A 144,179-nucleotide genomic window follows, 5' to 3' on the forward strand; every position below is an offset into this window, starting at 1 on the left:
GTCTTGGTTCTGATGTTTTAATCACAGCAACCAAAAAGTAACTAAGACAGGGCTCTAGCATGGGACATCGCTGGTTATGTGCTACTAGGACTCCCTCACTGGTGGCATAAGAGGAGGACAGATAACCTTTTTCATACTGTAAACTCGAGGTGTTTGCATTGGCAAGTTGGGATGGGACACAGAAGGAGGAGAGGGAATGACTTGTGTGCTTTCTTTGTTTTTGAAAACGAGCAAGATGATAATCGTAGACTGTGAAGCTGGATAGCTGTTTCTGCACATCACTGACGCACTGAAGAGCAAAATAATGAGTCAGGTGTAAAAGTCAGAAAGCCTCCTGGGTAAACTTCAAAACATCTGTATTTCCAGAAAGTAGAGGGTGTGGTACTAAGACTAGGCAGCCCCTAGTGGTAAGAGCTTCAGGGAAGGAAGCTCAGGTTTTAGCCTCATTGCACCTTCTAGGCTAAAGGCAGGCCCTTGTTGGAGAAGACAGGACAGCAAGATCTCATAGGTGCCCTTGAGAAACACAAGCCCTCTGTGTCTGCCGAAGGAAACAGTCTTTTGCTACAGAACAACAGTGTATCTCTTGCTTGTAGATGACAGAGGCTTTAAGTAAAACAGATGTCATGTGCTTGCTTCAGGGACCTGTTCCTTTCTTGTCACTGGACCCATCATAAGAGACAAATATTGTTATGACCTTACTAAGAGGTGTTAAACATGCCAAGGAAAGAAAGTGCTCACTGGGGGAGTTTCAAGGTCTGGAAGGTCAGTCAGCTCAGGGAGTGCAGTGTGGGTCAGTATGCTACGCTGGATGATGTGTCTGATATGAAAGAACTATCCTGTGACTTAAGATCCATGCTCTGGCAATGGAATCCATCCTAATGTGCTATTGAAATGGCTTTTGGAACCTTTGTGGGGGGAGGGGTGGCCCACATTAAAATAAATAGGATGTTAGAGATGCTTTGGCACATGTTGAGGGTGGCATTAAAAGTCTCAGAGGCAAAACTGGGTCAGGAGGAATTTATCTGCAAGTTATCTGTGTTCCCTGAAGAGATCCAGAATGTACTCCTTTTGCTTACAAATAAGTATATACTAAACTGTTTTGTATACATATACAGAACTATGCTATACTGTTCTATATACATATACAGTACCATATTATACTATGGTGTTCTATATACATATACAGTACTATACTGTCCTACTATTCTATATACATATACAGTACTATATTATTCTATATACATATACAGTGCTATATTATACTATAGTGATATATATATATATATATCTGGTCTGTATACATATACAGTGCTATACCATACAATACTGTATATGTATATATATATATATATATATATATATATATATATATACATATATATATACACACACACAGTGCTATACTATAGTGATCTATATACATATACTATACTGTTCTATATATATACAGTACTATATTATACTGTCTTATATTCATATACAATACTATTCTATACTATATTCTTCTATACATAGTACTATACTATACAGGGAAGATACGCAAGGATCCTTTGAAATAATGGTGGGGTCTTTACTACCCAGATGCCATGATGGCACTGTTCTCTTCATGACAACGGAGATAATGGTTTTATGAAATGGCTAAGGCAAGATGATGCTTCTTAATGGCCAGAGACACGGTGAACTTAATTTCTATAATGGCTCATGGAGGACCATCTCAACAAAAGGAGCCACAGATAGATTTGGCCAGACTACAGTCCCATGAGGAGCAGTCCTGGAAAATAGAGGTGAGGGGAAGCTCTCCCAGGAATCTAAAGTTCAATAATAGATCAGAACATCTACTTGGTGTTGAGAGGGGTAGTACTGGGTAAGGCCATCAAGACCTGGTGGTTGAGACACAGCAAGTCAGAGTGGATGTTCATACTAACTTGAAAAAAAAATAGGCTAACACTTGATACCGTTTAAAATTGCCATTACACAGTCATAACAAAAATCAGACTGATTTGTGGGTAATATTTACTATTGTCCATACATTCTATACAGATGGTATGTGTCCTTCCTGCCTGTGTGGGGATGTACCAGTCCCCTAACTTATTTGTTACTGTTCCTTTGCTGTGATAAAACACCATGACCAATGCAATTTGACAAAGAAAAAGTTTATTTTGGCTTACAGTCCTAGAGGGGCATAAGAATCCATCACCATCACTGCAGGAAAGTGTGGGACTAGAACAGCCAACTGTGCGCTCACATCTTGTACTGCAAACACAAAGCAGGATGGGTGAATTACAAATGATGGTGTGTGGCTTTGGGAAACCTAAAAGCCCACTCCCGTCAACTTACTTCCTCCAGCGAGGCCCCAAGTCCTAAATACACCCAAACAGCACTACTCATTGGGAACCAAGTATTTAAATATCCAAGACTGGGGGGGGGGGACATCTCCTACAAACCATAACAACCAACATCTGCTTGGTTCGTTACCGTTCATAGACTGTGGTAAACAGTTGAGTTCACTGATCAGAAATATAGAAGACTAAGGACTTGACAGACTCCAGCCCTGTAGGAGTGGGGTCAAAGTGTGAGGACCTTTGTGTCCACAGCAAATGCTCACCAGAGTTGATCCATTTCAGAAGAGGCAAACAATGAAGGACATGCCCAGACAGTTTCTGTCACTGGCAAGCCAAGCCTGGATAAAGATGGCCAAGAAAGAGGCTGCTATATTTTGGACAAACTTTTAGAATTTGTATGTAGGAAACTGGGTCCATGGTGTGGCAATGTTAAAAGGTACTAGAACCTTAAAAATGTGTGGCCTAGCGGGAATTCATTACAGCAGTAGAAGAACATTGCCCTTGGAAGGAACTAAAACACTTCTCATGGGGCTTCTGGTTAGTTCTTATGAGTGGATTGTCATAAAAGACAGGCTCTATCTGGGTCTCCTCTTAGCGTTCTGTCTTTTCATGCTGCCACCAGGATTCCATTTGCTCTGTGACATAATCAAAGGAACACTCTCCAGAGCTAGCACAGTGTTAGACTTTCACACTGCAAGCCAAACAAACTTGTTTTCCTCATGATTCAGCCTCCAGTATTTTGTTATAGCAATGGAAAGTGGATTAATAATAAGTTACGTAGGACTCACTACATAATCTCCTATTTATGAACACTGACTTAGCTATTGTTGCTAGATGTCTCATCAGGTAAAGCAGACTGAGCTCGGTTTAGTACTTTCTCTCAAGGAGACCCATCAGCATGATGGTGGCAAGCTGATCCTATCCGATACATCTCTCCCCCACTCTAAAGGGTGAGAATAGATTTTTTTTTTTTTTTTTTTTTTTTTTTACAAAGATAGGCATGTTCTACAGGAATCAATTCCTTGTTCACAATACTTTGGGATCCTGCACTGGAAAAAGGACTCACCAAACAGCCAAAGAGTCATATTATCAGCCCGTGTCCATAGGATCTATAGACTGTTCCACAGGCTGTATCATTTGGACAATTAGTCTGAAGAGATGCTGGAATGCCCTCACAGATACTGATGTTGGGTAATCATCAGAGAAGATTGCTCAGACACGGGTTTAATGCAATAGAAAGTCTTTATTATCACACTCGGTGACAACCACACTCGGTGCTCAGGACCCCAGTGCAGCACTGAGCCTTTCTCAGGCTGAGCCTATAAGCACAGACACCATGTTCTGGGTTGACATAATTCAGTTAACAAGAACAGTTAGCCTGAAGTAGAACTGCAGAAGCTAAAAAGCAAGGCTCTTACATCTTGAGAGGTTCCCAGAACTACAGGAGCTATGATGGATTAGCCCCTGTTTTAGTTTTGGCAGACGGTGCTGTCTATGAAGCTGAGTTTTACAGCCTGAACGGGACTTCCATTGTGAAGACAGTTGTGTTTAAGTCTAGGAACTGACTAAGTCTGGGGCCCTGTTATAGTATAGCTATTGAAGAGGGAGTGATTATCTTTTACTCTTATATGTGCACCAGACAGTCAAATCATTACCTTATGTTACAATGACCTACTAGAAATTATTGCCTAAAATCTACTGGGCTATGCAGAAGCAAAATGAATTACAATTTTACTTCAGTGTGTTGATTTCCACACACTTGCTAAAACTCCTTCCTCAAATCTTATGAAGACAAACCCCAGCAAGAAACTGCCCTAAGGAATGTTAACCACAGACCCCTGGTTAAAAGTCATATTGTAGATCCTGTTCGCTAAAAAAGAAACTTTTTTTTTTTTTTTTTTTTTTTTTTTTTTTTTTTTTTTTTTTTTTTTTTGCTATCTGCAAAACATCTACCTACAAATATTTGTTCCTATAAACATATCTGTGGCCAAAATTCCTTTTGGTGATCATGGGACTCAGAGACCACCCTCAGGTGGCCACACATGGTTAAGGGTGGCTGCTATGTTGCTTATTTTTACATTGTTGTGCTGTGGCAGAAAAAAAAAAAAATGTTAAGAAAGGGAGCTTTGCTCTGATCCACCATATCAAGGGGATGTCAGCCTCTTGTGGAAGGGAGATGTTCTGACGTTCATCTCCTGTGCCTCTCATTATTTTCTATGGGGACTTCCCTTGTTTAAGTCTCTCTCTGCCTCCTGCCTGCTTATGGATCAGACATAAGCTCTCAGCTACTTCTCCAGTTCCATCCCAGCCTGCCTGTTGTCATGCTTCCTACTGTGATGGTCAAGGCCTCACCTTCTGACACTATAAGCAAGTATTTAATACTTTCTTTTATAAGTTGCCTTTGCCATGGCGACGCTACACAGTAATAGAGGAAAAAAGTAAGACAGAAGTTGGTACCAGGAATGGGGTGTTGTTATGACAGTCCTGATCCTGTTGCTTGTTAGTGGAATATAAACTGTGGGACTTTGGATTAGGAAGGCAGTTGAACACTATGAACAGGGTGTATTGGGTCATCCAAGTGGAAGCATTGAAGAAGACAGTAGTGCGGAGAGCAATGTGAGCTATGGAGGCCCAGTTCAAGGGGTTTCAGAAGGAACCTATATTAGGGACTGGCCTAAAGACCACTCATGTGATGTTTTGACAAAAATAAATAAATAAATAAATAAATAAATAGCTAGCTACTTTTGCCCTTGCCCTAAGAATCTGCTGAAGGCTAAATTAAAGAGTCTTGGAACTAATTTCATTAGCAGAAAACATTTCAAGACAAGCTACTATTGACTGAGTCACATGGCTATCAGTGATCACTCTGATTAACATTTACATTGAAAAGGAGCAAGCAGGGCAAAAAGAAATGCAAAATGTATGGTCTGAGAAAAAGATACCAACATTGGAGAGACAAGTCCTGTGCCAAGTTCTGTTTCCTGCTAGAGCTTGGAACCTGGCCCCTCCTTGAATCTTATTTGCATAACCTTTGACTTGCTGATGATTTTTTTAGGCGGAGAACTGTTTTCCTCTCCCTGGAAGCGGGGTGAGCTGAATGGGTCTCACTATGAGGATGCCACTCCCTTGATTCTTTTTAGCCTCACAAAGTTTATATTATTTTAAAGAAAAGGAACTTCTCAGTTCCTCCCCACCTCCAGGCCACTCCAGACCCACTCCCTTTTTGTCTGTCATCAGAAAAGAACTAGCTTCTAAGAGATAACAACCAAATACAACAAAATAAAACATAATAAGATGAAGCAAAAACTATCATATTGAAGTTGAACAAGGCAACCCAACAGGAGGAGAAGAGTCCCAAGAGCAGGCACAAGAGTCAGAACCCCACTTGTTCTCACAGTCAAAAGTCTCATAAAAATCCTAAGCTATAGGTATAACATATACACACAGGACCTGGCGCAGACCCATAGAAGCCCTGTGCTTGCTGCTTCAGTCTCTGTGAGCTTGTTTGCACCTTGCGCAGTTGATTCAGAGGGTCTTGTCCTCCTGGTGTCTTACATCCCCTCTGGCTCTTACTAATTTTTCTGCCTTCTCTTCAGCAAAAGTCCCTGACTTCTGAGTAACAGAGGGATTTAATGAAGACCTCCCATTTAGACTCCATGTCCACATGATGTCTGGCTGTGGGTCTCCACAGATGGGAAAATCTGCTGCTGAAGGAAGCCTCTCTGGTGATGGCTGGATAAGGCACTGATCTAGGAGTATAGCAGCATATCATTAGGAATCATTTTATTGATTTTTTAAGATGAGTAGTGTTTGGGTTTTACCCTAGGTGTCTTGGCTGTCTAACTCTCTGGTTCTTGCTTACCCAAGCACTATCAAGTTTGACTTCCTTCTCATGGAGTGGCTGTACAATGCCTCCCTTATTCTTGTGTCCCTCCTTTATCTTCTGTTTTTAATGCCTTGAACCTGCCACTTTCTTCATGTGACTACTATCTAGGAACCTCTAATCATTTCGCAGAGTCCAGTGTGCTTTGGATCTTGTACCCACTGGAGGAGTTTGTTCACCGACTGGGGAGAAGACATGAAAGTCAAGCTGCCTTACCTCAAACTCTTGCAATTAGTGTGGCATGATATCTACTCCAGAGCTTCCAATGAGATCCCACTGAAGTTTGAAATGTGTCTATCACTTCTAGGCAGAATTTTAAGAGGAAGATTTCCACCTTTGGGTACAGGAGCTGTGGATATGATTTTTTTTTTTTTTTTTAATCAATGACCATCTTTTTTTTTTTTTTTTTTTTTTAAATCACTCTAACTATTGCATTGCATCATCTGGGAAAAGTGAGAAGATTCTGCACATACCACCATGGTCTCCAACCAGCTGATTTTGATTCTTAAAAAAAGGAGATTAGCTGCGGGGGTCGAGTCTGACCTAGTAAGTACAACTTTAAAAGAGAACTTATATCTTTTCTAATACCAAAAAGACATGGGCTGGACATACCCTGCCGTACACATGTAGCAGATGTACACCTTGGTCTTTATGTTGGGTTCCCCAACAACTAGATTGGGGGCTATCCCTAAAGTTATTACCTGCCTGTGGAATATGCTCCCCTAACTGGGCTGCCGTGTCTGGCCTCAGTGAGAGAGGATACACCTAGCCCTTCAGAGACTTGATGTGCCAGGGTGGGCCACCACTGTCTCAGAGGAGAAGGGAAAAGGGGGTTGGGGAAGGACTGTTTGAGGAGGGACCAGGAGGGGGTACAGCAATTAGATGTAAAGTGAATAAATAAATTCATTAATAAATGTGTTTAAAAACACCACACTATCTACTTTGAAGAAACAAGCCATCATGAATTCTACAGCCACAGGAAAATGAATACTACCAAAAACTGTGAGCGTAGTCTCAGGTAGTCCACAGCTCCAAATGAGATCCTTAACAGAGGGGCCAGTTTCCTGTGACTGAACTTGTGGTTTCTCAAGAACTGTGAGATGATAAAGCCATCACCACCAGTCTGTGGTACAGCAATAAGAAATAAATGTGGCCCTAAATCCTTCGTGATGCTCATCCTCTTTCTTTCTTTGTCCCACAGCCCCTATTCTCTCAACAGTTTCTCTTGGAAGTGCTTCTTTAATAAATGACTTACACTAGAATCCATGAAGCAAAGTCCGCTTCCAGGAACTCAACCCTATGACAGTCATCTCTCTTTCCAAGTATATCTTCAGCCACTGTTCAAAAATAGCTTCATCTCATTTTCCTCGCTCCGTTTCTATAATTCAATTTTTGTCCTCAAATGCTCTCTTCTTGAAAAGTAGCTTTGGAAGAAGCATGGTTAGCTCAGGTCACTTCCTGCCCCATTTAGAATCTTCACAAAAGACAGACGCCATAGTGGAGAACTCTGTCCAGCCTTCCCCGCTCAGCAGTAAGGCTGAATTAAAACAGCCCATCTAGTGTGTCCCATGAGACACAAGGGAAGTCCCCACGGATAATACTGAGAGGCACAGGAGATGACCATCAGAACTGTGTCCAGGGAGATCTTCAAGCTTGGACAGTGTTTCATATTGGAAATGAGACATCAAGTGGGCTAATGCTTGAACTCTGTGGTATAGCGCTTGCCTAGATGCATGCTGTCCTAGAATCCATCCTCAAAACTGGAAAAGTAAATAAAACAAGAAATCAAATCAGTGACACACAAGCCAGCAATCAGAACCCAAGGAAGTCAGCAGAAGGAAGACAGAAGCTGCTGACTTTGAGCTTGGGGGCAGCACTAAGTCAAATTCGGCCTAGCAGGAAGGCAGTGACCTGACTGTATTTTACTTGTAGCAGAGGTTATGTGAGAAGCTACCCAACCCCAACTCCTGGTTCATCCTAAGAGTGTTAGTTCCAATTATTGAAAGGGGAGTGGGAGGGTAGCTCAGCCTAGCTGCATAAAGTCCTGAGTTTGGGCTGATCTCCAGTACCACATATTTGGCTACAAAATGAGGTTAAGGCCAGCCTGGGATAAGACAGATCTCATCTAGGAGGAGAGAGGGAGGAGGGATAAAAAGTGAGAACTCAGTGTGTCTCCTTAGTTTAATCGCCTACTTACCATAAGAACTCGGTCACCTGCATACCTCGAAGATCTTAGACAACTCCTGGATTCCAGACAGAGCCAGTTGTGGTTATCCAGAAATCCTGGGTAGAATGCTCTGCTGACCTCTCTCAGTATCAAGTTCTTTCTCTTAAAAAACACTACTGTGTTAACCCAGATCACCTAGAGTGTACTAACACACGTGTGTAAGGTGCGTCTACATACATTCCCTTAGGGACTTAATGAGGCTGTGCCTTTTCTCCATCCTCTCTATGTTCATAGGCTTTTGTTCATAGGTTCTACAGTTTGGAATGTTCTAGCATGCCATGCAGCTCGGACTGAGTTATGACATATGAGAGAATGTTAGAACTTAAGAGAATTTTAAAAGTCATGTCCTATGGTTCTCAGCTTCTCCTGTGAACCATCCAAGGGAAAACAGGGTCTGGGAATACTATTTTTTTTTTTTTTATAGGCAAGAAACAAACTCAGAAGCTAAAGCTTTCTGATGGTATAAGTTGCCACTAAAAACTAATTACTTCGCATGTAATATAGCATTTCACGTACCATTAATAATTAGTACTCATCTGGGTCTTTTACACTGGATTTGTTGACTATCTATGAGAGTGTTGAGAATTAATTTGTATGCAATTAAAATAAACAACATTCATATATATCACCATGTGAGGTACTGAAACCAAAGATACTTCAGACAGAATCCTTAAGAGGTTTACAAATAAGAATAGCTTCCTTTAACACCTTTGTTCCAATAGTTATAGTAACACCGGTAAGCTGGTAAGGAGGGTTTTTCAAATAAGTTCATATGTATAAATATAAGGAAAACAATCCAAATGTGTGCAGGAAAAAAGGTATTGGCAAGGTGGCTCTAAATCAGGGTTGTAAAGTGTGTTTGTGTTTGTGGGTTTTTTTTTTGGGGGGGGGGGTCTGTCAGTTTCTTATTAATGTGACAAATGTGGCACTAATGACGACAGAAGAAGGATTAGTTTCTGATTCATGATGTCAGATGTTTCTGTCCACAGCTGGGTAGCCCCATTGTTTCTGAGCCTTAGTGAGGCAAACACCAGAAAGGTGTGGCAAAGCAAAGTGGTTCATCTTAAAGGGACCAGAAAGCAAAGAGAATAAGAAAAGGCATCTGGGATAGGATATCTTTCAAAGTTATGTCTCCAATGACCTACTTCTGAGTCAAGACTCACCTATTAACATTTCAACCACCTCCCCCAAATAGTTCAAACCAGCTAGCTACCACCAAGACTTTAACTTGTGAACCTGTAGGGATCCTTTTATATTGTAATCATGACACTTAGTCTCTCCAAAGAAGAAAGATCACATGGTACTACACTTTTTCTCATTTGTCTAAAAATGTCACAAATACTTATTTGCTGGTGCTAGAGATCAAACCAGGATTTTTCACATACCAACCAAAACATTCTACACGGAGTTAGGTCCCTAATCTCACAAGATTTTACTAATTAAAGCTGCCAATTAAACAATGACCAGAAATAATTAAGACAGAGCAAATGAGTCCAAAGGAAGGGGCATGAGACTGAGAAGTTGAGCAGAATCTTTGGAAAAGATTATAAAAGATCCCAGGGGACTGATAAGAGCTTCTGTACTGTCAGCTCAGGCTTTATGGTGGTTTACACCAATTGTCATCTTAGCATCCACAATCACCTTGAATATAAATAAATCTCTGGCCAAGTATGGGAGGTATTTTGTAGATTGGGTTAATTAAAAGAGGTAAGACACACCCTAACTGCTAGAACAAAAAGGAAGAAGATTGCCTGAGTACTGACATCCATAGCTCTCTGCTTCCCGACTGTGGATGCGATGTGACCAATTGTCTTGAGCTCCTATCGAAGCAACTTCTCATTATGAGGGATAGTATCCTCCAGACTGTGAGCCAAAATAAATTACTGCTTCTTTATTGCTTTGTCGGGTGTTTTTTGTTTTGTTTTGATTTAGTTTTTTGGTTTTTTTTTTTTTTTTTTGGGGGGGGGTTACCACAATGAGACAAGTAACAAATGTAGGTTACTATAACAAGACACCACTGAGGGGAGGTTAAGTGATCGAACTCTATTTCCTCACAGACTAAAGACTGTAGCTCTAAGATAAAGGTAGCTTCTCGATGGTTCCTGGTGAAGCCTCTCTTCCTGACTTTAACTAACCACCTTGTTCTGTGTCCTTCCAAGAGCTTTTGGGCACTGCTTGCATACAGAGTCCTTGAGTGTCTTTTCCTCTTCTTTTTAGGAAAGCAATTCTATCAAAGTAGAGAATGATTGTTTGAATATGCTTGGCCCCAGGAGTGGCACTATTAGGAGGTGTGGCCTTGTTGGAGTAGGTGTGGCTTTTTTGAAGGAAGTGTGTCACTGTGTAAGTGGGCAATGAGACCCTTCTCATAACCATGTGGAAGCCAGTCTTCTCTTAGCAGGCTTCAGATGAAGATGTAGAACTCTTAGCTCCTCCTGCACCATGCCTGACAGGATGCTGCCATGCTCCTGCCTTGATAATAATGGACTTAACCTCTGAACCTGTAAGCCAGCCCCAATTAAATGTCTTCTAAGACTTGCCTTAGTCATAGTGTGTGTTCACAGCAGTAAAACCCTAAGACAGAGTTTCACACTTATGAAGTTGTTTGCTGTTTACTCTTAGTTACTTTATACAAGGTTTTATTCTCAGATATAGTCACACTGAGAGTTATAGAGATACACCGTATGAGTGGGGACAGCACATGATTCATCCATAACTGGCACTGCCCTAAGTTGGTTTATTTATTTTTCTATGTTATGCACCACTCTATTTCTCCTTTTGTAAATCATTTCACTGGCTCACAAAGAAAGAGTAAAAGAATCAGTGGTCATGAAGGTAATGGCTGCACCACTGTGATTCAGTGCACACTGCATGAGTCGTAGGTTTAACGACATCAAGGACCCCATTTGTCTCCATTTAAGACCAGGCTTGATTAAAAAAAAAAAAAAAAAAAAAAAAAAAAAAAAAAAAAAAAAAAGCCATAAGATACCAGGTTCCAGGGACAGACCATAAAATCCAGAACAAGATCATAAAACGCCCTCCTAAAGAACAGCCTGGGGATAACAACAACAACAAAAAGGGAAATATCTCAGAATGGACCATCTATCTCATCCTATGGTTAAACATTCATGACATAGAAACGTAAACCACTAACCATCTGTGACCACCTTGACCCCCTAGCACCCACCAATGAAATTTTAGATTACCTAGAGGGTTCCCAGGTTCCCTATAAGAAGACCTGCATGCCTCTGTCTAGGGTCGTTATTTGAAAGAATGGTTGACTCCTGCATCCTGGTTGTTTCTGCAGAATAAACACTCTTTGTCTTTGCATCCTAACTTGAGTCTGAGGTCTCCCCTCAGTGAGTTTTGGACCCTTACAGAACTCTTTGCAGCTGGCATCCACTGTCTTAATTTATCTCTTTTTCTATATAAAATGCAATAAACAGGATTTGGCTGTTCTTCATCTTCTCCTGACAATTCTGAATTGAATAAGTAAGTTATTAACAACTTCCAACCTTAATTATAATTCTGTTCAGACCCTTTGAACGATATTTCAAGTTTTCTATAGCATTTATACTAAAACTAGATTGACGAACTGATTGATACCTGATATAAAATAAAAATTTTAAAATAGCATGAAAGACTCTCTATAAATGCCAGATTAATATCTCCTTTGAACACAAGGTTAATAGTTATAATCATTCTCGTCAATATTTGTTAATTTTCATTTCTTTTCATTAAAATCTTCAGTTTTTATGGGAAGAGCTGGGAAGATAACTCAGTTAGCAAAGCTTTGAGCTGTGCAAGCACAAGGATCTGAATTAGGATTCCTAGCACCCATATAAGAGCTGGCCATAGCAGCATACACTTGAACCCCAGTGCTGGGGAAGCAGAGACAGGCAGCTCATTTGGAATCCCTGGCCAGACAGCTTAGCTAGACTGGTGAAATCAAGGTTAACTAAGAGATCTTATCTCAAAAATTAAAGAAAGCACCTGATATTGACTCTGGCCTACACACAGGGACACACACACACACACACGTCCCATCCACACACACTGGGAGTGTGGAGATGACTCAGAGTCCCAAGAATTTCAAAAGAATACAAAGATTAAGAGAATCAGCAGAAAAAATAAACATTTCTGTATTTCATGAGGAGCAGAGACTCCCTTCAAACATCTAATAAAAGCACAAAGTCAGCTGGACATGCCGTCTTTAACGCCTTTAATCCAGTGCTTGGGATACAGAGGTAGGCAGATCTCAAGGCCAGCCCGGTCTATCTATATAGCAAGCTCCAGGACAGTCAGGAAGTCATAGAGAGACCCTGGCCCAAAATTAAAACAAAACTTACAGAGAGAAAGAACAGAGAAAGGGGAAAGGGGACACAAGTGACATACATAAAGGTGGACACACCTGACATACATGGAAGAATACACACATACATCAAGGGGGACACACATGACATACATGAAGGAGGCATACATATGTGAAGGGGGACATACATGACATACATAAAGGGGACAGAAGGGGGCACACATGAAGGGAACATACATGACACATATGAAGGGAGCCACATGTGACATACATGCATGAAAATATCATCAGTAAGCCTCTTTTTTTTTCTTTTTGAGATGAGGTTTCTCTGTGTAACCTTGGCCATCCTAAAAGTGTTAAACTAGACCTGAAGGAGCACACCTGTCATACCAACACCCAGGAGTCTAAGACAAAACAAGGTCAGCCCAACTATACAACAAAATTCTATCTTTAAAAAAACAAAACAAGGCCGGGTGGTGGTGGCGCACGCCTTTAATCCCAGCACTTGGGAGGCAGAGACAGGCGGATTTCTGAGTTCGAGGCCAGCCTGGTCTACAGAGTGAGTTCCAGGACAGCCAGGACTAAACAGAGAAACCCTGTCTCGAAAAACCAAAAAAAAAAAAAAAACAAAAACAAAAATATACTGAATTAACAATATCTAGTCCTGTGGGCTGGTACTCCTGTGCCAGAATGTACCCCAACAAAGGTCATATGAGGTGCTACATCAGGAGGGGCAGCTGCTCAGCTTACCTTTGCAGGGTCTAGTTTGTTCTGATCCCAGTAGCAGCGTTCCTGTTTCCATGGCTACACAACCTCAGGGGAAAGAACAGACTGGAAAGAGACAAGTGCATGGTGGGCACTGTTTGTTTTTCAAGTGTGAGGACCTGAGTACCATTCCTAGAACACAAGTGGAAAGAAAGGGAAAAAAAATCTACTCGATGTGGCAGAGCGTGCTTATAATCCCAGCTCTAGGGTGGTAGAGACAGCCGGGTCCATGGGGCTCCCTGTCAGCCAGCCAGCTTGGCTGACAAGTTCCAGATGAGTGACAGATACTGTCTCCAAAACAAAAATCAAGGTGGACAATGCCTGAGAAACAATAACTGTGTTGTCCCTAGCCTCCACATGACATATATAGGCATATACATGCTTCCATACTTACATGTATAGGTATATATAGGTACATACATGCCTCCACACATACATGTATAGGCATATAAATGCCTTCACACATACATGTTTAGGTGTATATGTGCAGACACACATACATGTATATTCAGACAGACATACAGAGACACTAACACAGAAGAATATAAAGAAATAAGGTAAAACACAGATACTATAAGATCACAGGAGAAAAATTCTTCTTATGTTCTCTTTGGCTGCTATAGGCCTGCTGGAGACTCCCTGTCAAGGTGATGGAGCAATTCACCCATTTCACCATGGAGGTAAGAATGACAGAGAAAACACAAGGTAAACAACTGAACCTAAATCTGTAACAAGCAGTGTACACAACATAAAGAACAACACAACCCTATCTGTTGGTGGCTGGCTGACAGATGTGTTGATTGCTAAATCTGATGGCCCTACTTGACATGGACCACCTCAGACACCGAAGGGCTTAAGAATTGCAGGCGGGGCTGGTGAGTAGCAGAAGGTCAAATCTGCTTCAAAAGCTCTGTGAAGAAATGAGAGGGGTTGTCACTCTCCCAGTGACATGCTCTTTTCCACAGCTGAGATGTCTGCTTACTACCACCACCTACCTATCTTGCCACACTGCCCTTGTCTTTCCCTTGCAACCACAGTTCCCAGGCTAGCTCTTCACCCCACACCAGGCCTGTGACAGGGCCATGGAAATTCTTGAGAAGAGTGTTTTCTTAGCTTGTGCTCCTGGGGCTGCAGTACCTCAGAGTCCCTGTGGTGGGGGCTGCTTCTAAAAGAGCGCCCAGCAGCTAAGGACTGGAACCAAGCATCTTCACCAGTCTGCCTGCTCGCCTGCTGTGTCACTCTTGAGGGATTGTTCAGAGCAAGGTCCTGCCAACACATCCCAACAGGGACCACAGCTCTCAGAGAAATGTTAACTATGATGGCTTTAAATGGGTCGAGATTTTCCTGTCTTGGCTCTCAGAATCTTGTTTCTGGAACCCATTCCCGATTCCCCCCCCCCCATCCCCCTACCCCTACCCCCCCCACCTCTCTTCCCCTCACCCCCTCCCCCTTCCCCCATACTCCCCCCCCCCCCCCACTCCTCATCCGGATTGTCACTTCAAGAGGGTTTGAGGAGATGCAGGCATTTTCAAGTCACAGCAAAGTCAACAGCCTGCTACTCACCAGCCCCGCCTGCAATTCTTAAGCCCTTCGGTGTCTGAGGTGGTCCATGTCAAGTAGGGCCATCAGATTTAGCAATCAACACATCTGTCAGCCAGCCAACAGCAGATAGGGTTGTGTTGTTCTTTATGTTGTGTACACTGCTTGTTACAGATTTAGGTTCAGTTGTTTACCTTGTGTAAACACGACACATTTCCCTAGTGGATGAGAAACATGTTTGACTTCCAACTACGAGTCTCTCTCAATGACTCTTCTCCATCACTTGCTATAGGAAAAGACACCAAAAGACTCAAATCGGCAGCTTCTTTGCCGATAAACAAACAGCCACTCTGTTGAAGATTATCATTTATTTGGATTGAATCCAACAGTGTTTAGGGAACAGCACTGTCTATGCACCCATAACTATCTTGATGTTACTTTGACTTATGAAGGTTATAATAACACAGCTAATATCTTAAAACTTCCAACAAACTACAGTTGTTGAGCTTTAAAAAAAAAAAAATTACCTGGGGGCTGGAGAGATGGCTCAGTGTTTGAGAGCACTGAATGCTCTTCCAGAGGTCCTGAATTCAATTCATAGCAACCACATGGTAACTATAACCATCTGTAATGGGATCTGACACCCTCTTCTAATGTGTGTGAAGACAGCTACGGTATACTCATATATAAAATAAATAAATAATCTTTTTTTAAAATTACCTTTTTTTCAAAATTTTTATTTAGGTACAAGAGTGGAAAAACGGGTTTTAGACTTGATCTCTGCAGATTTGAGTTCTCCTTTCACACATTATATGTGCATGTTTTAAAAAATTACTTCACCTGTGCCTCAGACTCTTCAACGGAGACAGAGACAGAGTGACAGGAGGGGGAAGGGAGAGGGAGAGATGTCACTTTGGAAGGACAGTTGTGAAGCTTAAATAAGGTAGCATGGTGTAGGGGGCATTTGTCTGATAACATATACTAAGTGCTGATGTCCCCTGCAAAATATGAAACCCTAAAGGCCAGGATGCAGCAAGTCTGTGATTTCAGCAAAGGCCAGAGGGTCAGAGCCAGAGGGAAGGAAGCCAGTGAGACCCTAAACAAACAACAGCAACAACACAAATCCTTACAGAGCAAGAATTTTTTTCATTAGAAAATCATTTTGCTCCAAGCTTTCCAAAGCATGTAAACCAGTTTTTATCTAAAGTAAAGAAGAAGAGCAGGGAGAATGGATAAGAAATGGAAACAGAGACAACAAAGCAGTATTTCTTGTAAGGATGTCCTGAATTATAGCCCAGTAAGAAAACAAATGGTGAGATTTACCTAGGACCTGACACTCATCTTGCTATGTCATTTCCAGTTGAAAACAGTCTCATTTGAAACAGATGCAAAGCAGAGAGAATAAAGGGATAGGAGTCTTACCAGGAAGAAAAAATATGTTATAACAAATATAAATATTTATTTAAGTAATAGCTATGTGACTTTGGGCAAGTTTAAAAAAAAAAAAATCTTTGGACCTTAATTTCCAAACTCTGAGGATCTTGTCAAATATAAACGTGACATTTTTACTGTCTGGTTTAGGGTTTACCATGATCTTGACTAAATTCTTGCAATGGCTGCTAATGCTACAAACCTTAGATTAAAAACTCCATCTTATATTGTTTTCATCTGAAAGCTACTCACACCTAGAGGAAGGAATCAGAGTTAATTTTGGAAATTATTTTTAAGGTACCATAATTAAAGTAAAAATAGAACTTCATAATAGAACCTGATTTTCCCCATTAAGACTGAAGATACAAGGCTTGAAGCTGATTCAGGCAGTAAGAGCTTGCTGTGCCAACGCGAGGAACTGAATGTGGCTCCTGGGCGTAAAGTCCAGGCATGGTGGCACATAGCTTTGCCCCTGGGGGTTGGTAGGGAAACAAACAGCTCCCTGGATTTCTCTGACCTAATTTTGATAAAACAGTAAGCTCCAGGCTCCAGGTTCAAGGTTGATACAAAACCTTGACTCAAAAAATAATATGGATAGTGAATGATTTAAAAACAACCTCTGACCTTTGAATAAATGCACATGCATGAGCACTGCACACGCATGCGCACGCACACATCCGTTACTGTAGGCTTTGGTTTTTTTTTTTTAAAACCTACTTTTAACAAGGGTTCTCAAACTCGTTAACCCCACTTCTAGTTCACCATGCAAAGGTGGGGGAGAAAAAATGGTAAAGAGGACAAGAGGGTGTGGACCTGTTCCTTGGGGCAATTCCGGTCTCTGTCAGGATACCAGCATTCCAGTTCAATAGTGTCAGGATACCAAACAGGAGTCAGTGGCAGAAACAGCCAGGCCCCCCCCCCCCCCCCCCCCCCCCGAATTGGAGCAAGTCAGTGGGAGCAACCAGGACCAACCCCGTCACCAGTAGAACTTCTCTGCTGTGCTTCTTCTCAGCGAAGTGAAGAGAGCAAAGACTAAGACGAAAACGCGAGATCAACAAAGCGTTGTAAGGCTAGCTATGCAAGCGCACCATCGCTGTCTCAGTCTGTCGGGTCCTATTTATATGCTCTCAAAAACACCCCGTGCCCTCCCACGGGGTCTTGCCTCAGCAAAACACCACGTGAGGTAGCCTCACCACATGAGTCTGTGTCAGCAAAACACCACGTGAGCCTGTGTCACCTGACACATCTAGAAACTCCCACTTCACACTGCAGGCATACACGTGCAGACAAACACACAAAGATGAAAGGAATAGAGGAAGAAAAATTGTCATCCCAACAATACAGGAAGAAGAATAGACAGATAGGGTTCAAAGATCATCCCGCCAGAGAAGATCGAGTTTTCTTACTTGTTGTTCTTTCTACGTTTTCTAAGAAAAGGTTTTTGCTGTGTGTTCCAGGCTGATTTCAAACTTGCAATCCTCCTGGCTCTGTGCCCAACTCATCACAGATGCGATTTCACAGCGTGGCGCTTTTCTTAATACTGTGGAAGAAAGAAAGCAGTAGCAAAGGGCCGGATGCATCCTTGCCTTTTTGCTGAGCTAAGGAAGCATCTAGATGCTCACTATGAAGTATGATGCTGGCTCTACGGTTTTGGTTAAAAATGTTAAGGCTGAGAGATGAAAAGATGGCTCAGCAATTAAGAGCACTTGTCGATCATCCAAAGGACCGGAGGAAAGGACCAGAGGACTGCTTGCTCCCAGGACCCCTCTCTGACTCATTCCTGTGGATAACTCCACTCTAGAGGATCCAATGTCCTTTCCTGGCTTCTTGGGCACCCACTGTAGAGTGAAAAATTATAAAGGCCATTTTATGAAATATGTGTAGATTTTTCCGCCTTACAGAACTCAGAACTGAAAATAAGATTTCAGGCCTTCACATTCCAGGTGAAGGACACTTGCTGGATTACATTCCCCAAGCCTCGCCCAAGGCAGGAAGGCATTCCTGACTACAGATAAAGATGCTACCACCTAGGTGAGGCCATAGCCCTATAGCCGGAAAAAATGACTCTAGATCATTTGGGCTAGATTCTCTGAAATGTTCCACTGTTCTTGGGTTACCCCTCCCTTGGTCTTCCCAGTGCTATGTTCAAAATTTGTAAAACAACCAATCATGTGTAAGCTCGCGAAAATGCCTTCCTCCCCCCACCCCATGCTATAAAAGACCCTTTAACCCACCACACGGGGCCAAAAACCCTGCTCTTGGAGCTAAAGAGCTTGTCGTTTTTGACCGCCGGCTCCTCCCCTAATAAACCTCTGCTGATTGCATCCAGGTATGGTTTCTTGTGATTTTTGGGTGGTCGCGATTCCGGAGGCTTGAGGAAGGGTCTCCCGAGTATGGGGGTCTTCACCACATGTGTGTGGCATACATTTACACAGACACATACACCTAAATAAACATAACAAGAGTAAATCTTTTGCTCTGTTTTAATGTTAAGGCCATAGTGCTGACTAAGATGGCTCAGCAGTTAAGAGCACAAGCTACTATTGCAGAGGACCTGAGTATCCAGTTCCCAGGTATGCCTGTATGCCTGTATGTAGCTCCAGGGGGTCTGGCACCTCCTTCTGGCTTTTGTGGACACCTGCACACCCCATAGTGCACATAAACTCCCTAGGACAAACACCTATACACAGAATTAGGTCTTTATCTCTGAAAAATGTTAAGGTTCTGGAAAAAATAGAACAAGGCCAAGGAAATGTTCTAGGTTTGCTAAAGACATGTGACTGCAAACTGTTGTGCATGGCTACAGACAGAATCTTCATTAGAAAATTTAGACTACTGGGGCTGGGTGGTGGCGGCACACGCCCTTAATCACAGCAATCCAGAGACAGAGACAGGCAGATCCTAGAGTTCCAGGACAGTTGGGGCTACGCAGAACCCTGAGTGGGTGGGTGGGAGAGTGGGGGTGGGGTGGGGTGGGAGAGAAAGCAACCAAGTAAGGAAGGGCGGGGGGGGGAGGGGGGAGAGGGAGAGAGCAAAAAACCAGTTTAAGCAGATTGGGGCAAGAGTAAACTGCAACTATGGATCATATCATGAGATTTAGTATTATTTATGTGGTCGATACAGAGTCCTGCATGACGTGGGTAAATTGTAACTTACTCGTACATATTCCCACATGAGTAACGGCACCGTGTGGGAATGAAGTAGTCCCTAAAATGGCTCATGCATTGAAGGCTTGATCCCCAGTTGGATCCACTTTTATAGGAGGTTCTGGGCACTCAGGAGCTACAGCCTAACTGGAAGAAGTAGGTCGGGGGGGGGGGGGGCGGTTATGCCATGTCCCAGACCCTTCTCATGCTCATTTTCTCTCTCCCTCCCTTTTTCTCTCTTCCCTTCCTCCCTCCTCTCTTCCCCCACTCTCTGCCTGACTGCTGTGATACTAACAGCATTCTCTGTTATATGTCTTTCTCATCATGATGGTCTGAAACCTTGAAGATCATGAGCTAAAATAAATCCTTCCCGGTTTGGGTTGCTTTTGCCAGATGCTTTATAATGTAAGGGGGCATGATTCACAGAAAAATGATACCCCAGACTCAAATACTATGCAAAAGCAAAGAACATTTATTCTGCAGAGCATCAGCAGGCAGGGGTCTACCACGCATCAGGATGGAAGACAGAGGTGTGGACTTGGCAAAGTAGGAGTGGTTGACTTTTACCTCTTTTCCCCTTGATTGGTAGGCTCTATCCCCAGGGGTGTGGGTGTCTTTGTGATTGGTTAGGGCTCTGGGAACTTTTCAGGGTGGCAAGACATCCTCAGATTGGCTGCCCATATCTGTGGTTGGCTGACCACAGGTTCCCTGATCCAAGTTCTCATGTCTGGGAAACAGAAACTTAGGCAGAGTCTCCCAAACTGCCAGTTTGCAGCCTGTCATGGGGTCAGCCTGGCTCTGGCTAACTCAGTCCTCTCAATAATAGCAATGGGGGAAAAATACTAGCACAATAATAAATACAAAGATTTTAACTGGTATTCTTGTAAAGTAGATGCGTCAAAATGTTAACAGTGAGTCAGGATAAGAGCACACGGAAATTAGCAGTATTGTGTAGACTCTCTCAGTTTCAGAAAACACCTTTCAAAACAGAAATTTCAAAATAAAGTAATGAATCAGGATGTGCAGAAACAATCTGAAAAGATCCCACACACTGTAGAGAAAAAGAACAAAAGGAGGGGGTTGACAAAGGAGAAAGACAAAACCCCCACATTTCTACAGCTGAATGAAGAGGCATCTTTGTGATGGATATGAACATGTCTGCAAATATATGTCTGCTCTAGAATGAAGGGTTGCTGAGTGCAGAAGAGTTCTGGGTGCACAGGCTAGATCACCCTTACCCAGACACATAACAAAGACAATGAGGCTATAACTGAACATTTAAAACGATGTAAACACAGAATTAATTTCGAACCGCAGTTCTGACCATAATTAAAGACAGAATACAATAACAGCTATTTTAAAAGGAGAAATAATTTCAATAAAATTTAAATAAAAAGCATAGAACTAAAATTCCAGGTGATATTAACAAATGTAGCGAAAATTAGGTTAATTTCTTTAAGTAAAGGACTGGGAGGTTAACAGACACTATTTTCATTTGTGTCTATGTAGAGTATGTTTTAGTGTTATTTAGTTAACAAATATATTTATGGATATTAGTCCTCTAAAGGAAAACAAAATATAGCATATATAGCAAGGAAATAGGAAATATATTTCAGTTAACATAAATTTAGCTAACACACCAAGACTATAGGTTGCTCTCCACAAACTGATACCAAGGCAGCATTGCTGAACACAACACTCACACAGCTCACTCAGAGCCCACGTCAGGTAGCTCACAGCCCCCTGTAGCTCCATCTTCGGGGGATCCAAAGCTCTCTTCTGACCACATACTCACATTATATACACATGGGCACAAAGCACTCCCGTGCAGGCACACACTAAATCTTTAAAATCTTACAGCGTACTGATGAAAATTACTTCCCTGTTAAAGGGAACCATCCTTCTGATATCCATGAAATCATACTTCAGCCATGTTTATCACAAATTTCAAGACATAATTTTATGTTTGCCTATTTTAAAGCTGTGTATAACCGGAAACTCATGATATATGTTCTCTCTGCCTTCCTCTCAATATTATTTTGTGAAATTCATGCTTGTTTTTGCATCTAACTACCTTCTGTTTACATTACTCTCAAGTATTTCAGTAGATGAACAAGCCATGGTTTTTGTAGGTGGACATTTGAATTATTTCCAGTATATGGCCATTATGTATATATATTAACGGCATTGCTATGAAATTCTTATCCAAGTGTGGTAGTTTGAATGAAAATAGCCCCATAGGCTCACGGGGAAGGGCACTATTAAAAGGTGTGGCCTTGTTGAAGAAAATGTGTCATTGTTGGTGAGCTTTCAGGTTTCAGAAGCTCAAGCCAGGCCCAATGTCACTTTCTCTTCCTGCTGCTTGCTTATCCAGATGTAGAACTCTCAGCTACCTCTCCAGCACCGTGTCTGCTTGCATACCACAATGCTTCTTGCCATACAATAGTACACTAAACCTCTGAACCTGTAAGTCAGCCCCAATTAAATGTTCTCCTTTATAAAAGTTGCCATGGTTATGGTATCTCTTCACAGCAAAAGAACTTTAAGACACCAGATAAACATGCTAAATTTTTCTAAGACTACTACTGCTCAGTCCCTTAATTCTTGGGATTAAAATGAGGAATAATAGCCAATGCAGAAGAAAATGTGAAATAAATTTGAATTTTTATTTAGTATCAAAAATAAATTATCAAAGACAAATAAATATTATCCATTTTGGTTTTATTATCCAAATAGATAATTAACATCAACAATAGAATTATATAGAGTTAAGACTGGAGCTTAAAATAATGTTTAGAAAGTCACTCCCGGCCTGGAACACTGGTTCCTTCCTGTCTGGGCCAGAGCACTGAGCAGATCTTGGGTGGCAGCTCTGCCCCCAACATCCAAGAACCCAGAGGAAACAGGGATCCCAGGCACTGGAACTCAGGCAGTATCCTAGGTAAGCAGACAGCAGGGCCTGCCCTAAACAGGGAGTAACTGGGAACCAAAAGGACCCAGGAAGTTACTCCTGGCCCGGAACACTGGTTCCTTCCGGTCTGGGCCAGAGCACTGAGCAGATCTTGGGTGGCAGCTCTGTCCCCAACCTCCAAGAACCCAGAGGAAGCAGGGATCCCAAGCGCTCTAATTTGGACAGTGTCTTAGAAACTAGTTCTCAGATCTGAGGCCTAGATCAGACCTCTGCCAGGTCTGCTGTTGTGTGGACCCCGGATTCCACCTGAGACATACTGGAAGTTCCACTCAATCCAGATCCACAGAGGAACAAATGAACTCAGAGCTTCAGACAACGTATCCTGAGATATTCTAGAGGAGACACTGCACCCAGAACAGCAGACACCTAGCTGGACTACTACCTTGGAGGCACCATATCCTGAGGCATCCTAGAGGTACCACTATAATCAGTGCAGCTGGAAAAGATCACAGAGACATCTGGACCCCTAGGAGATCAGACACAAGCTAGATAACTAGAAAGACAGGCAGCACTAGAGTTAACCAGATGGCAAAAGGCAAGAGCAAGAATGTAAGCAACAGAAACCAAAGTTACATGGCATCATCAGAACCCAGCTCCCCCATCAGAGCAAGCCCTGAACACCCCATCACACCAGAAAAGCAGGAATCAGAATTAAAATCACTTCTCATGATGATGATAGAGGGCTTTAAGAAAGACATAAATAACACTCTCAAAGAACTTAAGGAGAGCACTGGTAGACAGATAGAAACCCTTAAAGAGGAAACACAAAAATCCCTTAAGGAATTGCAAGAAAATGCAACCAAACGGGAAAAGGAATTAAACAGAACCATGCAGGATCTAAAAATGGAAGTAGAAACAATAAAGAAATCACAAAGGGACAATACCCTGGAGATAGAAAACCTAAAAAAAAGATCAGGAGTCATAGACACAAGTATCACCAACAGAATACAAGAGATGGAAGAGAGAATCTCATGTGCAGAAGATACCATGGAAAACATTGACACAACTGTCAAAGAAAATGCAAAATACAAAAAGCTACTAACCCAAAATATACAAGAAATCCAAGACACAATGAGAAGGCCAAACCTAAGGATAATAGGTATAGATGAGGGGGAAGACTCCCAACTAAAAGGACCAGTAAATATCCTCAACAAAATTATAGAGGAAAACTTCCCTAACCTAAAGAAAGAGATGTCCATAAATATACAAGAAGCTTACAGAACTCCAAATAGTTTAGACCAGAAAAGAAATACTTCCCGCCATATAATAGTCAAAACATCAAATGTACAAAACAAAGAAAAAATACTAAAAGCAGTAAGGGAAAAAGGCAAAGTAACATATAAAGGCAGACCTATAAGAATTACACCAGACTTCTCACCAGAGACCATAAAAGCCAGAAGATCCTGGACCGATATCATACAGACCCTAAGAGAACACAAATGCCAGCCCAGACTACTATACCCAGCAAAACTGTCAATCATTATTGATGGAGAAACCAAAATATTCCATGACAAATCCAAATTTACACAGTATCTCAACACAAATCCAGCACTTCAAAGAATAATTGGTGGAAAACTCCAACACAAGGAGGGAAACTACAACCTAGAAAAAGCAAGAAAGTAATCTTCCAAAAACCCCCAAAGAAGAGAGTTACACAAACATATCTCCACGGATGTTAGCCCAAAAGCTTGGATTATCGAAGACTCAACCCACAGACCACATGAAGCTCATGAAGAAGGAAGACCAAGAGGGGATGCCTCAGTTCTACTTAGAACGAGAAATAAAAATGCTCAAGGGAGCAAATAGGGAAACAAAACATGGAACAGAAACTGAAGGAGGGGCCATCAGGAGACCTTTCCACCTGGGTATTCACCCCATGTACAGCCACCTAATCTAAACACTGTTGTGGATGGCTGGAAGTGCATAATGTGAGGAACATGATATAGCTGTCTCCTTAGAGGTCAGCCAAAGACTAAAACACTCAGAGGACAATATTCACAATTAACCACTGATATGATCAGGGGTTTCCCAATGGAGAACTTAGTGAGAGGACTGAAGGAGCAGAAAGGGTTATTGACCCCAGGTGGAAAGCAACAATACCAAACAACCAGAGCCCCCCAGGGTCTAAACCACCAGCCTGGGAACACATAGGGAGGGACCCAAGACTCCAGAGGTATATGTAGGGGAGGATGGCCCTGTCAGACATAGGTGGGAGAGGAGTTTCTTGGTCCCATAAAAAAAAATGAATGAAAAATGAATGAATGAACACACAGTGGGGGGGGGGGATGTGAGGGCGGGGAGGGCATAGTGAGGGGGGTAGGTGTGGTCACTGCCTCATAGAAGCATGAGGAGGGGGATGGGATAGGTTTCTGGGTGGTGGGAGGAAGTAGGCTAAGGGGATAAAATCTGAAACGTAAATACTACAACCAATTTTAAGAAGCGGGGGAAAAAAAAAAGTCTTCAGAACCAACATCTTTAAAAAAAAATGTCAGCACCCTGGGGGTGGAAATTTTTTTTTTTCTTGATACTAAAACTTGTTCTGAGAATTGTATATTGCAGAATACACAGCCTTGGTGTATCTACTCATCAAGCATACTGAGCAGACCTGCCCAAACCTCTGATGTCCTGGAATTCCATCTGGATTCAGTGAAGACACAGCATCAGAGGCTTATCAACTTACTCTCCCCCCCACCCCTCTTCTAAAATCTCAACGCCCTTAATCAGCTTGAAGAAGTTAAAGAAGAGTCAGCGCCCCTATTCCCTGAGCTTGGGGACTAATGTGGTTAATAATGGTCTGTCTTTCTAGGGACAAGTAGTGGTTTTGTTGGAACAGGGGGGATTAGCTAGGACTTACTGCATAGCCATAACCTACTGGTAGAAATCTATATACTTATTATCAAGATGAAGTTATAATTTCTTAAATGGTACAAAATTTACTTTGATCTCAAATTTAAGGTTTTCATTGGTACGAGCCTCTTATTAATATAAAAATGAGATGAATATTGATACACTCATGGGCATTGTGCCTGTATAACACATTTAGGAATACAATGCCTAGACCCAGCCCTTTTTTAACTTTTTTAACTGATTTGGGATGGTTAACCCATGAGTTAAGGGACTATAGCAAATTCATATTTTTGAGTTTATTGTTAGGGTGCTTTCCATATTTTACTTAGAAATAGCTGAGAGGAGTTAACAGAAAACAGTCCAGGTTACCTTACATGGATAGTTGGTTTTCAAAACATCAGAAGTCCATAGAACTGATGCTACAAATATTTATATATTAATGTTCATATTGATTAGAGACCTGTCTGCTCCTGACAGCTTCCTGTCGTGGATTCTAAGAAGAAATTGAGCATCCTTGGAGTTACTCCAGTTGTGTGGTAACAGCCACTAGGCAAGAATTGCCTTTCTCCATCTACAGACAAATTACTGTCCAGAAAAGGACACACATGCAGAATAGTCGACTGATTATATCTGCCTAGACAGAGTAATCAGTCCTTAATAATCCTGCATCACCAAGGTCTGTCAGATGATTCTGGGCCAGAAGGCTGAAGATTTGATGCTCCAACGTTCGGTAGTATAGGGGCTTTTCAGGTGTTCAGAGGTCTCTATAAATTGGCTAAGTTTTAGAAGCTATGCTTTGTGCTTCCCACAATTATAGTTAACTCAGTCATTCTGGATTTCTGACGGGGTTGAAAACTTATAGCTATTTACCGTAAGAGAAAAGATTTGAGTGGATGGTAGTCAGCTGACATTCATCCTAAAGCCACGTTCAGAACTAAATGTTTTAGTTAGGATAGATGACAGAGGTGCTGGTTAGTCAACAAAATGATGGACTGGGTATTAGGACTATCTTGTACCTCACTGGTACAAATTGGCATAATTATGCTCTAATTATATTTTGAGAGAAAAGTTTCATTTTAACAGGAAGGGTGATGTGTAGGAGGAGCTAAGGTAGGAGGAGTACTGAGAGCAAGAAAAGGAGGAAGAAGAGGAGGAGAAGAAGGATAGGAGAAGCTAGGTGATGAAAGAGAGAAAGAGGGGGGAGACAGGGAGGCAGATATTCATGTATCTCCACCAGTCAAAGATAGTTGTTATATCTAGGTCGGTCAGTGGGTTACACCTCTGATTGAACAATTCCAAACTTATAACGCTTATGATTAACATTATTTAAAAAAAATGTATAAATGCAAAAAGGAAAAGGGGGCATGTGATAGGGGTTTTCTAAGGGGGGTGGGGGGAATGGGGAAAGGGGATGGCATCTGAAGTGTAAATAAAATATCTAATAAAAAATAATGTTTAGAGATACAAAATTTATAGGTTTACAAACATAATAGCTCTTAGTCTTTGTTTGGAAGGATGTTAAGATCTGATGAAAGTTACGCCTCTTCACTCAACTGGACCTAGAGTCAAAAAAGCAAATATTTCCATTTTCATAAAGTTAGCTGTCCTTACATAGCTGAAACTTTCAGAAAAGATAAAGGTGAAACCCTTGTGTAGACCAAAATGTTAAAGACACCAGCTCATGCCACATACTTTAATTTTGTTTTATAATAAATAATTGTTGAAAGATGCCATAGTAAACCTTTTGAGCCCCTTGTCTTGAGTTTTTCTACCTGGGTATAGTGCAGTAATTCTCAGGCTTACAATTGTAACGTTAAATCTAAATGGCTTGACCAGAGGACCTGGACTCTGTGACTCACAAGAGTCTCCAGCCAGGCCAGTAGGCTTTAGCGAAGCAATTCTGCTCTCCTAGAGGACCCAAGTTCAGTTCCCAGCACCCGTTTCAGGCAGCTCAAAAGCACCAGGAGCTCCATCCTCAGGGGATCCAAAGCCCGCCAAGTTTTGTCACAAAATTGGGCCCTGCAGCCCAATTTTCCTTCCAACCCATCTCTTTTATTAAAATAATATCAGAACCCAGTGGTAACAATTCCCTGCAAGCCTGATATGTGCAGAGGGCAGACACACTACGCACACAGTTTACCTCAGCCTGCTGAGAACAAGCGTCTTTCCCCCGCCCCCCCCCCCAAGCCTACTGGGGGGTTTCCAGTCCAACAACTGCGCAAGCGCAGACCCCCTGGCTCCACCTCCTGCACGTGAGTGCCTGGGGGTATATAAGAGTCGGCTGCAGGTGCTGCCTGAAGCTTCCAGAAAAGCCAGAGGAGGTTGCTGGTGCTCTGTGCCAGCTGAGCACTGACTTCTAAGGCGCCAGAGGGATGAAGGAACTCCAGGTCTGTGGGAAAATGTGGTGGATGAGGATGGGAGGGAGTTAAAATTAGCAGGTTTCCGTTAACTGTGGAAGAGGTATTTTATTATTATTATTACTACTATTATTAATAATTTGAGGAGTGGGAGTTCTAACTGTGGGCCAGGCTGGACTCGAACTCCGGATTTCCTCCACTGCTTCGAGTTCTGGGCCCGCCGCCCTGGCGCTGTGTGAGGGTGTGAGGCGGCGTTCCTGCGCTCGCTCGGTGTTCGCCTCAGAGCGCGCCCGGTGCTCGCTCCCTCAGCGTAGGGTTCGCGGGCTTCAAGGGCGGCTCCCGGGAGGCTCCACACCTGCGCGTGCGCAGAGCGGGGGTGGGGGGTGGGGAGGAGGCTCTCGGGATCCCCCGAGCCGCGCCAAGGAGTCCCGAGGTGGGCGTGGCTTACAAAGGCTCCGCCCCCTCCGGCTGCCGCCTGGGACTCGCCCGCGAAGCCGCTCACGAGGCGGGCGGAGGCTAACCTTCGCCGCCCGTCCCCCGTCAGGCTCGGACGATGTCCTTGGGCTCCGGCTGCCCGCGACCTCGCTGCAAGAGCCGGTGGACGCGGACCCTCCCGGGTAGGGGAGGGGCGCGAGGCCATCGAGGCCAGTCTCCTGCGGCAGACTCTGCTCCTGAGGTGCCAGGGCTAAGTGGAGGTTTTGTGAGCGGGCTCGCCTTGGTGGTCCTTGATGCTTTGAGTCCATTCTTTGGATACTAACATATTGTCACCTGAGGGTCCTGTAGTGGTGTGGATGTGAAAGAGTCGACATCCCAGGTAAATTAAATTCAAGCCACTTGGCCCATCTGGACCCAGATCATCTAAGACAATTTCCTCTGGTTGAGTTTTTGCGGTATTGGGGTGTGGGGACGTGGGGGAGTCTTTAGGCAGTGATGGTTCAAAAAGCAGAAAGTCTGGCGTTATTGGCAACTCGGATGCTTTAAAGATGCCACATACAGAGAAACCCTGTCTCGGAACCCACCCACCCCCACCCCCCAAAAAAAGATGCCACAGTGCCCTCCGGTCGTGAAGTGTGAGCCGCAAGTGCAGTATGAAACTGGACAGTGTGTGCAGTTGAGGGGAGACAGGTGAATATGGTACCTCCTCAGGGTATAACGTAGAATAACAGAAACGTACCCATTGCCTGCTTGCAACTTGGAATTTTCTTTTTAAGACTGTGTAGGGAATAAAAGTAGTACACATTTGAAGAACTGTTACTCAGTTCACGTTTCGAAAATTCAGGGTTTTTTTGGGGGGGGGTATGTTTAAAAGCCCTCAGGTTTCACACGAAGTTAGGGGAGAGAAAAAAATGATCAAAATATGTTATATGCACAAAAAAAGTAAATTATGAAACAGGGACCGCAAAAACTCTCTCTCCCTTACCCCCCCCTCCTTTTTCCACTTAAAAATATATCTTTAAAGCCAGCAAGCTGGGCATAGTGGCACAGCGATCGGGAAGCAGATCTCAGAGTTGGAGGTGTACAGAGGGAGTTTCAGGTCAGCCAGAGTAGAGTTTAAGGTAACTGGGGAGTAGTGAGCCAGTATTTATTTATTTATTTATTTATTTATTTATTTATTTTTGCAATTCCTGTCCTTGATAACCTCAAAAGCTTTGATTCAAAGCAAAAACCTGTTTTTAACTGTTTCCTAGACATTTTAGAAGTCTGAACCTTTTATAATCATAAAGATAATCACATTTGCTGACAGAGTGTTTTAAAGCCTTGAGTACCCGTGTGAATTCTTTGTTGGGAAATGGTTAAAGAAGAGTTCATTAACAAGTAATTCATTTTCTTTTTCCGAACTGGTTAACCCTAGCACTTGTACCTTAATGTGTACCGTATATCTTTCCATATTTTACTTTTACAGCGTGCTAAAACGTTTTTACACCTTTACTCAAGTGACCCTTGGGTCTTTTGAAATTTTTTTGTCCTTATACTAACTTGGGGCATTTTCCAAGTATAAAGATGTGTTTTATTACACTAAAGGATAAGGAATGGTCCCTGGACTATGGTTTCTTTAAATGGGGGTGAGTGGCCATAGTTTCACAATACTGGAAGAATGGTGTTAGAAAGTTGGTAGGGTTTGGTATTTTTGTTTTCTTTTTGGTAAGTGTACTCATTCAGTGTGCTTTTGCTGTGTTCTGATTTCTTTTCACCTTCAGAATGCTTGCCTTTTTGAAGGATGATTTAGTCTTTGGAAGTGCCTGAATGCACTCTGTAAGGTGTAAAGAAATCTGTTCATTTCTCCCATCCCTGAATGTTCTGTGTTTGTGATTAGTTTTGCTTGAAATCCAGAAAGTACTATATATTAAAGACGAAAATGCCCTCCTTATTTGATTAAAAATGGACTTCTTGTTCAGCAGGTATTTTTAGAACACCAGTATTTTATTTGTTGAGTTGATGTGTTTAAAATGCTTTCCTGAGAGAACTTTGCTTTGTAATAGCTAGCTTTGTAAAGTTTGTTTAGTATATACTGTGTTAGCTTGCTAGAAATTAATGTAATAGAGACAGTTATATTTTGGTAGGGTGGAGTTGGGAGAAGGACTAAGGGAAAGTCAAACAATTAAAGCCATATGCATAAGTTAATACGCAACTTTGCCTATGTAGAAAGTCCCCTATAATCTGGTAGCAATTCTATATCCTTGGAATGTGTAGTCTAAGTCTGTAAAGCCTTTGTAATCACTACCCTTTGAAATTAATGCTAGCTCCTGCTGAGGGGGTCTGTTACTCCAGCTGCCAGCTAAGCTGGAGTGGCTGCTGTCACTAGTATAACTTAATTGATGCAGACAAATCCTTATCCAAATGAACTTATTTTTTATTTTGGAGAGCTTTGTTCAGTGCCTGTTAGCCACAATATAGACAAAAATATGTTTACTCTCTGTCTTTCTGGGAGGTGTAGCCTACCATACTTCCAACTGAAGATTTTAAGAAACGGTGATTGAATGCTAAGTAACTTGTCAGGTTACAAATCTGAAACTGCATACACTCATTCACTCTCTAACATGCCTCAGGAGGGTGGGGTGGGGAAATTACCTTTTGCCAGTGAACTTAAAACTTTATTTCTTTTATAAGCTTGTTAGCACTAGTGGTTTTCTAGACTGGGCATCAAGACTAAAATGAGAATGACTGACAGTTTTATATTAAGTCCTCAGGAACCATTGTTTTCCTAGAAGATCTTTAGGTTGAGGCAAGTGGACATCTGTGGTTCTTCTTTTGCAGAGCAAACACATTTCCTCACCAATTGGACTTAATCTTCCAATTAAGCATTGTGATGCTGTAATGACCTGTTTTGTTATGGTTTTTTAAGAGAAATTAACCAGGCAGAATCAAAGTTTTACATTACAAAGGGCCAGGAAAAGTCTTAATCAGTTGTTATGACATAATGATCTAGGGTATGGTGTGTGGTAGTCTTGGTCACCAGAAAAGCCTAGCAGAGCCTGTTTGGGGATAAGGGTCTTTAAAGAAGGGAGTGACTGTCTTACCTATGGCTTGCTTTGGGAGACTGGATTTAAGTCATAGGGAGGATGGACTGGTTTCAATGAGCTGCTGCTTCCTTAGAAGAAAGGATGGGAGACAGGTCATGAGAAAAGGTCAAAGATGTTCAGGAAGAAACTTCCCTGTTGAAGCCTTTCAGTCTCGGGTTCAGAGTACTCAAAGTCAGGGTGCCATACAGTGGGGTATCACTTCCTGAGCCCCAACACTTGGAAGGCCTCTAATTAAGATAATGTGTTGGGGTTTGTCGAAGTAAAATGTATCGCTTTATCCACATTCGGTAAAGCATTGGTTCTCAACCTATGGGTCAACACCCCTTTGGCAAACCTCTATCTCCAAAATATTTACATTATGATCCATAACAGCAGCAAAATTACAGTTATGAAGCAGCAATGAAATAATTTTATGTTGGGGCAGGGGTTCACCACAACATGAGGAACTGTATTAAAGAGTTAGCATTAGGAAGGTTGAGAACCACCCCCTCCACCACCAAAAACAAATTGAAGAGCAGTAGAAGCAAAAGAGGTTGTTTTTAGAAGGCATTTCAGTTTAGCTAGCTAGTGTCCGGATTAAATTCATAACTAGGCTGTGACTGCCAATTTGTGGCTGTTCCCATTAGTCCACTCTTAGCTGCTGAGATTGACTGTTGGCTGGTACAGTAGCCTCTCCTCTCTGCAGCTGGCAGGGAAAACCTTAATGAAAAAGACATTTCAAGTTCACTAAACTTTAATGTAAGATCTTAGCAAGAACAATGAGTGAAAACTACATACAGAAAAGATAGAAGCAACTATTTCTCAGTAGATATAGAGGGCTACTATAATTTTGTGTCATTCATTGATCAAAACAAAGATAGCTCTCATAAAATTAAAAACAAAATCTTTGCGTGTGTAAGCAAAGTTAAAGGAGAATAATGGTGAGAGAAGTCTTAGCCCAGTGACCCACCAATGGTGTTTTTATTTATGTAAATTGTTCGTCCTGAACAGGATTACACACAGTCACAGAATGGGAAGCAATTTAGGTTAACAGCAGAAGGACATACTTAGATAAAGTTTTAAAGATCCATCATGCCTATCCCACTTAAACCTATAATCTTTCTGTGCCTCAGTTTTATTAACTGTGAAATGGAGTCAGGTAGAATCTTAAGGCAAATATAATGCTAGATGTAGATAAATGAAGTACATTATTATTGTTGATGTGAAGAAAGATTGGTAAATGGTGGGCTGATACCTTTTCAAATTTAAATTCACTTAAAAATAATTTAAGTGACCATTCTGCCTTATTCACAAGAAAGATAGAATTTAATAAGAAAATATAATTGTGTTAGTGATTTTTCTAAGCATTGATTCATTACAAAATTAAATACTATTTTTTTTTTTTTTTTTTTTTGGCACAGGTGTGGGGAGTGAGGTGTCATAGGCAAACTTGAGGGTTATACATCTGTAATTCCAAAACTCAAAAGACTAAGGCAGAAAGATTGCCAGCTCAAGGACAGCTTGGACCTCCTAGGGAGATCCCTTTTGAGAGAAACAGGGTGTGAAAGGTTGCATCTCACCATGATGTTTTGAGTTAACCCATTTAAGTGTTTTTCAGCAGACTGAAAGGTGAGAAAGCTAGCTTCCTGTTTAAAAAAGAGAACTGCCCTGAGCAGCAAGAGCTACTCTGTATACAGGGCTAGCTAGCTACTTAGTCAAAGCCCTAGAAATTAGGTGGCCCAGAATAGTGTAAGACATGAAGTTTGTTGTGCTGCCTGACTGTGAAGGATGGAAAAGTGATCATCTAGTCACCACAGTCCAAACGGTCCGCTCTCTGCTCAGCAGATTAAAATTATATTAAAAAGGAGTTGGGAATTAATTGTAAAGGCACCTATGTGATGAGATTAGTGGGTAATTCCTCACGGTTAAGACACTTTTTAGAAGGCATTGGGGAAATGCAAAGAACTAAGGAGATGATTAAAGATGAGCATTAAAGGCAAACTAAGGAGTAAGTTTAACCAGAAAGCAGGGGGTGGTGAAAAGGTCACCTCCTGGTTGGTCAGCTCTCATTAGAAGCTTGTCACCTGTGTATTTTTCTACACTGATTAACAATGACGATGGGATTCTTAGATGTGACAGATTTCAGAGATAATTTTGCTGTGGAGGGAAATACCTGATACACTTTCTACAAAGATTAAATAAACTTGTCTTGTTACTGTTCTTTTCTTCCAGGAGTTTTATATTATTCCCTTGAAAATTCAGTCATTGTCTTTAATCATCTGATATTTCTTTGTATTTCCCAAATGTCTTCTAAAAAGTGTCATAACCATGAGGAATTAGCCACTAATCTTATCCCCATGCCTTTACAATAATTCCCAATTCCTTTCCGGTATAATTTGCGTCTGCTGAGCAAAGAATGTACTTAGTTTGGGCTCTGATGATTATCTGATCATCTTTCCACCCTTCACGGCCTGGCAGCACAGCAGACCTTCACTTTGTATACTCTTCTAGACCATGTGATGTCTAGGACCTTGACCAAGTAGCCAGCTCTGCTTTGATCTGTGGGAAAGAAAGGTAAAGACATGATATTCCGAGGCCCTCGTTTATTCTTTATTCTTTGTGTTCTTAACCCAGTACCTTAGAGGAACACTTCTGCTGTCATTAATACTTGGGCTCAAAATAAAAATAGTGTTAATATATAAAAGGGAGGTAGCATAGGTAATCATTCTTGTTTTGGAATTGGTTGTATTTCAGTTGAGCTCAGTGGATTTACCTATTCAGTATGGTTGGAGAAGGAGAAATAGAGGATTGATTGATGAACTTAGCTGTTTTCTCACCTTTCTCTGAAGCCTGGATGACTTCTAGGTCTGTGGAACTTGATCTGTTTTTACCAAAGGTTGCAAACTCCAAAGGGAAAGAAAGTCAGGGAGTCCTAATCCTTGGGGGCCCCTTAACAGTAGTTACTCCCCTGATGAAAAGCAGCCGGACTGAAAGTAAGATTTCCCATGGCCTAGGCTCTTGGGACAGATTTTAAGCATGCAAATTACTTTTAACTTTATTCTCACTTGACCTGTATAATTAGGTGCTTATCCCTGAAGGAGGGATTGCCCTATAAATTCTAATGGAAATTCATCCGTATAGTATTAAACATTAAAACAAAGTTGAAGTGTTTTAATCACTACAAATTATGGAAATGACTGAGGGTGAAGCACAAATTTATTGTGTTAGTAGTCTGTCACGTTAGTATAAAGAGCTCTTTACCCATGTGTTCTGTACATACATAATGTGTGACGTGAATAAGCAGTTGTTAAGATGTGTAGCTGCACTTCTTTTCCAAATTGGGTACAAGTAGTTGCTTGATAATAGTGAACTTAAGGCCTTCTCCTTGTCCTCATCTCTTGCTTTGTTTTATTTCTTCCTCCAGTAGGGTTGCACCCAAAAGTGAAGTTTGTTTTCTACTATAACACTGACTAAAAGATAGCACTGACATGGTGTGGGGCTCTCATTAGGTGTCTTGATGCTTTCTTCAGAACTTTTTCAGACTGGCAGATCTGAACATTGGGTCACCATCACCGGGAGTTTTCAGAACACAGATTTCTGGATCCATCCTGTAAATTCAGGAAGTTTGCTTTAGATTCACAGTACAGAAAAGTTCCCAGGTGATGCTGATGCTGCCACCCAGGGATCACTGAAAACAGCTGCCCTTACTAATCTACACCTACCACAGATGACTTTCCTGATACAGGAGATTTCATTAATTAAGGTGTTTCTTAGGTCCCAGTGCTTACATAACCAGTGACTACAGATTGCAGTTACATATCTTGCAAGATCACCTTTTGTTAAACAGTGCTGGGAATTGAACTTTGGTCTTCACATATGCTAGGCAAACACTCTGCCACTGAGTTATATTCCTGACCCCCAGATAGCATTTTCCTCTAATTTTGTGTTTTTGCAGATTTAAAAGTTGTAAAAGTAACTTTTATTCACTTGATTCAACTGTCCTCTGGGACAGTCCTGGAAACTCCCTACAATCTATCTAGACCTCTGAGACTTAACTGCTGAATAAGCTCACTCTTTTCTAGTTCTTTCTGATCTCTTGACTGGCTGGTCAACTCAACTATTCTGGCTCAAAATCCTCTCCCAAGATGACTGGATTCAATCTGGCTTCTCTCTTGGCTTCTCTTGAATTGCTCTGCTTGGCCTCAAACTGTCTCTGTCAAGCTGTTCTGATCTTCTAGCTCCTCACTCTCTAGTCTTTACCTGTATCTAGCCTGTTCTCTGCAACCTGTCTCTGTACAGCTGTCCCAGGAATACTGTCTCCTTCCTCCTTTCTCATTCTCTGTGCTGCTCCCTCAAGTAGCTTCCCTTTCCTCTCTCTTCTCCTGAGAGTTGGGCATATCCTATTCTGTCAAATATTTTTCAGATTTGTCACTTTCTTTGCCACATGGCTGCTTCCTTCTATAAACTAATTTTACCTTCATTGTTTGGGATTAAGCGTGTATACTAAGGGCAAGTGTGTATTCCAGCCAGAGGGATTAAATGTCTGTGCTAAGTGTTAAACCACATCACAACTAGAAACAAGGTTTTTCAGTAAATAACAATCTCTGGGGTTCACAGTGTGATCAGGTACCCTGCAGCAAAAGGTATCTGTTAATGCGGTTTCGACACGAGACTTCTTTAAAAGCTGATTCGCATCTAATTGACCTAAGTAGTTGCATCTATATGGAATCTGCTCTGTACTTTATATTTACCATGGTGACTGCCTTCTCCACTTTTCCTCTTCTCATCTTACACTTAATTTTCCCCGTATAATTTCATGCTTAAATATATGTCTATGCTATATTACTGTGTTTCTCTTCTTGTCTACAATTTGCAAAAGGAATGGGAAATAGACATAGTAAAGGGAAAAGGCATTGCTGGACTTAGGGTGTTTTATCCGGTGGTAAGTTTTGTTTATTTTGAAATAGCTCAGGCTTGCTTGGCACTCACATTCCTAGTGCCTCAGCCTCTGAAGAGTGTTGAGATTGTAGCTGTGCATCACCACCCTCAGTGTGTGTTCATTGTCTGCTCTTTAAAAAACAGGATAAATGCCACAAATCTATGGATAGAGTAAACCAAACCAGAACTTCCTTTGTTCCAATCTGTAGTTGATGTCATTCTGTTTTGGCAGTGTCCTGGTAGGTAACTTATCTTTCTTGTCTAGGGGTTCTGTTTGCCATTCTTCTGCCATTCCAGTTTGACAACTTTATATGACCTTTGGCTAATTCTTGCCCTGTATGGTTTTGAAAGTAGTTCTTAGTTTACAGATTACCCAAAGTGTAATAGCCATTTGTGAATCTGGATCCTCGATACATTTTCTGTACAATAGCACACAATCTAGTGTGGGCTAGGTCCGGACCTTTGCGTTATCTTTGCACATATCTGGAAAGTCTTTTTTCCTTGGTGGCAAATTTTCAGATCTCTTTGAAGGGTAAATGGGCATGCTTCGTGAAGCCCACTCCTTTGATGCATTTGTGAATGATGTGATAAGAGTATTCTTGGGTCACCATCTCACTGGGGACAGGGAGACACTTTTCTTTGTGGTAGTAACTTTCCCAGGTCCAAGTTGGAAATGGAGAATGTAAAAGATTGTGGAAAACAGAAAGCCATCAAACTACAGTTATGTGTGACAATTAGGTATTTCAGACCATTATTGTTATCCTTTGTGAGTGATAATGAGGCCTGACCGTTCCTAATTTGCTCACTACTTTTAATTCCCAAATTCTTTGGCACTGTGTTACTATTTTTTAAGACAGGGTCTTGTGTAGCCTAGGCTGTCCTTGCTTGAGCTTGGCATATAGCTAAGGATGGCCTTGAGATTCTGATCATCTTGGTTCCACCTCCCCAGAACTGCAAACAGACATGTGCAATGGTGCCTGCCCTGGCATTTTACTTTCATGTGCCAGTCTCTTACTTGAGTAAGACATAGGCAGCATAGTAAAGCAGGCTAAAATATGTAGCAATATTTTCCTTTTAAAATTGATTTGCAACATGTGGTTTAAATATCTTTCAGTTTTCTTGAATGGTTTAAGTTGGAGAGAAAAGAAACTCTAGAATTTTCAGTAAGTCTTAAAGTTTGTTAGTTAATAAAAATTGATTTCCTTTTTAGTAATAATAATAGACCAGTATGTGGTTGGTCCTTACGTCACTAGGGCTTAATCACAGCTGTTTAATGTTTCCATGATATAGTCAATCTAAATTAATTTTGTATTCTATAGGATAATATGTAGGGCCTGGTTGGGATGATACATTGACTTTAGAATCCAGATTAAGGCAGCATGCTTGGACCTGAAAATGAACTTGCCAGTTGTTGAGTAAAGCAGGTTCTTTTAGCTTTCTTGGTCCTTGTTTTGTCTTCTTGATAAATGAGAAGGTAAAGTGAAGCATTAATATATACAAAGTACATACAGTGTGCATAGAATGCATAGTAACTGTTTGCCATGAATTTGGTACAAAAGTAACAGTACTTAGTGTTTAGTGGATTTGTTGTATGTAAAAACACTAAAGCAAGCCTGTCTCCTGTCATAATGTCATTTTATTTCATTAGAAGGTACATATATAATTGGTGAGCTGACAGTAGATTCTCACCAGCAGATGACACTGTATGAAGGAAAGAGAAAAAAGAGATTTTTGATATGATACGCAGAACACAAAATGAGTTGGAGGCAGAAATCAGAAGGGAAAAAAACTGAATGCCATGGACTGTAGAGAGGTTCTTAGCAGGGAGCTTCTACCATAATTTTTTACATTCTATCTCTTTCTCTTTAAATAGATGTTCCGTTACTGTTTTTCATGTATGGACTGAATCCTGATGATATCTCTATGACACTAGATACCATTGAAGAATGGTAAGTATTTCAAGTAATAACTTTGTTTCTATAATGTACAGTCCTGTGATGACTTTTTAAAAATTCTTTAGGTGATTGGTTCTAATTTATGAATAGTTTTTTAATGGTTGGTGTAAGTTATCTTCCCCTTGCTGCATGTGAGAGCAGACATTCCACACAAATCTCAGGCCCTTTTGACCATGGCTAGCCATAATCAAAAGAGGAGTGTCTTAGGACCAAGGTTTGTATAGCTGAAAGCTCTCACGTAGAACCAAATGCAGATTGTCCAGGGAGACATTTCTTCAAGGTTCAAATAGTCTCAAAACAATCCTCAGCTTCTGCTGATTAAACCAAATAGCAGAAGCTTTGCTGAAACTCAAAGCCAGACACAAAGGCTTCACTTTACATATCACTTCAGTTTTTCAATAGAGGAAGATACATGTGGAGTGTATTTTATCGCATAGACTACTTTCAGAGTATGTGAATATTTGTCCTGATGGTAAATATTTGTTGATGGTAAATATAATCTGTTTAAGCTGCTGTAATATCCCATAAATTCTGTAACCTATAACCAACAGAAATGTATTCAGCCATTCATGGTGGCATATATTCATAACTATATTATTCAAGAGGCTAAAGCAGGAGATCTTGAGTTCAAGGCCATTCTTAGTTACATAAAGAGACTCTGTCTTTAAATACATATTTAACAGGTCAGCTAACTGGAAAACCCAGAGTTAAAGCAACAACTGATTTCTTGTCTGATCAAACCTCTGCTTTCTCATAAATGACATTTCACTCTAACCTCACCTAGGGAATTAGACTTCCCTAACTCCCTTAGATGTCTTTTTAAATAGCATTAATCTGGGACTAGTATGATAACTCACTGGTTATTGCTCTTCCAGAGAGAGAGGACATGAGTTTGATTCCCAACACAGCTGTGAAACTCCAGTTCCAGGGGGATGTGATACCATCAGCATCCACACAAATGTACACACATAACTAAAGTCTTTTGAAAAGGATAACGGATCTCATAGAAACTACTTCTTACTGCTGTTACATCAATGATTAGGCTTCAACATATGAATTTAGGTAGATACATTAGACTACAGGGCATAGTTTCATGAGGAACCGTATTTTGTATGGAAGATAGAAAATTTGGGTAATTGTTTTGGGTTTGGGTTTTTTTGTTGTTGTTGTTGTTGTTTATTTGTTTTTTTGTGGGTTTGGTTTAATTTGTTTTGAGACCCATTGAGTTTAACCAAACCATAATCATCTGTGTGACCTTGTGTTTGAAACTATCCATTGGAGTCTTCAGTGGGTACACAATTAAAGACAGTGACTGCCCCTCCCCCAGAATCCATCAGTAGCTCATAGTACAGATTGGAAGGATAGTGTTCCATGGGTCCCTCCCTGATCCTTGATTTTTGTGATATGTCCAGCCTAGTATAACCTGTTGAATGGAGCCACAGCTTTATACATCAAACTTTCTGGGAAAATCATGATAAGGATACTAATTTTAAGCATACAATGGATTTTCTTTATGATAAGGATACTGATTTTAAGCATACAATGGGTTTTCTTTAAATCTTTTAAACATAAATCAAGTATTAACAAAATGGCTTCTCAGGAGTTACGCTTACTTATCTTTTAATTTTTTGTATTACTGTGGGTTTAGTGCACATGGTGTGCATGTTTGGGCATGCATGCTACAGCACATGTGTGGCGATCAAAGGACAACTTTGGAGTCTGTTCTCTCCATTACCTTTCTATGGGTTCTAGGCATAGAACTCAAATCACTAGGCTAGCACAGCAAGCCCAATGTTCAGTGAGCCACCTCCCCAGCCTCATGTTGACTTTTCTTTTTAATCCTTTGTTTTTAGAATAGTGAGTCAACTACTGGAATTATTGTGTTCTTCTGTAAGCCTTTGTCTCTGGGCCACAGTAAAGCCTCCCAGAGCGTAGAACTTAACAGGTTTGTTTCTCCAAGGGCATTATCTTCACGTGGTACTTTTCAAAAAGATCCTGATATATTAGCAAAGTAAATAAGAAAGTAGGAAAATGAAAACTAGTCTGATAGATTCTGTTGGCCATTTAAGTAAAAATTGAAAGCATAATAAGTATAAGCATTAGGTCATTATTGTTCTACATTTAGACATTGAAGATATCCTCTCTTCCCAAGTTTCATGTCATGCATGGTCAAATCTTATTATAAGATTTGAAAGAGAATAAAGGATAGACTCTCGTAAGTTGCCAAAAAATTATTGAACTTCATTTAAATGTGTATACAAGTGTTGACATAACTCCTAGAATAACTTCCACATTTACAGTAACACTTACATTGTAAGGTGGCATGTAATCCTGGCTGTGTACATGTTGGATCTGATGTTATCCAGGTACTCCTGCTTGAACTGACCAAGTAAGATCAGAGTTAACTAAGAGTGTTATTAACAGAGGCACTTGCTGATAGCAGGGCAGGGTCCTATTCTGGACCCTGGAGAAAAGCTTGGTTTCGGGCTTCCATCACTGAAGCAGTGTACCACCTACCTCTTTGAGCCCTCCCATCACTGGCAGAACAAAAACTTGGTGGTCAATAATCAGTTATGTTAGCCTGAAGCACTGTGTTTTAGACACATTTTCGAATGAGCCATTTTGTGATACTTTTGATTGTAGACTTGCTGACAAGGGTCACCTGTCCACAAGAGATCTTCTAAAAGCCCCTGCCTCTGCTTTAGTGCATCTTGGATGCTTTAATGAAATACCACATATGGGGCAACTCTAAATGAACAAAGGTTTGCTCTTTATAGGTGGGAAGTTAGAGAAGTTCCTAACTGCTTAAGCTGCTGGTAGAACAGTGTGTGATGAGGGACACGTCCTTGTTCACATTGTGTCCTTGTGGTGAAAGGTTAACGGAAGTCTGTGAGATCATTTTTCTAGGGGCACTAATCCCGTCAGGAAGGTACACCTGTCAAGACCTAATTCCTTCCGAAAGGTCCCATCCTTGCCTTCATAATTGCTTCTAATGTTTAGATCTTGAACCCATTTGGGATTAATCCAACTTTATTCTTTCATGTGTAGATAGCCAGTATTCCTGGTTCTGTTTATTGCAAAGACTGCCCTCTGAAATGGGATTGGTGACCTTATAGAGCATCAGTTTATTTCGTATGCAATGAAGATTTATTTTGGACCTCTTGATTATAGCTCAGTGGTCTAGATGTCTGATAGGCTCCAAAGAATATGAACTTAAAGAGAGAGGTTAATGAATAACATGGATGGATGGAGATTTGCATAGATATATAATGCAGGAAACAAAGTATCATAAATAACTCAGACAAAAAAGTATTCATAATTATTAGAATTAAGATAATGGTTGAAACAACACTTTTAATCTTGGGAGCCAGAGTGGATCTCTATGAATTTGAAGCCACCCTGGTCTACAGAGCAGGTTCCAGGACAGCCAGAGCGACACAGAGAAACCCTGTTTTAAATAACAAAAACAAACAAAACTGTGATAGAATTATCAAATAAAAGTATGGTTAGGGCCAGTGAGATGGTTTAGCCAGTCATTTTTTTGTTGAGGGGAAAAAAAAAAGGTTTTTTTTTTTTTCTGAAGCCTAATGACCTAAGTTTGAGTCCCTGGAACTCAATGTGAAAGAAGAAAGCCAACATCAGAAAGTTTTTCTCTGACCCACTGTGGTACCGCGCGCACACACACACAATTTTAAAAATACGTTTATTTTTGCATTTAAAGAAATAACAGTGTTAGAATGCAGAGATATTTTTTAACTATGGGGGGAAAACATCCACAAATTAATGCAACTATATTGAAAATGATCAGATTGATTGAAACAAGGTCGTCTTATGAAGGCCAGGCAGTGTTGAAATTCACATTATACTGTGTACATACACACACACACCCTGTATCCCCTCTTGGATTTCCCAGTTTGGTGGAATACAGATTTCTAAAGTCTGTCTGTAGGGGCCTCAGGATTTTCTCTGTCTGTTATGAACCCCCTTTCATTTCAGATTTGTTTGTTTGGATAGAATTCTTCAGATTTGTTCATTTGGATAGTCTTCTTGTGTTTTAATTTGTATAAGGGTTTGTCATTCTTACTGATTTTTTTTTTCTCAAAGAACATACTGTTTTATTGCTTCTTTGTATTGTTTTTGTTTGTTTCTATTTTATTGGTTTTATTGGTTTTATTTCTTGCCCTCTCCTTATTGTGGATGTGATTTCTTTCTAGAGCTTTTAGGTGTGCTGTTAAGATACTTGTGTGAGATCACACTTTTTTTTTTTTTTTTAAACTTGCTTTTCTAAGAACCTCCTGCATTATGTCCCATAAGCTTGAATATGTTATGTATTCATTTACATTCAATTCTAGAAGTCTTTAATTTCTTAATTTCTGTTGACCCATTTTTTTGTTCAGTAGTGAGTTAGTTTCCATGAGTTTGCAAGCTTTCTATTGTTGATATCCATCTTTAATCTGTGGTGTCTGATAGGATGTAGGGAGTTAATTCAGTTTTCTTGTTTCTGTTGAGACTTGCATTGTGTCTGAGTATGTGGTCAGTTTTGGAGAAAATTCTGTATGGTGCTGAGAAGTGGATATATTTTTTGTGGGTGAAGTGTTATGTAAAAGTCTGTTAGGTCCATTTATTATATAATGCCATTTAGCGCTAGCATTTCTCTGTACATTTTATTACTTGTCAGTTGGCAAGAGTTGGGTATTAAAATCTCTATCAGTGTGCGAGGGTTAATATATGATTTAAGCTGTCTAAGTGGTTCTTTTTTAAATATGGATGCCCCTATGCTTGGTGCATAGGTGTCGAGAATTGAAGTGTCCTCTTAGTGGATTTTTCTTTGATATGTAGTGTCCTTCCCTATCCTGATTAGTTTTGAGTTTAAGTTTGCTTTTTCATATATTATAATGGGTGCACCAGCTTGCTTCTTAGATACATTTGCTTGGAGTATCTTTTTCAGTCCTTTTACCCTGAGAAGATTTCGATCTTTGATGTCAAGGTGTGTTTCTTGGATGCAGCAGCAGAAGAATGGATCCTGAAATCACATCCGTTCTGTTAGTCTCTGTCTTTTTATTGGGGAATTGAGATCATGTAGAGAGATACCAAAGAGCTGTGTTTGTTGGTTCCTGTTATTTGGGGGCTGTGTCTGTGTGTGTGTAGAAGTCAGAGGACAAGTTTCAGGCACCATTATGTGGATCCAGCATCTTGGAGATATTTTACCTCTGAGTCATCTTGCCATCTCTAAAACTTAGCTTTTAAATATGCCCCTTTTAGTAATACAAAACTCTTAATATCTCTTAGAATGAATGTGTTTAAAAATAAAGCTTTATTGAAAGATACTGACAGGAATAAGGGGAGAATATAGTATCTTCACAGGTGGGGAAATTGTCGTAATAATATCTATCATTTCTCCCTAAATTGATCATTAGAGTTGGAGAAATTCCACATAAAACAAGAGATGTAAATATTGTATCATGACAGTTTCTGTAGAGACGCTTTACAAATCATTAAAAGACTAATTTCTGTGTTTAAAAAGAGAGTAGTGGAAGAAAAGTAGTCTGATGCACATAAAAATAAGAGTAAACCAGCCTCACAGATAATGGAAGCCAAATTAAACCACAGGGTTTTGTGTGGTATGTTATGACTTGTTTGCTGGGGACCAAGCCCAAGGCATTATTATAAGTACTCAACAGTTTCTTTACCACTAGCTTCATCTCTCATCCTCAAGGTGTTTGGGGAGGTTTTTTTCTTTCTAATCAAGTTTTTAGAGGTTACACTTTGATGAAATATTTTTCAGTAGTTAAAAAGTATCATCTGATTTCTTTTCAGTAAAAATTAAAGCAATTACAAAGACCAATTTGAGAAAAATGAGTTAATACTACCAAGCTAAGAAATCAATGTCTAAAAAGTATATAATACTATAAAATCAGAATTAGTAAGTCATATACCCCTGTGGATGACTATATTATTTCAAAGACATATTGGTCAGATCATCAAATATAGAAAGCCAGATACATTAGGAGTCAGAAGTTACTTTTGAGTATAAGGAACTGATGTAAAAGTCCTCGAGGCCCTTGCAAATTGCTCTTTAGGTGGAGTAACAGAAGCGTTTATCAAACAGACTGGGAGTAGAGAGAAGTGACCAAGGCTAAGACAAACACGACCTGTGTCAACTTTGTTTCTTACACAGTCAAGTTTGAGCACATACAAACACTAGTGATAGGAATACAGAGAGTCAAAATAAGTACGAGAGTTTGAAATGATTGAGACAGCGGGGTGGAGAAAATATATTCCATTTTCACAATGGAAATTAGGAAATGGAGCTTTAACTTAGTTAGCTCTAGCCCTTTGGACTTTAAACTGCTTTAATCTGTACTGGGGAAGCCATATCCTTCTACAAAGAGCTAAATGCTAAATACTTTGGTTGTAGTGGACCATGAGGTTCTGTTACACTTATGTATTTTTTTAATTATTGTTAGGTTGTTATGTTTTGAATGCTTACACCATGTACATGTAGTGCCAAAGGAGGGCATCAGGTTCTACAGAACTGGAGTTACAAATAGTCATGAGCTGCTGTGTGAGTGCTGGAAACTGAATCTTTTGCAACAGCAATAAGCACTCTTAACCACAGAGCCTTCTTTCCAGCTTCAACTCTCTTGTTCAGATAGCTGGTAAGCCTTACTAAAGGAAGTCTGGGACTCTTGGGGCTGTTCAATTGAAACTGTTATCCCAGTGATACTCACTAGTGATCAGCTGAAATATTTTGTGGGAGTTGGTGAGGAGTGGTGGTCTATGTTTGTTTTGAGCAGTTTCTCAACTATAACTAATAGTCTTAAGAACTTGTGTTCCTGGTTTATAAGGATAGTCTTATAAAAAATAAACTGTGAGGGATTCCAGCAGTGGCTTAGCTCTACTTCCCCCAGGTTGTCCTCTGACCACTACACTATGGAAGACACACACCCCACCACACCTAAACTTGTGCATGTGCGCATGTACACACAATCACAAGTAAATAATAAGTGTAAAAAATAGACCTTGAGATGTTTAAATCTACAGATCAACTATTCAACTTTAAGAGTTTCTTTTGCCATCAGCTTGTCTATGAAAAATATGTAAACATTCATTATACATATAAGATAATGTGCTTATAAAGGGAAGATAATGACTTGCCCAAGGTCCTGCTCACTGGCTAATTGAAGAACTAGAGGTAGGCCTATATTTGACTTCTATTTTCCTTATAATATTGTACTTCTCAACAGACTTGAGGTGATCCATAAAAAGGAATCAGATCCACATTTACAGTTAGTATTGTACCAGGTCCTGTATCCCTGTGACATAGATGCCGTTACAGAGAGAAAGCCAGCACTTTGCTAAGTGCAATATCCTTTGCGCAGTAGAACCAGAATTCTCATCCATTATTACATTTTGCCTTTCTGACTAACATTCTATATAACCTGGTTGGCATTTGGGTCCGAGCTTTCTCTCAGGAACTGAGTGGGTCTCTGTCAGTTCCCGAGGTTCCCAAGCCCAGGCACCCAGTATCACTTTCACCAATACTTTTAAAAGTTCTTCCATTTTATCCCTTCTGTTCTCTGTGCAGCTCCAGTACACTGTTGAGAAGTGGTAAAAGCAGGTATCCTTATTTTATTCTTGATGTTATTAAGAGTGCTTTTTACATTTCCAACTTCCTAAAGATTTTTAGTAGCTTATATATAAAGTCAGGTTGTGGATGTTTCTATTCTTGCCTCTTAAGCTTTATAAAATATAAATGAATTTTAAGTTTCACTTGTTCTTTTTGTGTCTGTTGAAGTTATCACTCTCTGTAATTAAAAAGTAGATATTTTTTCCTATTGTTAAATCACCCTTATTTTTTTAGAGATAAATTATATTATGATTTATTAATAGTATCTTTCAAAATCTATTTTTACTTAGTTTTTAAGAGGATTTTCCATTCTTTTTATTTTTCTAAATTCAATTTTAATGAGTTATATTTTCCAAAGAATTTGTTTTATCTAATCCTTAAGTATAATGGCTCAAACTTGTTAATTATGCATCTTTAAAATGGATATGAATAGACATTTCAATTGTGAGCAACTTAGTTTTTGGTTCATATGTTCTTCAGTTGTCTTATATCCATTGTTCATTTCTCATTACTGGTGGTTTTAGAATTTATTCCTTTCCCTACTCTATTCTTCCCCTAGGATGGTCCTCATAACCCAGAGGACACATCACCACAAACCCTTGATTCATCTTTTTTATTTTAAGCAACTTTTTTACTTTTGATTTTTTTTTTTACCTTAAGCATATAAACTTTCTGATTTTACTTTAAGCATATAAAAGTAAATAATATGTGTATGTGTATAATAGTTATAGAGGACTACTGTATATATTTATATTTTATACAAGTACAAAATTTAACAGTATAAATGTATTGGTTCTGAGCCTGTGACATATAAGTACAAAAGATTTTTTATAAATGTGACTGGTCTGTTGAGATGGGTTTAAAGGAAAATTGTTAACTGAAAAGAAACAACCTATAACTTAGCCAGAGGAGAATATTGAACCCCATTGTTTCTTAAGTAACATCTTTTGCCAACTTTAAAATTAGCTTTTTGTGATAATATATTGTCCTAAACATCAAGAAACAAAATGAGTTAATTTAAGAAACATTCTTTATTAGAAAAATTTGACTAAAGAAACATTTTGTACAGAAAGATACAACTGGAATCATTGAGTTTTTCTAAGTGCATAATTTAACTATAACAGCAATATGGAACACTTGGGTATTCCTTCAGGTACATTAGCTGTTCCGTACCTCATTTGCTGTTGATAATAAACCATGACTAATGAGAGGTTTTTATAAGTTTCTCTAAATTATTTTCCTTCTCATTACTAAGCTAACAAGTGGACATGGCTTTTACTACTGCTGGATGTTATAAAGATGATACTTTTTTTTTTGTTTGTTTGAGACAGAGTCTCACTAAGTATGTAGTCCTGACTATTCTGGAATTCACTGTGAAGCCGAGGCTGGCCTTGAACTCACAGTTAGGAGAAACTGGCTCACTAGTATTTGCCACTGTGAGAACAGATGAAGGGCTTATTGTCTTGCTCACTCCTGCTCTTACCTCTGGGTAGAACGTCACAAGGTCTCTTACAGAGGGCACAGAAAGGATAGAGACTGGGAGGTCCTCTGTAAACCTTTATACATACACTCTTAGCCTTTGTGACTTGTCTGCAGAATTTAACAACTCATAACTGGCATTGTGATTTAGTGTTTGAGCTAAGCAATTGGCATCAAGCAGCTCATGAGCCATATGAAATGGTGTTTAAAAAAATTCTTTGTATGGAAGCTCCATAACTTCCTTTAATAACTAGTTTGAGAGATAAAGAATCAGTGTTTGAGGGGCTGGAGAGAGGGCTCAGCAGTTAAGAGCACTTGCTGCTCTTCCCAAGTTAGATTTCCAGTTCTAGGGCATCCAGTGCCGCCTTCTGACCTCAGTGGGCCCTGCATACATGTAATACACACACACATACACATATATAAAAATATGCATACACAGAAAATAATAAAAAAAATTTAAAAATTTAAAGAAAGCTTAAAAATAAAGAAACAATCTGAGGATTCTGACAGGAGGAGGAGGAGAAGGAGGACAGATGAAGGGAGTGTCTTCATTGTTACTAGCCTGAGTTAAGTGTTGTCATCTGTCTTGTGGAACAACAAGCAATTAAACAATGCCTTGTTAACTATCACGTAAGTATAGGGATGGTCATCAATAAGTAATGTATGATTCTCCTAAGTTCCTCCTAAAGCCAGGAATTGTGAGTTAAAGAAAATATAAGTATGGTAAGATAGTGTATAGAAAGATGAACTTTTACAGAGTAGAAAAATTTAGCAAGAGTTTTGCAATGTTTATAAAAAGTATTGGTGGAAATATTTAAATTTTTCAGGAGTAGAGAGGCTTTGGTTGCTCATTTGTAATCCAGTAAATTACAAGGGAGTGGTCTGTTGGAAACTTTAAAAAGTAGTATACAGAATATATTTTTAATTTATTCAGTTTTCTATTTGGGGTAAGCTGGCAAATTGCAATTGAAACTTGTTGATAGTGTGGCTCAGAGTGTATTGTTACTCTGCTTTCTTTGAGGACTTTCAGATTACTGCCACACTGTACGGCAGTACAAAGGTAAGAAGCGAGTTTAATGATTATAACTTGATAATTTGGGTTGATTTTAGACCTCCAACAACATGGAAATGGACGAGAATGATAAGTACAAGAGCCCAGACAGCGAATCTTTGTGGACTATGGACACAGAAGCCAGTGCTGGGAAGAAATTCACTATTCCAAAGATAAGGAAGACGACTGAGAAAGGTGTCGTTTCTATAGAAGAGACTTTTTATAAAAATTCTGTTTCTCTGGCTCGTTTATGCTTATTCTGACCCAGTATTAAACTAGGTTAAGTTAATTCTTTGGCTCCTCCAATATACATGTGCCTCTCACAAAATGGAGTAGACAAAGTTTCTAGTGTTCCCAGAAATTAGACTAAAACCCCTGGATTTTACATGCAAAGTAGATGCACTGTAAGTTCCAAATGTAGAAAGTTAAAAGAGGACCATGAGGCTAAAGAAGAGTTGACAGTATGTCTTCAGACTCTGCGTTTGTTCCAATGAGACTGGTGCCTACCATCCGGAAATACCAGTTGCCACAGGCTTCTCCTGCAAGAAATAAAATAAAAATCTTACTTTCTTCATTATGGGACTAAAGTGGGGCAGCTTAAGAGATGGGAGCTATTACGCATTTAGATGAAACTCCAGGAATTTAGATGATGGTGTGACCACTACACCTTTGTCAGTAGAGAAGGTGCCCTTGCCACCAAATGTGATGTCAGAAGTAGGAAGTCTAGATTACAGCTAGGTTATCATTTTCTTACCTGGTACCACTAATGACCAAGTATGGATCCTGTACTGCTCATCTCTTCCATACTTTGCCCTGCAGCATCAGGAGATTCCATACCCCCCAAACCCTTGCTTTTGTGACAATGAGTTGCCCTTCTCTCGAGGGTAGCAGTGCTGAAAGCAAAGTACAGTGCTCAGTCTTCTACCACATCCAGGCATTCATCCCTGCACAAAGCAGTGGAGGCTGAGTAGGTGTGTTGTGTGTGCTTTCCTGCTTGCAGTAGCAACGGGACACCCCCCCCCACACACACACACACAAGAGAACCAGTGTAAGCCCTAAAGAGAACAAGGACTTCAGGTCTGCCTTGTGGGGCTGACTGTCCACTTTGATTACCAGTAGTTTCCCCGGGCAGCATAGTTTTAGTAGACGTGCTAAAATCAAGGTAGATATGATCCAGAGTCTAATAATGCCCAAGACAATACAATCTTTTTATTTTACCACCATTCAGGAAAACTTCAACATGACTGAGTAAAACTGCTCTGTAAACAATCAGTACTGCAGTACCACAGTGATACACATGTTAGGATTATTTGGAAACACTAATTATTTTTAATTTTTTTCACGTAATGTATTTTGAGCATATTCTTCCCTCCCCCAAGTCCTCACAGATCCCCTTCACCTCCCTAACCACTAAACCTCATGTTGTTTTTCTCCCCCAAAAGAAAAGAGAAGATAAACCAAAGAAACCGAAAAAGACAGAAAGCACTAAACCTTAACAAAAAAGCTCCATTTTGTGTTGGGCAGCTTTATTCCCGAGCATGAGGCCTGCCCTGTGGCATGGTCGAGATACCCAGGTTCATTCTGTTGAAGACAATTTATTTTCTCTCTCCTAGAAGATAACTTTTTAAAAGAAGCCATCATAAATATGCTTCAGTAAGCAATTATAATCTTGAAACAAACTAAAAACTAGAAAATTACTTAAAAAAAAAAAATGAAGTAGGTAATGAAGAGCCACATGGAAAGCAGACATGTTGATACTCTTGGGATCATAATAGTCATGAAGTTCTCCACAAGTTCAAAACCTTCCTCTCTTCATAGTAATTGAAACAACAACAAAAAGCTCAAACAAAATCTAATAAAACTGCAAGGAGAAATAGATAAATCCACTATTATATTTCAAATTCAACATTCTATCAGAAATGGACACATTTAGCAGATCAGTAAGCTTGTAATGAAAGTCAGCACTACTATCAGTCATCTGGATTTACTATTTAGCTGTACACTCCTCCAGCAAAAGCATAGCACACATTCTATTTAAGTTCACACACATACACATCTGTGCCTTAAAACATACCTCATACAAAGCCTGCTCTTGGATCAGAATAAAATTTAAAAGTTGAAATAGCAAAAAAGTCACCTGGAAAAATCCCCAAATATTTGAAGATTAAACAAACACTTGTTTAAAAAATAGTTCAAAGACTACATAACTGCCTGGGTCCACCCCCAGCTTGGGTGAGAGGGGAGAAGCAGCTTCTTTCTTCTCCTCATCCAGTTCTTCTTGAGGCAGCCTTATGCTACTGTAGCTGACCTGCCATCTGCAATCCTGTGGCCAGAAACTGCTCTTTCTGGCACTTCCTAGCCCTAAAACCTGCAAGAGGTTAAGTAAATAGCCTTATACTATCCTAAAAACTTCTTCTGGGGGTAAGAGACTGCAGGCTTAGGTGATTAATACCTGTAGCCTAACAGCAGGGGATTAAGCAATGTGACCTTTTTTCTATCTCAGCAGGAACTGCTGGGCTCTAACTTACATCTGCTAGTCTGAGGTTGCAGGAAGAAAAGACACTTAGAAAAGTTGCTATAGAATTTATTAAGTGTAAAAAGTATCCTATGAAAGCTATCTGAGGGGAAAGGTGGAAAGGTCCTAAGTGGGGAAAAGGAGAAAACTTCTATTTGGGAATAGGGAAAACCTCTATTCTATCTCTATTCTATCTTCTATTCTAACTCTCTATTGTAACTCTATTCTATATCTAACTATTCTAACTATCTGACTTACTATTCTAACTCTCATCTCTTTGTCCTCAGAACTTATAGATCTTTCAGAGTACATGGTCACATGTTAACAAGGTTCATCACAAGTTCACACCAAAATTCAAATTATAAATTGAAATAGAAGTTTACAACACAGAATGTTTACATGATTATCCATTAGGAGTAATTATCTAGCTAGACATTCATCACCTGTCTAGCTCCACAGGTTCGCTGAAAGTTTGAAACTATAACTTAAGAAGTTAGTGAAGCTTTGTATAGATAAACCCAGGCAATATTTTCTCTTCTGTCCTGGTACCTATAATAAATTGTTAATTCCCTTTTAGTGACCCTTGGTTAATTGTTTTACAACTTCTTTGAGTGTGCTCTGAGCAGGAGAAAGTCTGGTTACTTTCTCTCTCAGGACAATTAACTGATAACACTTGGGAGACTGGCAGAGTGCTCATTGTAGTTTTGGCTATGTGTGAGGAATCTAATAGCAGTCCCATTATAAAAGAGCTTAATAATCATTGATATAATTTTAGGAACTCTTACAGGACTTAAGAAGATTAAGATTCTATACAGACAAATAGAAGACTTAAGAAGTCATCTATTTGTCTGTATAGAATCACTACAAGACAGTACATCTTTGTGGATCTGCAGAGATCTGCTCCAAAGGGGTGTGCTATTGCTTAGTGATTGTTACATATGTTTGATGGTGATGATGATGATGATAGGAGAATCATATTAATAGCAGGAATCTTTCCTAAAATTACGTTCACCATAGCCTTGCTAATGGGGCACACTCGTCGCAGATTATATAATAATCCGAGGCAAGCATTTCAGGATGATCACCTGCTAATTATTAGCTTGTCCCATTATGGCTTCTGACATATAGCAAGGGGATTTTTAAGGCACCTTGAACAAAGTGAAAATGAAAACGAAGATGTAGGGGGCACACACACACACAAAAAAAGCAGCGCTTAGGAAAATGCACAGCGTTCAATGCATTATTAGAAGAGAAACATACAAGATCAACAGCCTAGGTTGTACCTTAGGAAACCAGAGGATGGGTACAGATCAGCAACCAGAATTAACTTGAAAAGGAGAACTATTAGGTGTTTAAAAACAAAACAAAATCAGGTTCTTTGAAGAGATAATGCTAATAAGCCTCCAGCCAAGGTAACTAAGATGGGTGGAGGGGAGGAGAGAATGCAGATTGTCAATATTAAAAATTAAAAGCATCACTATATCTAATGGACATTATCAGATTACTTAATATATTACTAACTCAGCCAGGCAGTGGTGGCACATGCCTTTAATCCCAATCCCAGCACTTGGGAGGCAGAGGCAGGTGGATTTCTGAGTTCGAGGCCAGCCTGGTCTACAGAGTGAGTTCCAGGACAGCCAGGGCTACACAGAGAAGCCCTGTCTCGAAAAAAGAAAAAGTTACTAACTCTACCCACAGATTTATATCCTGATTGAAATGTATAATTTCTTACATATACACAAAGAGATGGGCAAGGCCAGTGCAATGGCCTTTAACCCAGTGGGTCAAAGTATTTGATGCACAAGCTTGACAACTTTAGTTTGGTTCTCAGATGTGAGACAGAGAGAGAGGGAGAGAGGGAGAGAGGGAGGGGAAGAGAGAGAGAGAGAAAGAGAGAAGGGAGGGAGATGGGGGGGAGACAGAGACAGAGGCAAAACTAGTTGTCTTCTGGCCTCCACATATAGGCCTATACTCAGATAGAAACATCATACACACATAAAGTCAAAGGAGAAAATAGACCATTTGAGAATACATCTCTATTAAGGAAGTCAAATTAACAGCTATTCATCTACACTGACAGCACAAGGACTAAAATAGATTCACTAGTGAATATTCTTATACATATAGGGAATAAATTATACCAGTTCTCAGATAGAATCAAGCCAGGTGCATGCCTTAACATCAGCCATGTTAATGTGGAAAAAGGAAATTTTTTGAGGAAATTCCCCACTCTTAGACAAAGAACTATAAGCAACTAATGACAGCTGGGAGAAGGAATTAGGGATGATTCCTTCTTTCTGCTTGTCAATTAAAACCTGAAACTACACAAAACAAAAATGAACTCAGCTGGCTATATTTCTATACGTGTGTGTGTGTGTGTACACGTGTGTACACTATATAAAAATAATGAAAAGATGCTACTATCATTGAGAGCACAGGGCATGGGAGGGTCTTGGAAGAGGAATGGGAAGGGGGAAAGTGATGTAATTCTACTTCAGTTAATAACACTGAAAAAGGAAGATAGAATTAAGGGGCATGCATCCTAAGTCTGTGAGTCCATCATTACCCTAATACCAAAACAACAAAAACATCACTGACCTGGGCTTAGTTTTTATGTAAGCCATCATTCAAATACATGCAAAACCCTCAGAGAATGTTAAAAAGTTAAACACAACAGTGTGTATGATGAATTTTAGGGCAAATGAGATAGCTCTGTGAAGAAAACCATCTGCCACCAAATCTGATAACTTGACTTCAGTCCCAGAACCCACATAGTAAAAAGAGAGACCTGACAAGTATAATCATCCTTTGACCTCTCACAGATCAACAAACAAATGGTTGACTTTTACCTTATTGTCACTTAGAATGTATCCCCCAGAGATCTAGGGCTAGTTCAACATTAGAAAATGGTTTATACACTCAGTATATAAAAGAAAAACAATTATAGCAGTAGGTACAAACTAGCATTTGGAAAACCAGTTTGGCACTTGAGTATGCCCAGTTTTATGATACAGGTTTAGTATTTCTCAGCTGAGGTTCTGAAATCTGAAGTGACTTGATAACCAACCTGTTTAAAATCCACAACTTTACATTGGATGCTTTAACAGGAAACGTGTTCTCAACCTGTTCTCAACCACTTAGTTAGATTAAGGAATAGTCAACATACATTTGTAAAAAGCCTACAGCTAATGAATTTAAAATGGAAAAAAAAAACCTTGAAGCATAATTTAAACCCTACAATCAAATCACAAATATCTATTTTATCCTTTTTTATCTCAATACAGAAAGTCAAAGAATTGGACAGAAAGAAGTAAAACTATCCTTGTTCATAGATGACATGATTACTGATGTAGAAAATCCAAAAGAACACTTGATGCACATAAGCAGTTTTAGAGACAACTGAAGATAATCAACAAAACATACAGCTGCTGGGTGCTTTTATCCCAGCATGCAGGAGACAGACAGGTAGATCTCTGAATTTGAGGCTACCCTGGTTTACATACTTTCAGGACAGCCAGACTGACAGTGCGACCCTGTCTCAAAACAAAAACAAGCTCAAATAGCTAACACAAGAGAAATCTAGATCGCCTTAGATTTAACAGTAATTCAGTTACAGTGCCAAAGGCATGAGCTAAGAAAGTCTTGACTTAGATGGACGTACTAAAATTGGAACTGTGTGCTCTGAACTACGATGCCACTAGAACAAAGCTCAGCTTTACAGGTAGTCTTGGTGCTGGCCTCGTGATACAATGAATGTGATCCTAGTCTGGTTCTGAGATGGAAAGCTACCTGATTATTTGTTGCCATTTTGCTAATAGATGTGGAAATGTGAAATTTTGAGGGGCTTTTGCATGGAGCATAATGGTGAACTTCTGTCAGCATGTGGAACAGATTCCAGTGGGATTATATCTGTTGAAAAGTATGACAATGTTTTACTGTTTTTGAAATCAATGAGACAGGACAAGCTTACCCTGAGGAGCTGATAACAGAACCAGGACACTCATTAAAAGCCCTGTTACACTCCATAGCATTTGGTTGTGGATAATTGCTTTTCTAGTACCATTCTTAGAGATGTTTTTGTTCTTTTCTTTTTGTACAAAGTTGATCTGAAAAGAGCAATCTGCTATACTGCCCCCTTATCATTCATAATTACTTGCAATTGCCACCAGACATTTGCCAAGGATTCTAATCAAGTCATCAGACAACAACCGATGGGCACATAAAATTGACCACCATTTCCCTTAGGATTACAAAACCGCCACTACTCATAGCAAAACCGTACAAAGCTCAGGAAGTTCACTGGCTTTTTAAAAAACGAAAATATTGTTATCTGAATAATGACCTTTTAGATAAAGCTTGAGATGTGGTACTACGGAATCTGCTGTTGATTTCAGCTTTTGAAAGTCAGACCCTAATTTGCAGTCTCTAGAAACTTAAATACTTCAACTCATTTCTGTTGCATACCACAGTAGTGATTCAAAAGTTGGCTGGGGAGGATTGTATGTGAACAAGTCCATCCTGTTAGCTAATAAGGAAGAATCTAGCGATGATCATGAAGTTCAAATTTTATACAAAAAAATTAGAAGCAAAGCTGCAGACTTTGAGAACCTATTTGTAAACCTATAAAGGATGGTTGAGTCAGGTATGCAAAGAACCCTTGAATGCAACAGTGAGAAAGTAAACTAAAAACTGCATCAGACACCTTAAGAGAAACTTCACCAAAGATGATAGATAGAAAGCAGTTTATATAAAAAGGTGATTTGCATCTTTTGTCGTTGGAATATGAAAGTTAAAAACACTTAGATACCATTACACACCTATTAGAAATGGCCAAAATTTAGACTACTGAGCACATGTGACAAGTGCTGGGAAAGGTGCTGAGCAATAGAACCACATTCACTGCTGATGGGGACACAAAATGCTATAGCTGTTCTGAAACAGTTTGCAGTTGAGCCATATTCTCAACATACACTTTACCTTTACATGGAAAATACCGAGAAGAGTAAACGGAAGCCACCAGATTGGTGTAATTACTCGTTAATCACTATGTGATTTAAGTTAAAAAGTAATAACCTAAGTTCTAGGTCTTTCTTATGCCTGTTGTTAATGAGATTTCCAAGCTGTCAACTATGCTGTTTGTCGTCACTGTACAGCTGGGCAGTGCAATTTTAATCACAAATAACTGTTCCTCTTCTTTACCTTCAGTTTACTTGTCATCTTGTTACACCAATACTAGAGAGTATGGTTTCATTCACGGCAATCTGAAGCAGTGCAGGCTTGATATAAGCTGTGACCTGCAAGTCACATGGCAGTTTGGGGATACAAAACTGGTTCGCAATGAATATCTGGAAAAACAGTTCACTGCTAAGAGGTAAGTTGGTGTGACCGAAGCATGCTTGGGGTTGTTTTTAACCATGGAGTCATGCTAATTAACTTCTGTCAATTGAAATTGCTAAGAAAGTGTAGATTATTTATGAATTACTGAGAAAGGCCTAGGGAGAAGGGTAAAGTACAGGTAAAGTGCCTGCAGTGCAAGCATTCGGATCTGAATCTGACTTCCAGCACCCATGTAAGTTAGGCAGGCACAGCAGAGGAGACCACATTCCTAACACCAGCTTCGAGTGGTGGTAGGGGATACAGGATCCCTAGGGCACATTGACAACCAGCCTTTTCAAATGGATGAACTTGAGGTTCAGTGAGTGGAGCTACCTCTAAAACAGCTATTCTCAACCTGTGGGTCACCACCCCTTTCACAAACGGTCCATTCACAGGACCTAAAACCATCAGAAAATAGAGTATTTATGATTAATAACAGCAGCAAAATTACAGTTATGAAGTAACAGTGAAAATAACTTTATGGTTGGGGTCCCCACAACATGAGGAGCTATACTGAAGGGGCACAGCATTAGGAAAGTTGGGGACCACTGCTCTAAAAGTAAGGTGGAGAGCAATCAAGAAAGCTGCCTGATGTCAACCTCAGACATCTACAGATGTGCACATGAATATATTTGTATGCCCCACATAGAGACACACTACGATTGACTAAAATAATGCAGATTTATTTTCCTCTCATAATCTCTTATAAAAATTTTTAAATGATGTTCATCTTATGCAGTAAGATGGTCAGTTGGATTGGTGGTGTACATATAGAAAACATGGAAGCTGTAGTGTCAAGATATGTCCCACAATACCCCCCCTCCAAAAATCTTCACTGCAATGATGCAGTGAGTCATTGGTCTGGTTAGAGGTCTGTGGCATATGTGACACCACCAATATTGGCTCCTAACCAAGACCAATTACTTGGTTTTCATGTTTTTATCCTGTGTCATGGATATCCTGCAGCTTCAGGTCAGTAGGACCAGCCCTCTCATGCACCCCAAAGGTTCACAAATTATGTAGATTTGAAGGCGGGTCTACTCAAAGCCCTAGATCTGGGCTTGGTTGGTAGCTGAGCTGCTCAGGCTGCTGGCTCTCCTGGATCCTCACCACTAGGGTGAGCTCTCCAGCACTGCTCCAGCTAGGCCACCCAGTGCTGCAGGATCCACTGTAAGCTCATTTATAAAGCATCAGTTTTGTGGTTTGATATGCTTACAAAAGTAAAGTCACAAAGCGTAAATCAACACTTTTGACCCAACTCTTGGTTGGTGTTCGAGGCAGGATTTCACAACCTCAGCCTGGCCTCTAACTTGTTGTTAATAGGAAGGTGACCTTGAACTCCTGCCTCTGCCTCTCAAGTGTTTTTTGAAGCTCATGGACCATTGCATTAGCTAGAGAGGAAAGACAACATTGAAGGCAAGCTGTAAACCTCAGCCATTTCTGGTGGGAGAGAGAAAAACACTGCATTTGAGTTAGGAGTCTAAGAAAGTAGGCACCTTCAGCAACAGGTCAGGAAGCAGCTGTGTGGGATAGAGCTGGGTGCTCTTGAGAGAAAAAGTGAGACTTTCAGAGTGTCTGACTTTGGCCAGTTTGCCCAGAATAGATGTGAGGAGAAGGTGAAGTTATTCTGTGAGTCAGAATTCAGGAAAGTGGCAAATCCAGCACGGAGATCTGAACCTACTTGAAGAGTAGTTTGAACAGAGATTAACTTTACCACTCACTCTTCTTTCATGCGGTGTTTTGAGACAGTTTTTTTTTTTTTTCTTACAGCCAGTTTTGTTTCTTGTTTGGGTCCCCACCCCACTCCCAACCCCCCAAAATTGAGCAGCTACTTAGTGGTGTAAGACATTTTAAAGCATTTCTAATGGTAAACAGTTGTGGGATTTATTTTCTTAGGTACTTGCTCAGTTAAACAAAAACCAGTTTCCCATAGAACTTCACAGAACTTAGAATGGTGTGTGTGTGTATGTGTGTCCCCTCTACTATGGTGGGAATTTTTATCTTTTCTGTATGTCCATAGTGTAAGATTGAGTGGGGCCACAAAGTTGATGCCTAAACTCATTTTTAAAAATTTGTGATGCTGGGACTGGTGAGATAGCTCAGTGGTTAAGAGCATCTATAGGGAAATCTGATGCCCTCTTAAGCAGGTGGATGTATATGCAGCAGCGCACTCATGTATTAAATAAATAAAATTTGAAAAAAAATCCATGATGCTGGGCAACAATCTAAAGCTTGAAGCCATAGGTAGAAAGGAGAACTGAGAAGAGTGCTTAGCAGCAGAGAGTTACGGAGTGGGAGATGAAAGGAAATTAGTAACTGACTGCCTGTCCCTTTCCTTTCAACCTCTCCTCTTAGAGAATAATTTATAATCTGTATTCTTAAGTCAAACAGGTGGCTCCAACAAGATGACAGTCCACATTCTTACCTCCGGTGTGCTATGCTTTATAGGTATTAAATTAGTAAAAACATGTGAATAGCCTTAAGAACTTATGAGTTTCAACACTTATTAGGCATTGTACCAAATAATAACATTTCATACATAGATGTGTAAATAAAGTTTTATTCACACGAAGGGTTTAATTGACTTCTACCCTTTAAAGCTTAAGTTATAATAAACAATATGTATTGGTAGATATAAACAGCATATTATACTGAAGATAGAGGTGCTCAAGTCAGGATTTGACCTAGGAACCTTAGAAATATTTTGTTTGAAAATGTTTAGAAACTTAGGGTGGAATTGTGGATAAGAGAGAAGCTAAATTTAATTCTTAAGTTTGCTCAAATGTGTATCAGCTGACCTCTATTCTTAAGTATTTGTAAATATGTTAAGTCTATATGAAAGTGTATCATTTTAAACATTGTCTGTACTCACCTTGATACTGGGATTAAATCTTTTGTAAATGTCTAGTTTTACATTTTCCACCCCAGCTGTGTAGTCCGACTCATCCCAGGGTTAATCTCATGATGGATTCCAAGAGTAGAATTGTAACAGTTTGGACAAGTGCCAGTGAAAAAGATTGGCATAGGATTCTCTGAGGAAGAAGAGCCAATATGATATGAACAAGGAAATGCCTGTTTCCTGGTACAAAGCACTCCTGGCATAATGAGGCTCCTGTTTGGATGACCCAGTGCTAAGGACATCAGGGTAGAGATGGGGTAAAAATGGATCCTTATGATGATCTGGAGTTATCTAATAAATTGCCCCTGGTATGAAAGACTGCCTGATAGCTGAGATCAGGCAAAATTACTCTTAAGACAGTAGATTGTCTTTACTTGAAGTCTCCACATCTCAACTGAAACTGAATTTAGTACTGGAAAGGAGTAAGTTACTGCAAAATAGACTGGTTGAGGGGGACAAGAATAATAGGCACCCTGCTCCTGTGCTTTCAGATGGGAGGTTGGTGATGACTTGCGACAGAGTACATGGAGTTTATGAAACACAAAATATCAGTGTATTTAATGTCATGACTGTTTTCCTGTTTAAATCAAAGAAAGATCACTTTTAAAAATAATAGAAAATTAAGATTCAGTAAAAGAGATGTTTTCTGATTGTGACATCATCTCCATGGTGTTTGGCTTATAAAGTTACATAGAACATCATCTTCTCCAAAGATTGTATGAGTAAAAGAACTTTTAAAAGAGCAGTATTTAACAAAGCACAGGTCTGTAACCTATGATACTCCCTAAATAACTTCTTTTCCATATTTTCTTCCTGATAAATGAACTCAAGATTTATACAGTTAAGAATTTTGCTAGGCACACACCTTTGATCCCCGCAGAGGCAGCCAGGGCTGTTGCACAGAGAAACCTGTCTGGGGGCGGGGAGGGGGAAGAAAGGACCCGTTACATGGAGTTGGAGAAATGGCTCATTTGGTAGTGTACTTTACTCATAAAAAGACCCAAGCTACCCTCAGCAAGCTATATTAAAATCAGAGCACGGCAGTACATCTGTAGAGTGAGAGCAAGAGTGTGTGTATATGTGTGCGCACGCATGCAACACGAGACATTTTTAATACAAGGAGAGAAGAGTAATGCAGCTCCAAATTAACATCCAGGTAAAGGTCATTATATATTCAAATTTATGTGATTTTAAAAAAAGTTTCAGAGACTTGTTACCAGGAAACAGAAATTCTTAGTCTCAACTATTGTCTGAAGTTCTCTTGCTATGGTTACCAGCCTTAGGCAAGAAATCTGACCTAGTTAGGAGGCTATAATGAGGCCTGTATGACACTGGCCCTTGCTGTATCATTCTTTTTAATTGGCTCTCTGATTTTTTTTTTTTTTTTTTTTTTTTTAACCACAGTTGTATTTTGGTTGTAGGTAATTGAACTCTTACTAATGTGCTTCTTTGAGTGGATGTGTAGACTATAGATTTGTATCCACACCTGTCTAAAAGGAAGACATCCCACACTGCATAGGTGTGGGGTGAGGTGTAGAAAATCGACGGAAGTTTAGGTGGTTCTCTGTGTGGGCTGATTAGAGAACAGCAGCGTATTGCAGAATCATTGGAAAGAATTTGTGTTGAGAGTTGCTTACGAGAAAAGACGGCTGGCTGAACAGACTAGTAATTTGTAATTCTAGCTTATCCTGCATAACACACACCTCCTCCTAGTACATAACCTGCCTCACTCCCCTGTCTTTACTGTTTCACTGATGTGCTAATTAAGACAGGTCAGCCATGGCACACCGTATGCGGCTGGCTTGAAAATCCTCGGTTGATGAGACATGTTATCGCCTGGTAGCTGATGTGTCAGGCATATAGGCTTCATTGTTGCTGGTATGCTCTGATGATCGTAAGAGGCATCTGACGTGGGAAAGATGGCATGGGGAAAAGGGATTTCCTAATATTTTTGAAAAGTCAAACTCAGAATTTGTCCATAGTAAGGCTTGTATGGAGTTGGACAAATGGCTCAATCCTTACTGCTCTTAGAAGACACAGATTTGATTCTTAGCACCACATAGTGGATCACAACCATCCATAATATCAGTTACAGGGAACCCAACACCCTCTTCTGGCTTCCATGGACACCAGTTACACAGGTTGTACATGTATACATTCAGGCAAAACACCTATATACATACAATAAAAACATCTTAAAGAAGCTCATATACTGTCCCAAAGACATCCCCAATACCTATGAGTTACCCTGCATAGCCAAAAAAAAAAAAAAGTGTTTGCTAGTATAACTGAGTTTATAGACCTTAAGATGTGAGGGTATCCCATCATCTAAATGGATATGGCTTAAATTACTAGTTCTTTTCAGATGGAATACAATAATATAGATCAGAGAGAGGAGATGGCAATAAGGGAGTTGGGAAAAGACAGGTTCTGAAAGGAACTTAGCCTGCTTTTGCTGACACTGAAGATGAAGAAAATGGATTATAAGCCAAGGAATTGTAGGAAGAGGCTGGAAAAGGCTTTGGATCAGTAACTAGCAAGGAAACAGGGTATCATTCCTACCAATACTGCTGAATTCTACCAATAAGCAAGGGGATCTTCCTGTAGAATCTTAGAAATAAACAGGCCAGACAATTTGATTTTATCCTGATGAAACCTGTATTGGACAAAATAGCTACATAAACTGCTGTGTGAGTTTGTTACAGAAGTAACAGAAAACAAAAATACTGCTTTATCTCATGGGAGGTAGCAAATTTGTTTTCTTAATTGAACTTTTGAGTCCTGGTTCTCTGACTATATTCATGTACAGCTGAGTTTATGATTTTGTTTGCACAGCCGCTATGATCCAAGCCTACCTAACACAAAATTCTAAAATTAAATTATTTATAATTCTAACCTGCATATTGCTTCTCACAGTGTACTGTTCCATCCTGCCTGGAATTTGATAATTCTTTTGCCCATGTATCCACATGTTATACATTAACCACCCATAGTCAGTTTGTAGTTGTCTCAGATACCAGAGCAAGTGCAATATCATAGTGTTCTTCCCCAGTGGGCAGCAGTGGTGGTGCTGCTAATTCAGATAATTCAGAGAAAAGCCATAATGCTCTTCCAAGAGGTAAACTTAGAAAAAAAAAGTTTTGTTTCCAGGATCCATGTATGATACACATTGTATATCCATGAATTTGTAAACAAGGAAACAATGGTTTCGCTGTCACACCTCAGACTACAAATATAGTAACCAGTCTGATTAAGGGTTTTTTGTTGTTGTTGTTGTTGTTATTGTTGTTGTTGTTTAAGTATAGAATAGAGTTTATTCAGGGCATGGGGAGGGGAGTTAAGAGGGTAGTAGAGACAGAGACAGGGAGGGGAGAGAAGTAGAGGAGAAGGGTAGAGGCTGGGCATGAGTACGTGGAGAGAAGTGGGAGAGGGGAAGAGAGAAGCAAGAGGCAAGAGAGCAGGAGACCAAGAAAGCAAGACACCTGATTAAGTTCTTAAGATAGGGCATTAAGTTATGCTGCCAGGGCATGAAGGTTCCTCAGTGGTTAAAGCTATTGCAGTACAAATGTGAAGATTGTGAAGTTCCCCAAAAATGTCAGGTGCGTGTGGTAGCCTGCCTATAATTCCATCCTGGGAATCCCCAAAGAAAGCTGGCTAGCCATGTCCTTGAGTCCTGGGTTTCATTGAGAGACACTGCCAAATGAGTAAGATGGGCAAGTGATGGAGGATTACCCCTGATTATCAGCTTTGGGCCTCTGTATGCATGTGCACATATGTGCATGCATACCTATACACATGCACACATGTGTACATGCACATACACACAGCAACAGTAGGGGAAAATCAGAGAGTTTGAAGCTAATTGTACTTTCAGACAGCAGAGATTTCTTGGCACATTTCCCAAGGCTTACAGCAGAGATACTGTATTACACTTGGAGCTGGCTGGACCTGAAGGATTTGAGAATTACTGATTTCTCTGTCAAGCTTTCCAAAGAACCTCATTTCATCCTGAAAGAGCTATGTTGTTTTTCATTTAAACACTTAAAAGCCATTGTAAAATTCTGAGCTGATCTAATTTAAGTTGTATTTTTTCTCAGGAATAGGGAGGCCTAGGAAGGGGAGAATGGCCAATCTACAGAATATTCAGAAGGGGGTGTGTGTGTGTTATGTGCGCGCACACACACACACACACATATATAGTATATTTACATAAAGAACACCATTTTATGTAGTGGTTATGGTATATGACATCCCTCCAAATTTTGAAAAATAATACCCTTAAGTCACTTGACACAGTTCATCATAGAAATAATTAAAGAATAAATTTATAATATTAACTCAATTAGTGAGGTATAATAAGAAATACAACGAAGTGAGTGTGCTTTTGGAGGACATAAGCCATGGGGCCCAGTAAAATGAGATTCTACCCTGTCATTGCCACTCTAGCTAAAGCATAAGGTAACTCAGTGTTTATAACAATAAAAATTGTTAGATATTTGAGAACAAAACTCATGTAATAAATCTTAAGATTGTGAACTGGCTGCATTGGAAATGTTCAGTAAATGTTAATTGTTTACCAACAGCTCCTTCAGGATACCCATAAATCTTGAACGAGTAACCTTGAACTTGGTCTTCAGGTGGTTTTTAGTCCTGACTCACCGCCATCCTAGTGGAAGCTAGTACCTCTGATTATTGCCAGTAGTTTGTAATTTCTTTGATAAGATGAAAGTTTAACTGTATGTATGTCATTTGTTTTTACATAGGTCAGAGATGCGTGAGAGTGGAAGACACAGCAGAGAGTTGGAAGAACATTTCTGCTTTCTGGCACTTCCTCAGAGCAATGTGGTGGACATTTACCAGAATGGGCTAAGTGTCGGAGCATCCACACTGAGGATACTTGGGAATCCTCTTCTTGGAGTGTATCTCTTTAGACATGTTGATGTTGCCCTGCATTATGCTCACAGTAGAAGCACGGCTGTAGAAAGTATTATGATATTTAAGGTAGGTGGTAGGACATCCAAGCATGCATTTATTTATTTATTTATTTATTTATTTATTCATTCATTCATTCATTCATTTACTTATTTAGATTTCTTTTATGTGGATGGCTGTTTTGCCTGTGTTTAATGTAAGTGCACCAAATGTGTGCCTGCCTATAGAGGGCAGGAGAGGGCGTTGGCTCCTCTTGAACTAGAGTGACCATTGGTTGGTAGCCCACCATGTGGGTGCTGGGAAGTAAACCTGGGTTCTCTTCAAGAGCAGCAAGTGCTTTCTTTTAACCACGAAGCCATTTCTCCAGCTTCTACAATGCATTTTTTTAAAAAGCCTTACGGAAATGTTTATGTAGTCATTTGATTTAAAATATTAAATGGATCAAGCATTCCTGTAATCCAAGCAGGTTGGAAGGTTTGAGGCAGGAGTATTTTGAGATCAGGACCCCCTTGGGCTGCACAGGGTGTTTAAGGATTACCCGAACATACCAAAACCCTGTTTTAGAAACTTGGCACACACACATTGTTGGTAATTATCAACATGTTGCCAGATATAGATTAATAAGTAAAGACATGTATTAGGAAGATGGCCCAGTGGGAAGTTCTCTTACTACACAAGCATGAGAACACAAGATATTGATCCCCAGCAGCCAAGTGTGAAGCTGGATATGGATGAAACCCCAGGGATATTTGAGAGGCAGAGGCAGGCAGATATCTGAGTTCAAGGCCAGCCTTTTCTACAGAGTGAGTTGTAGGACAGCCAGGGCTACACAGACAAACCCTGTTTCCTAAAAAAGAAAATAGGAAATGGAGACAAAAAAAAAAAAAAGGAAAAGAAAACAGAAAATTTTAGAAAGACTTGCACTCAACTGTTAGTAATAAAATTCGGGTTGGTGTGTGCTTCGGTAATAAGTGTATTTTCCCACCATGCATACATTAGTCCGCATGTGTGTGAAAACACTGTAAGTGCCTAAGTGTTATACAAACTCGATTATTTTAGTAAAATACAATAAAATATACTCTGAGCAGATTTCAGATACAATCCAGTAGCTGCAGAAATCTATTCCCTTCAGAACTCATTGCTTCTTCAAACCAAAATACTGCATATATTAAACCATAAATGCCAAACCTTCTCCCTCCAGAACTTGAAAGCTAGCATTCTGCTTCTGCTTACAATAGAGTTTGACTGTTATATGTACCTCGTATGAATGAAGTCACTGTTACTGTCACATCACTTAGGCTGTGGTCATCTTGGAAGTTATATGCACTATATTTGCATTCTCAGTCACCTTGTCTATTTAAACTAGTGGCTCTATGACAATAGGTATATAAATACTCCTTAAAGATCCTTCTTTGGGTGCTGGGCAATGCCTCTGTCATTCACATGTTTGCTATGCAAATGTTAGGTACTAAGTCTGGATCTCTAGCATTCATGTAAAAGAGAGATGTAGATCACATATAATCCAGGCTTTGGGGAGATGAAATAGAACTGAAGGACCCCTTGGGCTTGCTGGTCAGCCAGTCTAGCCAACTCAGTGAGCTCCATGTTTAGTGAGAAACCCTGTTTCAAAAAAATAATGAGAGGAATTGACAAAGACACTGGTATTTACACCCCTGTCCTATACACGCACATGCATGTACACATGCATGCTCACACAGGCACATGTACTTACACACGTGCACATACACATGCCACAGACAAAAAAAAGTTAAATTTCTTCTTTATTATACCCATGTATTTACCTATAGTAGTCAGGACAACTTGTCGGGTTCGATTTTCTACTTCCACCCTGGGACTCCTATGAAGGCCATTAGACTTGGCAGCAAGTACCTTTATTGATGGGCCATCTCACTGGTCCTTAGATTTTTGTAATATACACAGAAATAGTATTTATGGATTGTATGGTAATTCTAATTTAATTTTGATGAATTACCTTGTAATGTTTTCTAACAGCATCGGAATGATATTTAACTAACAGTCAATTACAGGACCAAGCATAAAAATTTGAATAGTCTTTTAGAGAGAATAAACAACTTCTAATTTAGACTAGTTCTGAACAAGTATACAAGACTTGAAAATGAACTAACTAGAGAGAAGATAGAAGATTAAGGTACAGTAGAACAGACGAGGTAGATAAAGCACTAAGACCCCAGACCTTGTGCACAATTTCCTACCAACAGTGCTTAATGGTTCCAGTTCTTTACATCCTCTCCAACAGTTCTATTAGTTGAGGCCTTGAAGACTGACTTGGTGAACGTGTCCTCTTAAGTTGCTGAGAAAGCGAAGTGATGTTGTGGCCCTGTAAGACAGCTCTGTACCATTACATGTAGCTCGCCAGCTGCCTGTCTCTACAGGCTCATATGAGACTAGCTCTGGTCCTCATGATAAGAATGGCTACCAAAATACTTCTCAGAATGTCTTTACCTTGAAAGGGTGGCTGTTCACACCTTGACTCCTGTTAGGCAAGAATTGGTTTATTCCTAGATTCAAATTTTACATCAGAGACATGTGCACTGTTACATGTTCTGCTGTGTAGTGGCCAGTTGTCCTGAGAAGGGTATCATTACTAGTTATTTCTCTCCACATATACCTGCTGCTTTTCTCACATCCTTAGAAAACCTTTGTCAGACTCCTAGATGTTCTCTTCCAGTCTAGTAAATAATCTTGCTGTGGTTTGTTCCTGAGTTCAAACTTTGTTACATAATGTATGTTGATGATTTACATTTAATGAATTGCCTGCTAGTAACCCTGGCCATTTCCTTGAGGGTTTTCCTTTGTGTTTGCTCAATTAGTGAACAGTATCTTGACTGTCAGGGCCCGAGCTGCCACTCCAGTCTGCGGGTCAGGGTTCAGCAAGAGAGAGAGTGAGGACGGACTTGAAGAATGGAGACTAGACAGAGTGTGATTCAATCCCGTTTATTCTTCAGTCTCTCTTCTTCTCTCCAAGTCCCAAGTCCTAAGTTCCTAGTTCCTAGTCCCTAGTTCCTAGTCCCTAGTGCCTCCAAGTTCCAAGTTACTTCTTCCAAGTTCTCTTCCAAGTGCCTGCTACCTAATGCCTAATTCCTACTCCAAGTTTTACTCTCTGAAGTGTCTCCCTAAAGAGTATATCTCTCTGCCTTCTGCCTCTGCCTTTTATGTGTCTCACTTCTAAGCCATGCCTTTTGGTCACACCTTTAATCATGCCCTTAGGTCTTGTCTCTAAATCTGATCTCTACACTTCTAAGTCACACTCTTAAATTACACACCTTTAATCTCACACACCCAAGGTATCTAAACCAAGATTATCAGAGTGTGCTCAGCTGTTGTAGGCTATTGTAATCCAAGTCTCATGTCAGGGTATATGGCTCAAGATGGCTGCAAAGCTGATAGCCGCTTTCTGCTAAAAGTTGGCCCCCAACACTTGACCAAAGCATTACTTAAGAATTAGTCTAATCTAACACTTGTGGTTTTGTTGTTTGTTTGTTCGTTTGTTTGTTTTCTGAGACAGGGTTTCTCCATATTGCCCTGGCTATCCTGGAACTCAGGCTGGCCTCAAACTTAGAAATCCACCTGCCTCTGCCTCCCAAGTACTGGGATTAAAGGCATGCGCCACCACTGCCCGGCTGTGTTTTTATTTTTAATAAGCTTTATCTGAGAATAATTTTCAATTTAGAGAAAGGTTGCAAAACATAAAATGGAGAGTATTTCTGTGTGTAGTTCAACCAGACTTGGCTCTTCTTTTTTTACTATTTTTTATTTTATGTACATTGGTATTTTGATTACATGTGTCTCTGGTGGTGTTGGGTCCCCTGGAACAAGAGTTACAGATAGTTGTGAACTGCCATGTGCCATCTCTCCAGCCACCACCCCCCCCCCCCTTTATTAATTTTCATTTTATCTGTCTTGCCTGTCCTTACCTCCAAACATTTTCTAAAACTATAGCCATTTGGTCAGAAGTGAGAACTAAGAGTGGTATAGGGCTGTTGAGTAACACAGATTTTAGTCATTTTTGCTAGGTTTCTTAAGGTTCCTTCAATTCCAGGGAATTATCTAGGATACCAGTGTTTCAGAGGTATTACTTTGAAATATCAGAGGTACTACATTTGGATAAATGGATGAGCTAATTGAAAACACTGGAAAAAAATACATTCTACTTCATAGATTGGTCTTAGCCTATAATGTATGTGTGCATTTATGTAAACAGCTGTAAGTGTGAGTATGGAATAACATTAGAAAGGAGACTGGGGAGGGTAACATAAGTGATGAGGAAGGACAGGATGCAGGGATGGACATGAGAGTCAGGAAAGAGGACACCAAGCTAATTATTCTCCTAGTTTCAACTCTGTTGCTGGTTATTTGATTTTTGGGGTGTGTATGTGTGTGTGTAAAGCCTGAGCGTTAAGAATGTCTTCTCTAAGTTCCCTAAAATGCAGAGTTTGCAACTGGACTGTGATATTTTTACTTGGGTCTTTAAAATAAAATAGTCTTTTATTTTAAAAAATGAATATGATTACAGAATTTATATGTTTTCTTTTGCGATATTTTTTGTACTTAAGCCCACCTTTCTTCACTCATTCTCGATTTAGACCATTTAGAATCATATATTTAACTTTGGTTTTGGTGTGGCAAAGTTTTTTAAACTATTACATAGTGAAACCTGCATGATTTAGGGTTATCAGTTCATGGCCACTGTTCTTCAAAAAGAGTTTTCTCTGTGATGTTAGCAACTTGTTTTCTTGTATTTCTTCTGTTATCTTTTCATTCTGCTTTCACTACTTCAGTGTTTGGCTGTGTAGTGTTTAGTTTCGTTTATACACTTTACTAGGACTTTTGTTTTTCAAAAACAAAAGTCTCTTTGTGGATAATCTCCCTCACTTTGTTCAAATGGTACTTTTAATTACACATATGTTGGTCCTGCATCCCAGCACTTGTGTGGTAGAGATAGGAAAGCTACCACAAGCTTGAGGGCAGCCTTGCCTACATAGTCTATTTTGAGCTAACCAGAGCTTTACATCATTAAAAACTGAATGAGAAAAAAAAAAAAAAAAAGAAAACTATTTTACCATCTAGATTATGTCACTCTTTCTTTTCCCACCCTTCTGTGTTAATTTCTAACTTAAATATTTGTAGTCTTTTATATATACTTGCCCAGTAAACTCACTTCTAGAAATAAAAAACTTCATTTCTGAAGCTTTTTTATTACAGGTAATTCTAATCTTAGAGTTTAATTGGGAAATAAGTGGTGTGATTACCATAGTAAAACATCCCATTCATTCAGCATGGATTTATTAATTCATCACTATTAAAAGCATGAGGCTTTAAAGTATTTGGGTGTTGTCTTTTGCTTTTTAGGTTCTCTTTGGGAGAGTAAAGAAAATTCAACCTTCTGTAGATAAAAACAAAGTTTCTCTGGATCCTTCTCCTAACTTTGATTGCCACATGTCAAGAAATATGCCTTCTCTGAAAGAAACCATTGAGCTACAAGCCTACAACTCAATGGTACGTTAATTCTGGGTTCAGTTGGTGACTTGAAAGACATGCATAGTACAGAACTATTTAGATGACGTAGACTTACCCCTAAATTGGCTGTCATCTTCTTATTAGAACAAGGCTTCACAGTAGCATCACAACCAATCACTTATATTTCAAATTGCTGAAAGTAAATTTCAGATGTTTCATCATTAAAAATGTGGTGTGAGATTAACTCAGTTCTGTTCTGATATAATCCAAAATGTTATGTATATCAAAACATCATACTAAGGGCTGGGGAGGAGCTTTGTGCATAAAGTGCTTGTCTTGCAAGCATTAAAGACCTGAGTTCCATCCCCAGAACCATACAAAAAAAAAAAAAAAAAAAAAAAAAAGCAGATGTATCTGCCTGTAATCTTTGAATTAGAGAGTCAGAGGAGGAAAGTTTGTAGGGCACCTTGGCCAACCAGCTTGGTAAATTCTAATCCTTTGAGATACCCTGTATCCAAACAAAATTAAAATAAAAATGGCTGTACTGAGGAATGAGAGCTAAGGTTGACCTCTGGCCTTAACATGTACATGTTACCAAACATACATGCACACACATATAACAAAAAATTCACACTTAGCTCTATAAATATGTTCAGTCGTGATGTATCAATTAAAATATGTTAAAATAAGATGATTTTTGATCCATTATGTTGACTTCTTACACTTGGGAGAGGAACAAAGGAAAGCTTTATGAATTGAATAAACGAGCAGTTTTTTGGGTTTTTTTGGGGTTTTTTTTGTTTGTTTGTTTTTTGGTTTTTGGTTTTTTGGTTTTTTTGTTTTGTTTTGTTTTGTTTTTTTTTGCTTAACACTTTACAGATAAGTGAAATAAGCCTTCAATTGGAAGTACATAACATGTAAAGAGTATTATTGTTTTTCTTATTGTGTCTGACTTGAAATAGGTTCAGAATACATACATTTTATAAAAAAGTACTGCTTATTTTAAAACATTATTGTGCTTCTGCCAGTATTGGTAGCTTTCAAGTAAAAATATGTGGTGGGAGGAAGAACTTGTATATATCTTTAATTAGAAGAGACTAAGAAGACAGAGGGATTGCCACAGTTCTTGTCTTCTCATTAGGAGGCGGTTAAAGAAAAGTTTATGTATCAAAGCAAGGGGTGCACCCTGACGAGACAGGACTGCCCTGAGCAGGGCAGCAGCGCTCTTGGGCTGCATTGGGGGTGGGGGTTAGTTTTGAAATATTTATGAGGTAAGTGCTATATTCATGGGATAAACATTTTTTCTCTCAAATCATACTAGAACCTTTCATCAAAATCACAGCGTAAATGGTTCATAATGAAACCACAGTCACTCAAGATACAGACCCTCTGGTAGTGCTCATGTGTGGGAAAATACTCTGGTGCCTTAGGTTTTGATATAGAAGAACAACTTGTATACAGCCTTGAGGACATTTAACCACAAAGCAACATTCTACCTATCAAGAGGTAGAACTACCAAGATAGAAGTAATGGGTTTTTTAGCTACAGTTCCTCTAGCTCCTGTTTGAGACTGTTCGGGGTTCATGATGAATCTTAAGGGTTGAGATATTCGCAGTAGTTTGATTTTTCTTATGTCTTTCAGGTGTACTTCTATGAATATGATTTATTTTCAAGACCAGTAGATAAACCTAGGCAATGTCTTCCATATGCAGTAGTAACAGTAAAATGTATTGGTCAAAAGGCAGATAATGGACAACTTATGACATCACTGAGATTCCCCTCAACAGGATTTCCTAAGAGGCTCGGTAAGATACTGTATTCAACTGTGCTGGTCCTAAATTCCTAGTATTCTAATACATTGTAAATCTCTAACAAAAATAGTTGTTTACCTGTCTTCTATTTTATATGTCTAAGATCATATGCATATAATCTTTCCACTTTGGCTTAGTATATGTACCTTTTCTGTGTTTATAAGCTAGAACAATAATGTGTTCATTTTTATGGATGGATGGAGAGTACTTCCTTGTGTTGGGGACGTTTGGGTCTCATTGCCACTTCTTATTCCACATTGGTATTTATAGAAAGGTTTCAGTGCTAGTGTGCTGGAGTTTTACTGTGGAGTCTGTATTAACACTAAGAATGTATAGCTTTAACTGGAGATGACGTCCTGTGATTTTCTAAAGTGGTTGACTCAAGTGCATTAGGTTATGTAATCATTCTACATACTTTTTAAAAGTCTTTTTTACTAGTCTAATGATTAGTATATGTGGGTTCATTGTTTATTTATTTTTTCCTAGTTTTTAATAGTACTAGAATCTTGCCATCTTTAGGAATCCTGTTTTGTGTTGCTGTTGCAGATTACTTCTGATGTTGTCTTTTTCAAATACTAACAAGATTAGGGTCTCTTGGTAGATTTATTGGATGCTTGAATTCTCATTTTGTATGTGAGTGAGGTTTTGTTGTTTTTGTTTTTGTTTTTGTTTTTTCTGTATGTCTGAGCGTGCCAGTGCCAGTGCCAGTGCCAGTGCCAGTGCATGATAGCTGCAGAGTTCAGAGCAGGATGTCCAGGCTCTTTTTTTTCTTCCTAATTGCCTTGACAGAATCTCTCACTGAACCAAAAGTTCATTTTACCAGCAAGATTGATAATCCCTCTTGGGATCTCCTGTCTCCGCATGCTAATGCTGGGGTTATAGAAGTAAACAACCATTTTTGGATGTTAGATGTTCAAACCAGGTACACATTCTTGAAGAGCCCCAGCATCAAATAGCCATTTCTGTGGCATTTCTGGTCCAATCTTTTACCCACATATTTCAGTTGAACTGGGTTTTTTAATTGAGTTGTGAGAGCTGCATCATATGTCAGCTCTTGGATCATACATAAGCATTAAAACTATTGTCTCTGACTTGATAGGTTTTGTCTTGTACTTTTTATCAGTGTTTGATGGACAAGAATGTGTCATATGTGTATCCTCAGTCTCTCTTGAGCCACGACTAGTCAGGAGCTCTGTCATTTATAGGTGGCCTGGAACACACAATGATCTCTCTATCCTCCCATATTGCTGAAATTAGAGGTATGAGCCATCACACCTAATGTGACATTTCAAGAGATACATTATTATATATGAAGATAACTGAGGTTAAATCTGTCTTATTTATGAGTGTTTTTCTAAGTAAATGAAGTTTTTAAAATTGACTCTTACTATGGAGTAGTTTTATTCCGTGTGTGCGTGAGTGTTATACACTGAGTAGTCAATGGATGTTTGATTGTTTTCAACTTTGGACAGAATGTGTAATACTATGATTGTGTACAAGTTTTCAAATAAACATGTTTTTCATTTGTCTTTGACATACTGTACCTAGGCATTGAATTGATTGGCCATATTAAACATCTGTAAATTGAGGAAGGAGCTCTCCACACTTTTTTAAAATGGTTGTGTCATTTGCATTAATACTAGTTTGAGGCCAGCAGTGTCTGAGTGTTAAAATTTCTCTACATCCTTGTTAAAACTTATTTTCTGACTTTTTGATTTTAACTGTCTTAGAAGGTATATAGTGTTCAAAATTTACTTTATAGTTTTATGAAGGTTATTAAGTAACTTGTTCCTTTGGATACTAGCATAAATACAATTCTTACTTTTTATTCTGTGTTGGTCACTACAAATAGAACTATGGTCAGTTTTAAATAATCTCATTTTCTCCAGCTTGCCTGAGTTGATTGTTAACTAAGTTTTCTTAGCATTTTAGTATATTCCTTGGATTTTCTATATATAAGGTCATCCATCGGCCAATAAAAGATAGTTTTTCTTTTCTGGATGTCTTTTTGGATTTTGCTTGGTTGGTTGGTTGGTGTTTGTTTTGTTTTAGGGGTTTTTGCTTAGTTGGTTGAGTTTTGTTTCTGCTTGTCTAGTATCAACAAGTTGAATGTTTGAGAAGTGTGAGAACATTAAGCCATCAAGTCTTGAGTTTTTAAGTAGTGTCTTATTTCATACTTTCATTTACCTGTGGATCAGTATTCACAGCTTCTTAAACTATGAGTCATGAACCCATGTGGGGTCATGTAATCAAATGTGAGAATATCTCAGTTTCAGAAAGAGAAAATTTTACAATTTTCCTCCTGTCATTCTCAGCACATATCAAATTAGTCTCTTTAGATTCTGTTATGCTAGAAAGTGTCAATTTTAAGATTGTTATATAACTTGCTGATGACTTTTAAATTAATTTAGCTTGTAATTAAGACAATTTCCAAAAAATTTCAGAAATGGCTGTCAATATCATAGTCCCATTTTGAACTACATAGTTATTTAAAAAAAAAAAAAAACTTTCTCATGACTGATTATAAAATTAAAATATCAATTTAACTCTTAAAGATATTGAAAGTGCTCTGTGTCTTAGTGTACCAGACATTCAGTCAACATTTAATTTTCATGTAAAAATAAGCCTATTCTTAATTGTATACAAATTTGCTTTTATATAAATTTAATATATATTTGTGTCAAAGAACTTTTTTAGAGTAATTTTGTCTGGATTCAAGTAAAACTTTCTCTGGCAAAAAGATCACAATTACTTCTTAAGCTTTTGGCTAAGATAAAGTAGAATGTCTGTTATTACCAGTTTAATATCTGACACATCTTCTATATGAGGATGGTTGGCAATTGGATAGGAAGAGCAATGAGGAAGTGAAATGTTTGGGGAAAATAATTAAAATTCATTATTTATGAAACTTTCAAACAAATGGAAAAACACAAATGGTCAAAAATGTATAAATCTTTCTCTGTACTTTTTTTGTTTATATAGGAACTTGTTCATTTCATTTTTCTTATATAATATATTTACATACAGTTGTTTGTAATACTAGAGTCTTGTTTTTTGAGACAGGGTTTCTCTGTAGCCCTGGCTGTTTGGAGCTCACTCTGTAGATCAAGCTGACTTCAAACAAACTGGTCTCACAGATATCCACCTGCCTCTGTCACCCAAGTTCTAGGATTACCACTGCCTGGCTCTATAGAATCTTTTTACTCCATTAAGAGCAGAAGTGAATAATTTTTAAGTCAACTGATATGGGCCTTTTTCTCAAGTGTTTTGTTTTGATAATCCATGTTGTTGTGTAACCTTAGTTGGTCTGATACTTGCTATATAACCCAAGCTAGCCATTCTACTTCCTCAGTCTGTCAAGTGATGAGATTACAAACATGAGCCACCATACCCAATTTTACTTTCAAAACTGTCCTAAAATACTTCTGATCCCAAACGTGTGGCTAAAGGATGTTCAGTCTTTATTTCTTCCAAGGGTGCTTACTATGCTATGGCTACAGAGACAGGTTTTATAGGATTCTTTCTCCCTACTTTGATTTTTTTTACTTTGATTTTTTATATATATTTTATTTACATGGATGTGCATGTGTTGTCATGCCATGACACATACTTCCAAGTCAGAGAACAACTTTCAAGAGGTGGTTTTTTTCATTAACTGTGTACTGGGGCTCAGACTCACCAAACTCAGTTCATCAAGCTTGGCACCAAGCATTTTTACCTATTGAACCATCTCACCAGCCTCTCCAACTTTCTATTGTAATATTTCTATTTTTTATTTATCAGAATTCGCTTACCAAATAGGCTATTTTTTAAGTTAAGTCGCTAGAATAGTTTACACTGCAATATTTTGTTACTTAGTCTCTTAGCCTCTCCTCTTTTGTGCTAAGAAGAGATGATCACCATTGGATTATTAAATGAACTGTCAGCTACATGACATACTTTTTTATTTGTTTCCACAGAGAGAGAATGTTCTTTGAACAACTGTACAATTGCGAAAAGGATTGGAAAAGGAAAAGATGCTACAGTCATCTTTGAGCACTTCAGGAAACCTGTTGATCCGTTTGTTCAAGAAAATTGTCCATGTAAAGCACTAAATTCAGAGATGGGTCCTTCCAGCTCAGATACTTCTAATTCTCATGGAAATGCACAAAATGGAAACAATTCTGTGCTTGAAGCATACAACAGACAGACAGAAAATTCATCAAAACTTAGAGATGCTGCTCAAGTGTACACACACAGTTCAGGTTTTTCTTTCATACCCACTGATAACACAGCAAGTGGTAATGGTGACCTGCTCAGTGTGACATATCTTAGAAGTGTTTTAAGTAATATTTCTGCTGCTTTTTCCTCTCACAATACTGGCTCAAGTACAGTTATTACTTCAAAACTCATTAAGGACCCAAGACTGATGAAGAGAGAACAGAGTTTGAGAAACGAAAATAATACTGCAGGTTTGACTGATGTTTTGCCATTTGATAAGAGTTTGGGTCATGGTGATTCACAAATAAAGCTGACATGTATGCCAACTAGTTCCGTCTCTTCATCCAAAGTCCCTGCTGATCATACCATTACTAGTTGCTTGGATGCCTCTTGCTTCAAATTCTCTTCAGAAAGTTCACACTGTCAGACTCACAGTATTGGCTCAAAGGGCTATGATTGTATAGCAGCCAGTAAAATTGCCATTACAGAACAATTTAAAGAGCAACACAGTTCTTTCTTCCCCAGTTCTTTATCAAATGCATTTTCAGATGTTGGGAAACAAAAATACAGTGAAGAACAGGTCCAGAGAGCTCAAATGAGAAGCAACATCCCACTTTTAACAGTTCCAAGCAATGAGCCACAGAACTCGTATGAATCAGAAAATACTTGTACCAAAGTACAGGATCATTTCTCTCAAGAGTCAAGGTCTTCTGATATAAACACTGTATATAAGGTTGGTCACCAGATGTCTACAGTCTTCCCAGTCCAGAAGAAAGGAAACCTATGTGAATACATGCAAAATACTGGAATGATGAGAACCTTCATCAGCCCAGAAGACAGCACTAAAGATGAAGTAAACCAAACTTGGTGCAGAGAAACTGTTTTTACTAATGAAACTATTAGTAGCCCAAATGATAATTCCAGTCCATCATACCAGGGACACAAAGAAGGTGTAAATCTTAATTCTTTAAGTGGAAATTGTGCAAAAATAGCAGTTACTCATAAGTTACAAATGCCCAAATTTCCCGTGTCTTCCACAGGGGATAAAAATGAACTGGATCATGCAGCATCAGATCTGACTCCAAATATAGAGTGTCTTTCACAGAAGTACCCTCAGCAATCTTTGGAGCATGAAGACAATATTAATACAGATTTTGCCATGACTCAAGGGCTAATAGAATTAAAAACAGTACAAAATAATCAGAACTTTGGTAACATTTTGTCTGATGCTTTTCAGGAAGCAAAAAATGTTCCCCTGGCCAGTGAAAAGCTCATCGATAGAGTTATTTCATCATCTGCCATTGACATACCTCTTGACAGTTCAGTTTGCAAGGTAATTGGAGAATATACATGTGTCCAGAGCAAAAATGAAAATGAGGCAGTGTCACCACCTAACCATCACAAAGAAGATGTTCCTCATGTTAAAGATAGTGTGCTGGATCACAGCCTGTCTTATGATGCAGAATTGGGCTGTGACCCAAACTTGAAAATTAATTTGCAAGAACAGAGAGATGATGAAAATCCAAATGAGGCTAAAGAGAAAGATAGTGTTTCTTTGTCTCCAGAACACAATACAGATACCATAAATGGAAGTGAGAAGCAAGATTGTCATGCCAATGACCTTTTCACCAATATAGTTGAAATGAGGGAAATTAAGAGTAACGCCAAAGTAGAAATTCTGAATTCTGAAGAACGTTTCACATTTAATTCATTTTGGGGAAAGAAAGGTAAACCAGCAGAAGCATCATCATCAGAGAAAGAAGTTGTAGAACAAAAGCATACACCAAATGATGGAATAGCCCTAGAGCACTTGTTGCCCACATTTCCAGAAACTGAAGGTTCTTCAGTGTGTATAGCCTCAAATGCTACAAAACAAGTAGTTGGCACTACTGTCCTTACAGTAAGCACACGTCTTGAGGATCATCAAAAAGACCAGTTAAAAGAAACTTGTTCCTCTGAGAGTTCAGATTTGGGTTTAGTAAAACCTAGCATTTCTGAATGTGAAATTGATACTGATAAAGATAAATTACAAGACTTTCATCAGTTGGTAAATGGGAATTCAGCTCTTAAAACTTCTGGATTGGAAAGTGAAATTGAGGTAGATCTTGAAGAACGTGATAACGCTTCAGTATTTCAACAAAATATGCGTAGCCATAGAAATGATCTTTGTGAAGAATTTGAGTTATATCAGTCTCTAAAGTCTCGGATTGATTGGGAAGGACTATTTGGAAGCAGTTATGAGGAAATGGAAACCTCAAGTTTTGCAAGAAGGGAGGGTACTGGTCAGCATCAGTCTACAGAATGTAATTGTGTTTCTTTCTGTTCACAAGACAAAAGAGATCTCCACAACCCAATTTTTCTTCCAGATCTACAAGTTACAATTACAAACTTACTTAGTCTAAGAGTCAGTCCTACTGATGAATCTTTAGAGTTGAAAGATAATTTTTACAAACACGTAACTGAATCTACAGAACCAAAGACAAATAAGGAAGGGAATGCATCTGGATTTGGCATTTGCTCCCAACCTTCTGGAGAAAATTCAAGCTTTTCATGTGAAAATAAGTTTGGTAATTCAGTGCAAGAATCAGGAGATGCAAGCAAGTCCGGAAGTTTTCATTCTCCCAACTCAAGTCATAATACACATGTGGATCAAGGATCTGGAAAACCAAGCAGTGACTCTTTGTCTACTGAACCATCTAATGTCACAGTAATGAATGAGAAGAGTAAAGGTCCCACAAAATCAAAAGCTGACTTTAATGATACTAGAAATAAAAAGGACATGCAATCAAGAAGTAGCAAAAGAAACCTGCATGCATCTTCCAGGGGTCAGAACATAGCCCATAAAGACTTAAGGGAGCATGAAACTCACAAAAAGAGGAGGAAGCCAACAAGCCATGACTCATCTGACCATTTTTCTTCCTTATCCCAAGGACGAATTAAAACATTTTCACAGTCAGAGAGGCACATTAGGAATGTACTGAATATTCTAAATAATGAAGCATCTTTATGTAAAAGCAAACATCTGTCCAGAAAATTGAACAAAGCTGTTCTTCACTTAAAAAAAGCCCATAGAAGAGTTCATACATCTCTGCAGCTTATATCTAAAGTGGGACAAAAGAGGAAAGGCCCATTACCGAAAGCATATGCAGTAATACGCAATAATTTCTGGGAAAGTTGTGATCTTCAAGGTGATTATTTGATATCTGAAAGAAGATATTCTAAGCATTTTTTGTCCAAAAGAAAATATGATAAACAAGGAGATAAAAAATTTTTAAGATTTGACATTGAGGAGTCATTGACTCCGGTATCAAAGCACAGATCATCATATAGGACAAACAGAGAGAGAATTGCAGAGTGCGTTTCTAGTGAAATCATGTCTGGGCATGTTTCCAGTAGTCTTAGCACTTTCCATGTGAGAGAATTTTGTGATGAACAACTTCCAGAATCACAGTTACCTCTAGCTTATACATCCCAGAGTATAAGTCAGTCAGAATACACTAATAGTGTCGTGGGAAATGCAAGCTCTTTTGAGCTTGAGCATTTTTCTGAAACACGTGGGAATATGCTTGACACAAAAGAAACACTAACTGAAAAAGAGTATCAGACAGATACACAGTTATGTAATAGTGACTCTGCAAAACTTGAAAACCATTCAACATATAGTATTAGGGATATAGCAAAGGAATATAATTCTGAGTATAAAACAGTTGTATGTGAAAGCAATTCAGTGTCTTTAAGTTTCATAAAAGAAAACACAAATCCTAGTCCAGATAAAAGTTATGATACAACTTGTAATGCTAACACTGACAGATACATTTCAGTTTTAGACTCAACCAAAAAGCACATTTTAAGTGTTGATATTTATGAACAAGATAACTGTGTATCTGATGGTGCTAAAAATGGAGAAGCAATTTTTCCCATAGAAAAATGTACAGTTCCTATGGAGACCATATCAAGCATTCCTACTGAAAATATAGCAAGCAGAAGTCACACTATTCCTCTGGTCTCATCAATTCTAGTGACAGCTGGAAAGGAAGAAGCTTCTGTAGGGGAAAATGGACTCTTTGATATAAATGAGAATGAAATGACTATTACTAAGCATTCTAAACTAGATCTAACATCAGTAACTGAAGAAAGTAAAATTTGTAAGAAAAATAGGAAACTATCTTGCAATGATAGTTCTATGCTCTTAAAAGAGAATATGATAGGTCCTTTTAAAAGATATATGGCTAAATACATTGAGGAAGAAAAAATTAGGAAAATTGAACAAGCAGTTTACAAAAAAATTATTACAGAAGGATCAGCTATTAGTTTTAAGTACAAAAGTCAAAATAAGATCCTAAAAGAAGAATCATTTCATGCTAACAAGAAAATAATTACAAACAACTTGACTGACTCTCATCCAAGCATTAAAAATTCTACTGTAGACACAATTGCTTTGAAAGGCATTCCTAATCAGCTTAAAGAAAGAATGGAAGCAGGGCAAATTAAAGTTAGTAACAACTCTCACTCTGACTGTCTCTCCGAACCAGCCATTACAGAAACTAATCATAAGCCTGTTTCACATGGGAACCCTAAAGTTACTGCTCTTCAGAAAGAATTAAAAGAACATTGCTCAGCTAATTACACATCTCATGTAACAGAACTGTCTCAAATTTTACAGAGAGCAGATGAAGCAGCATCTCTACAGATTTTAGAAGAAGAGACTAAGCTTTGTCAAAGTATTCTCCCTTTGTTTGTTGAAGCTTTTGAAAGACAGCAAGAATGTTCAGTTGACCAAATCCTGATTTCAAGAAAGCTATTAGTAGAACAAAACTTGTGGAATAATTGTAGACTTAAATTGAAACCATGTGCTGTGGATACTTGGGTAGAACTTCAAATGGCAATGGAAACTGTTCAGTTCATTGAAAACAAAAAAAGATTCTTAGAAGGTAAACCAACATTCCGAAGCTTGCTTTGGTATGATGAGAGCTTGTACAGTGAACTGCTTCACAGGCCACGTGGATATCAACTGCAATCCAATTTCTATCCTGGTTTTCAAGGACGACTAAAATACAATGCATTCTGTGAGTTACAGAATTATCATAATCAGTTAGTTGAATTCTTAACAAAAACAAAAAGAGAAAATAATTCATATTACGCATTCTTAAAATACAAACGGCAAATTAATGAATGTGAAGCCATAATGAAGCACTATTCTGATTGCTTTGACTTTTGTCTTTCTGTTCCATTTGCCTGTGGAGTTAACTTTGGAGATAGTTTAGGAGACCTGGAAACCTTAAGAAAAAGCACTCTGAAACTGATCAGCATACATGGGGGCTCTCCTAAAGTCCATTCCTATCCAGGAAAGAAAGATCATTTGTGGATTATTATAGAAATAGTCTCCTCAAAGGTTAGTTTTATCAAGAGCAATGAAGAAACAAATATCAAAATCTGTCTTTATGGTCTGGAGCATATATATTTTGATGCTGCAAAGAGTCTTGTATGGAAAGAAAAAAGCTGCTCTTTACCTAAAAGGCATTCAGAAAAGAATAGAGAAATGGAGGAAATAAATGAGTGTGCTTTTTCTAAGTTGAAGAAGATCTATGATGTCATGTCTAAAGGTTTAAACAATGAACCCACTAGTATTGGGCTTGAAGAAGATGCTGTGATTGCTTCCAAACAATCAGCTCTAGGTAGCCTACCAAACTGTAGGCTGAACAAAGCATGGCTTTCATATCCAGATATTTCTTGTGTTGGTGAGATACTAGATCAAGCTAAATCTGCAGACCTTGAGAAGTTACAGGACCTCACTCTCAGGTGTACAGATCACTTAGAAATTTTAAAAAAGTACTTTCAGATGCTGCAAGAAGATCACATAGATAATATTTTTATCATGGAAGAAAACGTTTTGGATATGCTAAACAACCGCAACCCTAGAGCTGTCATTTTAAAGCCTGAAGCTATTGAGATTTATATTGAAATTGTCATGATCTCAGAAACAGTTCACTACCTTAAAAATTTAGTAGCAAAGAAACTAAACAACCAGAGGTTTCGAGGTATGCTCTGGTTCGATAGGTCTCTTCTTCCTGAGCTAATTGGCTGCCAAGAAGAAGTGGTTTCCATTTCCGTTGGTAACAACCAAACACATTGCCTTTGGAAACTGATAGAAACTGCTATTTCTGTCCTTAAGAAAGAGCTGGCTGTTATCTATGAATATGGTGAAGCTTCTAACTGTTCCTATGCCCTGCATTTATTCTACAGAGAACTTAAGGAACTTACAGGAGTTAAAAGGCTTCTGAATAGCTCTAAGTATTCAGTTTCCACGTATGTTGACTTGGTGCCACATACCACAACTGTAAACTTTGGAAACACTGTGGCAGAATTAGAACATAACTACAACCAGTTTTTTCTATTACTCAAAAATGTAATGTCTGTCCCTCAGAAAGATTTTGGAAAAATGGTTCATATTATAAAAGTTATGAAGACAATTGAACATATGAAGGTGCTAAGTGCTAAAGATACTAAATTGTCCACTCATCTTCTCTTTCTGCAAATGCTGCGCAACAGAAGGAATGCTTTGCAGCAAAACAGACAAGAAGAGATGGAGACAACCATTACAGAACCTGAGGAGAACAGCAGTCAACCTGGGGTTTCTGAGCAGACACCTGCAGTTGCAGAGTGCACGATAAAAAACATTTCAGGTTCCTCTAAAAAGCGACCTGTGACTGCAGACACATGTGAAGTCTCTCAGGGAGAAGGAAATACAGACACTGTTTCCAGTTGGAAAAAGCAAAAGGTACAAATGTTTTAAAGTCAGTCTTGCAAATATTCATGAAAAAAGCTTTCTCTGACCAGAAAAGTAGCTTACAGACATAAAAAAGTTGATGTTTTCAATTCTACCTGGTAACTATTAGTATTGGGTTAAATGACTCATTATTTACAGACTTGTGTGATTAAGGTACCTTATAAGTAGTACATAATTTTCAGTTTTTTAATTTAGAAAATATTGAAAGAATAAATTTTAATAGCTAATAAGGGGGCAAGGCAAGTTCATTATTGTGGATGTGAGTTATACCAGTGACCGACCAGTTTTATTCTTAGGTGGTTTCTTTGGCCAGTGTACTGAACATTTAAAACTGGCTAAATCCTGTTGGAATAATAGGGCAAATAAATAAACTCCTTATTTATTTTTATAGTATTAAGATTTAAACCCATATTCTGCATATGCTATGCAAGTGGTCTATCCCTTGAACTGTGCTTCCAGCTAATTTAAGTTGGTGCCAAGAAAAATGAGACAAAACTTCAAGGAGGTTGTTTCAGACCTAAGGGTGTAGCACAGACCTTAGCAGGCTCTAGGTCCAGAGTTGGGGAGGTGTCCAGGTCTTAAGTATAGGCCTTAAATATAGGCCTATATAAGGAATTTAAACTTTATCTTTTTTGTATACTAAAATATAATGTCATGTGAAATATGTTGGTTATAGGGATTTTATTTATTTTTATTTTGGTGATTTAAATGGTAATGGAATTCTGAGTAAAGTCAGAAGTGGTAAATCAGCCCAGACTAGAAAATGGTGCTGTGTTTTAGTGGAAGAATGGAAAATGCAGGCTAGTTGACAGTGCTAATCTAAAATACTTATGAGTACAAGTGTTTCAGATTTTGGCAATTTCCAGATTTAGTTATATTTGCATATATATAGTCAGATATCTTGGGAATGAGACCAAAGTCTAGACATGAAATTCATTTGTTTCATTCACAATGCCCAAAGGTAATTTTCTAATAATTTTAATTTCTTCCTGGAACAAAAATGGTTCCTAAAAACATTTCCACAGCTCTGTGTCATAGCTCAGAGCACTGCAATTTGAAGGCTTTGAGTTTGGGGCTTGGAGATATGCTTAGAGAATTTAAAGTTACAGAGAAGAATGTTACAAATTTATGTTTTTAAAGCAATTGCTGTAAACCTGTGAAATGCTGTAAGTCTAGCAGTGTCACTTATTTTTGAATGGGTAAATAGATTGATGTTATAATTTAGCTTGTTGTCACTAATATAAAACTTCAGTTTTTATTTTTCTATTTTATTATATTTTAATTTATTATATTTTTCTCTTATTTAGGTTACCATGAAAGATGTTGAAAACAGACAGACAATATCTAAATATCCAAGGTAGGAGTTGCCACCAATCCTCTTTGCATAAAAACTAAGTAAAAATGGGCAGCTAATAAGGAAAAGTAAAGGAGCTTATAGTTATGTATAAACTATTGAATCATACATGTAGCTTAGAGGACAAGCATAAGAGATGTGGAAGCTTGTTAAGTAAGGCCTAATGATCTTGAACTTCACTCTAAGTTTTGAAGGCAAATGCCATGTAAGATTATTATTAAGTTAGCCGGAGTTTATAAAGGGATGATTATTAAATCAAGAAAGAAAGATTTATATTAACAGGCATTGCTTAACAAACTTGTATAGAAGTGCATAAAATAGGACAAGTAATTAATTTTTAAGTTGTAGATCAACTAAAGTTCAAAATTGGCTAAAGAGAAATTGTCTTCTTATATTGATGGCACATTAGTAGAAATGGTGTGTATATTTTACAGACAAAATACATTCTGTTTCATAAAAGGATATTTTAACAGTGGAAAGTAGGAAGAATATGGTCTCAAAGACTTTTTTTAAACTCAGTAAGTTAACTATAGAAAGTTCACTACATTGCTTACATTTTTATCATTTTGTGCTAAGTCATTCACCTCAGTAAAATTTTGGATTTCTTACTATTCATTTTTTTCCATTTTACAAAGGATAATAAGTAACAAAATATAAAAAGGAAAAACTAACAGCTTCATTTATTTCTTGATTTTCCTTTTTTAAAATAATACATTTCTAGAATTTTGTTCATAGCATATATGACTCTGAATTATTATAAAGTAGCATATAAAAAACCAAAATACTAGAGGGTAACATACACCAGCATAATTATCTTAGGGTTGATAACTTAAGTATTTGTTGCTTAAAGAGTTAAACTGCTACAAGATTGATGCAGAGGCCTGATTTGAAAGAACTGAAGATCCTCTGAAGGCACAGAGGTCATCTAGGCAGCTGAGAGTCTACACAGAAAGTCATCTCTGGAAATAAGATACAGACAAATTACCTGTTCTGGAAACTCAGTTTATATAGCATTAGGGGACAATGTAGGTTATCATTAAAATGCCTTTTAAGGTTATATTGGTTAAAACCTTTTGAGCTGGGCATGGTGGTGCACACCTTTAATCCCAGCACTTGGGAGGAAGAGGCAGGAGGAACTCTGTGTCAGCCTGGTCTGCAAAGAGAGTTCCAGGACAGCCATGGTTGTAAGAGAAACCCTGCCCTAGAAAACCAAAATACAATTAAAAACCATGGACTTTTTGATTTTTCTTAGAAGGGATAGAGAACCTAGGCTAAAGATGAATTCCTCTCAGGAGAAACACTACTGCCTTTTCTATCTCAGCACGTGTTGGCTCTTGATACTTCCATAATTGCCTAGTTGAGACTTTAAACTTAGTAAGAATGTCATGGATATTAAATTGCAAGAATTCTAAACAAAAGAACATTTGTTTTAACAAGAGAAGGAGATGCATTCGGTGGTTAGGGACTCAAAACTAGTAGTTACACTAAAAGAGATGGGGACGGGAAAGATAGCTACTCATGAGTAACGAGCTTTTCACTGGGCTGGAAGTATATGAACTAGAGACTTTACTGAACTTTTGATTAATGATAGTTTCCTAATTTTAGAGGCTTTTATTAGAAGGTTTTCAAATAACTCGGCCTTCTAACACAGTATTGGAAATGTTTTGAAACGTGGAGTATATAGTCTTCAGCAAGAACCGTATCTAAATTCAAACCCAGGGAGTAAAACTGAAAAATGTTTTACTTATATACTCCCAGCCCAGTAAAATGAGAAAATGTCAGTCTTATGAATTCTTATACTAAATAAAAATATCAAATGTTTATCTGTTACAATGTTGTGACTATATCTTTATAAAGTTGCTTGTGTTTATATTTCACTCAATAGCACTACAGAATCTCCTCCCAACAATGAAAACAAAATAGGATCAAATTCTTCTGACAGTCTGAAAAGCAACTGTGCATCTCCAGAAGTGGTCAAAAGACAGAGCTCAGTACCTGGCTCAGTGTCACCTGCTGAAAGTGTACAAGACACTTGTACACCAAAGTCAGAAGGCAAAATGGAGCCAACAGACAGCTCACCTGATGCTTTATCATCTCTCACTGAACAGCAGGAAAACTCAGATGACATAAAGAAAACAAATGATAAGGAAGACTGTCCCGTGGTAACTTGTAACCAAAAGGATATAGATGCCTTTTGCTCACCTGACCACACACCTGTACAGAAGTCCCATAATACCCCTATAGATCACACACAGATCTCACCTTCAATCCTAACAGCAGGAAATGATGACTCTCTTGTGCCTGATACATCTCTGCTTTCAGTGCCTGCTTCCCAGTCTGTGAAGGACAGTCATAGCAGTCTTGAAATGAGTGGCACAGACTTTCAACATGAAAATAACGAAATACTAGATTTGTCTATTAAAGATTGTACATGCACCAGTTCCCCAGAACCTGTGTGTATTCAGGACAAAATTCCTGTCCTGCAAGTAGATAAAACACAGCCTATAAAAAGTGAACCATCAGAAAAGTGTATGACAAACGCACCAAATCCCAACACTGCATCGTTTGGCTCATATAGGAACTCAGCCCTTAATGTGAATGGAACAGTACAGCACACTCGCTCTGAACAGATTCCAAAAGTCCTGACTCAGAGAGTTGGCACATCCAGGAATAAACCTCCACAGTCTGCATATTCTGCAGCATATAATTCTTCTGAGCATTCATTTGGAGCTTCATATCCATACTACTCTTGGTGTTTTTATCAGTACAGCAGCAGCAATGGCACTGCTGTGACTCAGACATACCAAGGGATGACAGCATATGCGATACAGCAACCTCCTCCTCCAATGTTGACTACAGTTGCAAGTACTGTCCAGAGCACGCATTTCAATCATTCATACTCTCAACATTTTAGTTACGTTGCTGGACAGCCCCAAGCAAATTCCTTTATCCCGGGAAATGGGTATTTTCCATCTTACAGTCCCGTTTCTTACAATTACCAACAACCAGTTTATTCACAGTTTGCTTCTCGTCAACCGGTCCCACAGGCTGCCTATCCTTATCCACCTAACCCAGGCCCACCTCCACAAGTTCCTTGGAACTACGGTGAGTTGCAAGTTTCAGTGATTGATTCATTTTTATTTTGAGCTTATAATTTATGTAAAGGAATTTGCAAATGATGAGACATATAGCTGGGGGTTTTTATTTTTTTTTTTTATTTTTTTGTAGACTTGTAGAATTGGTCCTATACTGAGCAAAGTGGAATTTTGTTTTAACTTGCAAATCTAATGTCAGAAAACAAAAGAAAATTGATGATGTTACTAATACAGTCTTCAATAACTATCTTTAGTGAGTAGCTAAATCAATTACAATGAAGTTCATGCAGTGATGAAACTATTAGGACTTGTCATACAAGTTTTTAATGACATGACAGTCTTTTAAAACTAACCTCACATGTTGAAAAAAAATAAAAGAGCAAAATAATTAAACGACTCCAACATTTCAGTCATCCACTCTTCAGTAGTAATCACAGGGTATGACTTTCTAGTCTTTTTCTATGTAATCTGGATTTCCTATTAGGAAGCTTCATTTTGATAAGTGAAAAAAAAAAGTAAAATGCAAAGATGGGAAAAGGAAAACCATCAGTTATTTAAATCAACATTTTCCTTCTCTCAGTTCTGATATTTTCATATAAGTGAATGCTGTTGTCTGAAAGTTAGTAACTAAAAACTTGGTGGTTTGCCTCTTGAACTTAAAATGCTTTTTGTTCTATAAAGCACCTAGTTGTATAATACCACGTTAAAGTCAGGCAGTGGTGGCATATGCCTTTAATCCCAGCACTAGGCAGGCCAGCCTGGTCTGAGTAAGTTCCAGGATAGTCAAAGCTACACGGACAACCCTGTCATCAAAAGAAACCAAAACAAAAATCACATTAATACAAGTTGGAAGGAAGGGTTTACTTTGGCTCACAGTTTATAGAGTGTAGTCCATTTTTTGTGAAAGGAAGATATAATAGCAGAAGCAGAGGCAAGCTGCTCACACTGTCCCCAGGCTGGAAGCAGAGAGAATGCTGCTGCCCCAGAATGCAAGTGTGGGTTACATGAATCTCAGCAAAGTTTTAAACTAATTACTCTACTGAAACTAGTTACACAAAAGCACCCAAATATTCTCGTATCAGAGACAGAATATCCTCCAAACTAAAACGTCAGTGTTAGTATCTTAGAGAAACAAAAATTTCTAAGTTAAGCATTTGTTTTCAACCACTTACTAATCCTAAAAATGAATAAGTATAAAAGCTTAGTTGAGGTGTTATTTGTCTCAGTTAGAATGGAAATATGTTTTGAGTAATTCTGTTCTTTTTCTTTTCCCCACTGGTAGAGAACCCAGCACCTTAAAAATCCTCGGCAAGTGTTCTTTCCCTGAGCTACATGCCAACCCAATTTAATTCTCTATCATTTAGAAATCTTAGCCAGGAGTCATGATTCATGCCTGTAGTCTGAGCACTTGGGAGTGGAGGCAGAAGAGTCCAAAATTCTGGGTCAGACTTGGCTATATAGTGAGATTGAAGCATACCTTGACCACATGAGACACTCTTGAGAAGAGAGGCAGTGGGGGATGAAAGAGACCTGATCGTATCAGCACCACTACATTAGAGTTAATTCTGACTGATTGTTTCTAAATTATGGAAATGTTAGAGCCCAAGTAGGTTATAGACAACCACACATACAAGGCCATATTAGAATCCTTATAGCTGGCAGCCAATAGCAGGCTTTCCACCAAAGACCTCTTGGCACCAAAACTCAGGAAGGAGTACAGCATTCATACAGTAAAACCCACAGTGACATCATTATCAGGTAGAAGTCAAGAGAACCTTCTAGCATTTGTTTTGGCAGAACGCATCAGTTGTTCATCTAGGCCCTGGCCTGTGTCTTGGAAAGTCCCAAATGTGTCGCCAAGGCGGATGTGACTCTTCAGGGGGATGGGGTTGGAGAGTGCCTGAGTAGAGTGAAATGAGGAGGACAGGAAGGCCTTAGCTACCTCAGACACCAGAGTAACAATGGAGTTCCCACCACTGCTGCCTCCACATTCAGGGCTCACTGAAGCCTATGCTGTTGTGCTGGACAGTGCCCCTGGAATAGCTTTGATACTGTTTACATTCTTCTCTCACAGATAATGCTGTATGAGGTGATAGACAATCTAGGTACCTTTCCCTTCCCTCCCTGCCCCGGCAGATGAGTTTGGACAGGACATGGTGGTTTGCCTGAGAAGAAGGCTAGAGAAAAGAAGAGGCCAGAAGTGCTGCTGTGCTTTTTTTTCCTCTTCTGGTTGATGTCATCCATCGGTGGTGCCATCAAGTCAACACCAAACATAGTAGATATGGCAGATTCATAATGTTAAACACATATCAAACCATTTGTGCTAGTTAAAAAAAAGTCACTTTCAGGATCAAGCCCAGCTGTGACTCAGAAATCTTATGTATTGCTTTCTTGGTCCAGTGAAAAGAAAAGAAAGAATTAAATACTAAAATAATCAGAAATCACACTTAAAAAGTAGGAGACAATTGCAGTAGTCAAGCTCATCTTTTAGGTTTCTATGAAGCGGTGCACAGAAGTCACCTATCACAGTGAGTGCATACTGAAAAGATTCAGACATCTCCTTAGCACCTTTATTGCTTACCATGCATATGTTTTACACCAAAAGTGAAACTGCAGGAAAATACTTAAAACTTGTGTGCCAAACGTAGTGTGTCCCTTATGTTTAATTCTCCGGAATACCCAAGATAGAGATGAGGAAAATATCACTCAGAGAATCTTAAGCAGCGTCCTCAGGATCCTTTCCAGATGAGTGACCTTTGGCTTTAACTTAATCTAAGACTCTTTCTACTATACTTCTTTTCAGTATTAATAAACCTCATATCTTTGTTTTGTTTTCTTCCAGCTCCATGGCAACAGAATCCATTTCCACAAAGGCATTAAAAATAAATCTCTTCATACTGAAATAAATGCAACTTAAGTTTTCTCAAGTATTTTTGCCTACATGTTTTTTTTACGCCTGCACATTTTCTTACTTTAGTATTCATAATAATTTTAAATGTATGTAAGTATTGTAGATGAGATAATTCTTATAAAATATAATTAGAGTATCACATAAGATAATAGGACATTCATTTTTAATATCAAAAATAAGCAAAATAACTTCCATTTAGTTATAAAGAGTCTATTTTCAATGTTCAGTATTATCAGCATTGAGCAGCAATGACAGAAATCTTTAAAACTAGTTTTTGTTTCTGTTTACAATGCACTATGATTTACCATTTTATTGGGCTTAAAAAGAATAAAAATTTTTGGGTCAGTTGTCAGACCAGTAATTTGATAATTTTTGATGCTCTATATAATTTATAATCAATGCCACATTATGGTGAGCTCTTTTATTTATATCATTTTTAATTCAAAAAGCTTATGAACAAAAAAATAGTTTGTATATTTTCACTGTTTCCTTAAGGTGAAATTAGAACTTTTTCCACAAGACACACTCTCCTCAAGATTATTTCTTGAATATTTAAATAGTGGTTCTAATTTTTTAATGCTTTGTCTGCTTTAACCCTTAATTGGAATAATTCTGTAGAAATGGGGTTTTAATGTTCTAGTTATCCTCTTCAATATTGTTGACATTTTGTTTAGTAATCATTATGACCAAACAAGACATGGAACCTAGTAGTCTTGAGCAGTATCTCTACACATACATTATCTTCACTGTAGTTCAGCAACCATCTCTTGTCCCCAGTAAGGAAAGTACTTCAACACTGAGTAGATCCTTGTCAGCTTTTAGTTTCCCCTGCTATACAAAATTCTAAACCAGTATAAGTAAGAGTTCCTGTGTTTCTTCAGACATTTTGTTAAACTTTGTATTGCACAAGCCTCCAAAGATCATCTATTTCTTCCTTGTTTGATAAAGAATAACTCAAGTTTCAATTCACAAAGACTTCTGAGACTCCCTGAGAAAAAGCCTCTGTAGGGGCATTAAGCCAATAGAATGGAAGTTGTGTCAACTACAAACTTCAAAGAACGCTGTCAGGACAGAACCATAACTGCAAGAGGTGGGAAATCTGAAAGGGTGACAGTAACTACAGTAAAGTAACATCTTTATAGCTATCTTATTTTAAAACAGTATTAGAGCCAGAACTCAAGACCATATGTGAAAGCCATACATTAGCTGTTAATCAAAAAATAACTTTTCCCAATCCATGCATATCTAGCTTTGATAAAATGGTTATGACGTTTGTTATTAGAAACACCTCTGTTAGATGAGTGTGGTGACAGTCCCAGCTGTTGAGAGTTGGAGGCATTTGGATCACAACGTTCCAGACCATCCATAACTCCAACCTGTAAAGGCTAGCTTGTGGTACATTAAATCCTGTCTCAGAAACTTGTTAGGTAAGCCAAAAGCAAGTATTCCAGTTAAATATTCCTTTAAACAGCTTATAGATTTTATTAATACTATCCTTGTGGAAGCTTTATTGGTTTTAATTTCTCAAAAAATTAAAAACATGGCTGAGGATACCACTCAGTTGGTAACATGTTTTCCTGGCATGCACAGAGTTCTTGTTTTGATCCTCAGCATCACATAAACTTAGTGACACATGGCTGTGGCACTCAGGAGGTAGGACCAGGAGAACATTTAAGGCCGTCCTCAGCTTTGTAACAAATCTGAGGCCAGCCTGAGGTAATAAAACCCTTTCTGGAGAGGGAAAAAAAACTACCTGAATATTAAGTTACATTTGAAAATCTGGCGATGTTGTTTTGTTTCTTTTTTATTAATTAAACAGGATGTCTTTATTCTAAAAGTGAAAATTAGAACAAACTAAAATTGTTTTAAAAATAATAAGCAAAAATGAAAAATGACCTGTTTTTAAATACCATTTTGGAACATGAACTATCTGAATAAACTGATTTCTTCTGATGTAGTATTTCTTTAAAAATATGAATGGATCCTGCTTTATACATAACTCACTACAATGGAGGGAAAACCAAAAACAAATAGGAACTTCTAGGTAACTAAATAAATGCCAAAATGAAACTTCTCCCACTGCCTGTTCCTGCCCCCTCATGCTTTTCTCCCAATACCACTCAGCTTTAAAATGCTTCATTGGCCGGGCGGTGGTGGCACACGCCTTTAATCCCAGCACTTGGGAGGCAGAGGCAGAGGCAGAGGCAGGTGGATTTCTGAGTTTGAGGCCAGCCTGGTCTACAGAGTGAGCTCCAGGACAGCCAGGGCTACATAGAGAAACCCTGTCTCGAAAAAACCATAAAATGAATGAATGAATGAATAAATAAATAAAGTGCTTCATTATTGCCTGGAGTTTCATAGTTAAAGACCCCACTGTCACACAACATACATTTCACTCAAGACAGTTTAAATCTTTCACATCAGGGAGAAGTGATATGTTGGATAAAACAACTAAGGCCAAAGTGATGCAATAGAACATTACTGGATTATCCATCAGTTGCAATGCTCAAGAAAAGGCCTCTTTGAGGAGGTAATTAACCACCTATAAATTTAGCCAAATGTAAGACTCTGGCTCCATTTTCCCAATGAGAAGTTTCCTCTAAAATAGTATTGGTAAACTGACAAATAGGAGATAACTAAGTGTAGTCATATATTTTACATAAAAATATTTTAGCTCATGCAAAATATTGGTATCAAAGACATGGGATAGAACACTTTCCAGTGTCTTTGATATGAATGTCTTGGGATCATTAGAGCCTTGAGCCTTCATATTTATGTTTTGTATGTAATCTTTGTTTTACTTGGACATGTTATTTCAAATTTGTGTACACATCCAATACTGTTAAATGAGATCAGTTCAAGATTGTGTCTTTTCCACAGCATTACATAGTATAATATGAGTTAAGACTTGAAAACAAGGGTAAAGGTTCACACTCTACAGTGAAATAATTGGGCCACAGTTCAACTATATAAGATATTTGAAATATTTTTATAATCAAGAGTTTTCAGTTCAAACAATAATACCACTTACTGAATAATGTAAATTCCTGCTGTGCTGTGGATTTGAATATAGAACTATGATTGGCAACGGTAATACAACATGATTGCTAATACCAGCACTTCATTCTTCCCTCTTCTCAGGGTTCCCTTCCCCATATGATGCCTTCATGGACTCCCTCATATTACCATCGTAATTTTTTTTTTTAAGCCAAAAAGTCTGTTACTTTATAAAAGAACTCTCCTGGACTATCCCGTAAAACCATTCATCTCAGTGCTGCCTTCAAATGTCACAGAGAACTACCTTCAGATTTTTAACTCATTTTTAGTCTATTCTTTTGTTAAATAACTTTATTGACATTAAGTATTTTTTTTAGAATATATAAAAATAACCTGACCTGCTCTTTAGTAGTCAACTGAACATGGTTGTTTAATCTCTTGATTTGGGCTAAAAGTATTCTTTTTTTGTTTGTGAGTACAGCAACCAATCTTTATATAAACTCTATAAACAATTATGTAATAGCATGGTTCACTCAAAGTATTCTTGAACCTCAAATCATTTAATATCAGTAATTTGGGGTATCATTGGCTTTGAAAGAATAACAGATTAAATCCCTTCCCCCTGACATGTGTCTTTTTTAAGTTGTAGACATAATTTTGTGTATGAGTATATAACACCTATGCTTAAAGTTTGAAATTCAAGCTTAGGGCTGCACTAAAGTAGTAGTATGCTCTCATAGTGTGTGCAAGGCCTTGGGTTCTATCCCCAACGGAAAAAACAATGAAAAATAAAAGTTGAATATAAGAAGTTTTAATTCTTCGTGTCTACATAGAGTTGTCTACATGCATAGATACAGATATCTAGTCTTTGCTTAAGACCATTTTGATTAAACTTAGTGAATGTAAGGGCTGGAGAAATTATTCAATTTTAAAGTACTTGACTGCAAGAAGAATGAGAACCAATGTTTAGATCCTTGATTTCAGGTAAAATGTCAAATCACACAGCAATAATCCAGTGAGGTTGGACCCATGGGTAAAGGCACTGGTTGTCAAGCCTGACAGTTTGATACCTGTGGTTCTCGTTTGACAGGAGAGAACCTTCAAGTTGCCCTGTCAGGTTGACTGACATCCACACCCATGCCTACACAGTTTGGAAAAGTAAAAATTTAAAAGACTCCAGAAAAGATTTTAACAGGATTAACAGTAGTTTGCTTGATTAAAAAATGAAAACATTTTGTGTAATATGCTTTCAGGTTGGGAAGAAGTGTCTATTTAATACTTAGCAATACAATGGGCATTTGGCACAACCAATAAAACATTTCTGAGTTTAAATGTACCTGCAATCTGTGAAGTGGGGCAGGCATGCAAAATCAACCATTTCAGTGAGATAGTATGGCATGGATATGGCTTCTTGTTATGGGCCATATGGGGAGAACTGAAACTTCATCATGGTGGACATGGGAATATTTCTAAGAATGAAACCAACCTAAGCCGAATCTTGAAACATGATATGAGTTACACGAACAGAAGGTATTTACATAGTATCTTAGTTTGGGTTTTGTTTCTAAGAGATTCTTATATTTCTAAGAGACTTTTATCAAGAAAATCATGTTTTGGGGACTGGCTTACAGTTTCAGAGATTCAGTCCATTACCATCATGGCAGAAGGCATGGCAGCAGACAAGCAGACATGGTGATGAAGGAGCTGAGAGTTCTGCATCTTGATCCACCAGGAGCCAGAAGACTGACTCCTGCACTGGGTGGAGCTTGAGCAATAGGAACCCTCAAAGCCCACCTACACAGTAACACACTTCCTCCAACAAGGCCACACATAGAGAAGGGTCTCTTGAGCAGTGTTTTGTAGTTAAAAGCATTTTGGGAGGGTGCTTTCTCTGAGTAACAGCCCTGGCTGTCCTCGAACTCGCTTTGTAAACCAGGCTGGTCTCAATCTCACAGAGATCCACCTACCTCTGCCTCCTGAGTACTGAGTACTGAGTATCTGAATAAGCCTTCCGCTCTGTCCTTTCCCTGTGGTTTCCTGTAAGGAGAGTAAGGGTGGGTTAAAGCACTAAGACCAACAGGCAGAATGCTGGGGGCCTTATATTATTCCTCTTCAGTGTAGAATTCACTGCATTGGGTTTCCCTGCTTTCGAATGCACTCAAAAGAAAATACTTCAACTTGGATGTTCTCTTCCCCACAGACCACTGGGGAGCCTCTAGCCTGAGTGGCAGCCTGCAGGCTACAAAGCACACTGGGCCAGCAGGAAGACTAAGTGATCTCTGATGTAATATACTTTGGCCAGTCCTGCTCTCTGGCCCACATACAACATGGACAGGAGGAACGGAGAGGAACTACAGACATCCATTTACAAACTACTGCCAACAACTCAAAACTGGGGGCATGAGGATTAAACCAGGAAGAGACTTTGTGATCTGTGTTCTCTTTTCTCTCCCTTTCCCCTTCATGTCTTCATCTCAAATTTTTAATACTTCTTAACATATTAATTTTTATTGCTCATCAAGTTTTTTGTTTTGTAATCAGATTTTGTCTCTTGTTCTTTTCCTCTTGCTCACACTTTTTTCTTTTATTGACTCTGGACTCTTGCATCTTCCTTTCCTTAACACCGCATTTAACTTTATCCTGTTATTATTTTTATCTTTATTAATTTTTAAAGTCATATTTCCTTTATACCTTTTTATAATTATGGGTATATGTTAGCCCATTTTACCGCACTTTTTATACCTCATTTGTAAACCACACCAGATTATGTTTTTTAGAAAAAAAGCAGAGGCTGGAGAAGTGGCCCCACTGTTAAAAGCATTGGCTATTCTTCAAGAGGACCCAGATTCAATTCCCAGCACCCACACAACAGCTCACAACTGTGTGCAACTCCAGTTTCAGGGCATCTGGCACCCTCATACAGAAGTACATGGAGGGGAAACACCAATAAATCTTTAAAAATAAAAAAGCAATAGGAAGCAAAAGGGAAGGATAAGGAGCAAGGGATAGGAAAACACAATGTAGGGTAAGAGCAGAGCAAGGCCAAGCTAGCCCGCCAAAAAGACCTTACAAGTTAAAGATGGGATAGAGGAGTGAGCTAAATGGAGATGAGATATGAAACATAACAAGTCTGAGTTGTTGATTCTGTACCCTTCTCTGGTGTTTGATTCTTCAGATTACCAGGCCATGGACGGTGCTTTTCAGATTTCCCTAGATTATTATTTTTTTGGTTGGGTGGGGTTTGTTTGTTTTTAATTTTATTCATGTTAAGTGTTTGCCTACAAGTGTATATGTTTACCACATGTGTGGCTGGTGTTCTGAGGCAGCCAGAAGAGGCTATCAGATCCCCTGGAACCAGAATTACAAATGGTTGTGTACCACTATGTGGTTCTGGTAATTAAACAAAAGTCAGGTCCTTTGCAAGAACAAGTGCTCTTAACTGCAGAGCCATTTTTTTTTTCAGTCACATATACAACATATTTAGATCATACCAAGCTACCACTACCTCCTTCCAATTCCCCTTACAACATGTTGCTCCCAATTTCATGTCTTTTTCTCCTTTGGTTTATAATCCAAATTCAGGACTGAACCACCCATTTATTATGACTCACTTATCATAAACCATGTTTCCAAAAGAGTAACTCTTCCTTTGTAGCTATCAATTCTTCTGCTAAGGGTGAAGCCTTGGCGGCCCAACCCCAGCTATGCTGGAATTTTGACTGGCTCAGTCTTATGCAGAGTACTCAGCAAGTAATCACAGCTGCTGTGAGTTGATGTGTGTGACAACCATGTTATGTCCAGAAGTCAACATTTCACAGCTCTTCTCCCAATCTGCCAACTCTTACATTCTCTCCAGCCCATCTTCTCTGTTGAGGCTACTACAGATTTGCCTACAACTGAGCATTCACAATTATATGTTCCGAGCCCCTCCGAGTCCCCTTTGCCCGCGAAAAGAGACACATGAGGCAGTGTTCGGGTGGTTACCACAACGAGGCTTTACTTCTTGTGTAAGCAGAAGCGGAAAAGACAGAAAGACTGGAAAAGGCACTGCTTAAATACACCCTAGAGTGACGTGTTCACTTCTGATTGGCTGTTCACTCATTACCCATAATACGCCCCGGGATGGGCAGTGACTTTTGGCGCGCTTTTTGCCTTTTGCACCTGCACAGTCAGTTGTTTACTAGTGGGAGGACAGGATGCCCGCGCCATCTTGGAATGGCAGAATGTATCACCACTAACCGTGGCTTCCTACATCTCCCCCTGTTTAAATTATTAATATGGAACAGCCTTTTGCCTATCAAGCGTGGCACCAACTCAGTGAAGGAAAGCAGAGGCCTGATCCCCTGTGCAAAATGAGATATTGTAATGGGTTTACTTCCCATACCCATCTCGATGCCTTTTGACGGGAAAAGGGGGGCCTCCACCCTGGGGCGCCACCAGGGGAGGTTTCTTGGCATCAAACCTTTGTGCAATCAGGCATACTTTCAGGAAATCTATCCACACTCGTGGAACATTCCCTGTCGAGTACCCACTCGCAAACACCTCTAGATATTCAGGTACCACAGTTATTCAGGCAAGGGCTGGCTAGACTTAGACCTCTCATCGACCCAGTGCAATGGGCTGAACCCTTGGGGTGCATCGACTGAGGGTCTCAGTCATCGGCTACTTTCTTAGCCTAGATAGCCAAATTTCAGGGGGAGATGCTTGCTCAAGGCTACGAGTGCTTGGGCAATAGCGACCTTGTCACATTTTTGTTGGGCTCTGAGCTTACAGACCAACCATCATGAACACTAATCCACAACATAGGGCTGCACCAAACAGGCCTATCCCCACCCTTTAAGAAAGAAGGAAAAGGCAGAAGAAATTCAAGAAGTAAAATTGCCAAGGGAAACAGGGTCCATCTGCGCTCCATCAAGGCTCAAGATCCGGATCTGCAATTGCTGCTGCACCTGGTCCAACTCCCCAGTCCAATTCCCTTTTAAATAAGCAGAAAGATTATGGCTTTGAATAAATGTATCATTCGCAAATCTCAGAGGTGTAATACCTAGATGTGGGGTTGCTGACACGCAGCTCATTTGAACCACATCCGTGAGCTGCTCCACATGGGCTTGGAGCAAATCAACTCTCTGATTGACCAACAGGATGCCTGATATGCATCCACTTTCTGTAAAAATGGTCAAAGCCTCAGAGGTCTTTTCTGAAATTTGATTAACAACAGTAGCTGCTGTAACTTTATTAACCATGCCTGTGTCAGCTGTCACAGCTGTAGCTGCAGAGATGGTAATAGCAGTGATAATGGCTGCAGTAATGTCAAAGTCTCTTTTATGTCTCAATAATGATGTACTGGGATGGGCACAAAGGTAGGCACGTGCACAACAAAGGCTAGGTCTAGAGATCCATTCCAGCATTGTGCCAAAAGGCATGCAACATTCTTACAATCCAAGATATCAGAATTATTTTGAAAGTTGGATAACATAAAGAAAAATGGGGGGTTCACACACACCGACACCGGTTGTGCAGATGCATTCCTAAACACCTTATTAATATTAATGTTATCCAAATTTATGTGTATAAACATTGGGTATAATTGGGTATAAAGCATTTAAAAGGCAGTTTAATGGCATGACCATTTAGCAAACAATAGTAGGTTCCCCTCTAAGGTGTATGACCTCCCCAGCCATTAGCTTTTTACAAGATTTATTACCACAGGCCTTATATGAGAAAGGAGTTATCTCTAGCCATCACACCACTATTGCACTGCTGGGTGTGTGCACCTTGCCAAAAAAAAATGTTACGGTAGGATACAGAGTCCAGTGATGGATAAGACCATTAATGTCTTTTCTTCCCCCACTAACTTACATTGTGCCTTCCAGCGCTACTAGCCTGGAGAGTTTTCAGGTCTGATTTCTCTATGTCCAAAGTGAGTGGTATCTTCTGCAATACAGAAGATATATATATATATATTTCTATAGTTATGGTGGACAATTGTTGTAGCTTCATTCCATTGCAGTAATAAAAACACTGTGACCAAAATCAATTTGGGGGAAGATTTGGCTTACAGTTTCATGATACACCATTGAGGGAAATCAGGGAAAGAACTCAAGCAAGACCTTGCAGCAAGCACCATGCTTACTGGCTGACTCACTCACAAACCCATGCTCCACTAACTTTCTTATTACAACCTAGGACCACCTGCCATGTACAGTGAGCCCTGTACATCAATAATAATTGAGACAATTCTCATACCTGTGTATGTTTATTTCTGTGTCCTCTATTCAAGTCCATTGTTCTATGTGTCTGTTTCTGTGCCAGTACTATACTGTCATTGTTAGTACAGACCTGTAATATAATTTCAAGCCAAGTACTATGATATTTACAGCAATATTATTTCTGTGATCTTTTTTGTTTCCACATGAACTTTTGGACTTTTTTCCAGCTCTATGAAGAATTTCATAGTTTTGATGGGTATTATGTTGGATCTGTAGATCACCTTGGTAATATAGCCATTTCACAGTATGGATTTTGTCAATTCAATAGCATAGAAAATCTTTACATTGTCTTGTATCTTCTTTGTGATTTGAACATGCTTGTCCCAGAGAGTGACATTGTTAGTAGGCTTTTGGTATTGCTTTGGTCCAGTAATTCCTTACCATGACATTTTGGAATAGTAGTATATATCCTGCATGATATGATGTTGGAAGTATGTAATATGCTTTTTTATTTTGAATTTTTAAGGGATACATGCTTTGTAGACCAGGCTGGCCTCAAATTCTCAGAGATTCCACTGCCTCTGCCTCCTGAGTGCTGGCACTAAAGGCATGCACCACAATGCCCGGTGGCTGTTTTAACTGTGTGGAGGTTCCTTGAGATGAATAAACTTCGTCTGGAAAACCTCACAGCATGGTTTTGTTTTTTGTTTTTGTTTTTGTTTTTGTTTTTGTTTTTTTTTGTATTTGCAAGGTCTTACAATAAAGATTTAATAAGATAAAATAATACAGTGTGTGAAAAACTAAAAACATAAAGCAGTCTGTAAATCTAAGGAAATGAAAAACAATGTAAGGTGTTATAATTTGTTGGCCACTTGCACTCATTTTAATTACTGTCTATTCATTAATTGCATTGATGTCTTTCATATCATTTTCCCTTTATGTTTTCTTTTTTTGTTTTGTTTTTTCCAAAATAGGATTTCTCTGTGTAGCCCTGGCTGTCCTGCAACTGTCTCTGTAGACCAGGCTGGGGTCTTGAATTCAGAGAACTACCTGTCTCTGTCTCCCAAAGCCTGGGATTAAACACATAATTTTTGTATGTATAAGTTCTTTATAATAAAGTTTTAATTAATAAGACCAAATAATACAGTATGAAATACTAGAAACATAAAGCAATCTGTAAGTCTAAGGAAGTGAAAAATACTGTGTTGTTATCATTTGTTGGCCATTTATACTCATTTAAATTACTATCTAGTCATTAGCTTGACTAATGTCATGTTCATACCATTTGCCCATTTTTTAAAAGATTTATGTTATGTGAGTACACTGTCACTTTCTTCAGACACACCAGAAGAGGGTGTCAGATCCCATTACAGATGGTTGTGAGCCACCATGTGGTTGCTGGGAATTGATCTCAGGACCTCTGGAAGAGCAGCCAGTGCCCTTAACCACTGAGCCATCTCTCCAGCCCCTATTTGCCTATTTTTGATAGAATTGTTTAGTTAGCTTTGTTTAGTTCATTATACACACACACACACACACACACACACACACACACACACACACAATGTTATCAATCCTTGTCAGATATATGAATGTGGGGTATGTGTGTTGTTTTGGGGATCAAACACAATGCTCCTGCTATTAGCCCCACACTGAGAAGGCTAGGCTGACTCCATGACAGGGTTCAAATTGGCAGTTCAGAACTAGACAAGTCCAGCTAAGTCTAGGCCTCAGAACCTGCCCCACCACCTGGCCTGAGGCAAGGACAATGCAGCAGCAGTTTCCAGACTTCCTCAGCTACTTCCTCAACAAGTTTCCAGCCCCTGTGCCCCAGTAATGGCTCACTTGGTTGTCCCTCTATCTTGGTAATGGGAGACCCCAGCATGCTGGACTTCTGTAAAATAAAACACTCTTTCCATTTACATGCTGTTTGAGTCAGACTGTCATTCCTTGGTGACTCATGGACCCTGACAATGCCATACCACATCCCATGCTTGTACCTGTGTCTTTCCTCATCTGTCAGGTAGAGGTAGTATTTACTGTATGGGTCTATTGGAACTCGTAGAATGTAGAAAGTTCTCTAAAAATTGATGTCTTGGTTTCCTAAATGCCATGTGCCAACACTGTGAGGCAAGAGAGGCACTTCAGCTCAAGTGAGGGCAGCCAGGAGAGCAGAGGATGCTATGCTAATTATTTGTACAAGGCCATGAACCCTAAGGCCCAGAGCCTTTGGCAGTTTCTTTGGAACCTACTGATCATCAGTTCTTGGGAAAGCTTTCCCTTCTTTTTGTTAACAGACCATATCTTCTTCCCTACCCTCGGAACATCCTTTTACACTCTCTACTCCTACACACCTGCTTTCTTAGGCCTTACCCCAAAAGGCTGGATTTTCTTTCTTCCTCTTCATCTCCTTGGTCAAAATTGCCAAGATCTGAAGCCCACCTCCTGCCTGTTGTGCTCTCAAACTGACAAACAGGCCCTTGTGCTTTCTTGTGTTTACAAATTCTTTCATTAATAAGACAAAGAACCCACTAAAGGGAACTCTGAGTTCCCTAGCAATAGCCACACCTCACAAGGCAGGCATGGGTGTGGAGGGCATGCTGGTAATCGCAACACTCCCAAAGCTGAGACAGGACACTACAGACTCCAGTACAGCTTGTGGCACACAGTGAGAGCTGTCTTGGGGTGGCAACTGTGGGGCACGGTATTCCTACCTCCTCTACAGCATTACTTAAAACCCTTCAGTCTTCCCTCCGTACTGGCAGCATTCACTCACGACTTATAAAGCCAACTCAAAACCCCTGACTTAGAGTCAAAGAGCTCCTTCCCTAACCTCCATCTCTTTTCCATTTCTTCTCAGGTCACTTTTCTGATCTCAAGGAAACAGTTCTCATTTCATTCTGAGCTTTTCGGAATTAGGCAATCCTTCTTGTGAGATCTAACCTCCTCAGAGATGGCTCTCCTTCTACCTCTTCCACTCTCCCCCCACCCCCGCCCTTTCTCTCTTCCCCGTTCCTTCTTTTCCCTTTTTTCAGGCTACTTCAAGGGGGAGAAAATATAGAGTTCAGTTCAGATGATGTCCTTTTGACACATTCTGATTTCTTATTCTAAAAGGAATAAGGAAAGTAATGTGTTGCTGTACTACTGAGCAGCTGCTTTTCCCACATCATCGAGAGAGGTGTGGTAGGTAGCAGGTGCCTGTAATCCCAGAATTTGGGAGGTGGAGACAGGAGGATTAGGAGTTCAAAATCATCCTCAACTACAGAGCAAGTAGCCAGCATGGAATAAAAGACACCTTATTTATTCTGTGCAAGGACTGCAGTGATGGTTGGGAAGCAGGGTACTTGCCTACAAGTCTTGCAACCTGAGTATGACGCCCAGAGCCCACGTAAAGCTAGAGAGAACCCACTTCACAAATAATATTAAATAGAAATTCTATGTACTCGACACAACTAACAGAGTTTGTGTTTATTTATTTCAACTGATGACAAATCTGCAGCTAGAGGCAGTTTGGGGGTTGCTCCACGCTAAGAAATTGACAAAACCAACTCAGGAACCCATCCCTTCTGATGCAGGATGCTGTTGAACACTTGAGAACAGCAGCGAACATATTTCAGACCGAGGAAATAAGGTCGGTTAACACAGCTTTACAAGGTCTCAGTATCTAGCCCCTGTTATATAAAGATCATTAACTATAGCCATGGTATCATAGTAGTCCCAACAACGAATGTTTAAGCTGGAATGGCCCCAGATAATTTTAAAAATAAGTTCATGGGTTAAAGAGATTAGCTGAGGTTAGGTTAAATATAACGTGTTGGTGGTGGCACACACATTAAATCCCAGGACTAGGGAAGCAGAGGCAGGTCGATCTCTAAGTTGGAGGCCAGCCCAGTCTACACCGCGAGTTCCAGAACAGCTAGGACTACACCGAAAAACCCCTTGTCGAAAAACCGAAAAACAAAGAATGTTTACTACTCTTAAAGATGCCCTAAATTTGGTTCCTAGCACCATAAACCACCAACTCCAGCTCCAGGGAATCCAATACTCTCTATTCTGTCCTCCCAAGGCACCTGCACACATGTGACATAACTATAAATACATCCTTTGTTAAAAGCTATCTTTCTGATGAAGACAGAAAAGGTCCGAAATTTAGGGCCTCGCAACTAATTACTAGTAAGAGTAGAAATTTACTCAATAAATATTTAGTGCATGTTCTAGGTTAATGAAAGATTGAGGAAAAATCACAACCTCCCAATTCCTTGTGCGGAGAGAGGTCCAAGGCGGGAGCCCGCTTCCCAGAGGGCAGGGTGGGCAGGAAGCACCAAGGGAAGGATGCTGGCCCCGGGCCCCTCGGACCGTTTCTCCGCCGAGCCGCGCGAGGGCGCTGCTCCCGTCCTCGCGCGCCGAGCCCGGAGGCACCGCCCACTCGCCTTTTCCCGGCGGAAATGCCGGGGCGATGACGGAAACCCGGAGGGAGGGAAGAGAAAGAGCGAGAGGACCGCGGCCAGAGCGCGGAGAGGCCTGCGGGTGGCGGCGGCAGCGGGCGGGCGGGGGGGCGCCGTCGGGCCGGAGCCTCCCCCGAACCGCGCCGCGCTCCGAGCCCTGAGCCCTTCGCCGCGCCCCGGGCGCGTGGCCGGGGCCGGGCGGGGCGGGCGCTCCCGGAGGCCGGGGCCCGCGGCTGCCCGCTGGGCTTGGGCGGGGCGCGGGCTGCGCGCTCCGCGGCTCGGTGGTCCCGCCGGGGGCCGGCGGCGGGGGAGGCGGCGGGGACGCGCGGCTCGCCGCCATGGACGACAAGGCGTTCACCAAGGAGCTGGACCAGTGGGTGGAGCAGCTGAACGAGTGTAAGCAGCTGAACGAGAACCAAGTGCGGACGCTGTGCGAGAAGGTAGGCGGCCCGCCGCGGAGGCGCGCGCGGGGGAAACGGGCCCCGGCCCCGCCTGGAGTGTGGGACGGGATGCGGGACCCCACCCCACCCCCCGAAAACCAGGCTGCTGCAGTCCCCCGGGTCCACGGACAACCGCCCTGAAAGTCGTTGACACCGAGACTTGGTGAGCGTGGGGTCGTTCGCAGGGCCCTTCGGTAACCCGCGGAGTGCATGGAGCTTTTGTTTGCAGACCAGTGGGCGTGATGGCAGGCAGGGCTTTCTCCCAGGCTGAGTTTGGTGGAGGCAGGTGAAGGCTGGCCTTGGCGGCCGAGTGGCTCTTGAGAGTGATTTTCTTTTTCAGGAAGAAAGGCAGCAGGTGTTGAGTTTGGAAACCGTGTTTACTGGCAACCAGAACTGGGATAGGTGCTATTTATAAGCGGCCACGTTACAGAAAGTTACTTCCATTTTTACCCCGTGTATTCCCCTCCCCCGCCACACACACACTATAGCTAGCAGGTGATGGATTGAGCAAACCTTTTTTGATCGTGTCTTCTCAGCTTTCGGAGATGTGTATCTCTTGGTTTATTAATCACTGGGTTTGTTTGGTTTTTTTAAGTTTATATCACCTTATTTAAAGTCTTTTTTTTCATCCCTCTCTTATGGAGTAAGTTGCTTCCTTGTATCTTGATGTTAAAGAGCCATGCGAAAGAGTAAAATATTCAAGTCAGAGTCTACATTTTTTTTTTCTAGAAGTTAGGATACTATCAAAGGATTTCGTCCATCTGATTTACAGGCACTCCTTACTTGGGGGGTGGGGAGTGATGGCCCTTGGTGTGGTTTTCAAGTTGACCAAGGCCTTTATGTGTTGAATAACTACTTAGCACAGGAGAGTTTTTCTTCAAATAAAACTGAAGAAAATGGTGTTTCCCTCAGAGAAACTGTTTGTGTATGGGCTCAGTTAACTTTTACTTACCTTGTAATTTCGTTAAGTCTTAAAGGTAACCCTTTAGATGCTGTCCTCAAGCTGGAGCACCACTGGCCTGTCCAGTGTGGGCATTGACTCAGTCAGCCTTACTGTGATTTGGCATCCAAACCTGAAGGTACACACCGAGAGGTGGCTGAATGCGTTTAGTGTTTCCGTTTGACTTCCTAATAATTTTAGGATACACTCCTAAAGAAGGTTGTGCCACGGCTGTGAAGTATCACACTCGAGTCTTAAATTCTTAGGAAGATTTATGAGTCTTTTAAAGATTTTTTTTTTTTTAAAACTCGGCTTCTAAATAAACTGGATTACCAGTTAGTAGCAACATACAGTGTTTTTCAGCTTACGTCTTAGGCTGTGGTTCTCTTTACTTTCCAAATCTTCTTCAATTCAGAGTATCACCCTCCACTTGTCCTCTAGCCTGTAGGATGGAATTGCCAGTGGGAGAAATAGTTGGCTTCAGTTCATGACTCTGGTGTGCCTTCGTGGGTACATGTCTGTGTGCACATGTGTTCCTATGTTTTCTTCCACCTGGTGGTCTCGTCCCATTTTATAATAGGTTTAAAGCTTTAGTCATTTTTTACTTTTTTTTTTTTTTTTTTTTTTTTTTTTAATGAGTACACTGAAGCTGTCTTCAGACACACACCAGAAGAGGGCATCACAGTACAGATGGTTGTGAGCCACCATGTGGTTGCTAGGAATTGAACGCAGGACCTTTGGAAGAGCAGTCAATGCTCTTAATCACTTAGCCATCTCTCCAGCCCATATTATCCATTTTTTATTGTGTGTCTGTGTGCTTAGAGTTGAAACCTGAGGAAGTCAGAGCCACCTGATGTGGGGGCTGGTCACCTGTAAGAATAGTGTAGGTTCTTAACTGCTGAGCCATCACCATCCCCCTGTTTAAGTTCAGCCAATCAGAATTCACTGCTGCTCCACAGCGGGCTAGCTGCCAGGCTCTGCACAGCTGATGCTTGTCTGTGAGACAGGGGTGATGCTTAACAGTGTTCTGGGTGGGAAATATCAAGAGCTACTCACATACAATCCCGACAGGAAGCAAGCGCTTGGTGAATGTTAAGTGAGAAAGGAAGTCTTGTTTCGGGAGTCACCTTTGCTTTAGGGAGACTTCTGGTGATTCTGTGTCTTTCCTATCTTCACACACGCGTCACCAGGTTTACAGCAATGCTGTAAAGTGGACAGCCTTACTTCCCACTTGGCCTTGTAAACACTCTGCCCTTCCTAACAAGAAAGCCTAGTAGGAAGGCTGGAACACAGAGACAAGCGTTACACAAGCCATCTGCTATTCATTCCTTTTAACTAGTTTCTTAAAGGTTTTGTTTTTAATTTATTTGTATGTGTGTGCTCGTGCATATGTATGTGTTCGAGCATATTCACCTGTGTACATGCATGATGTATGATGTGTTTGTGAGTGCACATAGGGAGGTCAAAAACAGCTTGTGGACATTGCCACTTTTATGTGGGCTCTGAGGACCTCATTTAGTCTTCAGGTTTGAGCATCAAGCACCTTTCGATGCTGAGCCATTTCTCGGGCTAACAGAGTTACTATTTACCTTTTTTAAAAAAAAAAAAAAAAAAAAAAAAAAAAAAAAAAAGCCTCACTGTGTTGTCTTAGCTCCCTGGAACTTTGTAGATCAGGTTGACCTCAGACTGCCTCTGCCTCCTGGGTCTGGGATTAAAGGCATGTTCCACAGGCTTAGCCCTCCCAATGTTTTAGTGATGTGACTTTCAGATTTTGTTTGTCATACCACTCTATAGAAAACAACATTATAAGGAGATGGTTTTCCCCCAGACATTAAATTCCTATTCTGATGTAGCTTGGCAGCTGAGGCAGCTGAAATCAGGTGAGAGTGGTTGTGGTCAGCCCTGTCCTGGGTTCGTGGCAGCAAACCTCATTGGTGTCAGATGGTGAATGACTGCCAGAGTTCCTGCACAAAAGACATGTCAGGCTTCGGAAGTGAATTTATGTCACTGTAGAATTGTTGGCCTAGAACCGTGAGGCCTGCCTTCTGAGACCACAGGCTCTGTTAGCATCCAGCTTCAAAGCTAATTGTGATCTGGCTCCTTTGAGCATAATATGCTTCTGGGACTGCTTCCTGCAATGGCAGTGTTGTGTGCACAACAGCTTTTAAAGATGGTGTGTCGGCCGCACTGCCTGTCTGGCCCTGTCCAGGACATTCTGTGACTAGAACTATATTTATCTCTCGTCTTGGGAAAACTTAAAAAAAAAAGATTTGACCTGTTAAGATTTTATTCTCTAACTGAAGACCATTTGTAATGGTGACCCATGGGGTGAGGGAGGGTGACTTGGGATGTAGGGGTTAGGCTACTGTCTGTGTTGACAGATACCTATTTAGTCTTTAATCAGAAAAGCTGGGGCCTGTGTAGAAATATGTGCAAATTCTAGGGCTGAAGAAAGATGGCTCAGCCATTAAAAGCTAGGCTCACAACAAAGACCATAAGAGATAGGTATTAACTCTCCAATGAACTGACGGGTATGTCTCATGACTCTGGCTTTGAAGCCTTGGTATAAGCAGACAGTTTAGGTTTTACTTCACAATGTGAAAGAGCATGTTTTTGACTTGTGAAGCAAAATTATGTTGCTGAAGATCAGATCGTAGAAATAGAACTTGTGAATTGAGATAATTGATTATTCTCTGTGGTAGATGCAACTCTTTAAAAACTAAAAGTGGTTTTAGCAGATCGTGGTGCGTGTTTCTTTAATGTCAGCACTTCAGAGGCAGAGGCGGGAGAGCTCTGAATAGAGGTCAGCTCCATCTGCTTAGTGGGTTCCAAGGTAGCCCAGGCTACACGCAAAACACCTTGTCTCCAAAAAGAAAAAGAAAAGGTAGTTTTAACTGCTAAATATCCTGACTACATAGCAAGTTCCAGGACAGCCAGCGCGACACAGTGAAACCCTGTCTCAAGAAACAAAAACAAAAGAGGCACACAAACAGAAAGCCCTAACTGGTATGTTCATCTTATTTCAGTTTTTATTTGGGTCAGGGTCTCACTACAAAGTTCTGGCTGGCCTCGCCATGGCTGACAGATTAATCTCAAACTTTTGAAGTCCCATCTGCCCCTGCTTCCCTCAGCACTCAGATTTCAAGTATGTGACACTGTGCCATGGTGGTAAAGTTATTTTAAAAACTTTTATTTGAACAGGGTTAATGGCAGCCTAGGTGGTCCATTGATAAAGAGATGTAGAAAATGTTTCTGACTGTTCCAAAGAGTGATGTGGTTATAGTGGAGTTTGAAGTTAAGATCCAGTCTACTGACTAAACAGTCATTGGTTTTCAGTCCGTCTGAACACTCTGTCCTTAAACTAACAGGCAAAGAAATTAAACAGCAAGAGAATATCATAAACTAGTGACCAGAAAGTGGACATTGTTAAATTGGGTAATTTCTTGACTTTATATGTGATACGAAAAAATATGCCTATGTAGGGAAAAAACCTACTCTTTTATAGGTAGATAAAAATATTTACTTGTTTTCATTGAATGGTTTTTGGTTTTTTTTTTTTTTTTTTTTTTTTTTTGGTTTTTCGAGACAGAGTTTCTCTGTGTAGCCTTGGCTATCCTGGAACTCACTCTGTAGACCAGGCTGGCCTCGAACTCAGAAATCCGCCTGCCTCTGCCTCCCAAGTGCTGGGATTAAAGGCATGCACCACCACCGCCCGGCTCATTGAATGGTTTTATATGCAGCATATAACTTTTGTTCTAATTTGAACATCTTCCAGTAAATTTTCCCTTAGGTTTTTGTCGATTGTTTTAGGTAGTATTGGTCCTGGTTGGCTTTGCAGTGCCAGATATCAAACAGACTAGATAGACAGCCCATCGCTGAGCCGCTATGACAGACTTGGTAAATTCGGCCAAAGGGCCGGAAAGAGAATAGTATCAGAATTACAAAAATTGTCATCTGTGTTACCGAGGAATTTTTAGTTGTTTTGAAGTGATTTTCTTTTCCATTCTTACGTAAATGTGGTAGTAAACGTCTAGGTTGTTAAAGTGACTGAGGACGCTCAGCAGTTAGGAGTGCTTGTTGCTCTTGCAGAGGGGACCTGGGTCTATTCCCAAAACCCACATGACAGCTCACAACTGTGACTCTGGTTCCAGGAGACCCGGTGCCTTCTGTGACACACAGACAGACTTGCAGACTAGTGTGGAAACATAAGACATCTAAAAACACCTTTGGAGTAACTCATATGAAGTCACCTTTTGTCTCCTCCTATTACGAGTATTTAAATGTTACCTTTTCCTGAACATTACTTTTCAAGTCTGATTTTTTTTTAATGGTCATATTAGCCTTGGGAAGGAGGTCTGTAAAGATTGTTCCTTCCTAGAGAGAGAAAGCTCAAGGTTGAACTTGATTTGATAACAGTATGCATTGACCATTCACAGACTTTAAAAGAAGTGATAGCATGTCGCTAATCATGATGAAAACTGGTGTTCATATAATTTACAGACCAGCAGTAAAAAATTTATTCCAGTTGCTCACGAAATACTGATAGAGATCTGATAAAGTGCTTGTCATGAGGACCCGAGTTAGGACCCCAGCACCCGTGTAAAACGCTAGATGTGGACCTGGAGACAGAGCCCTAGGGGCTTGCCTGTCCAGCCAGGCTAGCCTGATAGGTGGGTTCCAGGTTCAGTGAGAGACTTTGTCTTAAAAACTAACATGGAGACCAGTAAGGACACCTGATGGTACCCTCTTCCAAATGTGCAGTTTAGTAGTTTTGAGTAATCATTTCAAGGTTTATCTTTATGCATGTATGCCATTCCTTTTTATGGCAGGATAAAAATCCATTGTGTGGATATAGGAGGGTGGTTGCTTACATAGTTACTACTTTTCCAAATCTGTTTTTGAAGCTTTTTAAATGTTACCTTTTTAGGCACACCTATACCTTTGCACCCGGAAGACTGAGACAGGAGGACTGTGAGTTTAAAGTCAGTCTGGGATACATGATGAAACTGTCTCAACAGAAGCAAAGAAGACAGTGTTTTCAGATAGAAGGCACTGCTCCATAACTTGCTTTTAGAAATGTCAGCCATGGGCTGGAAAGGTAGCTTAGCAATTAACAGCAGTGTCTGTTCTAGAAGACCTAGGTTCGGTTTTCAGCACCTACCAGCAGCTCCACTCTCGAGAGCTCCAGTTCCAGGGGATCCTGTTCCCCCTTCTTTCTTCCTTGGGCACCAGGAACACATGGACAAATACTCAGACAGATCAACGCTGCACATGCAGACAGGTAGCTATTGAAGCTACCCCTCCCCCTTTGATTTTATATACAAGCTTGGGAAGTGTGTTGCACTGTGAACCCCAAGATTGTGCTATTTACTGGAAAACCCTGTCTCTAGCTGGGATGTGGCTCAGCCTTAGCACACACCTTTAACCCAGGAGCTTTCTGTTTGTTGTAAACAGGATTAGTAAAGTCAACCACAGGTCAAGAGGCCAGCAAGCAACCAGTTGATGGGGAATGAATATAAGAAAAAAACAGTAAGGAAGTCAGGGGGACAGAGACATACAGGAAGTAGAAGGGAGGGACATTCAGTTTAAGGAGTCCATGGAGAAAGAGAGCTTTTTCCTGAAGAGTAAGGTCATCTGGGTGCTTTCTCTGCCTCTGAGCTAGCAGGCTTTCACCCCAGCATCTGGCTCCTGAGCCTTCATTGGGATTTTGTTAAAAACAACAAAGATGGGTCTGGATAGATGGCTCAGCAGTGAAGAGCGCTGGCTGCGCTTCCAGAGGTCCTGTGGGTTCAGTTCCCAGCAACCACATGATGGCTCACAACCATCTATACTGGGATCTGATGCCTTCTTCTGGCATGCAGGGCCACATGCAGATATGCATGTACATGAGAGCACTCATATACTTAAAATAAATAAATGTCTAAGAAAAATAGCAAATATATGAGAAAGGTAGCGTACATTTTATTTTGGACAGTTTTCCCTAACAACCATTAACTTTCCTTGTTTGTGGTTTGTTTTGTTTGTGAGTTAAGATCTCACAAGGTAGATCTTAAAACTCACCATACAAGCTAGGCTGGTCTCCTGAGTGCTGGGAATGTGGGCATGTGCAACCATGCTTTGCTGTAAAGCCATCTGTGTATGCTATTGCAAGCCTTGATGTGGAATGATGGGGTGTTTGTGGTGCTTTGTTTACATTAAAGCATCCTAGCGTTAGCATCCTAAAACAGTTTACATTTATCTTGGTCAGTGCACACATCCATCACTTTGAGCAGCATGTTGCTTGGCATTTAGACACTTGCTATTGTGGGTTTTTTTTTTTTTTTTTTTTTTTTGGTTTTTTTGGTTTTTTTGAGACAGGGTTTCTCTGTATAGCCCTGGCTGTCCTGGAACTCACTCTGCAGACCAGGCTGGCCTCGAACTCAGAAATCAGCCTGCCTCTGCCTCCCAAGTGCTGGGATTAAAGGCATGTACCACCACTGCCCGGCAACACTTGCTATTGTTAAACTCAGGGTTCATTTCCTTGTTTGAAGGGGGTGGGGGGTGACTAGAGCTACAGCTCAGTTGGTAGAGTGCTTACCTTGCTAGCATGGGCCCTGGGCTCAGTCTCCAGCACCTCATGTTGGAGGCAGAAGGATCAGAAACTTTAAGGTTATTCTCAACTGTATAATGAGTTGGAAGCTAGCTTGTCTTAACCGAACCCAAAAAAGAAAAAACACAGTCATTTATGGTAAGGTCTACTAATGGTGTAGGACGAGAGCTTGTGTTAACGAGGAAGTTTGGTTGAGCTGGGCTTGCTGGATGCCAGGGAAGTTTGGTTGAGCTGGGCTTGCTGGATGCCAGGGAAGTTTGGTTGAGCTGGGCTTGCTGGATGCCAGGGAAGGCGGAGAGCTCCAGATCCTGCTGTGGCAGCCCTCTGAGCTGGAGGCATGTACTACCATGCTTGACAGTCCTCTAGAATTTTTACTTTTTTAGATTTATTTTTAATGTATATGAGTGTTGTGCCTGTATGTATGTCTGTGTGTCACGTGTGTACCTAATCCCTATAGAGATCATTGGATCCCCTGGAACTGGAGTTGCAGACAGTTGTGACCCACCATGTAGGATAGAAACTGGACCCGAGTCCTCTGCAAGAGCAAGTGCTTTTAGCCACTGAGCCATCTCTTTAGCCCCACTGTAGACTTTTAAGACATCGTGTACAGGCGGCTATTTGTTTCAGAGCTTTTCTGGTTTTGCCCTCTGAATTTACCTAGAGCCTTGAGGTAAGCGCTGCAGCAGTCCATTCACATGCAGAAGGAAGAGATTGTGTAGTCAAAGGCAAGGACCATGGCCTTGGGGTGTGTTATAGCAGGGAACTCCCTGTTGGCCGCAGAGGGAGTGGCAGTTAAGTACACACTTACCCAAGACTGCTTCTCACAGACATGAAAGGAAAAGAACGGCTGGCTGGTAGTCACAGCAGTGGGTCTGGCTACCAAGTCATATCTCTACCAACTAAGGGTTGGTTTGGTTTGGTTTTAGTTTTGTTTTTTGAGACAGGGTTTCTCTGTGTGTCTACTCTATAGACCAAGCTGGCCTCAAATTCACAGAGATCGCCTGCCTCTGCCTCCTCAGTGCTGGAGTTAAAGGGTGTGCCACCATGCCCAGCTGTCAACTGTCATCTTAAGCCACAGTCCACATTACAGCCTTAAATCTGGTCTTATCTGTGTCCTGGAAATAATCTAATTTCTGTTGCTGCATCATAGTAAAAACTGGATAATTACATTCTTAGAACTGCTTCTGACTCCTTTTGTGCATGTGTTATAAGCCTATATACATAATTCTCAGATGTTTTACTCTTAACGAGTAGCTGTCAGTTGAGAACTGCCTCCCTGGCTTGTTAATCAAGATAAACCTTCCACTAACACTGCGCATGCACGTGTGTACACACATACAGGTAACTCCAGTAATGTGGTAATGAGAACATAGTTTGTCACACAACAAAGAATCAACCCTCAGAGGAATTCAGTTAAGGAGGAAAAAAACCAGCTTTCTTTACTTTATACACTGGAAAGACTTCATGCTCTAGAGATGCAGATTCTAGACACCTTCTCTAAATCAGGGTATAAAAGACCTTAGGTTACACGGTTACATTAGCACATGAAGAGAATCTTTGCTTCCTTTCATTCTAACTAATCATTGGCCAGCCTGTAGAAACCGTCTGTGCTCCACTACCCAGGGCTCTTGGGAAGTCACTGGGCTGATTTAAGCAGCTTTTGAATGAAAAGTTGGAGACCTACGCTTGTGAATTTTGCAGAAATAAGAGGTCAGAGCTCTTGTCAAAGTTGGCTTAAAAACAGTTTAGAACACTGCTGCTGGAATAGCTGTCCCTGCTTAGAGCTGCTTCCAAACAAACGGAAGAGGGAGAGCATTTGTCTAGAACATTCAGTAGCTGGGTACACCCCACTGGTGAGGTCAGGCTGGGGGTACAGTAACTTGGTTATTTTACAGTGCTGTTTTCATTGCTAAACTTCTGTGTATGTATTCCCAAAAGGAAGGTGCATGCCCCAGCATGAGTATGGAGGGCGGGGGACAATTTTCACGTGTCCATTCTCTCCTTTCCTCTACGAGTCCTGGGCATCACATCAGCTCATCAGGATTGGAGGCAAGTGCCTCAGTCCTGAGCCATCTCTCTAGCTCTAGGGTTTTAGCCTACTGCAGTTTTATATTTCTAGTCAATATCGTAAATCGGTACCTTGTTACTGCAGTTGCTGGCAGAGAAGTTTGAAGTTAATAGAAATACCTGTCTTGCTGGGCTTTGGTGGCGCACGCCTTTAATCCCAGCACTTGGGAGGCAGAGGCAGGCGGATTTCTGAGTTCAAGGCCAGCCTGGTCTACAGAGTGAGTTCCAGGACAGCCACAGCTACACAGAGAAACCCTGTCTCGAAAAAAACAAACAAACAGAAAAGAAATACCTCTCTTTAGAAAATGGAGCCGTGCACCAAACAGTTGTTCACTTCTGTATCCCATCAGCCCTTTGGAAGTGGAAGAAGGGGGCTCAGAAAGGAGTTTAAGGCCATCCTCCACTACACAGTGAGAGCACACCTGGTAGCCAGTTTACTGTCACTTCTACTAATCACTTACTAGTCCTTTCTGATTGACAGCTGTCTTGAAGAGTTAGGTTGCTCTCGGTAGGCTTCTGCTGATGGTTTTCCATTCTTACTGCATGCTGCTAGACTGCTCGGCCTTTCTCCTGCCTCCCACGCTTAGTGCTTGCAGACACGTGTGACTTGGCTGCATGCTTTGTTCTGGAACAGATGGTAGCAGTTTAGTGACAGACATGCCACAGCAAGATGGTATAGACATTAGTTACTGACCAATGTGCCTCCTGCAGCACACTCAGTGACATTATTGTTTTGTTTTTAAGTCTTTTTTTTTTTTTTTTTTTTTTAATTAAACAGATCATGTGGGTTTGTGACTTGGCATTTTCCCTCATATATCAAAGACACTTGAGTAATGTCATTAAAGATCTAGTATTCCATTCTCTGGACAGACTATGTTTATTTTCATAAGAATCTAGAAGTTGCCCTTTTTCAGTAGTGTTGTATTACATCAGCTCATGGCTAATGGGCATTTGGGTAATTTGTACTTTTAGCACCTGCTGCACCTCCAGGGGCCCTGAGTTGAGTTCCCAGTGCTCATCTCAGGTTCACACAACCACCTGGAACTGCAGCTCCGGGGTATCGGATGCCCTCTTCTGCTTCCCATAAAAACAAAGTAAAAACAAGTCCTTTGAGCAAAAGAATAGCGCGGCCATGGATGATTGAGACAAATTTCATTTTGATTCCTCCCAGCATCACATAAGAGTTGCAAGTTCTCTGCATCTTTGCAGATACGCCATTTCCAGTCTTTGCTATTATAGCTATAAGTCGACCTATCTTTTTGTAGGGTAGTGGTTTATTTTATACTTCAAGTGGTTTTCCTCCAGGTTTTTTTTTTCAGCAGATAAGAAATGTTAAATTTGTAACGGAATCTTTTTATTTTCCTTTTCTTAACAGGCTAAGGAAATTTTAACAAAAGAATCAAATGTACAAGAGGTCCGCTGTCCTGTTACCGTCTGTGGAGATGTGCATGGCCAATTCCATGACCTTATGGAACTCTTTAGAATTGGTGGAAAATCACCAGATACAAACTATCTATTCATGGGTGACTATGTAGACAGAGGATATTATTCTGTGGAGACTGTGACTCTTCTTGTAGCATTAAAGGTATGATTGATGAATATAGGTGGGGGTGAACTTGAAAGGAGGCCAGAGGCAAAAGAATGTCAGTGTTGCATGTATCATCAGGTTCATGGTGTGCTTAGCCTCAAATAACAGTTGGCCTCACATCTTTTACAGAAAGATTAAGATCCATGCCTTAACATTTCTGGCCATTTCTGATAAATGTATAACTCACTGTTGTCCATAATTGAACTCTGAATTTTGATGTCATTACTTACCACCCTGCATATGGAATCATGAAACAAATGTGTTTACATCATGGCATGAGAAGCCCATTGTTCCTCCACCTTCCTGTTTTTCCTGCCCTGGACTCCACACTTCACACTTCTGCCTTCAAGATCTGCTCCTCTCATCCCTGCTTAGGCTGCCGGATGAGTCTCAGCTCCCGTCTGTCCTGCCTTGCTACTTCCCTGTTCCCAGAGTCGTCTTTGATTCCATACAGTCGTGAGAGGCAGACGACTCATTAAACAAACGCTGCTGCTCTCCTGTAGTGTCTGACTTTACCTGCCTCTAATTCACAGCAAAAGTGTCTCCCCTCAAAGAATATTTTTATTCATGCTCTAGTCTTTATTTCTCTCTGTTTCCCCACATGATTATTCTGGCTGCTTCTGTCTTACTACTAATGCTCAGGCTCAACAAATGCTTAGGACTTTTAGATTTCAGAAAATTACAAACATAATGAGATGTCTAGAGTAGGGGACCCAAGTTTAATCATAAAATCCATTTGTTTTATATGTATTGCACATACCAGTTCTTAAATTTAATTTTTAGAATGGGCAAAAGACCTGTTTAAAGAAATGGATTTGAGGTTAAAACTAACATGGTACCGGAGAGACATGATTGCACCCTGGTTTCTCCTCCTTGTCTTCCAGGTGCGCTATCCAGAGCGCATCACAATCTTGCGAGGAAATCATGAAAGCCGGCAGATCACACAAGTTTATGGCTTTTATGATGAATGCCTACGAAAGTATGGAAATGCCAACGTGTGGAAATACTTTACAGATCTCTTTGATTACCTTCCACTCACAGCTCTGGTAGATGGACAGGTGCGTGTGTCTGACGGTGTCTTGCAGAAGGAAGTTAAATGTGGGAAGACAGACATTTACTATTAGGAATCCAGCATCTGTATTTATAAGTTATGTAAAAATCTCTTTGGCTTATTTTGTTTGTTTAATGCAGTGCTGGGGAGTTGAACCCAGGGGCTTGGTGTCAGGTGCTAAGCAAGTGTGCTACCTCTGGACTACAGCCCCACGATTTGGTTGGTTTGGTGGCAGTGGTTGGTTTTTGGGTTTGTGTATTCCTGTTTTGGAGAGTCTCACCAGACTGCTCAGGCTCAGACTCAAGTGTACTGCCAGCACAGTTTGCTGCTGTTAGTCTCCTGCCTTGTGCTCCCACGGAGCTGGGCTCCTAGGCTTCAATCACCAAGCCGCTTCCCCTGGCTTTAAAGTCTTCTGGCCAAAGAGGATATGTGCCCTGATGTGTGCTTTTTAAATCTAGAAAACAGTGTGAATAAATGCTTCAGTCTTAGGGTGTATGTATTATTAGTAACACAAGATGTTATTGGAAATTGTGCCCATATTACTATGTTTCCTGGTTATTATTAGTAACTTTTTATTCCTGTTTTCATGGTAACAAGTATCATATTGTATATTACATCTTTTTTTTTTTTTTAATCAAGGAGTTCTGTTTCCAGCATAGTAAGTTTTGAGGCATACGTAAGACATTTTACAGGTTTCCCACATCAGTATTTAGAAGCTTCACAGGGAGCTGATTCAAATTCATATATAAAACATAGAATAAAGCTTCAGTGTTAATGGGTCTTTAATCTCTGCACTCAGGCAGCAGGGACAGGTGGATCTCTGAGTTGGAGGCCACCCTGCTCTACAGAATGAGTTCCAGGGTGACAGGGCTGCACAGAGAGACGATGGAAGCATGGCGTTCTCGGAGGTGTAATAAATACTCTTTGGCTTGCTAGTCTGAATATAATTGAATTATAACAGTCCATATTTTCCCAGCCATGATTTTGGATACTTCAATAATTAAAATGACAGCGTTGCTTATACTTGCTAACTTGACTGAAAGAGTAAATTCATAAGTTGTTAAATTAAAAATTTTCAAGTAATAGTCTTTATTAGCCTTAAAGTAAAGAGTAAATTGATTTAGAGAGACAATATTAAGAGTATTGGTGGTATTTCTGACTTTAAAATTTGGTACATACATTGGTAGAACTCTTAAGTATTTCTTATACCAACTGGCATTCCCCAAACTCATCAGTCTTTACTGCTTTTGAAGTATTTATAAGAAACAAAACAGCCAGCATACACACACCATTGTGACAGGTTATCATTTATGAAATGTTATTACTGGAAGACATGAATACCTCAGAAATCAAGTAGATAACACAAATGGTACACAGAGTTCTGGAAGAAAATGACAAGCTTAGGTCATATTATAGTGTTTGGTATATTGGTCCCTAGCAAAGCAGATCTTGTTGCATGTGTGTGTAGACGAGCCTGTGGTGGCTGGAAGTGGCTGTCGTAACTCAGTTGATCTACACGTTGCTTTTTGCTACAGGGTTTCTCACTGAACCTGAAGCTCACAATCAGTAGCCGGCTGGCCAGAGACACCCTTGTCTCTCCACTGAGCTTCCATGCAGTGCTGTCGGGCCTGGCTTTTTACATGGGTGCTGGGGCTCAAACACCTGTATGCCAAGCACTTGACAGGCTGAGCCATCTCGCACCAGATCTGCTTTGTTACTGTTTTGGTTTGGGGGATTTTTTTATATATGTTATTTATGGGGGAGTGAGGGAGGCTGACCTGCATCACAATGAGGTGGTTGGTCAGGCTATACAGCGTGTGCTAAGCCGTCTGCCAGCTCCTTACATATGTCTGTAGGCCAAGTCTACTGAGCACAGATAGACATGATATACACGCCTGTAATCCCAGCACTCAGGATTATAGAGCTTCTGTCTCCAAAACCAAAATAAAACTGAAGCCTTATGCTTAATTTACTTAAGTTCAGTAGCCAACCAAATACAAGCACAGAAAGATAAAATGAAACCATTTTTTTTTTGTGTGAGGAGGAGGGAGTTCTAGATCTGTGATTTAAAATTTAGTTAAGAATCATATAGTGTTTATTTTATTTTATTTTTTAGAAAATCCAATAACTATCTACCTTATTAGGGAAACATTAGAAACCTCATCAAAGTCGGGAGAAAAGGCTGATGTGGTCAGATAGATCATTCAGGAGCTTTGGGCAGAATTGTTGAATCCTAAGCTAGCTAGCCTGGGCTATACACATTAGCTCATACATTGACCCTGACAGTGAACAAATAAACTGTTCACTAAAATATTCATTATTCTCTTTGATTCATAGTCTAGTCCTTGAATAATCAGAGGATAGTCCTGAGAAAAATGTTTAATGCTTCTCTTATCCCACTTTCTGTCAACATCCCTGTAAGTACACTCTATAGTCAAGGGGACTGAAGACAACTGGGGAGGTGCCAGGGGGGACCAACATTTGCTTCCTAGTTTGTAAACACAAACTACTTGTTTTGCAAGCATGAAGACTTTTAGATACCTAGCAGCCATGGAGTAATGGGATTGCCAGAGCGAGCTGTCTGTCTAGCCATAGCAGCAAGCTTTGGTTTCAAATAAGGGACCCTGCCTCAGTGAGTGAGGTGGAGTAATCAAAGACATCAATGCCAGCCTTAGGCCTGCACATATATGTGCACCCACTAACATGTAGACCTGCATGTACATCCAGACTACATACAGTTAGCAGGTGTGCAGGAGAGGTGACTCAGTGAGTAAAGTTTAAGGAGAGAAAGAACCCCAGAGTTGCCCCAACCTTTATTAAATGTGCTCTACACATACAATAATGGGAAAATAAGGAATTAAAAGTGATAAACTCTTTAGAGGAAGTATATGTAAATGTGGTTATGTGCTCAGTAAATCTGAGGAAAACAAAAAAAACTATTGTAATCAATAACAGGAATCAGCATTATGTTAATGTTGTGAAAGAAACAAAGTTTTCTGCATCAGGAGTGTCCCAGCACACACAGTGACAGGTGGTGTGCATCCTGTGGAGCATGCAGAAGGCCCTCCAATCCCCGGTGCCACAAAACAGGGAGAGAACAACACTCAGCACTGGAACTACTGTGGAGGTTATTGCTGGTGATTTGATGCTGCTTTGCAAGCTTTCAGTTAATGATACCATCTGGAAAAAGAAAAAGCTGTCAAGGCTAACATTTGCAACCATTACTTACTATTCATTAATTTAGCAATTATAAAAACAAAAACATTTTCTTCTCAATTTAAAAACAGATATTCTGCCTCCATGGTGGCCTCTCTCCATCCATAGATACACTGGATCACATAAGAGCCTTGGATCGCTTACAAGAAGTTCCACATGAGGTGAATGGCACTTACTTCATTTGTTCTGAGTTTAAGGGGGAAAAAGTATAATCACACCTAGGAAGGGTGACTCAATTAAACTCAGTGCACATGTGTTCTTTCCCCTTGTCCAGGGCCCAATGTGTGATCTCTTATGGTCAGATCCAGATGACCGTGGTGGCTGGGGCATTTCTCCACGTGGTGCTGGCTACACATTTGGACAAGATATTTCTGAAACATTTAACCATGCCAACGGTCTCACACTGGTGTCTCGTGCTCACCAGCTTGTAATGGAAGTATGTACTTTTCCTGCAGAATAACCTTGATCTCGTGGTATATGCATCTGTAATAATGCTTCACGATTTAGAATGTAGGAACCCAATCCCATTACCACATCCAAATCTCCACGAATCTTCCATCAAAGCCATTGTCTGTCTGTCGTAACAGTGTTTTAAGTTTTGCGGTGTGTATAGCTTCTTCCGAGTTACCCATAGAAGTAATTTTTCAGATTTTATATGATCTTGACACTGAAATGATGAAAGTTTTGTATAAGAAATACCTTTCTAGATCTGGGCATGGTGGGTGCTTGTAATCCCAATATTTGGGACACTAAAGCAGGAGGTGATGAGATTCACGCTGTCCAGAATCTATAAGGAAATACTCTTAAATCCCTTCAGTAGGGGCTGGAGAGATGGCTCAGCAGTCAGGAGCACATTGCTCTTCCAGAGGACGCTTAATAGAGACGAGCTCAGCAGAGATGATTATTGCATGCTGCTTTTGGGTACACACTGAGGAGTGTGCTGTGCTGTGTCCTGGCTACATTTTGCCAAAGAGGCGTGAAAGCTGTCCACTGCTGGTTATATTCAGTGGCCACTCACTTGAGGTGACAATTGCTGGATTTCTCCTGTTGTGTTAGCGTTGTCACTACTAAAGCAATAAACAAGAACGAAGTCCCTCTAACCAGCAAGTAGTGGCTTTTAGAAGGCAGAACAAACTTCACCAGCCTAGAAGAGGCAAGGAGTGGGGGCCAGGAGCACGAGCACATACACACAGTAACATTAAACTAAACTTCACTGTACTGGCAAGCACAAATGGCAATGATGACTGGATATTTTTGGAGAAAAAAAGGAATGACTAAGCTTTAACATTCCTAAAAGTTCTGAGACTCCAAAATTGGAAAATAACAAAATTTCAGCTATTTGAGACAAAACTGAAGTATTTGCCATAACAAATTAAAGGACGGCAATGGTGTGTATCAAGTGAACTCCCCAACACCACCAGTGATGTGAGTCAGAGGCTCTGACACAGGCGACCATTAGAGATTGACAAGATTACTGGTGGGCATTGGCTCAGCTCTCTAGGAGAGCTGGTTCTTAAGTTGGTATGTGCCTAATAATAATAGCTTCAAAATTTCATAGCAAACTTTTGGTTTTTTGAGACAGGGTTTCTCTGTATAGTCCTGGCTGTCCTGGAACTCACTCTGTAGGCCAGGCTGGCCTCGAACTCAGAAAGCCACCTGCCTCTGCCTCCCAAGTGCTGGGCACAGCAAACTTTAAAGGCCAGGTTTCTATCATGTCTCAGCACTTGGGAGGCTGGGGCAATTGCAGGTTTGAGAACAGGGTAGCCTAAATAGCAGAATTCTTTCTCAACAAAACAAAAAACAGAGCTGGAGAGATGGCTCAGCAGTTAAGAGCACAGGCTGCTCTTCCAGAGGTCCTGAGTTCAATTCCCGACAACCACATGGTGGCTCACAACCATCTGTAATGGGATCTGATGCCCTCTTCTGGTGTGTCTGAAGACAGCTACAGTGTATTCATATAAATAAGAATAAATAAATCTTTTAAAAAAATTTTTTAAACCAAAACAAAAAAAAACAGTAAACTACTTAACAAAGTTTATGAAGGGTAATGGGAAGGTTACTGTCTTTCTGAGAAACTCAGTGTATACCCTAAGTTAAGATCTTAAGTGTAGGTTAAGAAAAGCTGTATGGTCACTAAGGTATACAATAGAACCTTGTACCTAATAATTATTAATATTCTGAGCAGTTGCATAAGCTGTTAGATTACAGAAGAAAACATAGACACCAAAGTATTTGAGTTGAGATCTGTGTCGATGGATTTTATAATGAAGTGACCTTTCTCATGCTGTAGGGATACAACTGGTGCCATGATCGGAATGTGGTCACCATCTTTAGTGCACCCAATTACTGCTACCGCTGTGGGAACCAAGCTGCTATCATGGAACTAGACGACACTTTAAAGTACTCTTTGTAAGTAACTTTACATTTTAATTGTATGTAATGACTTAAAGGAAAAGGGAAGTACTGAAAATCAATTTAAGGGCTGGAGAGGCAGCTCAGCACTCGGCACTGGCTACAGTCTTACATGACTTCCATAGACAGCTGCACACCTGAGTGTGCATACACTCAGACCCATGTACACATGCATGCATGCATGATGGTACTCTTTGTAAAGAGACATGAAAGAGCTCTACTTTGACAGGGTAGGAGAACTGTGCAGACCTCTTCCCTGACATTGAGCGTGAGAACTTCTGAGGCGCTGGGCATGGAAACCATGGCCTCCTGCATTCCAGGTTATTGCTGTCCCACCGCTCCACATCCAGCCCAGAAAAGTGGGGTTTTTTTTTTGGGGGGGGGGTTTGTTTTTTTCAAGACAGGGTTTCTCTTTGTAGCTCTGGTTGTCCTGGAACTCACTCTGTAGACGACTGGCCCTGAATTCACAGAGATCCACCTGCCTCTGCCTACACTTTATTGAAATTTTCCCCCTACACTTTGTTGAAATTTTTCCCAAGAGCTTACAGCTAATATAAAAACATTTAAGAGACCCTTAAGCCGGGTGTGGTGGTACAAGTCCTTAATCCTAGCACTCCAGAGGCAGAGGTGAGTTTAAGAGCAGTCTGGTGTAAGCTGTACATGAATTCCAGGACAGCCAGGATTACATACAGATAAACTGTCTCGAAAAAACAAACAAGAACTCAGACAAAAAAAGGAACTCGTCCATTACAATGAGCAGGGGCTGGAAAGTGTCTTAGTGGTTAGAGCACAGGCAGAACTTCCACAGGAGGCCAGTTTAATTCCCAGCACTTACACTGCAGCCCACAGCCATCTATAATGTCACTTCCAAAGGATCTATCTGACACCTTCGACCACTGGCGCTCATGCAGGGATCCACATACACATAACTAAAAGTGACTAAAACCTTTTCACTACTAGAGAGGATATGGCCTTATTGGTACTTTACCCTAGCATACACGAAGCCATGGGTTCAAGCCCAGCACTGTGTAAACTGGCCATGGTGATGTATGCCTATAATCCCAGTACTTGGGAGATGGAAGCGGGTCAGTTTGAGTTCATGTTTTGAGTACATGAAACCTGGTTTCAAAAACATTTGTAAAATAAAACATTTGTGATACATGGTGTCGCTTGCATGTCTATAATCCCAGTACTTACAAGGTAGAGCAGGGAGATGAGGATTTCAGAGAGAGCCTTTACTATGTCTCAACCACAACAACAACAACCACAAATTGGAAATATGTCCTGACTGCTGTGATGTTTGCCTGTGCCTATGGTTACATCCTCTCAGGTCTGCTTGGAGAAGGAAAACACAAGTGGGATTCATCCCAGAACTACAGTGTTGATTTAAAATAGGAAAAAGTCAGTGCAATAAAGTTAATCTTTAAAAAAAAAACAGACGTGCAATTTTTCACCATGGCTATGAAGTGGTAATAGCTTGATTGCTAGTGATGAGGTTGGGGTCATTCCAGCCACGTGGGTGCAATGTGGCAGAAAGCTACAGGAAGGAGACTGTCTGTTCTGTGGCTTACTGGCTGGCTTACCTGATCATTTTCTTTGTCATTTTTAGTCTTCAGTTTGACCCAGCACCTCGTCGTGGAGAGCCTCACGTGACCCGGCGCACCCCAGACTACTTCCTATAAATTCCTCCCCAGGACCTGTCTTTGTATGTGGAAGTATACCTGGCTTTTTAAAAAAAAAATATATATATATATATATATACATATATATTTAAAACAACAGTTATCTGTGTGTCTCTGTAACAAATTGTGATATGTCTTGACATTAAACACATCATGGACCAAAACGTGCCATACTAATGATGAGCGAGCGGTTAGCAGTCTGAACTTAGTGCACTGTCGCAGAGTGGGCGGCCCAGCAGCCTGCCTGCTATGCTGCAGGAACCATTTTCCTTGACAGGTTAAGCAAAAAGGGTCACTGACTGCTTCAGCTCCTTTGCGATTACTTGGAAATTTAGTTACAAATTTAACTGGCATGGATTATAGAGTTGGAGTTTTATTTTTAAGAATTTACAAGCTGACTTCCACTTAAATTTATAACTTTATTTTATTGAAATGTATGACTAACTGAAGAAGAGATTCTTGGGAGTATGTTGTCATAACATTAAAGAGATTTCCTTTAAAGTTTCCTAAACTAAATTACTGTTGGATGTTGATCTGCATATTTCTGTATATTTGTCATGACAGTGCTTGCATCCTATTTGATGTACTGAACAAATAAAATTTCCAATTTAGAGAAAAACGTTTTAACTGTGATGTGTATTAAATGGAAGCATCGCCATTTTGAAACTTGATACAAATACCTAAAACTGGCGTAGGCTTTTTAGACCTTGAACCTCCTTGATTCTCTGGCTCTGAGGGATAGGATTACAGGTATGGGGCGCCTTGCCAAGCCATAGATATCTGCTGCGTAATGACAGTAAATGGCGGTACTGACATAACTTGCATGGCGTGTTTAGGGCTGGGGAGTAACTCTGGTGGGGTGGGTGTCCATCCCAGGCCTTCTATTCAATCCCAAGTTACGTGCACAAATATCACAGAAGTAATGTTTGCTTATGGTTTACATTCAAAAGCAGAACAAAGTCAAATACTTGCTGATAACTTTCAGACCACTGAAAAGGCATCTTTCACAAATCTAAGCATTTCATTAGGTGGTTTGTATTAATCTATTCATATGCAAAATGAGGATTGTCTGCTTTAATAACTATAGACTAAATAGAAGAAACTTTAAAAGCTGAGCTAGGTTGTCTCCTTTAACCTAGAAACAGGAATTGGTGTGTTTATTTAGTAGCAATGGTAATGACACTATTCCAAGGTCATAAAATACCAGCTCTAGGGTTTACTTAATATCTAGCTGTAGAATGACTATAAGACATACACCCGGGCGGTAGTGGCGCACGCCTTTAATCCCAGCACTTGGGAGGCAGAGGCAGGTGGATTTCTGAGTTCGAGGCCAGCCTGGTCTACAGAGTGAGTTCCAGGACAGCCAGGACTACACAGAGAAACCCTGTCTCAGGAAAAAAAAAAAAAAAAAGACATACACCAAAAGTAGACCCTTGGGTGGTTTGGAAATGGAAAGGTAGAAAGTATGGAGGGCTGGGAAGTAGCTCAGATGGTGATAGAATATCTGCCGGGCATAACGAAGCACAAGGAACAGTCCCACCGCTCATGAACTGGGGGCCAAAGCTCAGGCTGGTGATCCTAGGACTTGGGAAGGGGGCGGGAGGATCAGGATAAAGATACCAGACAAAAGTTCTCAACCTCTGTAATTCTGCAGCCCTTTAATACAGTTCCTCATTGTGGTGACCCCAACCATAAAAGTATTTTGTTGCTACTTTATAAATAATTTTGCTACTGTTATGAATCATAATGTAACTCTCTCATGCAGATGGTCTTAGTTGCAATCCTGTGAAAGGGCTGTTTGAGCCCTAGGATCCCCCACTGGTTGAGACATGCTTGAAGGGCATCAGTTTACACACAAACGACAGCTCACGCTCCAAATGCACTTAACAACAGTGGCCTTGTTTACTGTAGTATCAATATGTTCCCCAGAGTTCATGGATCAAAACCTTCATCCCCAGATCTAAATCAAAATTATATAGGATCAGTTGGCTCTGGAGGTTCTTTACATTTGTAGAAATACAATAGAGTCTACATTCCTCCTTAGATTTTGACTGAGTGTGAAATACTATATGGTAAAGTAGACGCAAGCAGAGATCAGTTCTTAGAGAAGCTAGGGCTTGGTTTGAAGATGGTCTAATTAACACAGAAGTTCTGGGAGTTGAGGCATGTCCCCCATGATGCCTGGCTGAGGCCTAACATCTGATGTCTGTCTTACTATACGTGCTTTATACCTCGTTTTCACATACAAGATGACAGAGGCCACAGACGATCACATGCAAAGCAGTCCTCATCCACGGTGTGGGTGCGGGTGTGGGTGCTCCTGTGGACAAGAGGAGCTCAAGGTGCAGCGTGGCTTTAATGTGAACACCATCCTGTTGAAGGGCAGCTGGTGCTTCTGACCGCTCTACTGGCTGCTCTGCTCTTTCTCTTCCACGTTAAGTATAGTATCCACAGTTATTCCTATGTCTTCCAGTGACAAGCCTCCCTCCACTTCCAGAGGCCTTCTGGGAAAGGAAGTGGAAAGGCTGTACAGGGATTTGTGATACCCAATTTTCATCATCCAGTCAAATAAGACCTAAGAGGCAAAAAAAAAAAAAAAAAAAAGTATCAGACTGTACACACGTCCCTCCAGAATCTTTATCACCACTGTGGCACCGTATTGCTCTGTCAATCTGAAATCCAGTCCCTGGGAATAAAAAGTAATTTCTATATCTTTCAAAGAAATTTTTTAGACTTTAAGGGAGAACAGTATGTCGTGAATTTAGAGATCTGAGAACTTTAAATGTCTTTGTTCCAGAGAAAGTAAAGGCCTACTGTCATAGTAGTTAGTAACAAAACCTAATCCATCAATGAGATGAAAAATACTTAATAAAAACTGGTGATACATGCCTTTAATCCCAGCACTTGGGAAGCAGAGGCAGGTGGATCTCTGAATTTGAAGCCAGTCTAGAGGGTTCCAGGACAGACAGGACTGTTACCCAGAGAAACCATGTCTTGGAAAAAAAAAAAAAAAAAAAAAAAAAAAAAAAAAAAAAAACAAAAAAAATTTTAAAACAAAAAAAATTTGGGGAAAAAAATTTTGGATCAAAATCACCAAGAAGCTTTGTCAAAATAGACATGTTTTGGCACCCGAGACAAAGTCCAATTCACGATGGGCCATTCTTGTAATTGTCCGTAAAGATTGCCATATATACACTGGGTTCAAAGTCCAGCACCAACAAAAAGAAAATGACATAGTCATGATAAAAATTTTCATACCACATCCGACTGAAAACACATTTACCTCAAAACATGACATTTTAAAGCATATTTTGCTTCAAAAACAACTAAGCTGGGTGTGGTTGGTTCCATGATAACTGTAGTCCCAAAACTACAACTAGAGGATTACTGGAACCAAGTTACTGGGTTTGGGACCAACCCATCCACGCAACAGCAAGACTTGTGTCTCAACAACAAGATAAATGACAGAGACGCAGTGTTTCCAGGGACTCTAAATATCAAATATCTACATGTAAATATCATCCAACTCCAGCCTTAAGTTGCCAGCCGCCAGCCAAGAATCCACTGCTGCCTGTAGAATACATTTGTACGTCATTATTTAGGAGTGTTGGGAATTGAACCCTGGTTTTGTGCATTGAGCACCCACTCAGCCACTTAGTTCATAGTAAGTTTACAGTTGCTTTGAGACAGAGACTCCCTAACTGGCTCTGAACTCACAATCTTGCCAGGTGTCAGATCCACAGCCCCTGCAGTGGAAGCATTACACTGCAGCCTCAATTAAAACTATTTTTAAAATAATAAGTTGCCAGGTGTGGCAGCTCATGCCTGGATCCAGTCATTTGGGAGGCTACCACAGACACTGTTTCAGGCCTGCTTTGACTACAGGGTAAGTGCTAGCCTCAGCAAAACCTACTATCTTACCCACCAACGTAAATGGAGTAACAACCAAAGAAACACAGCTTAGAGAATGCCCGTCTGAAGACTTAGATTCTTTCCTAATATGAAAAAGGAAGAAAGAAAATTAAAGGGGAAAACAAAATGTTTAAAAAAATTTTCAGTCTGCAATGGAGAACCCTCAAATTGTGTGGTCTTGTCTCTTTCTGCATTTGAACACACTGTTGACAAATTTCATAAGACAATATTTCCTCACCTGTGAATTCCACGACTTGACAAATCTTCTCCTCAAAACACATCCACTTGGGCATCGAAGGGCAACAGTAACTACCTGTGGATTACAAATGTAAGCTACAATGGTCACCCAGACCTCCAATCCACACAGGACACTGAGGTAGGAAGATTGCAGATCTGAGGCCAGCCTAAGTTACAAAGCAAGACCTCATCTCAAGAACAAGACAGAAGTCCAGACGGGAACTCAAGTGTAGCTTGTGGGTGAGGCTTAGCTGGCACAAGAATGCCGAGCAGCACAATGCCCTGGGCTCACTACCAACCACCCCATGCACCAGTCTGTGGAGAAAATACCTGGTGTATTTTAAAAGGGGGTAGAGAGCATGCACTGCTTTTGCAGAGGACCTGGGTTCAATTGCCAACACCCACATCAGGTGAGTCACAATCTCCTGCAACCCCACCCTAGGGAGTCTAATGACCTCCCCTGGCCTCCACGGGCCCCTGGCACTCACGTAGGACACAAGTTCTTGCAGGCACATACACACACACACACACACACACAAAAAATAAATCTTTCTCCTAGGATTTCAGTATCTGGATTGCTTTCAATTATCTTTATCTGTGACTAAGTTTCAGATTTCCTAAGATATCCAAAGTAGCAATCTTAAACGTTAGAAATGTGTTAACAAGATTAAGTCTCTCTTAACTGCACATGGCTGCTTCAAAACCTGTTTTCTGAGGAGTCTGATTGATGCTGAACTTCACAAAATGGGATACAGACAGTTCTCTTTCTAGGCATGCTGCCTAATAACTTCATGGTTCTAAAAACATGTGGTCCCCTGCATCAGTCACCAGCAACTAAGCCAGCCAGTAGTAGAAAGCTGGAAAAACAGTGACAGTGACAGGCAGGTGCAGAAGCTGTGCCAGCCCAGCCACAGCAAACCAGTCTTTAACTGCCCAAGCAGCGGTAGTCTTCATCTGAAGTGAGAACTACAGAGAAGCCTGGGTCAGTGCTGCTGTTAGCAGTAAGCAGGTCTGTACCCTCCCACTCAGCAGCCTGCCTCCCACGCAGCACTCAGCAGAGCATCTGATGCCATACTCAGAAGAGACCTGACTCCAAGACAGCTGTAAGGAACCCTGTCTTCTCCCTAAGCCCACGGGGAGGCAGGACTTACCTGATGTCAAACAAAGGGAAGGAAGTAGAAGAGAAACGTACCCCTTCAGCTGTTTCTGATGGTTCTTCAGGTAAATCAGGAACCTAAAGAAATATGAAATGGAAATATGAGAACTCTCAGGAAGAACCCTGTTTGACAGGCTACATGCATCTAGGGTTTAAAAGGCTTCCCAGTAAATACATCTATCAGATCTTTATCAGACCTTTACAGTGAAGCTGGGCCTGGGAGTTCGATTAATGGTGCTTGCTGTCCAGCCTGACCTGGGTTTTGATTCCCAGGACCCACATGGAGAAAAGAGAGAACCAACTCCTGCATAGTTACCCTCTGCCCCCGCACATACATACACATTCACACAATAAATAACTAATGTAATTCTTATAAAAGTTTTTTTTTTTTTTTTAAGTTTACAATAGAGACTTGAGTTCTAGTACTCTGGAGGCAGAAGCAGGTAGATCTCTGTGAGTTTGAGGCCAGCCTGGTCTACAGGGTGATTTCCAGGACAGCCAGGGCTACACAGAGAAATTCTGTCTCAGAAAACAAGAAGGAAGGAAGGAAAAAAGGAAGGGAGGGAGGAAGGGAGAGAAAGAAGGAAGGAAGGAAAATTAGTTTATAATTGCAATGAAAATTCGAGGCAACTGTTTTCAGGTGTGTCTAACTTGCTTCTTGTCTTTTCCTCTCTTAACCAGAATGCTTAAGATCTAGAAAAGAGACAGGCAGATCTCTGAGTCCAAGGTTAGCCAGGACTGCATAGCAAGTTCTAGGATAGCCAAAGCTACATAATAAGACATAATACTTTACATAATAAAGTTTCTGTAATATTTTTGAGGTAATGCTATTTGGTGAGCAAGATGACTTACCAGATGTGGTTTGAATGAAAGTGGCCCTCATAGACTCAAAGGGAGTGGCACTATCAGGAGGTGCAGCCTCACTGGAGGAAGTACATCACTAGGGGTGGGCTTTGAGGTTTCAAGTGCTCAAGCAAGTCCCAATTTCTCTTCCTGCTGCTTTTGGATCCTGATATAGGCCTCTCAACTACCTCTCCAGCACCATGTCTGCCTGCATGCCCACCATGCTTCTGCCATGATGATAATGGACTAAACCTCTGAACTGTAAGCCAGCTCCAGTTAAATGTTGTCCTTTACATTTCACAGTCATGATGTCCCTTCATATCAATAGAACATTGACTAGGGCACAGGGTGACAACCTGGGTTCAATCCCCAGAGAAACAGATTCCTCCAGGTAGTTCTTGGATCTTCACACTCCCATGCATACACATATGCTAAGTAAGTAAATGTAATTTTTTAATGTCTCTTAATTAAAGAAGGAAGAAAAGAAGAGTGAGTGCAGACTGGAAAGCGGCCCAGCAGTGCTCACGTATGTAACACGTACCAGGCCCTCTATCAATGGCCAGCATGCTTTCCCTAATTTTTTTTTCTTTTAAGATGTTCTAGGATAAAAAAAATGTTCTAGGATATTATGTAAACATGCATTACTAAAAAAATCAAAACAAAGCACGGCTTCGGTGCCCACCACCAGAGGGCAGACTGAGCCCAACTCTCCCGGTTCAAATCCTGCGTTCCCGTGTGACTCTGCCTGAGTCTCATGGAAAAAAAAATCAAAACAAAACAGGAAAAGCCTTGGGCTGCAGTGCCGTAGTGCCGTAGTCCCAGTACCTGGGTGGCAAAGGTATTATGCCATGCCATTACACACGGAATTATTTAGAGATACTGAATAAAACCGTCTTCAGTTTATGTAAAGAAGGGATACAGAAAATGAGTGTGTTTACACTTGAGCATTATCCCAATATCTCAATTTATACAAGAAAATATCCTAAAATCTGAGATGCTTCTGATCCCAAGCACTCCAAATGAAGGCATTCAACCTGTAAAAGGCACTCACAAAACAGGACACAGCAGTGTCTGAAGACACCCAATAGGAATGCTTCCCTGCATGGACACTGCCCTCTTCATCTCTACACTATCAAATTATTTCAATACCATTTATCTCCTAGCTTTCCTCTAACCTGGTTCGGGTTTTTGATCTTTAAGTAGGACCAATAATCCATAGAGCTGACCCCTTTACAAGGTTGTGGGAAGACACCATCCAGGCTGAAAGCATTCTCCTCTTCCCCTCGTAGCCCCCTCAAAGAACACACTCCTGCCATCAGCGATCAAACTCTGAGTGTGAACAACAAACCTCCTTCCTCGAGCGTGGCTGAGCAGATGGTGAAAATCCGGGTGAAAACCTAGGCAAGTTCTGTCTTCTTACCGCCTCTCCGTTAATTGTTTCAAAAGATGCCTGACTTGAATTTTCAAACTCCGAATCTTCATCCCCCTGGTCAAAAACAACCAAAAAACTCACGTTCTATTGACTGGGATCTATTCATAATCGTTACTTTTTTTAACTCTGATAGTCATTTTTAAGATCAGAAAATTAAAGTATAGTCTCATTAGGCAAGAAAGTATGAGTCTGAATGAGTTCCAGAACCCACCTTTATCCAGGTTCTAGAGTCTTCCCCACTAAGAAAAGCCGACAGGGTCCTGCTCGGCTCACTTCTGTGGTTGAACAGTGCTGTTTTGTGCTTTGGCACAGGATCTTACTAGGTAGCCCTGCAGGCCTGGAACTCATATGGGGTTCAGACTGGCCCTGAACATTCAGCATCTGCTCTGCCTCACAAGTATCCTGTCGGACCAGCCACTGAGTCTCTCCAAAGACAGAAACAAGGAAAACAGCTAATGGTATCCTATCCTCTCCACAAAGGCAGCCATGCAGGGAGGTGATGTGCTATCAACAGCTGTGCAAACAGGAGGTGGGGATGTGCAACTCTTTCTTCCCAGTCACCCGCACCCAGGAGGCCCAAGGCTGTCTAGGACCCAGGGAGCATTAGAGTTGCAGATGCATAAAGACCCCTCCTCGCTGTTACAGAAATAGGAGCTATTGCTGACTGCAGTCAGCACATGCAGGAAGGCCCAGGGTTACAGAGCTTTTGTGTCACTGTCACCCATGGGCTTCTGTGAGTGTGTCACGGATGGCACAGTGAGTGAGTGCCCCTGCACTGCACACTTGTAAACCCACTGACTCACCAAGCTAGTCGTGGGTGGAGTGGTTTCCTTGGTCTGTGAAGGGTACCTATCTGGGAGGATGGGCATTTGTCTAGTCTCCCCAGGAAGTCACACAATAACATGCACACAAAGGAATGTCCCAGTAGGTGACTCCAAAATATCCATGCTGTAATCATAGTCTATGGTTCTGGTAAACGTCCAGGCTTCCCAATCCAGACTCAGCCCACATGGTGAGCAGCCTCTCAAAGGCAGCCATCCAGGAAGTGCAAAGGTTGGTCTTCACACTCTCATCTACCGCAAGGGTTCCGTTTGTCACCTAGATAAAACACCCACAAGGATAGGAAGGCCAGCCGCAGAGTGAGTCTCTGAGAGCAATTCATAAACGGTTCTGATCCAGGGAATGGGTCCTAATGGATCCAGAATATGATGACTTATGGGAAGACGGGGAAGATGGGGGTGAGGTTGGCTTGAGGGAAGCAGGTCAGTAGACGCACGTCCTACAGCTCAACCTGAATAGGCCTTCTCCAGTGCTCAGTGGTCCACCATGCCCTCCAACCACGGGAACTAACTTCTGGGAAACTGAAATTCTTTAAGCAGTTCTCTAAAGCATTTGCTCACAAAGACACGAAAGCACCTCACATGTCTTACCAGATCTCCTACCCAGCAAAAGAATTTAATGCTGAATTTTTTTAATTCTTCTCTCTTACAATAAATACATGACGACCACAGTTCCCCCTCCCTCCACTGCACTCAGTCCCACCCCCACCCAGCTTCCCTCTCCCCCAGGTCCACCCCCCAATCTCTCCCAGGCCTCCCAGGGACATCAAACACTAACACATAGTTTTCTAGCACTGGCTCAGGAACTCCTTCCTTGCTCAGCTCCTAATGTTCACAGAACTTGAATATTCACCACTTGACTGGGGTTTAGTCACCCTCCTTTATCAAGGAAAACGTGTGAGAGGAACACTCAGGGAACGGGGAATGGAGACTCTAACACCAAGCAGTTCACTAGTCAAGCCTGAGCTACCTCACTGTAGACTAGTTGGAGTTGACAGACAGACACACCCAATTCAGCTCCAACACCACAATTCTCACAGAAGCCTCGGAATGACCACAACAACAGTCTGCCCTGCTCCTAGACAGCCGTTGTCACCACTAACTTTTCTAACAGCAGTATTAATGACTAAGTCATTCTGGGACTCTGCTGAAGCCATCAGTCAGGCTAAACCTGCTTGTTGAACGGGGTAGGATGTCGCACAGTGGTACCCAGCCATACACAGAACTACACACCTGTGGTCTCAGTGACTCAAGACACTTGGGGTCAAGGAGGTAAAAACTAACCCAGGGAATGTGGCAAGACCTCATCTCAAAAGCAAAAATAAATGAAAGTAAGATCAGCCTACTTATGTCTACCAACGGAGAAACTGAATGTGCTAACACGGGGGATGGGAAGACAGCTCAATGGTTTGCTCTGACACCAGAAAGGCCTAAGTTCAAATCCCCAGCACTCACATAAAAAGCTGAGATCCCAGGAACTCAGAGGCCAGCTAGCCTATTACAACAGGAGCTTCGGGTTCAGTGAGAGACAGTGTCTCAAGAATGAGGTAAAGGCTGCAGAGGTGGCTCAGAGGTCATGAGCAAGCAGGTCAGTCACAGCCACAAAATGAGTTCAAGGCCGGCCTGAGTTCCACAGGGAGACCCGGACTCAAACCCTACCAAACGCACGCATGCAAATAGCTCCATATACAAGGAAACGTGAACACAAATATGGGCCTTGGCAATAGATACAAAAGGAACACAGGAGCTGGGGAGATGTCTCAGCGAGAAAGACTTGCTGCTCACAGGAAATGAGTTTAGCATCCTCAGACCCATGTACTAAACAGATGTGGTGATAGCAACTGTAACCCCAGTGCCTGAGGTGACACTGGAGGGGAGGGGGTGGAGATCAGGGCCCTGACCCGTCCAGCCAGCCTACCTGAAACTGTGAAAGTAGAATACAGGAAGACACCTGACACAAACTCCAGCGTGTGTCTACCTGGACAAGTACACCCATACACATTGGCACATTGGGCATAAAACACACCACACGCACACGCACACACACGCACACACACACACACACACACACACACACACATCCCACAGGAAATGAAGAATAGGATCCAAATTACAAAAGCAGAGTTTTCTAACCTCGAGTCTGTGGCCGGGGGTCAGCTTCCAGGTCTCCCCTGTCATCTGATAAAACCGCTCTTCCAGTTTTTTCAACTTCATTTCCTGCTGTGGCTTTAAAACATGCTGTATATACCTGCTGGCCTGGTCATGCAAAAATGTGTGATTACTACATGTTCATGTTGTCTATAAAGTTATAAATCAAGAACAAGGTTTAAAACTTGAGGTGATTGGAACAGGAATGCCCCCATACGCTCATATATTTGAATGCTTAGTCATTAGCGACTGGCACAATCAGAAAATTCAATCCTTCAACAAGGAAGCCTTGTTGAGGGGTGGGGGTTGAATTTTTCAGAAGCTCAAGCCAGGCCCAGTGCCTCTTTCTCCCTGCTACATGTAATCAGGATGCAGAACTCTCAGCTCCTCCACAGCACCGTGTCTGCCTGCATGCTGCCATGCGTCCCGCCATGATGACAATGGATTGAACCTCTGAAACTATAAGCCGGCCCCCAATTAAATGTTTTCCTTTATAAGAGTTGCTGTGGTCACGGTGTTTCATCGCGGCAATAGTGACCCTAAAACAGGCTCAACCTTAGGAGGTGTGACCTTGTTGGAGGTGGTGTGTCACTGGGGGTGGGCTTTGTGGTTTCAGAAGTCCATGCCGGCCCCAGCACCTTTCACTCTGCCTGACACCTGAGGACCAGGAAATAAACTTCTCAGCCATTTCTACAGTACCATACTTGCTGCCTGCCGTGATGATCATGGCCTCTAGTTAAATGCTTTCTTTTAGAAGCGTTGCCTTGGTCCTGGTGTCTTTTTGCAGCAACACAACAGTGACTAAGACTCAGAAATAATAAAAAATATTGCACATATAAGACAATGATGCTCTGGGAATGGAGGCACACAGCTTTGATCTCAGCACTCAGGTGGCCAAACCGAGACAGGAAGATCCTGAGATTGAGGCCAATGTTGGCTGTAACAGTGGTCAGGGCAAGTCCAACAGTCACCATGCCTGACCACCTGAGACAACCCTGGGACAAAGAGAGAACCAACTCTTCCCACACACATCACACAGACACATGAATGAAGAGCGAATGAAATGTAATAAATAAGGTTGATTTTATTTTAATTTTAAAGGGTCAACTTTGAGTATGGTAATCGCAGCCCTTAGGAAGTGGAGGCAGGAAGAATGGCACCCAAGGTTATCCTCTATGATGTTGTAAATTCAAGGTCATCTTACAATACAAGAGACCTTGTCTCAAAAAGGGAGGGAAGGAACAATTTTATCCCATGTGAATTAGACATCAGTGACTGTTCACACACAGATAGCAAGGAAGTGCCCTCCAGTGCTGGGCCTTACCTTCTCACCCTGGGCTTCTTGTTGCCTTTCCCTCACGAGTCTTTGTCTTTTCTCATTCTCTTTTTCTCCTTCTGAATCCAAAACAAAGAAGTACTTTTTAATTCTGAAGTTTCAAAGAATCAAATGCATTTTCTCTGAGAATAAGTCTTCAAATATGAACATTACATACTTCTCAAATAATCAAAACATATGTATATGACATCTATAATAAAAGTTGTTCTGAAACAATTCACTAACATTGTACATTATTGTAATATTACTGTATATAACAAACTTCCTTTTTTGGAGACAGGGTCTCCCTATGTAGCCCTGGCTGGCCTCAAACTGGGGATCCTCCTGTCCTAGTTTCCCGAAAGCTATGATTATAGCATGTGCCACATTCCTAGCCTAATGTTTTAGCTTAATGTTTACATGTTGCATAGCATCAGCCTTCAGTGAAGTTATGGCAAGTGGACGGTGCCACCAGACAGAAGAGCTAGTAAGGCTGAGTGCGCCCAAACCGCATAAACCCCAGAATAGAGAATAGGAGGAATGGGGCCACTCCCTGCCTGCCTCTACCTGCTCTAAAACAAACTCCACGGAGAGGACAATCAGTCAGGTAGCATAAAACCCTAATAAAATCCATGTTAAGGGGGTCTTTAGATAGGCCCCGAGCATTTAGCCATTATGCTTCTCTCTTCCTGGCCATGCCTTCCTGCAAAAGGTACTTAATCCCTGGTTCACCCTGAGTAAAAAGTGGATGTATTCTCATTCCTCATCAAATAAAGCAGTTTGAACAAGCACAGACCACCTCTTCATCAAGGATGGAGGTGGGAGGGGCTCCTTGTCATAAGAGCTACTCCTAATCTGGAGAAGGCCTTCTCTCTCCCAGCCCCTCACTCGGAACCAAACTGGTTCTGACCTCCCCCTCCAGGGCTCTGCCTTCCCCTTCCAGCCTGGCTTGTGGATACTGCCCCCTCCCCCATTCCTAACTCCCAGAGGTACCCAGCTGGCCTGGGGACACAGGAGACAGAGAACCAGGGCAATCATCCCATTCCCCACCCTGGAAAAACAAAAACTGAGGACCTCCATTATAGAGTGTGTTTTACCTCCCCTGAATGGCTTGCCTGAGATGCTCTGGGGAACCCAGCAGAGGCAGGATGCAGCTCAGCAAAGAACCTGTCAACCCTTAAATGAGTCACATGACTCACACCCAACTAAAGCAAAGGAACAATTTACAAAGGCGGGAACCAACCATCAGGGGCACATTTCCATATTTATAAATAGCCAGTCACAGAGGCTGGAGATGCAGTGTAAGCAGCAAACCATCTCCTTGACAGCAAGGTACTGTTAGTTTTTATTAGATTTTTTTTTTTTTTTTGAGTGCTAAGGACTGAAAGCAGGGCACCAGCGCTATTCACACGTCTACACCTGAGGTTCACAGCAAGCACTGAAAACACAGCCATAACAAAATTCCTAATGGAAAATCACAATGTTTTTGTTGAATATCCAAACTGAGTCATTTGAAGTATGAGAGATCAAAGCAGAGAAAATCCAAAATCTTTGATTCGGAGTCCCCAAAGCACCCACACTATCACATATTATTGGGTTGAATAATCTTTTGCAATTATGTTTTTTGCACGGCTGATATGAAAGAGCTATAATTTACACTATCTGTTGTATTTACTTATATTTTAAAAGCAATAAATTACAGAGGCTAAGGGTGTACTTTGGCTGTGGTGGCACGCGCCTTTAATCCCAGCACTTGGGAGGCAGAGGCAGGCGGATTTCTGAGTTTGAGACCAGCCTGGTCTACAGAGTGAGTTCCAGGACAGCCAGGGCTACACAGAGAAACCCTGTCTCGAAAAACTAAAAAAAAAAAAAAAAAAGGGTGTACCTTGGTTAGCAGAATGCTGACCTATAACACATGGAGCCTTGGGTTGGTGCAGATTTGTAATCTCTGCAGGAGGTGGAGGCAGGAGGATCCAGAAGTTCAAAGTCATTCTCAGCTATACAGTAAGTGACAAGCCACCCTGGGTTATTACAGAGCCTATCTTAAAACAAAACCAAGGGCTGGAGAGATGGTTCAGGGGTTAAGAGAACTGGCTATGCTCCCAGAGGACCTAGGTTCAATCCCCAGCACCCACACAGTAGTTCACAACTGTCCTGTGAGTCCAGTTCTAGGGGATCTGACACCCTCACACAGACACAGGCAGGCAAAACACCAATCACATAAAATAATAATAATAAAAATAAATACATTAGCTGAGCAGTGGTGGCGCATGCCTTTAATCCCAGCACTTGGGAGGCAGAGGCAGGCAGATTTCTGAGTTTAAGGCCAGCCTTGTCTACAGAGTGAGTTCCAGGACAGCTAGGGCTACACAGAGAAACCCTGTCTCAAAAAAACAAAAAAATAAAAAAATAAATAAAAATAAATAAATACATTATTTAAAAAACCGTAATGGGAAGCTTGCTGATAACATTTAAGAATAGCTGCCAGTTTTAAAAGTAATCTGTTAGAAGGCTAAGTACAATACTGTTTTTTGTTTTGTTTTGTTTTTAATTTTATGTGTGTGAGTGTTCGGTCTGCATGTGTTATGTACCACATGCATGCAGTGCCAATGGCGGCCAGAAGGGGGCATCGGATCCCCAGGATCTAGTGTTACAGATGGGTGCTGGGACTAGCGCTCAGGGCAACTGGAACAGCAGTCAGTTCTCTTCACCACCGCCACCTCTCTATCCAGGGCTTTTAAAGCCCCTAAGGCTGGTGAGAAAGTTCAGTGGGTAAAGACACTTACTGCCAAACCTATGACCTCAGTCATCCCTGGAGCCCACATGGTGGAAGGAGAGAACAGGCTCCCACTTGAAATTACACATAATAAATGAATGATAGGACAGTTCTTACTGTAGAAGTAACAAAAGAAAAAGATTTGAGTAGAAAAGATTATTTTTTTTTTTTTGAGTAAAAAGAAAAAAAATGTAAGGTAGTACAAGTACTAAACTTACCTTTCAGATGGACTTGGGAAGATTTTAGTGAGTTAAACCAGGAGGTGGTCACGGAAATGACTAACGTAAGCAGGGCCAGCAGTAGGAATATCCGGCCACTCAGCAAAATGATATCTTTAATTCCTTATAAAGAAAAAAATTTAATTAAACATTTTTTTTAAAAAGAAAATTTCTCTTTACTTGATGTAGGGGTAATATTTAGAAAACGGCACCCGGTCCAGCTTGTTCTCAGGCAGCCACCATTTCCCCACTGCTCCAGCCGTCTAGAAATGCCGGCCCTGGCACCTGCGAGACGCCAGCGTGGTGGCTGGCTCTGGCAATCCACTACACTGTCCACAATGCTCGGCTGAGCCCAGACCATTCCTGCTATGCCTGCGGTACCCGGTAGAATAAAGACTCTTAATGCTTAAACATTATCCAATAGATTTATATATTTGGAAATGCTCAATTAACAAGATGCCCTCACAATTAGAATCGTTACTCAATTACCTAACCTAGATATTATAACTACCTTAGACTGCTAGAGACATCCGCAGCCATCTTCTCTCCTCCTCCGCCCTCTTCCTCGACCTCCTCTCTCTCCCCCTCCCCTCCTCCCTCTCCCCCTCCCCCTCCTCCCTCTCCCCCTCCCCCTCCTCCCTCTCCCCCTCCTCCTCCTCCTCATCCTCCTTACCCACCTACCTTTCATATTGCCCAATGACCGAGCTTTATTGTAAAAGTAGTGGGAAAATATCACACTACAACTTGATACTAATAATAAATGACGAATTGTTTGTACTAGAAAGCATAGTTAAACGCTAAATGATACAAGCCTCCGGGGTGGTTTCCTACGTCTTCTAGGGAGCTAAAATTCAACATGGTGGTCACTGCCACAACAACCTGTCAGAAAATCGTTCTAGAAGAAACATCCGGCTTTAGGAACACGTAGTGTTCAGCTGCATCATAAATAAATATTATGAGCATTAATAAATGCATAAAAATTGTTTCCTTCAAAATAAGATTAAGAGTAATATCTTGTGAAATTCCAGTTCTATTTTAAATAGTCATTCTCATCAGAATAACATTAAAATATTTTAAAGTATTTTTTATTTGGGGCACTCCGGGTGAGCCGCGGTACATCACATTACACAAGAGGTCAGAGGACAATTATCAAGACTCAACTCTCCTCCCCCTCCCTGCCCCACCCCCACCCCCCACCCCCACCGGCACCTGGTGGGTTCCAGGAATCCAATAGTCCCACTCCCAATAGGCCAAGCATATTCAAACCACCAAAGCCCTAATACCTGATTCCAGAATGGTTTTATTTTCTTATTTTTAAAACTTGGCAGATACAGAAAACCATCTTATCCATGTGATAAGGACCTAGATCCAAGTACGTGGTCCTTTAACTGAAGATCATTTAAAAAAGAAATTATAAAATTTTAGACCACCGGTATTAGCATTGCAGCCGCTGCCCCGGGAGGTATTGTAGAGTGAAAAATTATAAAGGCCATTTTATGAAATATGTGTAGATTTTTCGCCTTATAGAACGTGGAACTGAAAATAAGATTTCAAGCCTTCACATTCCAGGTGAAGGACACTTGCTGGATTACATTCCCCAAGCCTCGCCCAAGGCAGGAAGGCATTCCTGATTACAGATAAAGATGCTGCTGTGAGAACAAAATTTGAAAGCAGCATTGTAACAATAACAAAAATTCATGGTCAGCAAAGACCACCAACAATTTGTTAAATATAGTCATAATAAAAATATTAAGCCCCTGCAGGGGCAGGGTGACAAAAAATAAAGGCATACAAGGGCATGCCCAGACAAGTCCAAACTAGCCCAAGTGAGTAATGGGCTATCTGGTGTTTACTTTTCTCTCCCTCCCTTTTCTGGGAGGTCCGAGTTTCTGCAAGTTCTGCCAGTTCTGCAAGTTGCTGATGTTTGAAATATCCAATCATATGTAACCGCGCCAAATTTTCCCGCTCTCCCCAACCCCTATCGATAAATATCCCAAGTTCCCTGGGTCCGGCGCGCGGAACCTCTATCTCCTGTGTGAGATATGTTCCAGCCCGAGAGCCCTCGTCATTAAATCTCCTCTGCAATTGCATCAAGAAGGTCTCTCGTGTGTCCTTGGGGCATGCAGGTCCGGACTTGGGTGAGGGTCCCCTTGCGGGGGGGTCTTACAGAGGGTCCCCTTGCGGGGGGGGGGGGGGGTCTTACACTGCCACCTAGGTGGGGCTATAGCCGGAAGATAGTTCATCTGAAATAGTTGGTAAATGGCAGGATAGGACACAATAGCATGGTAAAAATCACATTTTTGAGAAGAATGAGTGTGCAGTGATTTTCGAATGACTCTAGATCATTTGGGCTAGATTCTCTGAAATGTTCCACTGTTCTTGGTTACCCCTCCCTTGGTCTTCCCAGTGCTATGTTCAAAATTTGTAAAACAACCAATCATGTGTAAGCGCTCGAAAATGCAACCATTCATGTGTAAGCGCGCGAAAATGCCTTCCTCCCCCCACCCCATGCTATAAAAGACCCTTTAACCCACCACTCAGGGCCAAAACCCTGCTCTTGGAGCTAAAGAGCTTGTTGTTTTGACCACAGGCTTTCGATTTCCGGAGGCTTGAGGAAGGGTCTTCTGAGTATGGGGGTCTTCAATATAATTTCTAAAACTGGCTTAAATATTGTCAGCAGATTATCAAGAACCCAAGGGAGGGAAGGTTCGAAGAAGTCAATTACCACCATCTCACAGCAAAGGGTTGCAGAGTTAAGTGACATTTTTGAACGGAGGAACAGCAGCTAGAAGGCTGCCGCATTTTCTCCAACTCTTCAACACTTGGAACATAATCACAAGTCTGATGTGGTCTGTACCCTCAAGACTTCCTGAGCTCAGTACTGAAGGGAAGCAGATCTCCCACAACACTGAGTGACGACCTTCTTGATGACTAGTGACTCAAATATTAGAGAAAAATAGAAGATTCTCCAGGAGCAGAGCAAAGACAAGGGAGAGGGTGGGTCTTGCAATCATGAATGAGTGTGACTTCTTCTTACTGTTGTTGTTGAAATAAAAGTCAAATTGGGCCAGCAAGAGGACTCTGGCCGGGCAGTGGTGGCACACACCTTTGATTCCATCACTTGGGAGGCAGAGGCAGGGTGATCTCTGAGTTCTAGACCAGCCTGGTTTACAGAATAAGTTCCAGACCAGATAGGGCTACACAGAGAAACACTATCTCAAAAAATAACACCAACACTCCCCCCACATCTCTCTCTCTCTCTCTCTCTCTCTCTCTCTCTCACACACACACACACACACACACACACACACACACACAAAGAAGCATGCTTAAGGAGAAAGGCAGACATGGAGACTACCTGTCCAAGAAGTATTTTGTTTCTGCTTCACCATATCCAACTCTGTCCACAATTCATACTCCATCTGTTACCCCAGCCCAAGTCATGGCCATAACTACTTACTACAGCAAACCCTGACTCACCTGGCTACTCTGCACTATAGATAGACTCCTTCCAAAACATTCTCCACACAGAACTCAGAATGGCCCTTCAAAAACTCTGGGTTAGCCAGCTGTCACCTATCCTCTCAGGACCTGTAAGCCTGAGGCAGGAGGTTTGCTTCAAGACGCAGACTAACCTAAGCTAGTTGAAGACTCAAAAAACACACATAAAAGAAAAACCGTATCAATGGAATAGAATTGAAGACCCAGAAATGAACCCACACACCTATGGTCACTTGATCTTTGACAAAGGAGCTAAAACCATCCAGTGGAAAAAGGACAGCATTTTAAACAAATGGTGCTGGCTCAACTGGAGGTCAGCATGTAGGAGAATGCAAATCGATCCATTCTTATCTCCCTGTACAAAGCTCAAGTCCAAGTGGATCAATGATCTCCACATAAAACCAGATATACTAAAACTAACAGAAGAGAAAGTGGGGGAAAGCCTCTCAAACACATGGGCACAGGGGGAAAGTTCCTGAACAGAACACCAATGGCTTATGCTCTAAGATCAAGAATTGAAAAATGGGACTTCATAAAACTGCAAAGCTTCTGTAAGGCAAAAGACACTGTCAGTAAGACAAAACAGCAACCAACAGATTGGGAAAAGATCTGTACCAATCCTACATCCGATAGAGGGCTAATATCCAATATATACAAAGAACTCAAGAAGTTAAGACTCCAGACAACCAAATGAACACACATGGTATGTACTCACTGATTGGTGGATATTACGCAAAGAACATGGAATTCCCATGATACAACTCATGGACTACATGAAGGTCAAGAGGAAGGAAGACCAAAGAATGGATGCTTCAGTTCTACTTAGAGGGGAGAACAAAATCATCAAGAGAAGTAGAGGGTGGAAGAACTTGGGAGAAAGAGATGAGGGGGAGGGGAAAAAGAAGGGAAGAATCAGGTATGAGAGGAGATGGAGATGTCCAGAGGATCAGGAAATTGAACAGAGGTGTGTAGCAATGGTGGATGAGGAACTGGGGGTAACAACCAGAAAGACCCAGATGCTAGGAAAGCAAGAGCCTCCCAGAACCCCACGGGGATGACATTAGCTGAAATACCTCCCACAAAGGGGAGGGAGAACCTGTGGAAGCCATATCCACCCACCCATCTCCAAAATTTTAAACCAGAATTTCTCCTGTCTAAAGGAAATACAGAGACAAAGACTGGAGCAGAGACTGAAGGAAAGGCCATCCAGAGACTGCCCCACCTGGGGATCCATCCCACCTGCAGACACCAAACCCAGACACTATTGCTGATGCCAATAAGTGCTTGCTGACAGGAGCCAGAGAGTCTGTGCCAGATCCTAACCAATACAGAGGCAGATGCTCGCAGCCAACCATTGGACTGGACACGGGGACCCAAATGGAGGAGTTAGGGAAAGGACTGAAGGGAAGGCTTGATGCCCCAGTGTAGAGGAATGCTAGGGCGGTGAGGCGGGAGTGGGTGGTTGGGGGAGCACCCTCATAGAAGCAGGGTAAGAAGAGATAGGACAGAAGGTTTGTTGAGGGAAAACCAGGAAAGGGGATAACATTTGAAATGCAAATAAATAAAATATCCAATTAAAAAGAAACAAACAAAGAAAAACCATGCGGAATAGTGGTGCCCCATGCCTTTAATCCCAGCACAGGGTAGGCAGAAGCAGATGGATCTTTATGAGCTCAAGGCCAGCCTGATCTATAAAGTGAGTTCCAGGGCAGCCAGGGCTGTAACCCAGAAACACTGTGGCTCAAAACACAAATAAACACAAAGGGAAACACAAACAAAAAAGAAAGAAAAGATCAAAACCACCTCCAACTAGTCACTGACCGTCCTCAATAGAGCACAGTGCTCTCAAACATAAACATCACAGCAGTAAACTCAAGTACCCCCAAAGAAGTCTCCCCTCACGTTCTACAGAAGGTGATCAACTGATAAGAACTTTTTAAGACTATGGAGTGGTTCAAATGTTGCAGGTCCAGAGCCTAATCACAGATTTTTATGGGCTATCTTTAATTAGCCCCCTTAATAGCTACTCAATGGGCATCTATGCCTTTCACGTGAAACCTACACAATATATTAACTTAGCCCACATCCTTCCACCAATCCCAAAACTTCGGAACCTTGTGAGTATCTAAGGCCTCCGGGAGAGGTTTCCCTACACGTTGCTGTAACTCATCTCCCTGATGGGCCAATTTATATTTGAAGTATTTTATGACATTTTTGGCTGTTACTATAAAAACTTTAAGGAACCGTGGAACCGAGAATTTGAAATAACCTGTATCCCCAGACCACGGACATTTAGATTTGATTCCAAAATAAACTCTTAACCGCTTTGAGGTAAAGAGCTGGTTTTTTTATGCTAACAGTGCCTTACGGTAGAGTGGGGATTGAGATTGCAAGCAGGGTCTGACTCAGAATAAGGA

At 40.5% G+C, this 144,179-nt stretch overlaps 4 protein-coding genes across 6 annotated transcripts in view; 2 read left to right on the forward strand and 2 right to left on the reverse strand.

Moving 5' to 3' along the window:
• The first annotated feature begins 27,752 nt into the window (after positions 1 to 27,752).
• Positions 27,753 to 89,768, forward strand: Tex15 (testis expressed 15, meiosis and synapsis associated). 2 transcript variants are annotated; one of them, XM_076914013.1, is made up of 11 exons: positions 27,753 to 27,847; positions 38,129 to 38,204; positions 48,430 to 48,565; positions 56,091 to 56,256; positions 63,924 to 64,161; positions 69,484 to 69,630; positions 71,234 to 71,396; positions 75,362 to 82,380; positions 83,697 to 83,746; positions 85,629 to 86,848; positions 89,681 to 89,768. In XM_076914013.1, exons 2-11 carry the CDS (start codon positions 38,202 to 38,204, stop codon positions 89,716 to 89,718), a joined length of 9,180 nt encoding a protein of 3,059 aa, XP_076770128.1. In that variant the 5' UTR covers positions 27,753 to 27,847; positions 38,129 to 38,201; the 3' UTR covers positions 89,719 to 89,768. The 2 variants fall into 2 exon arrangements, with proteins under 2 accessions (XP_076770128.1, XP_034376390.2); XM_034520499.2 differs by lacking the exon at positions 27,753 to 27,847 and adding an exon at positions 28,491 to 28,631.
• Positions 89,769 to 96,719: 6,951 nt separating this feature from the next.
• On the reverse strand, positions 96,720 to 103,740 carry LOC143434634 (uncharacterized). The gene is made up of 3 exons (XM_076913790.1): positions 103,204 to 103,740; positions 98,606 to 98,680; positions 96,720 to 97,721 (listed from the first exon to the last, which is right to left on the reverse strand). Exons 1-3 carry the CDS (start codon positions 103,738 to 103,740, stop codon positions 97,665 to 97,667), a joined length of 669 nt encoding a protein of 222 aa, XP_076769905.1. The 3' UTR covers positions 96,720 to 97,664.
• Positions 103,655 to 124,004, forward strand: Ppp2cb (protein phosphatase 2 catalytic subunit beta). The gene is made up of 7 exons (XM_034520438.2): positions 103,655 to 103,840; positions 114,812 to 115,021; positions 115,909 to 116,082; positions 119,363 to 119,452; positions 119,566 to 119,727; positions 121,582 to 121,700; positions 123,313 to 124,004. The coding sequence occupies exons 1-7, from the start codon at positions 103,739 to 103,741 to the stop codon at positions 123,383 to 123,385; spliced, it is 930 nt and encodes a 309-aa protein (XP_034376329.1). The 5' UTR covers positions 103,655 to 103,738; the 3' UTR covers positions 123,386 to 124,004.
• The window catches only part of Ubxn8 (UBX domain protein 8), a 21,706-nt gene continuing 965 nt past the window's right edge, over positions 123,439 to 144,179 (reverse strand). Inside the window, exons 1-8 of one of the 2 annotated variants that reach the window (XM_076914015.1) lie at positions 138,943 to 139,095; positions 138,262 to 138,384; positions 135,277 to 135,347; positions 133,938 to 134,060; positions 130,882 to 131,019; positions 128,727 to 128,768; positions 127,536 to 127,610; positions 123,439 to 125,960 (exon numbers count right to left, since the gene is read on the reverse strand). In XM_076914015.1, the coding sequence (XP_076770130.1) occupies positions 125,790 to 125,960; positions 127,536 to 127,610; positions 128,727 to 128,768; positions 130,882 to 131,019; positions 133,938 to 134,060; positions 135,277 to 135,347; positions 138,262 to 138,384; positions 138,943 to 138,949 (750 nt within the window). In that variant the 5' untranslated portion in view covers positions 138,950 to 139,095 and the 3' untranslated portion in view covers positions 123,439 to 125,789. Of the gene's footprint in view, positions 125,961 to 127,535; positions 127,611 to 128,726; positions 128,769 to 130,881; positions 131,020 to 133,937; positions 134,061 to 135,276; positions 135,348 to 138,261; positions 138,385 to 138,942; positions 139,096 to 144,179 lie in introns of those variants that run through there. The other variant, XM_034519804.2, reaches the window with a different exon arrangement.

The sequence above is a fragment of the Arvicanthis niloticus genome, chromosome 16, assembly GCF_011762505.2.
Source record: "Arvicanthis niloticus isolate mArvNil1 chromosome 16, mArvNil1.pat.X, whole genome shotgun sequence".
Classification (NCBI taxonomy): domain Eukaryota; kingdom Metazoa; phylum Chordata; class Mammalia; order Rodentia; family Muridae; genus Arvicanthis; species Arvicanthis niloticus.

Bases quoted from the DNA above. Each gene is read 5' to 3' on its own strand.
- Tex15 (XM_076914013.1), top strand. The intron at 64,162-69,483 runs GTAGGTGGTAGG...TTTGCTTTTTAG, and splicing joins AAAGTATTATGATATTTAAG to GTTCTCTTTGGGAGAGTAAA. The intron at 71,397-75,361 runs GTAAGATACTGT...TTGTTTCCACAG, and splicing joins AGGATTTCCTAAGAGGCTCG to AGAGAGAATGTTCTTTGAAC.
- Ppp2cb (XM_034520438.2), top strand. From the start codon at position 103,739: ATGGACGACAAGGCGTTCACCAAGGAGCTGGACCAGTGGGTGGAGCAG. The intron at 116,083-119,362 runs GTGCGTGTGTCT...ATTTAAAAACAG, and splicing joins CAGCTCTGGTAGATGGACAG to ATATTCTGCCTCCATGGTGG. The intron at 119,728-121,581 runs GTATGTACTTTT...CTCATGCTGTAG, and splicing joins CTCACCAGCTTGTAATGGAA to GGATACAACTGGTGCCATGA.
- LOC143434634 (XM_076913790.1), bottom strand. From the start codon at position 103,740: ATGGCGGCGAGCCGCGCGTCCCCGCCGCCTCCCCCGCCGCCGGCCCCC. The intron at 98,681-103,203 runs GTTGTGATTTTT...TCTGTATTGCAG, and splicing joins TCCGCACAAGGAATTGGGAG to AAGATACCACTCACTTTGGA. The intron at 97,722-98,605 runs GTAAGTTAGTGG...CTTATTTAAAAG, and splicing joins GTAGCGCTGGAAGGCACAAT to GGAATTGGACTGGGGAGTTG.